The 121971-nt window shown below is 33.1% G+C and overlaps 4 protein-coding genes across 6 annotated transcripts; all 4 read left to right on the top strand.

Annotated features, from left to right (window-relative positions):
- The first annotated feature begins 4592 nt into the window (after positions 1–4592).
- On the top strand, positions 4593–47151 carry Arf6 (ADP-ribosylation factor 6). 2 transcript variants are annotated; one of them, XR_013877817.1, is made up of 9 exons: positions 4593–4864; positions 5843–5921; positions 6320–6368; positions 39140–39231; positions 41990–42096; positions 42645–42705; positions 44058–44147; positions 44895–45509; positions 45747–47151. XR_013877817.1 is itself a non-coding variant. In XM_080154597.1 (8 exons), the coding sequence occupies exons 1-7, from the start codon at positions 4807–4809 to the stop codon at positions 44137–44139; spliced, it is 528 nt and encodes a 175-aa protein (XP_080010723.1). In that variant the 5' UTR covers positions 4593–4806; the 3' UTR covers positions 44140–44147; positions 44895–47151. The 2 variants fall into 2 exon arrangements, 1 of the variants encoding a protein (XP_080010723.1); XM_080154597.1 differs by having other exon boundaries at positions 44895–47151.
- LOC145314594 (uncharacterized) lies at positions 8593–19975 on the top strand. 2 transcript variants are annotated; one of them, XM_080154582.1, is made up of 9 exons: positions 8593–9294; positions 9510–9628; positions 9735–9801; positions 9942–10146; positions 10349–18869; positions 19085–19203; positions 19310–19376; positions 19517–19721; positions 19924–19975. In XM_080154582.1, the coding sequence occupies exon 5, from the start codon at positions 10513–10515 to the stop codon at positions 17596–17598; it is 7086 nt and encodes a 2361-aa protein (XP_080010708.1). In that variant the 5' UTR covers positions 8593–9294; positions 9510–9628; positions 9735–9801; positions 9942–10146; positions 10349–10512; the 3' UTR covers positions 17599–18869; positions 19085–19203; positions 19310–19376; positions 19517–19721; positions 19924–19975. The 2 variants fall into 2 exon arrangements, 1 of the variants encoding a protein (XP_080010708.1); XR_013877815.1 differs by lacking the exon at positions 10349–18869.
- Positions 47152–48662: 1511 nt separating the features above from the next.
- Positions 48663–58449, top strand: LOC145326804 (uncharacterized). The gene is made up of 14 exons (XM_080170225.1): positions 48663–48734; positions 50262–50389; positions 50755–50896; positions 51212–51361; positions 51587–51725; positions 53172–53283; positions 53517–53676; positions 54215–54354; positions 54576–54642; positions 55465–55584; positions 56057–56131; positions 56416–56517; positions 57350–57452; positions 58275–58449. Exons 2-14 carry the CDS (start codon positions 50357–50359, stop codon positions 58447–58449), a joined length of 1518 nt encoding a protein of 505 aa, XP_080026351.1. The 5' UTR covers positions 48663–48734; positions 50262–50356.
- Positions 58450–61163: 2714 nt separating this feature from the next.
- On the top strand, positions 61164–98106 carry LOC145314562 (transmembrane protein 245-like). The gene is made up of 16 exons (XM_080154534.1): positions 61164–61327; positions 61476–61571; positions 61798–61952; positions 62547–62622; positions 67156–67203; positions 67662–67718; positions 77459–77523; positions 78000–78054; positions 78240–78308; positions 90087–90210; positions 93627–93733; positions 94541–94601; positions 94776–94864; positions 95121–95193; positions 95729–95841; positions 96255–98106. The coding sequence occupies exons 1-16, from the start codon at positions 61307–61309 to the stop codon at positions 96324–96326; spliced, it is 1281 nt and encodes a 426-aa protein (XP_080010660.1). The 5' UTR covers positions 61164–61306; the 3' UTR covers positions 96327–98106.
- Positions 98107–121971: the final 23865 nt, after the last annotated feature.

The raw sequence follows: 121971 nt of genomic DNA, 5'->3' as shown, positions 1-121971 counted from the left end.
TGAAGAAAATCACGAAACCTATACGTGTTTTTCAGCTGTCGTTGGGGGGCTACACATCGTAAAATTGACGACCTCTCCATTTGCCCCCCAAATATTATTTTAGATTTATTTTGCTTATTGGTTATACCTTATTCCTGATACTGTAGAGTCATAGTAACTTTGCGTTTCTCTCGGCAAATAGAACCATAATTGAACAAACAGTTAATTCCTTTACCGTCATCCCAGTGACTTCTCATTTACTCTACCATCTTAGACAATACTAAGGATCTAAACTCTTTATGTCTAAGGGGAAATATCAAAAGTTTTCAGAGTAAATATCCCTGTTCCCCAGACCGTGATTTGACATTTCTTAATTTTATGCAAACAACATTCTTTAATAGTGACTAATAAGTCTTATTAGCAAGTGATTTTAAACAAAAAATGTCTTCGTCTTTTGTTCCCCAGTCGTAAGTTATATCTCCCTCCCCTATAAGTTTTTAATCTTAGTGGAAAAGGAGAAGGGAAAAGGACCAAAGAGAAGGGGCGAGAAAGATTTAACAAAGAGTAATATTAAAAGAGTTCAAAGGGGGGAGGCGGATGTGCCACTTTTTGAAACCAAAACTAAAAGTCAACAAAGGAACTCAACTAAAAAAAGAGTTACAGGTCTGAGATTTTGCACGGCAGTTGCTTTATAGAGGTACAATATGGAACTGTGAAGAAACGGCGGCGCAACCGCCGAAAACCGCCGTTTCCCGCCGAATTTTTTTTTGCAATTTCTCGGCGGTTTTCGGCGGATGCGCCGCCATTTCTTCACTGTTCCATAATGTAACACTATAAAGCAACTGCCATGCAAAATCTCAGACCTGTAACTCTTTTTTTAGTTGAGTTCCTTTGACTTTTAGTTTTGGTTTCAAAAAGTGGCACATCCGCCTCCCCCCTTTAATTTTTGTATTCTTAAAAATAAATATTCCCGGACGAAAGAATAAAAAATATACCTAAGTTGAAAGTGGAAAAATACATTTTCTAGTTGATAGAAAAGAAATACTTAAATCTTTTAGCTGATACATAAAAAAGAGTAATTTTTCCCTTTTTATTGTAACTGTGGATAGGGACATCTCAAGAGGCATCAAATTCAAGGAGCACTTATGTTTAGGAGAGGGGGAGAAGGAGACCTTCCACTCTTATTAATTCCTATTAATTTTTTTCAAGGGAAGATTTCTCTTGAGATTATGGTGTTACCTTTCCTAAATAACTATAAACCTGGCTGAAGAGAAGATTCGCTGCAGGGTTGTCATATCAGGCGGGTGGTTTTGGGCTGCCCTTTATCAGGTCCTTTTGGGCACCCCCCGTTTTGGAGGGTGAAAAAAGAGAGGGGGGGGGGGCTATTTTTTGGTTGATATTCAGGCTTGTCAAATTGGGTGGGAGGTTTGTGGCCGCCCTTTATCGGTCCTTTTGGGCAGATTTGGGCAAACCCCGTTTTGGGGAGTGAGAAAAAGGGGAGGGGGTAAAAAAAGTGGGGGATCAGGCCTATTTTTCGGGTGATATTAAATATATAAATTAGTAAGCTTTTTTGTATCTAGAGAAGGATTTTCCTAACTGCTTAACCAATATGGTTCTCCTTTCCAGTGTAGCTTTTTTAGGTCCTGAGATTGTTTTAGGCTATTTTATTTCTAATAATAAGTCTTGGTATGGTTATAGGCTATTTTATATCCTTTCATATGCTTTTTATGACATTTGTCCTAAAAGGGTGCCTAAAACCACTTTAAGGCGCCCGTTTTGGGCAATTGGGCGGCCCATTATAAAAAAAATGCCCAATATGACAACCCTGATTCGCTGTAAAGGAGAACCATAGCAGTTCAGATATTTACCCATCAATTACTTGATATGGCTGAGGCTGCAGTCCTTTTTACTTTAACTTTCTGCCCACCAACCAAGAATAACAAAGGTGATCCTCTGTCTTCATTTCTGTCCAATCACCTGAGGTGGATACTTAAAAACATCAAAAACACTTGAAGACACGTTCGACGACTCAGTCTTCCACAAGTCGAGGTTAGATTTTTACCTCTTCTTAAAAACACTTCAAGACACGTTTGAAGACACGTCAAGTTTTGTGTAGTTTCGCGTAATTTTGCGTTAAAAAATCCTACTGCTTTCCCACCTAGTATCCTGTCATAAATAAGAGTTAACAACTTTTTTTCTTAAGTTTTTTTTACATTTTTTCAAAATGAAAATCACAAGCGATTTTGCACCTAGCATTTAGGTACTCTATATTTGAAGGGTAGAAAATAGCATAAAACCATTTATAATTGGATATTGTATTGTATAACAAACAATTTTCAATGAATAATAAAATAAAGCTTCGGTCCCTCGGTATATAGCAATTGATAATAAACTTATGATATTTAATTTTACTATCTGTGAAAATGTTAAATAAATATTTAAATAAAAAAATTTGTAAAAATACTTGTTTGTCCCCCTATGACCTCCTACTGAAGGAAAGTGCCTATTTTACAGACTAACATACACACACTGTTCGATGTAAATTGAGAACACTTCAAAGACGTCTTCAACTACCTACTTGAAGACTTGTCTTCAAAGAGTAGCTCTTCAAGAAAAAGTTTTTAAGAATTACTTTTTGCCAAAATACTTGAAGACTACAAGACTTCAAGACGTCGACAATGTTTTAAGTATCCACCTCTGGGGTATTAGGTTAATAAACACCCAACAGACTGATCAAATATAAAATATACTTATATGCTCCATAGTAATGGTAATGTTGTCATTTCACCCTTTGATCTTGAATAGGAGCTGTATAATCACATTTCCAATTGTATAGTATCTTTGCTAATAAAAAAATAGGATTATCTTAAATGATTTCTAGTAGCAAAGCTACTCTATAATTTGAAGTGTCCATCTGTAGGACTGTCTGTTCGTCTGTCCATCACAGAGACAGAAAGGGGGAAACATGAATTTTTTGGCTCCTATGAAAGATACGAGAGCTGTAATTTTAAACAATTAAATATATTAACATTCTTGTAAATTGGTTGGGGTGCTAGATTAATTCCTTTATTCTTAAGTTATGATGATTTTTTCAACTCCTATTCAAGATAGACAGCTAAAATACTCCGTGATTGAATAAGTTTGCAATTCACATATTCCCACAAAGTTTCATTAAGATTTGCTTATTAATTAAGGTACAAGATCGATTTCTAGATTTTCATGTTATAAATCTTACAAGGTTTCATGATTTTTTAGTTTAATGTTTTTTTTAAGAAACTAGTCTTACCTATAGTTCATTTTTTCCGGATATCTATCCATAACTTTTGAGCTTTGTGGATGTTGTCATCCTTGTCATTTGTCTAATTTAGTGAGAAATGACCAATAGAAGATTTATCTCTAGAAAAAAAATTGGTGAATGATTTATTTATTTTTCTATTTCTTCAAGAAATTACTCTTTGCTAAGCTTCCGAAATAAGAGGGAGAGAGAGGGGGCGTTATAAGACGGGATAGGGAGAGACTTAAGGTGGTGGTTGGTGTGTGCATTTTGGGGGATAGGGGGGTATCGGAGGGAGGTAGTCAGACAGTTGGTGTCAAGTGCAAGAGTGTGTGTGTGTGACTTTGTGTAGTCTGTGTGTGTGTGAGTGTTTTCATTGTGTGTTGGAGTGTCCGTTTTATATTGATATATGAATATGTGTGTATGTGTATGAGTTAAACCGGTTCCGTTCGTGACTACCCTCTCTACTAAGTTCTACTTCTGTTCGTTCTACTCTATGTGTGAGTGTGTTTGTGTGTATATATGATTATAATTTATTCTTAAGCTTCAGTGATTATTTTCATATGAAATTTCTCTAGCTACACCTACTTGGTACTAAGCTTACAAGCCTTAGTCATTTGAAGTGAAATAAGGTTAATATTTTAAAATTCAAAATATATATTTATATTGTTAATTTGTTGAAAATAAAGCATTATTTATTTTTACTTCCTTTTGATAAAAGGATATACAGTTTTTTTTGCACTAATAAGCGTTGAGTGATAAGTCATAATATATAGGAGTTACTGTTATGTTAATATACTTCCAGAGGATATGGTCCGGATGTAAGTTATTTGATTTTTATGTATATTTGTAAGCTGAATTATATTATTTTGCTTAATTAAATAACCGCCGGTTAAAAGATTATTTCTCTGGTTTAAATCCAAGCCTTTCTCGCTTGCATTATTGAGATATATATAACATAGTGATTAATTTTTAAGTCCTTATTATCTAAAGGGATAGTTGCATGAAGTGCATTTAACAAGTTTGAATGCAAGCATGAGATACACAAGAATATCATCTAGCATAAATTATTTTGTATTAAAATCAACTAAGCACCACCAAAATATTCACCATGCTGTTTTTGTGAAAACAGGACAGCCATTTATGTTGCATATATCCAAAAACCATGATTTTCAAGTATTGATATTTTTATAACTACCTGGTTGAAAATTGAAATTCTTTCAAATATATGTCCTATAGCTGTAGTTTACAGTATTCAACAGAAAAAATATATAATTCACTAAAAGCACCCATTTAAGAAAAATATCTCAATAAAAATTTTAAATTCTTTTTCAGAAAAAAATGATACTTTGGAAAAGATGATGACCAACAGATGAAACCAAAACATATTTTTTCAACTTTTGAAAAAGAAAAGTTATAGTGAAGAAATGAATCAGTGATTTTAAATCATGGTGTAAAATAATATTAGAAAAGTGTATTCTGTTATAAAAAAAGATAATTTTAAAGTGACTTTAAGCATATTTTTTCAAGTGAACTAAAAATATTTTTCCAAGATGGGGAAGATATTATCCAAGGTGTTTGGGAATAAAGAGATGCGGATTCTAATGTTAGGTAATATTTTCTATAATAAGGGTCAATCCGTTTAACGGATAGCTCTTATAGTTAATTTTGACATGATAGAATAGTCGTATATATTTCAAACTTAGCATGGCGATTACTGCAACTGTTAGGTATGATGTTAAAATTAAGTTTTCAATAATTTTTTTTTTCTATTTTAATAGGGTTAACTATTGGGAGGGTTAATGTACCTTTCAACCAAAGATATAAAAACCTTCAGAGATAAGAAGGAGATCTAATTTGGTTCAGTGATTAGCGAGATCTTTCGGTACATAGACAAATATCCTTCCTCTTTTACATAAGAATAAATCTATAAGTAAATCAGTTTGAATAATAATGATTTTTTTAATAAGGGGGGGGGGGGGCGAAAGTGACACTTTTTTGAAACCAAAACTAAAAGTCAAAGGAACTCAACTAAAAAAAAGAGTTACAGGTCTGAGATTTTGCATGGCAGTTGCTTTATAGGGGTACAATATGGAACTGTGAAGAAACGGCGGCGCAACCGCCGAAAACCGCCGAGAAAAGGCAAAAATAATATTGGCGGGAAACGGCGGTTTTCGGCGGTTGCGCCGCCGTTTCTTCACAGTTCCATATAATATTGTACCCCTATAAAGCAACTGCCATGCAAAATTTCAGACCTGTAACTCTTTTTTCAGTTGAGTTCCTTTGTTGACTTTTAGTTTTGGTTTCAAAAAGTGTCACTTTCGCCCCCCCCCCCCCCCTTTAAATACAATTTTGTTTAAATGAAAGGTTTCAACTTTATTTCTTTGCTTCATAATAATTCTAGAGAATATCTGTGTTGTTTTTAGTTCTACTTGTACGTGTACGTTCAACAATTTTAGCGAAACTTTTTAAAAAATTGTACGACAAAAATTTCGATAACTCTACCTATAGTTCTTAATACTTATCCGAACAGAAAGGCTTGGAGATAAATGTACGAACATCCTATTACTAATTAATCTAATATTTCAGGGTTAGACGCAGCGGGTAAAACCACAATCCTGTACAAATTAAAACTGGGACAGTCTGTTAACACAATACCTACCGTAGGAATGGCTTTTTTAGATACCTAAACCTATCAATATATATCTTTAATTTGCTTTCCCTTAAAGTGCCTTAAGAGCACCTCTATGTCCCTTTTTTTAAAATTGAAAATAAGGAGTTATTACTTTGCTTAACCTCTGCGGAGCTACCCTGTACCCAGTTAACCTACCCTAAAGTAAAAAATAACACACGAAAAATACCCCCCCTCCCTTATTTATATGTATTTCAATTCAAGAGAGGCTTTCGTAATACTCAGTCCTATTAAGACATTTTTACAAAGGTCAGGCAATGAAAGGGATGGTTGTCTGTTGGAAAACCAGACCATCTATTAAAATTTAAGTATCTGCGCCTGTAGTAGTTAGATTACCAAATTGATAGAGGTAATAAAAAGCCATTTTGTACAGGTTTTAACGTAGAAACAGTTGCTTATAAGAATGTAAAATTTAATGTTTGGGTAAGTCTTTATTTTATCTATCTATGAACTAGAATATGAGAAATGAAATTGAGAATCGATAGGTACTTAAAAGTAAAGTTATAATTACTGTGCTGTATATTGATTTAATTTAGATCCTAACAATGCTAAATTATATTATTTAATGAAAGAAAAGACACTATAATAATACATTTCCTTTTTTAAAGAAAAGGTTGAATTATTATATGGAGTTGTTTTTAAAAGCGAAGCTTTTCTATAATTAGGGTCGGTCCGTCCGTACGTCCGAACGTCCGTACGTCCGTCCGTACGTCCGTAACGGATAGCTTTTTTCGTTAATTTAGGCATGTTAGAATTGTCCTATCGATTTCAAATTTTGTATGGTGATTCCTTTAATAGTTAGGTACGATTTAGAAAGCGTAGCAACTCTATAATCATCACCAAAATGTCCGTACGTCCATTTTAAACATGTTGATTTTTTACTTTTTTAACAACAAATTTTTATGTGATCTAATCATCCGATTGATCTGATTTTTGGTATATTGATTCCTGGGACAACAAAGTATAATGTAATAAGCGAAGCAACTCTATAATCAAGTCCTAGAAATGTAAGTATGTCCATAAACATTATCCTGAATCAAGCAGTTTTTCAACACATTTTACTTACAATTTTGCTTTGACTCTTATACATTTATATTATGATTATTCAGTTCTGACACTATATAAGTGTTAATGTCCGTTTGTCCTACTGTTTAAGTGCTTCGCTTTTATGGATGTTGTCATCCTTGTTCTATCTAAAATATCTTTAAAGTACCTACATATTTAAAAATATATTTAAATGCCAAGGAGGTTAAAATACATTTCATGGTAAACAAAGTCTAATTTTTAAAGCGAAGCTTTTCTATAATTAGGGTCGGTCCGTCCGTACGTCAGTCCGTCCGTAACGGATAGCTTTTTTCGTTGATTTAGGCATGTTAGAATTGTCCTATCGATTTCAAATTTTGCATGGTGATTCCTGTTGTAGTTAGGTACGATTTAGAAAGCGTAGCAACTCTATGATCATTACCAAAATGTCCGTACGTCTATTTTAAACATGTTGATTTTTTTTACTTCTTTAACAACAAATTTTTATGTGATCTAATCACCCGATTTATCTAATTTTTGGTACATTGATTCCTGGGATAACACAGTATAACGTTATAAGCGACGCAACTCTATAAACAAGTCCTAAAAATGTAAGTATGTCCATAATCATTATCTCGTTTTTAAACAAATTTACTTACAATTTTGCTTCGACTCTTATACATTTATATTCTTATTAATAAATTCTGACACTATACAAGTGTTAATGTCCGTTTGTCCTACCGTTTCAGTGCTTCGCTTTTATGCATGTTGTCATCCTTGTTCAATAACACAGACATAACCCTTTCTAAGGAGTTTTTAGAGTAGCAAAATAGAGAAGATTAAGTATCTTTTTGGGTGATTTTTTCTTCGTGTTCTGAACTTAATAAAAATTGGGAAAGTGGTCCAGACTATGACAATTGTAAAGCTTCTCTTAAAAACACCTACACTGCAGTTTACGAGATCAATAGCTCCATAAAAAAAACTTACTACATTTGTGTTATATGATATAGGGCGACTAAGTGATATTCAACTCTTTGGTCTACAAGATCGCCTAATCCAAATAGGAAGTTGATGAGCACAACCTTATCGTTAATCTCTTTAGAATAATTTGCTTCATTAATACTTAATATTCTTCTCTTCTCTAACCTTTAGGGGGTCAATCACAAGAGGGGAGGTGTCGGTTGGCTTCAAACTACCTCTTAACTATTTTTAAAAGTGATTTTGAAAATTATCTTAAGACTCAAAGTACAAAGATCCACAGCTTAACCCCATTCCTACATACCTAGTTTATTAAAAATTGGATTATTTTTACATGTTTCTTGAAACCCATGGTAAATGCAAAACACGGTTGCACTTATAAACTCGTATGAAGTGACGCGAGGCAGATTCTTCTAATATGAAAGGGAAACTCATAAAGTTGAAATATTTTTTCTTGTAATTAAATAAGTATCTTACGCTTTATAGATATATCTAAGTAATTTTGTTACTTTTTCTGTACTTTATTGATGCTCTTCTAAGCACATTAATTAGGTTGTTTTATAAAATTATAATACATTTTAGACTTTCAGAATGCTCTTTAAAGATGGACAAAAATTGCTGAAAATGCATTTTTTAGATGTAATATATTTGTTTTATATTTAGAAGGAATCCAGTCAAATCACCCCACGAAGACTGAGAGAAGGCTTCCATAACAAGGCCAAAGTTTAGTAATTTAAAATATGTTAAAGTAAATTCACGCAACCTATTTCTTCACCATAGAGCAAAAAATATGTATCGGAAATAATGCTAATTACTTACAAAACTTAAATTTATATTAAATTGTAATTGTTTAATGCACAAGCCATTTTTATTTTCAAATTCATTTTTAGCAAAGAATGTTTAATTTTGTAAAAAATAATATGAAATATTATCCAATCTATGTATGTGATTAATCTATGACGCGCAAGCGTTCAAATCTCTATATTCGTTGTATCAGTCTAACGTCAGCCATCTTAATATAAGCAAGGAAAAATAGTCTATCTAAAAGTTTAAAGAAAATTGTTATTTTTTGGTACAAAATACACATTTAAATCAATTCAAAGCATTTATAAAATTAATTTGAGCTTTTTACTTCCAAGTTTATTAGTTTTTAACAACTTATTTTGTTTCTTTTAAGCAAAAATTGGTTAAATTTACTATCGTTAAAACTGTATTATATATATATGTAAAAAGTGATAAAGAAACCTATATCTACATCAAATAATATGGGCTAATCCATTTCAGAAAGTGCTAACGAGTGAAAAAGTTCTCAAAATGTAATAATAAATTGTCTCTGCTGAGATACAAGGTAAAACAAATATTAAAAATAGTCAATTCATTCACCCAGCGAAGCCGTATATGCAAAGATTTCATTTAAACCAAAGTTGAAGATATAAATCTATTGAGTTCACTGCCCCTATCTAATTGTAAAGAACCAATAAATGAGTACCGTAACGGCCTCCAAGTTAACTTTAAAAGCATTGTAGTCCATTAAAAGTTTGGGCTTAATTTGATATTATTAAGGCCTGGAATTAGCTGAGCCTGTTGAGAGTGGATCTGCCCTCTTTTTATCTCTAGTGGAGAAGCTTGTTGGTGCCCCTCGTGACGGATCAGAGGGAAAGCTTGAGCACAAAGAACCATAGGTAAAATGTTGTTGATTGAATAACTACCTAATGAAATTTGGAATCAAAGTTATAGTGTAGATTGCTGCCTATCCAAATATCACCTAATTATGGTTTTTCGTTGCAGGATTCACCAAGTGGAACAAAGAACTTGGAACCAATAGCGAAAAAGGAGATCCTTCGCTAAAATTAAGGTACAGAATACTCACCTTTATATTAATTCCTTCAAATTAATTAGAAAGCCTCAAAGTCAAAGCTTAAAAACACAGAGTTACCCTTGATTATCTATAAATGGTGCTCCTTCTAACATAAAGTATATGATTGATGTTTTTAGACTGAAATTCTGCCACTGTAACACCGATTCATATGGAGTTATCCTCAAATCTGGCTTGTGGCCTGAAGTATTAAGTCCTTGACTGCCGTGGAATTGTTCTGTATTGATTGCTGCTGTGGATATTTGCTGGTGGTTATGTTGATGAGATGATCTGATAAGCCTGTAGTTCTGGAAATTATTAAGTGGAAAGAGCTGGATTCGAGAAGTAAGTTTTACATTCTTTGACTAATGAACCATTGGATTGTTTTATTGAAATGCACTATTCTGAAAAGCCCGAAATCAAAATAAAAGACTTTTAAAAGAAACTAAGAAAGCAATGCAATTTTTAGTATTTTAACTCTGTATTATACTTTATTGTTCTATTTGTAGTTCATTTATAACAACCTAATTCTGTGATTTTATTTTAGGTTGTTTAAAACCGCTGTATTCTACCTGAATAAACGAGTATTGAAAGCTTCATTGATTGTTTTAATGGCAGTTGTTCATTCTGGGACACCTGCCGCACTGCTACATCTCTAACTAGTGGGTCGTAGTACAGTTTTAAACAAGAGTTCGCTACCCAGAGCAACCTATGAGCTACACGAGCCCCAGAGAAGCCTCCTCATCGCCGCCGGAATTCCATGGTTACCGCAGTTCGAGTATAGCACGAGCTGAGGGAGTGTACGAGGAGACAGACTCCAGAGTAAACGATTTGATCAACGGGATCAGGGACAGAAGATCATATACTGACCAACGCCACCAGAACGATGTTGATAGAGACACGAATTGGAGTTATGGAGACCTGAGTGTGGCTGGTATTCAACAGCTGCGAACTTCCACAGAGCAATCAGTGTTTAGAAACGACAGTTTGGCAACGGTGTTTAGTCAGCACCACAACCTTCGAAGAACCAGCGAATGTCAGTGCCCGCCAGGACAAGCCTGTGACTGCGAGGTGTTTGCGACTGGTGACGAGGAACGGCCGGAGTCACGTATAAGTCAAGCAACTGTTGTAGCGGCGTGTGACCCAACACAGCCGTTGGTGCCACCAAGGACGCCAACCCCGCCGCCAAGAGTGCCGACACCGCCGGTTAGAGTGCCGACATCGCCAGCTAGAGAGCCACCACCGCCGGTACAGCTGCAGGCAGGCCTGCAACCTTTGCCGCCGCCGGAGCAGCAACAGCCACCGCCGAAAGCCAGTGATAAACGCCGCAGTAAAATGGCAAAGGCTCAAATAAAGAAACATATTGATGTTATTGAAAGAGTGACTTTCACCTGGGACAATAATCTGGTGTTTATAAACCCAGCTCATGTCCCAACAGCCCAGGCTGAAACAATAAACAGTGAAGTTCATACATTAGTGAATGAGTTATCAAATGCTGTAGTGTTCTTCAAAAGCAACCCTTGTGATGAGTTCACCGAGGATGACAGTATCAATTCAAGCGAATGTCTGGCACACTTAAACGGCCTCAGGAAGCAACTGTGGGAAGCCCAGGAGTTAAGGAGGAAGGAGGAAGCAAGGATACAGCCGCCCCAGCCGCCGCCGCCATCTGAGAGTGCCGCCGCGGGAAATCAGGCGTCCTCTGTACACCGGCAACGCTTAGATTATGGTTTGAAGAATTTGAGTGACAACACTATGTATGTGACCAGCGCATACAAACAGCTGATGAAGTTAAAGACGAGGGCCACCAATGAGATCAAAGGAGGGGAAACCTTGTTCAAGCAGGCTTCGGAGCAACACAGAGACTTCCAAAAGAAGATAAGTGACCTGTTGAAGTGTGCAACGAGTTGCGGAGATTGCAGTGCCGTAGAGATGTTGGACGAAGCTGAGCAGAGCTGCATAAATGCCCAACGAATGGCCAGAGCCCACCTTGATGTGCTGTATGACGAAGCTGGACTTGCGCCTGGAACTAACGATGCTGGTGTCAACAAGGTCAAGCTCAAACCTCCCACTTTTAGTGGCGAGTCGGGTCACGGCAACCTCGACTTTTATAGCTTCCAAACACAGATGGAGCTATTCTTTGAAACAATGGGTGGATTCAACGAGCACGAGAAATACCTAAAGCTTAAATTTGAATGCGTGGTTGGTATCGCAAAGGACTGTATCCTCAACCTAGAGACGTACAAGGAAGCCATGGATCACCTGAAGGTAGTGTACGGCAAGCCTGAACTGTTATTTTCCGCGAAATCAAGCGAAATCAAAGCCTGTGGATCCTGCCCGGATAACTTGTTTGAAAAACGCAGCTGGCTGATAAAAGTTGAGCAGAAGCTTGTAGCACTCACCAAGCTAGCTACACAACATAAGATCCTGGATATGTATGAGTCGTCACCGGTATTGGCTGTCCTGTCAGGTGCGTTGTTGAAAGATGACCTCATTGAATTTCACAAGATTCTGTTGGCTGAGAAAAGAACTGACCCTGGTACCAGACAGACCAAGTCTATGATGATCAAGACCCTGACACAATTTCTGCAGACCATGTTGTGGGAGGTCACGGCTAAAATAGATATCATGGTGACGTCTGGCACACGTTACTATGACAGCAGCAAGTCAAGGAAACAAGTCACATCCAAGTACAGTGTGATGCCAGCAGATTGTGAGTTGAGCAGTGATGGAGAAGGAGTTGTTAATACGGCCGCCCAAGCTATTGAAAGTTCCGCCGGTTCCGCAAAAAGCTACGTTACCGCTGAAGCAAGTTCAGCTGGTGCCGATCCGGCTGCGGCCAACAACGGGTCCGTGTCCCACGCCAACAACAAGGAAAAGAAGAAGGCTAAAGATAAAGACAAGAAGACAAGTGGAGATGCTGCTGCCGCCATTATGATGAACAAAAGCAGACAGGCGAAACAAGTTAAGTGTAGATTGTGCCCAGGTTCACATACATCCCTGGCGTATTGTGAAGTGTTCCAAGAAACTCGTGTCAAGAGAAGGTTCGGTAGGACGGTGAAAGCAGAGGCATGCTACAGATGTCTGAGATTAGATGCCAAGTTTGACATGAAGAATAGGGAGGCCTGGTTCAAAGAACACGAACCGTACTGTGACAGCAAGTGGATCTGCAATGAAGGAACCTGTAAGGACAAGCCAGATGTGTGGAAGAACCATATCGCCATCTGCACCTATCACCTGGAAGCCAACATGGAGAAGGAGGCAGAATTTAAACGTTCCCTGGACGAGAAGCTGCTACCAACCGATGTCAGGTTTTTCTTTGCCAGTTATCATGCTTTGCCCGACAAAGGTGACAGAGATGTATACGCGAGTTTCGCCGCCAGCGGCGGCCGAGGTAAAGTTGACGACGTCATAGTGGAGCCAAGTATACAGAACCAGCCCATATACATGTTGCAATATGTAAAAGGAACCAACGGTGAGAAGCTGCTCCTGTTTTACGACAACGGTTGCTATGGAGCCTGCCTGAGCACACGGGCATGTGCGTCGTTGGATACAGAGACGCAGCGGCCTGGCCCCACCGCCCTTGAGGTAGCTGGCGGCCAGAGGGTTGAGATCCCCTATGGCATTGAGCGTTTCTGGCTGCCGATGGTAAGTGAAGATGGTAAAAGACGGGTTGCGACCATTGAAGGCCTGCAAATGGACAAAGTTAGCACACGTTTCCCAGAGTGGCCGCTGAAACAGGTATGGGAAGAACTTAATGCCGTCTTTACTAAGAGCCATCCTGCCGCAAAGATGCCGACAACTGAACCTGAAATTGGAGGACAGCCGGTTGATATCATGATTGGCATTCAATACAACTTATATTACCCACAGGTGGTACTTACCTTACCAGGTGGACTCTGCATTATGAAATCCAGGTTGGCTGGATATGGAGGCCACAACGGGATATTAGCTGGACCACATGAAGTTTGGAAAGATGTTATGAGCCGCGCTCATCTGATGGGACCTGCTGCATTTTTAACTGCAGAGTTTAAAGCATATAGATATCAGAGAGACTGTTTGTTTTCCAACAATGGGATGATTCATGAAAGTGCCACAACCATTGATCACCATCATGAGGTATGTTCGCATTATGCTGGAGCCGAGAACCCCTTAATGGATGAGGATGATGTGTTTGTCCACCACGTTTTTGCCGCCGGACCAAGTAAGATGCTCAAGGAATACCAGATGATAGACCAGATAGGTGCAGATATGTCATACCGTTGTGTCAAGTGCCGCGTCTGTTCCGAGTGCAAGAAAGGTGAGCGAGTGGAGAAAGAATCATTGTTGGAAGAACGTGAACAACATGATATAGAGCAAAGTGTCAGCTATGATGCCGAGCAGAGGAGGTTATTTGCTTACCTGCCATTTACTGAGAATCCTGAATCAGCTTTGGCAGATAATACCTACGTTGCCGAAAAGATATTGGGCACTCAGGTCAAGTTAGCCAACAAGAGTGAAGTTGCCAGAGAGGAGATCCTGCGGAGTTTTAACAAGTTGGCGGATAATGGGTTTGTAGCACCATTAGCGGCGCTGCCGCCAGAGGAACAGGTGGAGGCCAGAAAAGCTGGATATGTGATTCCGTGGCGCATTGTCCATAACAGCCACAGTATATCTACCCCGGTTCGGCTTGTGTTTGACGGCAGTTCCAAGACCAAGACAGGCAAGAGCCTAAATGACATATTATGTAAGGGAAGTAACCAGCTGGCTAATTTGTTGCACTTGTTGATTGGATTCAGATGCGGAGGGGCTGCCCTTAGCGCCGACATCCGGATGGCATACAATTCCGTGTTCTTGCAGCCGCAGCATTATAGATATCACAAGTTCCTGTGGATTGATGGATTGTCCCTGCTTGGAGCAGTCATTGTTTACGTGGTCAGAACAATTATTTATGGGATCAAGAGTTCAGGAAACCAAACCATCCACGGTTTTAAGATGGTTGCGGACATAGCTGAAGCCAAACAACCAGAGCTTCGGATTGGAGCAGCTGTGATCCGAAAGAAAGCCTACATGGATGATATTGTTTCTGCCCACCGTGATGAGAAGACACGCGACTTAGCAGGAGAGCAGCTGGTAAAGGTATTAGAAATGGGCCAGCAGTCGGTCAAAGCGGTCACGAGGAGTGGTCACGACCCGGATGAACAAGTGTCTGTAGATGGAGAAAGTGTTGGGCTCGTTGGGTATTGTTGGCGGCCGAAGGAAGACACAATATCCCTCGAGGTGAAACCTTTGTTCCTGGGCAAAAAGAAGCGAGGTAAAGTGCCAGAAGAAGTGACCGGTGACCTGAAGGAAGCGCTGCGGGTCATGTTCACAAAAAGGATTCTGTTGGGCAAAACCATGGAGTGCTGGGACCCTCTCGGGTTAGTGTCACCGAGGTCCAATAAACTAAAAATTGACATGTGTTCCATCTGTTCACTGGGGACAGAGTGGAACGAGATCCTGCCGGACAACTACCTAGACACTTGGGTGGAAAATTTGATGATGGTCCAGCAACTAAGGAACATACGATTCACACGTAGTGTGTTCTGTAACCCTGTGGATGTAGAGCATGGGGTTGAATTGATTGTGTCTACAGATGCAAGTCAGGTGCTAGCTGGTAGCGTCGTCCACGCAAGAATGAAGTTGTTGTCAGGCGGGTTTGTAACCAGAATGGTGGCGTCCAAGTCAAAGCTGACCACCAAACTAACCATCCCCAAAGCTGAGATGACAGCATGTGCCATGGGATGTGTATTGGCTCACCTAGTTAAACTTAATTTTGAGAATTATGTCAAGAAGATCACCTATGTTACAGATTCAATGGTTGCGCTATACTGGATCCACTGTGATACACGACCACTGCAGACTGGCATCCGCAACCTGGCGATTGAGGTAAGGCGATTCTGTGACGTGACGAGTTGGCGCCACGTTGAGTCAGCACAGAACATAGCTGATATATTGACTAGACCTGATGGATCCCCAGAGATTGGGCCTGGATCGGAGTGGCAGGATGGAAAGGCTTGGATGAGCAGGCCAGAGTCAGAGTGGCCAACGAGAAGTATTGATGAGATTACCCTTGACCAGGACACGAAAGTTGCGGCGCTGAAGGAGATGAGGAACAAAGAAAGCCGTGGGCTGGTGCTGGCTAATTTTTCGGCGAGGATGGTTGAGAGGTACGAGTTTTCACATTACTTGGTTAACCCGAGTAAGGTCCCGTGGGATAGGTATGTCCGGCTGATTGCTGTATGTTTGAAGATTGTTGATATTTGGCGGCGGAGGAGCAGCAACAAGTTTAGTGTTGTGTCTGGCACTGTGTTGGTGGATGTTGATGAGCATGTTTTGAAGAGAGCGGAAAAATATGTTTTTAGCAAGACTACGGCAGAGGTAACTAAATTCAACAGTCGAGACAAGTTAAAAAGCATTGGCACAGTTAAGGATGGCATTATGTACCACCATGGGAGGATCTTACCGGGAGGCAACGATGCATTGGCGGAAAATATGCTGGATCTAGAGAAGTTGGCCTTTGCCAAGCCTGTGCTGGACAGGTACAGTCCGGTGGCGTACAGTATCATGCGTCACTGCCATGAGAATGTGACGCACCATGGAGGATCCATTGCAACATTGAGAAGGAGCAGAGAACACGCCTTTATCTTAGAGGGCAACTCTTTGGCGATTGAGGTAAAAAAGAACTGTTTCTTTTGTCGGCGATACAAGGCCAAGGAGATAGAGAGAGAGTTTTGTGCTGTAGACCCGTGCCGGTTGAAGATAGCGCCGGCATACACAACTTGTATGATTGACTTGTTTGGGCCTGTAGAAGGAAGATGCAGTTATGGCACACATAGATTTCCGATGAAATTGTGGGCGGCGGTGTACAAGTGTCCGGCGACGCTGGCTGTGGCGGCGTATAGTATGACTGGGTATGACACAGAAAGTTTTTTGTTAACCCTTACCCGCCACATTAATCGGTATGGCATCCCATGTCTAGTCAAGATAGATAATGGCACCCAGCTAGTGAGAGCTTTCGAGACAGCTGACATATGTGTAGCCAGTGTGCAGAACCTGTTGAACCAGGAGAAGGGCGCCAAATTAACGGTTGAGCTTGCTCCCGTTAAGAGTTCGAATTACCAAGGAGTGGTAGAGAGGTCGATACGGTCCATCAAGGAGATTCTCAATGTGGCGTTCAAGGGGCTGAAGTTCACGCCGTTGGAGTTTGAGACAGCGTTGTCGTTCTGTTGTAACGATTTGAACTCGATGCCTTTGTGTTTAGGATCGAGGTATCAGAACATTGATCAACTGGATTTGATAACTCCATCCAGGTTATTGTTGGGCAGGAATAATAACAGAGCACCTGGGGGCCAGTTAACGGTGGAAAGGCCTGGCAAGATGTTGGAAGCCATGGAGGATGTGGAAAGATCCTGGTGGGAAGCGTGGAAAGAGTTGAAAGTTGGTGAGTATGTACCAAAGCCCAAGAAGTGGAGTAAAAATGTTGGAGAGGTTGGGGCAGGAGACATAGTCATGTTCCGTAGAGATGGCAGTAGCCCCCTAGGTACGTGTATATGGAGGATTGGCAGAGCCAGAGAAGTGCACATATCTAGGGATGGGCACGTACGAGAGGTGACGATAGAGTATAGAAACCACGGGGAGAAGGATATGAGGACAACCAAGCGAGCGGTGAGAGGCCTGGCGGTGGTGCACCAGGAGCACGAGTTAGAGCTTGGAGGACAGCTGGCGGAGGCAGATGTTGAGGCAGTCCATCTCCAATGGGTCCGTAAGTACAGCACATAGTTCTATCCTTTCTCTCAATCTTTCAATTTATCATGTTTTCAAATTTTCAAACTCTCAATCTATCAATTTATCAATCTATTAAATTGTAAAATCACGCGACAAGTGCTCCGTGACCAAAGTAAAACATAAGACAATTGCTCTGTGTTATTAATTAAACAATGCCAAATTTTATCAAAGTTTTAGTAAAGTACAAAGTTTTACCTGATTTTAAAATTATGTAATGTTCAATTAAAACTATAGCTCAAAGTAAAAGTTCAAATTTTATTTTCTGTCAAAGTTCAAAGTTCAAAGTTAAAACTATAGTTCAAAGTAAAAGTTCAAAAATTTTATTTTCTGTCAAAGTTAAAAGTTCAAAGTTAAAACTACAGTTCAAAGTAAAAGTTCAAAGATTTAATTCTGTCAAAGTTCAAAGTAAAAGTTCAAAGATTTATTTCTGTCAAAGTTCAAAGTAAAAGTTCAAATAATATTTGTCAAAGTTCAAAGTTCAAAGTTCAAACTGGTTCTGTGAGCTCCGTAAGGGCCGGAACTGAAGACACCTGGGATGATTTTCGTGGATTTTTTGCCTGGGGGAGTGTTTTATATTTAGAAGGAATCCAGTCAAATCACCCCACGAAGACTGAGAGAAGGCTTCCATAACAAGGCCAAAGTTTAGTAATTTAAAATATGTTAAAGTAAATTCACGCAACCTATTTCTTCACCATAGAGCAAAAAATATGTATCGGAAATAATGCTAATTACTTACAAAACTTAAATTTATATTAAATTGTAATTGTTTAATGCACAAGCCATTTTTATTTTCAAATTCATTTTTAGCAAAGAATGTTTAATTTTGTAAAAAATAATATGAAATATTATCCAATCTATGTATGTGATTAATCTATGACGCGCAAGCGTTCAAATCTCTATATTCGTTGTATCAGTCTAACGTCAGCCATCTTAATATAAGCAAGGAAAAATAGTCTATCTAAAAGTTTAAAGAAAATTGTTATTTTTTGGTACAAAATACACATTTAAATCAATTCAAAGCATTTATAAAATTAATTTGAGCTTTTTACTTCCAAGTTTATTAGTTTTTAACAACTTATTTTGTTTCTTTTAAGCAAAAATTGGTTAAATTTACTATCGTTAAAACTGTATTATATATATATGTAAAAAGTGATAAAGAAACCTATATCTACATCAAATAATATGGGCTAATCCATTTCAGAAAGTGCTAACGAGTGAAAAAGTTCTCAAAATGTAATAATAAATTGTCTCTGCTGAGATACAAGGTAAAACAAATATTAAAAATAGTCAATTCATTCACCCAGCGAAGCCGTATATGCAAAGATTTCATTTAAACCAAAGTTGAAGATATAAATCTATTGAGTTCACTGCCCCTATCTAATTGTAAAGAACCAATAAATGAGTACCGTAACGGCCTCCAAGTTAACTTTAAAAGCATTGTAGTCCATTAAAAGTTTGGGCTTAATTTGATATTATTAAGGCCTGGAATTAGCTGAGCCTGTTGAGAGTGGATCTGCCCTCTTTTTATCTCTAGTGGAGAAGCTTGTTGGTGCCCCTCGTGACGGATCAGAGGGAAAGCTTGAGCACAAAGAACCATAGGTAAAATGTTGTTGATTGAATAACTACCTAATGAAATTTGGAATCAAAGTTATAGTGTAGATTGCTGCCTATCCAAATATCACCTAATTATGGTTTTTCGTTGCAGGATTCACCAAGTGGAACAAAGAACTTGGAACCAATAGCGAAAAAGGAGATCCTTCGCTAAAATTAAGGTACAGAATACTCACCTTTATATTAATTCCTTCAAATTAATTAGAAAGCCTCAAAGTCAAAGCTTAAAAACACAGAGTTACCCTTGATTATCTATAAATGGTGCTCCTTCTAACATAAAGTATATGATTGATGTTTTTAGACTGAAATTCTGCCACTGTAACACCGATTCATATGGAGTTATCCTCAAATCTGGCTTGTGGCCTGAAGTATTAAGTCCTTGACTGCCGTGGAATTGTTCTGTATTGATTGCTGCTGTGGATATTTGCTGGTGGTTATGTTGATGAGATGATCTGATAAGCCTGTAGTTCTGGAAATTATTAAGTGGAAAGAGCTGGATTCGAGAAGTAAGTTTTACATTCTTTGACTAATGAACCATTGGATTGTTTTATTGAAATGCACTATTCTGAAAAGCCCGAAATCAAAATAAAAGACTTTTAAAAGAAACTAAGAAAGCAATGCAATTTTTAGTATTTTAACTCTGTATTATACTTTATTGTTCTATTTGTAGTTCATTTATAACAACCTAATTCTGTGATTTTATTTTAGGTTGTTTAAAACCGCTGTATTCTACCTGAATAAACGAGTATTGAAAGCTTCATTGATTGTTTTAATGGCAGTTGTTCATTCTGGGACACCTGCCGCACTGCTACATCTCTAACTAGTGGGTCGTAGTACAATATTTATCTACTCTTGTCATTTGAGAACAAGAATAACACCATACGAAGAAAGCAGAGCTTTCAAATTCATTTAATACATTATATTTATATAACCAATAATGCAAGTAACAAGGATGACACCTCTTCAAAGGAAGATTTAAATACACTCTCCAAAAAGTCTAAAAGTAGATTACAAGGGCACATCAAAAATAACTTTTCATATAAATAAAAGGTAAAATTAAGAGGAGTTTAATGAGTTTAATTTAATTCTAAAAATTCTAGCAAAAATTTTCTAAAATTCACAAGTACCTATAAAGCATCAAAGCACTAACTACTAATTCATACCTTTAAATTATTTCAGAAATATTTTATTATTTTGTGTTTTTTCAATTGTTCTAAATTCCATGAGTGTTTTGTTTATTTCACTTTTTGATATAAATTATGAAACTTTGGGGCGCCGTGGCTCAGTGGTAACACACTGAGCTACGGTGGTGAGAGTTCGAGTTCAATTCTCCGTGTGTTGACTCGAATTTCTCATTCGCAATAATAATCACGCAACTTCCCCTGGTTGTGTTAGAAGGGGATTATTGAGTAAGTTTGGATACCCAATAGTCAAGTACATAATATCAGTACTACCCTTATCTCAAGCTCCTCTGCGGAGAGCGTCATTCATTACGGTGACATAATTTGGGACACCTGCCATACTCGGCGAGGGTGAGGTAATAATGAGTAGCTCTCATGAGACAGCGGGTCAAGTCATAATGTGCTTGAACGTGGAGCTTGATAGCCCTAGTGGCTAGACAAAAGTGTCTCAGCCTACTCCATGACTACTTAGGCCCAAACCCTAAGAAACTATGGCTAATCAATCAATCAATCAACTTATGTTGCTAATAAAATATTCCAAGATTAAGATTAGGGATATTTTTCTACAAAAAGAGAAAGTTTTGAATTTTATTTTTTGTAACTCTTATTAATTGTGCACTTCAGTAATTCTAACCATTTTCAATATAACACAAAATACACTTCCGACTATCATAGCATTTGTAAAATCTTTTCCAGTATGGCTTTGAAACTGATTTATATCTGCTGGATTAGAACCACTTTTAAGCCATGCCGAAAAATCAGGCTTAGCATCTTATAACATCCACGAATATTGATATAAAAATCAGAAATTAAATACTAGTTTTGTTAGCCCTGAGAGGCCTGGGTTTCAATCTTAAAATTGTCCATTTCAATATCCTCGGAAAGCTGTCTCTAATACTATGCGATAAATAAATATTTTAGTATTTTTTCTTTCAAAATCTTTGTCCATATCCTATGAATTTTAATGCGGATTGCGCAAATGCATCTGTAAATTAGATTTTTAAATTAGGGATAACTTGTTTAATTTAAAATAAAACCTTTACTTGCAAGGAATGCTTTATGATACAAAACTACTTTAATTTGGATAGCTGTTTATCCTCAGATTATCAGACCTGAATTTCAGACTAAAGTATACCTTAATTAAAGTGAAATATCTTGTATATTAATGCAAATATTAACTTTAATATACTGTAAAGATTGCTAAATATTCTCTCCATCTGATTCTTAGATCCCAATTTGGTCTCCTATATTTTCTCTGCTTCTAATTTTTCACTCCCCCTCCTTTATTTATTCTGCTGTCATGTCAGTTTTCATTTTTGTCCCTCCCACACACACTGGGTAAATATTGTGCATTTTTCTTGTACATTTATTTCCATTTTCATTATTTTGGGGCTTTTAGGTATCTACTTGTATTTTGTTTGTTTGTTTATAACATTAATTCTAAATAAGAACTTTCAATAATGATATAAATTGACATTTAGCAGGAATTATGTTTTTGGTAAAATGTTACCATTCTTAAAACATAATATTTTAATTTTTTCATATTTAACCCATTTTTTCACAAACGAATTTTCACTAGCCCTCCAATTTGTGTTATTAATGTTGGCCCAGCAACTAAAAGAAAGGGACTAAAGTTTGAAAAAGAATACCTAATACACACACATATACATACATATATCTAGTATAAGTTCAGAAAATCATTTGATTTGATCTAAGTATAGGACCTGTTATTTTTTTTTTAACTAGGTAGGTACTATTTTCTAAGTTGATAGTTTGGATATTGAAATAAACGTTATCCAAGAAATATTTAAGCATGTCTGTTCCTGTCCTTGTATGGCAAAGAGTTAGTCTACAAATAAATCACTTTAAACTACTCCAGGTATTTTTACTTAGGTACTAATTGAGTGCCTATAATATCTGACTCGTGTTTTAGGTTGCTAGACAGAAAATATTTCTTAATTTGTAGGTAAAAAGAAGAAAGAAAGGGGGGAGGGTCATTTTTCTCTATCTTTTTTAAAAATGTCCATTTTTTGATCATTACTCCTAGTAAAGATATGATTAGTCTGGGTAAAATAAAGCAGAAGTATAATTTCTACTTTTCACTTTAGGTCCCCCACTACTTTCTATCCCCTAACATATTCTAAAATTAAAAGAAGCGTGTTTATACTTTAGAGTAGCTGTACTTAAAATGCATATTATATGATATATTTATGTAGTACTTTTTATATTTGCCATTTTTAAAGTCGTGTTTAGGGCTTAAAGGTTCTACTAGTATTGCACCCCATGATCAGGGTAGTTACTGCTGGAATTCAACTAAAATTTCATGATATTTATTAACTTTAGGATTAACTTAACGTTGAGCTAATGCACAACAACAAGATACAAATCTAAAATATTTTCATTCATACAGAAAGAGCATCCCACATTCTTTATTTTTTTTTAAGCGAAACTTTTAGAAAAGGGATAGTTTCACGAAGTGCATTTAAAAAAAAATAGTGAACTGTAAGTTTTTTCTATTTTAAATAACGTAGTAGTGCATAATATAAAGTTATTGATTAAAATTAAGAGATTTTACCAGGGATTTTCCTTAAAAAATGAGTTTTTCATTTTTATTTTCAACTTCGTTGCGTGTTATATATGGAAAAAACTTTTTTGTCATAAATACAACTTTAGATAGCATTTACTAGTTAATAGAACTTTAAACTTTTTATACAACAAAATACACATAACAACAAAGAATGACCAATAAAATATTCAGTATGGTACTTAGAGTAGTGATCTTTTTATATGTCTTAGTAGAATATATTAGGCATTTGATAGATATGATTGTGATAAAGAATTTTAACATTGACCTGACCAAACTTTTTTTTATTTGACAATATCTAAAAGAGTTAGTGATTTGCAACATAAATTACATGAGAATGGTCTTTTTATATATATATATGTTGTATGGTTAGTTGGTATTTCCGCGTGAGATAATGTGTATATTGTAAGTAAACCGGACGGTTTTCTTTATTTTTTTAAAAAGAATCTATAGAAAACCTGTCCTATAGTGAACCGGACGTTATTTTTTATGTTTTTTAAGTAACTTGTCCCAAGGGGAACCCCTGTTCAATTTTTTTATAACTCTTGTGAAATATGTGGAAAAAGATTATCCAAAATTGGTGTTTTGGCTATACATATTTGGAAAAAAATAGACCATTCTCATGTAATTTATGTGGCAAATCTCTTTAACTTTTTTCGATATTGTCAAATAAAAAAAGTTTGGTCTGGTCAATGTTAAAAATTCTTTAACATATTATCATATCTATCCAATGCCTAATATATTCTACTAAGACATATAAAAGTTCACTACTCTAAGTACCTTAACTCTTTAAATACACTTCATAGAACTATCCCTTTAATTGTACCTTTAGAGCATCTTAAAAACATTGAACTTTGATTATAGAAAGAATTTGACTACTGAAGCTAAGGTGCTTCCACACAAACTTTTTTTTACCACTGAATCCCGCACGTCTCCCCCACTCAAATTAATTTTTAAGGAAACTTTTTTTTCAGCCCCTGTCTAATATTAAAATAACATTTATATCTGTAATACAAAATTTAAGAATTTGAACTTTTGCTTTCATGATCTTTAAATGACATGATGGCAAGATCATTATTCTCATCAGATTAACGTTTGCTTAATAACTTTCATGGAAATATTTCTTATATTAAGAAACATATTTTTGTCTGTTATGAAACTGTCATTTTGATAACTTTGCCTGGGCCAAAAATATGAATATTTTAAGTTTACCTAATAGAAAGTTAAGATTATCAGGTGAATTTTTAATCTTAGAACATAGAGCTTGACCTCAAAACTAGGTTATACCTGTTCATGATTGTAAGGAATTTGAGTTTCAAATATTCAGAAATTCTATTTCATAATTAAAACGTGTACTTTGCTATTTATTTTTTTTTGGTGGAGGGGGGGGGGGTAGATATACCACACTTTTCTGGGATCTTGCTGAGTCAAGTATCAACTGTTGGGAATATTAAAGGATGACTCCATGCAAAATTTGAGCCGGATCCGGCCAAAACCGGCCGTGAATTTTATGAAAAACCGGTTTTTTCCGGTTTTTAGGGGGTATCTGTAAATCGATTCAGCTGGAGCAAAACCGGTTAGAGGTACAAAAAATTTTACTTCATATGAAATTTAGCCAATGCAATTGCCTACAAAAATGTACTTCATCATCAACTTGATTGGACAACTCTTTCCCCTCCTAAATGTCCATTAAAACCTCGGAAACGGCAAAAATCGCCAAAAATCACGCCTTCGGCGGCAAATAACGGCTAAACGGTCAGCCGGAGGCGAATGAAACATAAATAAAGAAATGTCTGCCTCAAAAAGTTGTTCAACATCAAAGAGATGCTTGAAGTCTCTAAAACGACTCCTTCCCCTCCTTTAAGGGGAAAAACTGAAAAAACGTGATTTTCAAAAGTATGCCCACTTCCTGGGTGTGGGGGGCACTAAACCCGTCACCCCAGGGTCACCAAATATAAAGTCTAGGCGGCCCACAATGCTGAATTTTCACCAAGTGAAAGTCTTGTGTCATTATCTTTTATGAGAAAAAAGTTATTAATTAATTAAAATTTCAAATTGTGATTTTTTGATGGATTTCTTTGATGAAATGACAGGCCGGTCAATTTTTAGGCCATTTTTTGCGGTTTTTGGGCCGTCACGCCCAAACGGTTTGAGATAATCTCACTAGACCTTTTGCCCAACCTAAGTCTGGTTATTTGTGAGGTCTAGGAAAAAAAACAGACTTACGCAAAAGATTATAATTATAATCTTTACACAGAAAAATGGCACGAGGTGAGGGTTTGAGGGGGCATAATGAGCCGACCAGCGATTTTTGACGGCACGCAGCGACGTCGTGCTTCATCCAATCCGGGATTTTTTTTTTCTTAGACCTTACAAATAACCAGGCTTAGGTCGGGCAAAAGGTCCCATGAGATTATCTCAAACCGTTTGGGCGTGGCGGGCCGAAAACAGCAAAAAATGGTCTAAAAATTGACCAGCCCGTCATTTCATCAAAGAAATCCAACAAAAAATCACAATTTGAAATTTTAATTAATTAATAACTTTTTTCTCATAAAAGATAATGACACAAGACTTTCACTTGGTGAAAATTCAGCATTGTGGGCCGCCTAGACTTTATATTTGGTGACCCTGGGGTGACGGGTTCAGTGCCCCCCACACCCACGAAGTGGGCATACTTTTGAAAATCACGTTTTTTCAGTTTTTCCCCTTAAAGGAGGGGAAGGAGTCGTTTTAGAGACTTCAAGCATCTCTTTGATGTTGAACAACTTTTTGAGGCAGACATTTCTTTATTCATGTTTCATTCGCCTCCGGCTGACCGTTTAGCCGTTATTTGCCGCCGAAGGCGTGATTTTTGGCGATTTTTGCCGTTTCCGAGGTTTTAATGGACATTTAGGAGGGGAAAGAGTTGTCCAATCAAGTTGATGATGAAGTACATTTTTGTAGGCAATTGCATTGGCTAAATTTCATATGAAGTAAAATTTTTTGTACCTCTAACCGGTTTTGCTCCAGCTGAATCGATTTACAGATACCCCCTAAAAACCGGAAAAAACCGGTTTTTCATAAAATTCACGGCCGGTTTTGGCCGGATCCGGCTCAAATTTTGCATGGAGTCATCCTTTGATATTCCCAACAGTTGATACTTGACTCAGCAAGATCCCAGAAAAGTGTGGTATATCTAGGGGGGGGGAGTAGGAATAATTTTCGTATGTCAAGTTCATGTTTTTACATGGACAAATTAAGCTTCCCTTAAAACTAGAGACACAATCGTTCTATCTGTTTTATTAATACGACAACTAGGAAAAAGAAAAGTTCTAATTAGCCTATGCTACAATTATTGAAGACTGATTATAATCTGTAATAATAAACATTATGATGATCGTACGGACAACATACCCCAGTTAGTGTAGTAGCTGCGCTAACAGAAAAATCGTGTGTAGACTAGGTATGCAACTAACGATTAAAATATCTCCCGCAACGAATTATTTTTTACCTACCTACCTAACTGCATTTCGTCGCATTTCAGAGAAAAATCAATATTTTAATAGACTCAAAATATTAATATTAGTTTTGTTAATGGATTTCATTAAGGTATTTCATTTAATAAATAATAGATACTTTTAAAAAAATCTCGAGAAATATATTTTTTAACCTCTTTACTAATTATTTTATCCCATCTAAAGCATTTCACCGTCAATTAAAAAAATTCCATTTAGGAATCCGTTATGAAAGTTAATGTATTTTAATTAGAAATGACTTGATCCAAAATAGCACAGATCTGATTGTGATCAGTAAATAAAAGGTCTAAAAATATTAATTAGGTACTTTTTAGGAGCAAAAATAAAAACATTTAAAAGATCTATGATATAAGACAACATCATATTACTTAATTGTATTGAATTATTCTTGTTTAACACGGGTTTGGAAGGGTAGGCACCTCAATCTAAAATACCTTTTACTTAACTTTTCTCCAGATAAAATATTACAGTGTCTATGCAATTTTGTTGACTATTATTAGCGGAAAAGTTAAAGGAAACATAGTTTATCTTCTGGTGACAAACTCCGATCCTCATTCATACGTATTTCCTGACCTGTCTTTTCATACATTAGTCATTCAGCATTTAAATGCAGCCTTATCTTTTTAATTCAGTGTTGCGGATCCGGATCCTCCAAATTTGGTCAGTGCGGATCCGGATCCTTGACAATTAAAACAAAATCACCAAATTTTTCAAAAAATATTTATTTTTTAATCTCGAATACAATGTGAGAGAGAAGAGTGTGGGAGTGAATCAGCTGATCTTAACAAGGTTACCAGATATTTCAAAATTTGTTAGTGACTATTTTATATAAATTTAGGTAGATTTTTCCATAAATTTATACCCCAGGATCCAGATCCGGATCCGGATCCTTGGACTTTAAAAAAATTCGGATCCTTGCGGATCCGGATCCGCAACACTGCTTTTTATGCTTGTATATATACAATGTCTAAAGCATTTTGCATACCTTTGTTAAAAGATGAAATATATAAAGAGTAATGTCTTTAAGATTTTTTATTCCTAATAATGTTTTCTGTAGAAATCTTAGAGTAAAGTTACTTTTTCACGAGTTAAAATACTTCACTCTACCTAACCAGACTTATTGAGTTATTTTTAACGTTAGAGTAAAAAATCCTTGATATGCACAAAGAACATTTTGAATTAGGAATAAGCTGAGCATACATTTACACATTAGGAAAGTTTCCTTTTTGTGTTACATGGTCCCCCTTTCAATATGAGTATAATTATCATTTTAATAATTATGAAATATTAACTTTGATATCAAAAGAGCATTTTTTATACTAACCTAAGTCTAAATTTTAAATGTTTAGAATACCTATTCATCCAAGTTTTACTTTTGTTTATATGACAATAAGATAAGGGTCTGATAATGTTGTTCAAATGTGAATCCTCGAAACTGAAACCCTAATTTTCTAATCTATTCTAAATAAGTACTCTTCCTAATATACATGAAAGTGGTAAGGTTAGCACTAGTGATGGGAATCCGGATCCGGAATCCGAATCCGGAATCTGCCCAATTTTCGGCCAATTTTGGAATCCGAATCCGGATCCGGAATCCGTTTTTAATAGCGGATTCCGGATTCTAAATTGGTAGGCTAAAATTACCGTCTTTTTTCTTACAACTCCCTCTGTTTGAAGGCAAAGATAAAAAAAAAAATTTTCTACATAACAAATTTTAATAATTACTAATGTGATGTAGATGTTTTAGTTATGCTGGAAGTCAACACTTTAAACAAATCAAGGCTTCAACCAAGTAACATAGTGATAAATTAACGAAAAAAGCTATCCCTCTGTGACGGACGGCCTTTTAAAATACTGCTAGAATCCGGAATCCGAATCCGGAATCCGCCAAAAATAAGAATCCGGAATCCGCAAGAATCCGTCACTTTTTTTGACGGATTCCTTCAGATTCCGGAATCCGAATCCGGCCCAAAAATTCGACGGATTCCCATCCCTAGTTAGCACAATAGGATTTAAAATTCAGCCATAAAAAGTGAAACCAGATTTTCTTAAGAACCTTATTTTTGTAAAAAAAAGTAGTCAATAAAACTCCTGATGGAAAATGGCGCATTCTTTTAGCAGTCACAGTAATTGAAGTAGATAGGATGTGGGATTTATGTCGGGTTGTAGGATTTTTTTACAGTCAAAGTACAGTAAAAACATGTCCCAGTGCTGTTACTAAACTGTGACAAACAGTATGTCTATAGGAATGCCTGTTAAGTAGGTAGGATAGAAGTGGGTGTTTGTTAATATAATAGACTGATCAATTTTAAGTGAACAAAAATAGTTTTCCTTTTTATTCAATACTTAAAAATGGTAAAATACACTCGATTTCTCATAAAGAAAACTTTCTGTCATTCAAAAAGAGTCTTGACATCTTAATAAGTCTGTATTGTCCTCACATTACGGCTCAATCTTGATTACAGATAATCAAATTAAGGACTTATAAAGAATATTGATGAGTAGTCTTTACTAATCTGGATATGTTCACTCTAAGTCTAATGCAAAATGACTATATTGTAGAGGTTCTTGGTGCATTTAAAGTAGTCTTTTCACTTTTCAGCACTTTGTTTTTATATCTTTAAAATATTCATGTGCACGGTTTTGCCATGGATGTGTGAATAAAACAATAGGGACAATCAGGCTCATAAGTGGCTCAGCAATCTTATTATCTATAATACAAAGTAGAACGATGTCTGTCTGTCTGTCTGTCCGTCTGTCCGTCTGTCTGTCCGTCTGAAGCTTAAGATCTCAGTAACCACTGAACCGATTGGGCTCTACTCTTCAGGGAATATACCTACTGGCCCTGTGGTGGTTTTAAGCTATTTTTTTGGGGGGTGAGACACCCCCAACCCCCCTAAAAATGAAAAATCCCCCCCCCCAAAAAAAAAAAAAAAAATTAGGTTGATCAAACCTCTTGGGGCAAAGCCCCTAGAGGCTAGGGGCGAAGCCGCTAGTATTATATAAAGTAGTAAGCGTTTTTTGTCTGTCCCGAAGGATCTCGCTAACCGCTGAACCGATATTGTTCTCCTTTACAGTGAAGCTTCTAATAGGTCCTGGGAAGGTTTTAAAATATCTTAGGGGAGGGTGTCTCCAACCCCCTCCCCCCAAAAAATATTTTTTGTAGTTTTTTAAAACTCAAATTTAAAATGGGATGAGGTCGACTTTTCCCCCTCCTACCTTAAGTGCCCCTAGAGGCTTCTAGGGGGCGTAGCCGCTAGTAACCATCTAAAGGGATAAGACTTTGGCCGATGAATTGATGCACAATGTACATCCCCAATGATGTAACATAGAATTATCTCTTCAATAATAAGTGGTTGAAACGTTTGGACACTTAATTCATTCAAATTCTCAAAAGTTGTTAAGCCAACGAAAAGGAAAAAATTATAAAAATTGTGGATTAGTGTAATAAACAGCCCAATGTTACTATTAAAATCATTTTTTTAGCACTTTCTTATTGGCAGAAAAAAAAACTTTTTTGCATTTGACCTCTCCCGCTTTAAGAAAATAAATGAAAGGAGCTTATTATTGCGAATCTCCTAATCCCTATATCTTGCTAGTATCAGAGACAAGTGATCAGGATTCTGACAAACAATTCTAAGTGAACCTTACTTCCTTCTCCCCCCCCCCCCATCCTCTTACCAACATCCCTTTAGTTACAACACAAATAAGTTTTACGCCAACATTACGCCACTAAAATATCCAAATTTTCAGCAATATCAAATGAAATTAATTTGCTGAATCACGGCCCCTGGCTAGTATATGCATTTCAACAACTTTACTCTTACTTGATGACCAATAACTAGCCTTCAAGTTTTGTCCATAATAGATATTTGCGCTGGAAGGTATAATTTGTTTTATCACATTTAATGTGAGAATGTTGCTATTATCATATTCAAAATAAATGCTGTAATAAGCTTTAAAATATTTAAACACTAGTCTCTCATTGGACACAAAATGACGTCCAATAAGAAAAAGGAATAAAAATATTGGAAAGAAAATTATTTTATTTCAAAATTAATTCTTGGCATTTTAGAATAAAAAATATAGGGGAAAGAAAATTATTTATTTCAAATTTATTTCTGGTCTTGAAATAATATTCATTATTTTATTTTAATTCGAGTGTCAACCAATAAGAAATAGGCATGCTGTTTTAAAAGTTTGGAATAAAAGTTATTATTTTTTGTCAATTCCTTTTTTCAGAGTATAAAATGAGAATAAATTTTCCAACATCATTATTGATTTCTAATTTAACATTTCATACAGTGGGTAATATTTATTTCAACATTTTTTATCATTCAAAATCAAGTGTCACAAAAATAATAATATTTAACATAAAAAAGAAATTTTTAAAATAATTTTGTTTTCTTTATTTGTTGAAGATTTAAGCCCAAGCTTTTTCTGAGGGGGGAGACCCCCCTCAACCCCCCCTCTCCTGAGGGGGGAAACCCCCCTCGACCCCCCCCCTGATGCTCTCTTCTTTAAATCTTTCATTATTTCTGTAATTTATTCTAACTATCTTATAAATTTCAAAAAAAAAATAATTTGCTGTACATTATTAAAAAATTTAAAAATTGTAAAAAAAATTCCAACATGATTTTTAATTTTAAATACAAGAATATTTTTTCCTGTATGATATGTTAAATTTAAATACAGGAATAATTTTGTACTGTGGAATTGAAGAAATAAATGCTGTACATTAGAGTGGCTTGATTTTCAATGATTTTCTAATTTTAAATGTGCTACATACACTTTCTGTCTGAACATCATATAAGAGACCAAAAAATGAAAAGAAAATATTTTGAATAATGGGGAGGCTCGCTGATGCATGTAAACTTTTAGAAAGACACTTGTGGGGAGAATTTTTTTTTTTTTTTTTTTTTGGGGGGGGGCAATTATTTTTCTTTCAAAGTATAGCTTTATGCCCCTTCCCAATTTTGTCTTGAAGAGTAGAATAAGAATAAAAAATCTGTTTTTAAAACTATTGATCCTAGCAAGAAAAATCCATAAATAAATTTAAAAACCAAGAGATTTTACATTTAATTTAAGATTTTTCATGCTTGGATGAATATTTTTTAAAACCAATTTGATATTCTTATATTAATCAACAAGACAAATTCAAAAAGATGCATTAAGCAATACTTTGAAAGAAAAAAAGTTGCACCTCCAGAATAAACTTCTAAAATTTTTAATGCATGGAAACACCTTCTCCCCATTTCCCCTCAAGGACAAAATCAATTTTTTATATTTAGGTTTCTTATATGACGTTTAAACTGTAGATGTTGATTACAAATTCAATGTCCAAAATTGATCCACTCTACTGTACATTGTTATAATTTAATATTTGATGTGGGTATAAACATTAGACATAGATGGTCAATCTGACCCCATTTTTTTCTTAAAAAGAAACCTTTGTTCACTTTTTGTTGTATATGAAATACAGCCCTATAGGCAACATTATTTGCAACTAAATTTTGCAATGATATAATTTTTAGAAAGATAACTTTATTATAAGAAATTAAATTATTTATAACTAACTTATTATATGTTGTGTCATACGCTTCACATTATATGATGGAAGAAATATTTTCTTCAAATATTTCACCCAAGGAAAGCTTTAACCTAAGATATTCAACAATTTATAGCTGATACATAATGTAAACAAAATTCCCTTGTGCTGTCTCTAGGTTATCTCTATTGTATAAATGAACGTACAAAAGAGGAGGAGAGAGAGAAGGAAATAGACAGAAAAGTGAGGGAGGGGGGAGGGGGAAGAAATATAGAGAAAAATAGACAGAGATATTTATTGTTCACCCTTAGATGATGTAAATTTTTGATAGACTTACTTTTTTGAATTTAAGAAAAAGATAGAGAATGAGACAAAACCAAGTATCATATTTTAATAATATTGCTTATACAAGAAAGGTCATTCAAAATTATTTCACCAATATTAAGGTCAAGTGACAAAAATTTAAATTTCCACCTACTTCGCCCCCAGAGGGGGCAATAGTAGAAGGAAAATTCAAATTTTGATCACATGACCAAAATTGTTGAAATAATTTTAATATCCTTTCTAGCATTCACAATATTACGAAAATATGATAAATAACTATTCTCGTATTCATTCGAATCCGGTGGATAGGAACCGGTTCTCATCCATACGAAAAAACTATGTCTAGCATCGTATTATATCCAGCTTTCTACGAATATAGAAATGTACAATCATAAGATTAAAACCAGTTTTTTTAGCCGGTGCCTTCGACACCTCGGGGCTAAAAAAAACTAGTTTTAATCTCATAATTGTTCTTGCTATATCCGCGGAAAGCCGTTATTAATACGATGCGAGAAATAACTATTAAAAGGTAACAACTGTTAATGAGAAATAAATATTGGTTTTTGATGTTCATGTACACCAAATTAATGCTTATTATTGTACATGTTTCTTTTTAAGGATTTCTTATTTTAAATTTGCTTATCTTGTCTTTAGCATTTTCCTTATCAACATAGAATTTTTATGCTTTTTGTAGCATAGTGTTTTAAAAGTCTATTATGTTTGTCTGTTTGTCCAGCATGACGGTTAGGAACTTTTCTTTTTTCTATAGAATGTATTTACTTGCTGACAATTTTCATGATATTGAAAAGAAAATATTAATGGATGTATGGAATGCGTTTGGGGAAAGTTAAAGGTTCAACTGTAAAAGTTAAAAAATACTTTTATATAATCATGTTATACAGTAATGCGCTACGTTTGGTTTTCTACTTGTTATGTTTGTATTTCCTGTTCCATTTTTTGGTACCCTATATTTAGGAGAAAAAAGGCATCACTATAAAAGGATAGCAATGACTAAATGGATTTTTAAAATCTTCAAGCTATAACTGTTAACTGAAATTTATTTCAAATAAATGATTATATTTATGAAGAAAAAAACGTTTTCACTGCAGTGAATTTATCAACATGAGCGCGATACCTACAGTAAATAAGAATAAGTAAAACTTAGAAGGTGGATTGATTATTCTTCATTTCCAAAATTGTGATGTAAATTATAGAAATAACTGGTGTAGGTAAATATTCTATAACCAAAATTTCTTTGAACATACTTGTCTTTGTTTTACTTTCAACACTACTGGTATGCACAATATCTATGTAAGAAAAAATTTTTAAGAACATTTTTGTTAAAAAAAGTTTTGCAAAGAATTCATTAAAGGTAGGTATGTCACTATGTGTGTCTTGTTAACTTGAGAAATTTTATGAAAAGATGTCACCTCTTGTTTGTAAGTGAACAAAGATGATTTACTTTAAGTAGTACTGCTAAAAAATAAGGAAACAAGTTAGATTCTTCTCCTATTAAATAAAACACTTTAAATTCATTTATAGGTATCTTAAGATTTTTTATAAAAAAAATTAAAGGCATCAATCGTAGATGGTAGATGCATAATATTTTTAAACACAAATACACAAAGAATATTTAATAACAAAAGTTATAGAGAAGCCGCACTTCAATATGTGTTGAATATTTGTTTGTATATGCTGTTAAGATATTTTAATGAATGGTCAAACAAACATATTTGTCAATGTTTGTTTTCTATTCAGTTTTATTTCTGTATGTTTCTTTAATTTAGCAGATACTAAAAATCTTCCAATAGAATAAGAAAAATAATCAAAAGTAGAACATCTTAATTATTAGAAACTAAACATAAGGGTACTCAATTAGAAAGAAAAATTTATTTGCTTACCCTTTTTGTCCTACTAGCAGCTGCGCTCATAGCATCTAAGGGCTTTGTTTTTAAAGAGGTACGAGAAGGTTAGAACCATATCCTAAAACAATCCCAAGGCTTAAATATAAAAAAGAATAACCCAGTACTTATGTGAAGCTATCCTTAATACATTGTGTAATAAGATGAATAATACCTAATCTGTTGTTGTTATCAATTAAAAAAAAATAATAAGAAATTCCAATGGAAATGCTATTTTTGATTGTGGAAATATTTTTATGAAAATATTTATTCGCTGAACTATTTCAACACTGAATATTCTGTTTTCTATCAAACAGTTGATGTCTTCAATTTAATTTATTTTCTTCTCTCTATCTTTCCCTCTAAGAATTTATATCATTTTTTGATTTTCAAAATTTATTGGATAAGATATAAAATCTAAATTTTCTGATTTTTACAGATGTTGTCTATAAATCACAACATAGATCTAAAAAGTAAAAACTCACATATTCAAATTATTATAGATATTAAAATATTATATTTGAAAAAAAGGAAGAGCTTTATAAAAAGACTGATTTATATGGACGATTATGTGTTGGACAAACCTTAATTAAATAGAAGCTGTACTACAGAATGAAAAACAGATGCAGAATTTATATGTCAAAAACAACTAATTCCACTAAAATTTGATTATATCTAGATTTTAAAGAATATTTATAAATGCCACTCCCACCACCGGGGGAAATATCGGTAATTTTTTTCAACCTAAAAAAAATCGATGAAAAACGGCCAAACGGCCAGTCGAACATAAATAATCATAATTAGTATAGGTTATAGGGATTATCCACAAAAAGTTTCATAATGATCAGACTATTCCTTCTATGTTAAAAATGAATTTTTTTGAAAGACGCGAATTTTCGATTTTTTTTTCGAAAATTTTTTTTTTTAAAACTTAAAATTAATATAAGATAAAAACGTATTTTATTACTTTTTAGGCCTGATCCTAAAAAAGCTCACATTGAACTATAGATTTAGCCCAAAAAACATGAAAATTGATTAAAAATTGACCTCAAAAATTGAATTTGAAGCAAAAGTGTCATCTTTGACAAAAATTCACCATTTTCACCCTGCATACATTTTCATTTATGATATTTCTTTCTGTTCATTTTTATCTAGGAATAACATGATATTGTGTCAAAATGTTGTTTATAACATCAATAGGGTTCATCTAGGTTGTTAGTAGGTAAGATATTCAGGCTCAAAAAAACCCTAAAAATGAACCTAACCTTAATTAAAATTTCTTATTTAAATTTTGAGCCCCGGAGGGTTAGGGGTTAGCGGCAGTGGGGTGACTTCTAAACTAGAAGTTAGTTTATAAGCATGAAAGCTTAAGTATAAGAAATCATCTCTCTTGGTCAAATAGTTCCTGAGAAAATTAAGGTTAGGTTCAATTTTAAATTTTATTTGAGCCCCGGAGGGCTAGGGGTTGGCGGGGGGGCGGTGACTTCTAAACTAGAAGGTAGCTTAAAAGCATAAAAGCTTAAGTTTAAGAAATCATATCTATTGGTCAAATGGTTCCTGAGAAAATTAAAGTTAGGTTCATTTTTAGGGTTTTTTGAGCCCTGGAGGGCTAGGGGTTGGTGGCAAGGGGGTGACTTCTAATCTAGAAGTTAGTTTATAAGCATAAAAGCTAAAGTTTAAGAAATCATCTCTACTAGTCAAATAGTTTCTGAAAAAATTAAGGTTAGGTTCATTTTAAGGGTTTTTTGAGCCCCGGGGGGCTAGGTGTTGGCGGCAGGGGGGCAACTTCTAAACTTAAACTTAGTTTGTAAGTATAAAAGCTTAAGTTTAAGAAATCATCTCAATTGGTCAAATGGTTCCTGAGAAAATTAAGGCTAGGTTCATTTTTAGGTTTTTTTTGAGCCCCAGAGGGCTAGGGGTTGGTGGCAGGGGGGTGATTTCTAAACTAGAAAGTAGTATATAAGCATAAAAGCTTAAGTTTAAGAAATTTTCTCTATTGGTCAAATGGTTCCTGAGAAAATTAAGGTTAGGTTAATTTTTAGGTTTTTTTGAGCCCAAGAGGGCTAGGGGTTGGTGGCAAGGGGGTGACTTCTAAACTAGAAGGTAGTTTATAAGCATAAAAGCTTATGTTTAAGAAATCATCTCTATTGGTCAAATGGTTCCTGATAAAATTAAGGTTAGGTTAGTGAAATTCATATAGTAAATTATTTTTGGAAAATACCGATTTTTCCCCCGGCGCCAACTTTGGTCATTTTTGAAAAAAATATTAACCCGATTTTAAAGCTCTCAACGGATTTGGAAAAAGCGGGCAATTCTTAGTTCAAAAAGTTTTTCGGATCAGCTCTAGGTCTTACCAATTTTTGTGTACGTCGATCTTTACACACCTACTAAAAAATTTTTGAAAAAAAAATTTTTTTCGTCCGACTTTGAGACCCAATAAGTACCCTTAATATTCATCTCACAAAAAATTCATTTTATACTTTTTTGTAGGCAATTTAATAAGGAACAAATTTGCTTTTATGTTTTTTTTCTGTCATTTGAAAGGAACATGGAGAAAAAGGTCATTTAATGAAGGTAGGTCGAAATTACCGAAAATAGCCCCTTACCGAAACTTCTCCCCCCTTACCCTATAGGTTATAGGGATTATCCACAAAAAATTTCATAATGATCGAACTATTCCTTCTATGTTAAAAATGAATTTTTTTGAAAGACGCGAATTTTCGATTTTTTTTTCGAAAATTTTTTTTTTTAAAACTTAAAATTAATATAAGAAAAAAAACGTATTTTATTACTTTTTAGGCCTGATCCTAAAGATCGGACTATTCCTCCTATGTCAAAAATATTTTTTTTCAAAGGACCAGAAATTTTGATTTTTTCCTCGCAAAAATTTGCTTCAAAAAATAAAATTAATTTTTTGTTTGTTTTTTATCTGTTCTATTCATTTTTAGGCCATATTCTTAAAAAGTCCATATGGAATAATAGATTTGACAAAAGAAAACATGAAAACATGACCTTAAAAGTTGAATTTTAATTTCTTTTGAAATTACCGAAATTTCCCCCGGCGCCAACTTTGGTCATTTTTGAAAAAAATATTACCCCGATTTTAAAGCTCTCAACAGATTTGGAAAGAGCGGGCAATTCTTAGTTCAAAAGGTTTTTACGGATCAGCTCTAGGTCTTACCAATTTTTGTGTACGTCGATCTTTACACACCTACTAAAAAATTTTTGGGAAAAAAAAAATTTTCGTCCGACTTTGAGACCCAATAAGTACCCTTAATATTCATCTCACAAAAAGGTCATTTAATGAAGGTAGGTCGAAATTACCGAAAATAGCCCCTTACCGAAACTTCCCCCGCCTTACCCTACCACTTCCTTCAATGTAAGGAATAGTATTAGAAGTTTTATTTTTAGATTGTACTTACATGAATAGACATACTGACAGACAAATTATCATCATAGAAAAGCGACACTCTCTAAATATCTTTTTGGCCTATTCTGCACACACTGTCTTTATTATCGTTTCCTCTAATGGAAAGAAAACCAATAATATGTGCACTCTTAAATTAGGACTATAAAAATGCGCTAAAAATCTGTTATGAATGTACTGCTGGCTTAAAACTATGCAAGAGCATAAAGAATTTGATTTGAATGAGGACATGGGTCTTTGTAAAAGTTAACTTTGATAGAAAGCAAACTAATTAAAGATAAAACACTGACGTTTGTAGTTGGTTAATCATATTTATAGAGTAGCTGTGCTTGCTAAGTATTCTTTTATTTTAGGCCTAATGATCAAATTGTCTTTATTATACTCCTTTAATGGAACAAAAACAATAAAGAAATGCATTACATTTTTTTGGACGTACTAAAAAAGAGGTTATTAACTAATATTTATTTTAAAAGCAAACAAGATAGGAAACTTTTATATTTGTAATACATTTTATCACATGTTTAGCAAACGTCATTAAAAATTTTCATGTAGATTTTTTTTGTTTTTAAAAAAAACATTTACCTAACCCCCTGGATTTAAAATAATATTTCTGGCACGTTGACACTTTTACAGCAAGTAGATTATTTTTCACAAACTTTTCTTCATCATTGTTTTGACAGCACACTTTGAGCTAAAATTGGCCACAAATGCTTTTGAGTTTATTCAGCTACTAAATAACTTATTTTTTACAAAATTTTTTCTTTGATTTTGATTTTAAATGCTGATGTTTTACACTGTAAACTAATTTACAATTCACAATTTATGATTTGATGGGTAATGTATATAAATCATATAGTATACATAGATTTTGAACAAATAATTTTTATTTTAATCCATTGCATTGTGTAAAAACTTGAGCTTGCTAAAATTATAAAAGTAAATTGTTGCAAAAAGTTTTTGCGCTACTTTTGAACGATAAGGGATAATTAAATAGGAACAAATGACAGGATAAAAATTCAGCTGTTTTTTTCAGTTGTGCTACTAGTGTATGGTTATTATTAATCTTATTTTTATAGCGTAGCTTCATTACAATTTACCTAAAGTAGTAAAGATTGAAATTCTTAAGTGAAATGGAAACACCTAAGCTTACTTAAAATAGGTGGATATATGATTGAACATATTAAGATATTAGCTTTGTTACGGTTCTTTATTAAACTGAGTTAAATAATTGAACATTTTTGTATTTATATGTCCTAAGAGAAAAGTTTGTCGATTAGGTAATAGTTTAATATTTTCTATTCCCTTATAGAAAATAAATTTTACTTTCCCTTTTACTTTTTTAGTCACTAAAATTTAATTTAGTGGGTTGAAGGTTTTTAAAATACTAGGAATTTAAAAGTCGACAATGAAAATCTTAATATTTAACATATTATTTTTTTTTCAGGATGTCGGTGGGCAAGACAAAATTCGGCCGCTATGGCGACATTACTACACAGGAACTCAGGGCTTGATATATGTTGTAGATTGTGCGGATAGGTAAATAGTTTTACATAATTTGTTAGGTACCTAGTCAATGTTATGTCAGTAAAAAATAGTTACCTAGTTATTTAGGTAATTGTACAATCTAGCATTTAATTGTGGTACAAGAATTTTTCTAGTTACATTTGTTTGTAAGTAAGAATTATCAAAAGAAATAAGGGCTTGCAATAGTATTTGTGATAGAACATGCTAAAATGTGTTAAGTTTCATGTTTAGGTACCTAGGAAATTTTTTATAGTTAGATGGTAAGATAAAACTAAATATAAACATTATGTTCTTAATTAGACGTGTGTAGTTAGATGTTAGTCTAAATAAAATAAACTGAAGTATTTTTGATTTAATAATACCTATGATTGTAGGCTAATAAACAGTAGTTTATTGCTTGCCAATGGAAAAATTGTGTCAAACGTTGACAAATTTAAATAAGATACAGTTAAGAATATATGCAATACTAAATAAAAAACACAATGTTTACAGAATAAGCTAAATTAATTTCTCGTTTCAATGTTTATTTTTTTGATGGCCTACAGAAATGACTTTTTATGGCCAAATATTAGTATATAATGGTTTAAAGTGAACCTGTTTTTACAGCAATTTCTCATTTTGATTTCCAGGTTAAGGGACTTGCAGAGGGGCTTGTGAATTTTTTTTTGAAGTTGACGAATAAAGGTCGTGGGAGGGGTTCTGTGTTGCTTTTCTAGTTTTGCGCTTATTTGTACATCAGCGGAGGCCTTAAAGGCCTTGGTAATGTGTTACATAGTATATATTAACATTAACAGTTCAACAACCTTCTAAGTTATGATTTGTTAGCAACATTCTTTTGAAAATACCAATATATATAAGCACAACACATTTATTCTTAAAAGCATGAAAATGCATTCAAGTAAGGGACAGAGACAAAGATTAGAGTAAAGTATAGTAAAGTAAAGTAAAGTAAAGTAAAGTATAGTATAGTAAGTAAAGTAAAGTAAAGTATAGTCTACACATACCTCGTGTAAAACTTATCAAAGGAAGTAGAGTTAGAAACAGAAAGAAAGAAAAAACATATCTCAAGGCTTAATTCTCAAAATAAGAAAAATCCCGGGACCTATATGAAGCTTCCCTGAACAGGAGAACCTATTAAGTTTTTAAGTTAATTATATCTTAAGCTTCAAACAAGTGAAAAAAACCTATTACTTTATATGATAGTATATATTCATGATTTTAATTGAAGGGAAAAAAAGGTTTATAATATTAGGGATATCAATATAAATAAGATATTCAAATATTAATTTTTGTTATGTTCATATGCTCATGAAAACAGAACGGTAAAGTAAGTTTGCTAGTCACTTTGTTGCGCCTGATTATGGTCTAAGGCATTTCTTTTACAATAAGTATTAATTTCCTACTATTCAGCAGCAGCAGAATTTTTTTTCAAGTTTCACAATTATTTTTCAACATATTTGTTTCAATCTGCTCTGAATTGAACATGTCTGCATTGGTTCAAACAAGTTAAGTGCAACTTACTAAACGATGCAATTTTCAAGAAAAGTTTCTTTACCACTTAAGATTAACACGTTCTGCTAATTGGTAATGCTTTTTAACCTTTCGGCTTTGGATCAAAGTAGAACGCTAGTTTCTGTTGAGTACGAATTTTATACCCAAAGGCATGGCTGTTTAGTCATGCATGTGTATATGAAAGGTACGGTTAAGGTAATGAACCCTTAAATAGGCGCAGCTTGTACTGTAACATACAAAAATTGTACAATCAAACTCAAAGATATTTACTTCATCTAATTGCCATCATCTTTAGACGTTTTTTTAGCATTATCTATCGTTTTATCACTTAATAAATTTTGCAACAATTTATAATAAAAAGTTAGTTCAATGAAATAAATAAAAAATTATTTCCAGTGTTTTTCTATTGAAGAAATACTCGAGGATATGGATTCAAATTCATAATAAAAAATTATTTGTTGTGTACCTAAAGTATAGTAGTTTTCCATTAAAGCTCCGAAATCTTTTAACTTTCTGCTGGATTGTGTTACATTTATAGTTATTAATTAAACATTCAACCTAAATAAAGATATGGAGTGTCTTTAAGATATTAACATTTACTAAATCTTATTTTGACGCTTCTCATTAAGAGGATTTTACTTTGGATAGGTAGATAAAGGCACAACAATTTGCAATAAAAGTATCATCTTTAGTAAAAAGTCTTGTAATTTAAAGAATTAGTTCTTGTAAAATTTCGCATTTTACAAGAACAAATAAAATCAAACGATACATTCTTTGGATTTTACATAATCTTTATTCCTCTCTGTATAAAAATAAAATAGTGCCAGACATAAGAAAATGTTTAGCTTTAAACTTTGCATTTCTTTTCTTAGAACTTTTAGCTTTGAATGCAGGGATAACGTGAAATAGAATTCTCTACTTGTATTATATGATATTTATGTGGTAGTATTTATTTAACGGTAGTATAATCTATTTAAATAAGATTCTCACTAACTGTTTATGGTAATGAGTTACGCCTTTTTTTTAGTCCAGGATCCCCCCCCCCCCCCCCCTACATGCATTCTATGTTTAGCAGCTGACATTGAAACATGAGGTACAATTTTAAGCGTTTTTAGTTATGACACGATATTCCAACCCATCACCTCCTCGACGACGGGCGGATACGCTATGTTGTACTCTACAGTCGTCATGGGCTGTGTTTACAAATGACTTAATCAGGGTAAAAGGGATGGTATTGTAAAAATATTATTTTTTTCAGGGATAGGATAGAAGAAGCTAGACAAGAGTTATATAGAATAATAAATGATAGAGAGATGAGAGAAGCCATAATCCTTGTATTTGCCAACAAACAAGACCTGCCAGGAGGTAAAACTTTTTTAGGAAGGAAGGAAACGAACAATGGCCTGTTTAGTACAGTAGTCCCCAAATTTTTTAATAACGTTTTCATTTTCGTACAATTTTGGAGACTATTAAAATTTGAATGGTTGCTTCATTAAGACGAGTCTCGGCGCGTTTTATCCACTAATTGTAATCTACAGAAGGGGTATTCATGTTTATCGTCATTGGGGATTATCGTGGTTCTTTAATCTTTTCATCTATTAATTTTAGTTTTGACTGTTCTATATTAAAGAAAAGGTTTTTAATGGAACACAATGGCTTTGATAATTAAAAACCTTTCATAAGGTTTAAAAATTGAAAATTAAGGAAAAAAGCTTTTGGTGTTCAAAAAAAAGTTTGAGTTAAAACTCCATATTATCAGTTTTGAACTCATGGCCTAAAGGTAGTTACAACGTCGATTTTCATATTTATCTTAATATATGTGTAGATATTTTTGTCAATTTGGAAATATTTCCTATATTTTAAGTGATGATTTTGCTGTATTTCCCTACTTTAAACCTTTACTATTTTTTCAGCTATGCGACCAGATGAAATCAAAGAAAAGCTTGGCTTAACACGGTTAAGAGATAGAAATTGGTAAGTCTCATTCTACAAATCTTTTATTATGAAAAAATTAGGATTGTTATGGATGGTTGTGGGGGAGGGTGAATTCTGATTTAAATAAAAAAATACTCCATGTCTGGTCGATAAGTTAATTCAACCTACGTTTGTAACTATTTAATTTTTTTATTTAAACACTTTTGAATTATAGCAAATTCTCATTTTAAAGCTGATATAATGTTCTTAATCAGTGGCGTGCACAGTAGGGTGGGTCGATTTTGGACATTTTTTTTCTGAGGCCAAAGCGGGGATCTGCAAATGATTTGTATGAGTAAAATACACCTCTGGATGATTTAAAATTTATCCTAAGTCTTAAAACCGCTGACGACCAGACATTCAATTGTATAGCTATTTGTAAATGGGAGTCAAAAATTTATTGAATCAGAACTATGGCTTAATGGTGCTCCCAGGAAAGGCATTGAGGAGTAGAATCAGGAACTTTTGCCCGTTTCAAAATATCTCATTACTAGCCTGAGAAAATCTAAAAAACCTCTACAAATTGGACAATTCTCAATAAACCTTTAAAAAATGTGGTTTTTTAGTGATTTCTAAGGCTAGGAACGAGATATTTTGAAACGGACAAAAGTTCCTGATTCAGCTCCTCAAGGCCTTTCCAGGGAGCACCATGAAGCCATAGTTCTGATTAAAAAAAAATTTTGAATGTCGTCTTTGCATATTAATAAGTAATGAAATATATTTTTTAGTGGTCGCGTTCTAAAACTAAATTTTTAAAAATTCTTTTTCGGTCAGAAATGTTTTGAAGGTTAATTTTATCTGTTGCATATCCCCTCTTTGTCTAATTCCGATATGAACCCGCCCTAGTGCACAGATATACACTAGGGTTGAGGAAACCTTTAGGGGTGAAAAAAAGGCCTTACAAAGGGGGGGGAGGGCGAAAGTGACACTTTTTGAAACCAAAACTAAGAGTCAACAAAGGATCTGAACTAAAAAAAGGGTTACAGGTCTGAGATTTTGCATGGCAGTTGCTTTATAGGGGTACAATATGGAACTGTGAAGAAACGGCGGCGCAACCGCCGAAAACCGCCGTTTCCCGCCGTAATTTTTGTTGCCTTTTCTCGGCGGTTTTCGGCGGTTGCGCCGCCGTTTTTTCACAGTTCCATATTGTACCCCTATAAAGCAACTGCCATGCAAAATGTCAGACCTGTAACACTTTTTTTAGTTGAGTTCCTTTGACTTTTAGTTTTGGTTTCAAAAAGTGTCACTTTCGCCCCCCCCCCCCCTTTAATAAGGTTGTTGACACCACCCTGTCGCACGCCACTGGTTTTATTTCTATCTGTTCTTGCAATAACTTGTTTTTTTTTGTACAGGTACGTGCAACCAGCCTGTGCTACGACGGGAGATGGTCTCTACGAAGGTTTAACATGGCTAACAAGCAATCATAAATCATGATCCAATAGGTTGGTATTCAGTCTTTAGAGTAGTTATTCTTTGGTTTACATTCTTTTAACTTAGTCTGTTTGAAAAATAAGAAGGCTGTTTGATAGATTTTAATCAAAATAATCAATATTCGGATCAACTGCAGTTGACGGTAAAATATTCCTGGTAACGAATATATCCAAAAATCTACTTTAAAGGCTGCTAGCTGCAAAACGGCTGAGCGTACAGATCATGCCCGCACACCGTTTTAAGCGACACAAGAAGCCCTACAAATAATCTGAAATAGCCAAGATCCAATGATGCACAGGGAAAGCTTCACTGAAGAAAAAACGCGTAAAATATGCCTTTTTCGCGCATTTCTTTGCTCTGCGTGATAATTGTGCATTATTGATTTATAGCTATTCCAGATTATTTGTAGGCCTTCTTATGTTGCTTAAAACGGTGTGCGGGTATGATCTGTACGTTCAGCCGTTTGGCAGCTAGCAGCCTTTAAAATTCATAGATTTTTGGAAATATTCGTTACCAGGAATATTTTACCGTGAACTGCAGTTGATCCCAATATTCTTGTCATTATGTCTAAGGAAAATATATTTAGCTAATCATTTTTCTTTGTATAATATTTTTTTTGTAAGCTAAAGAAAATATTGAAATAAATTTAGAAATAAGTTAATTTCATTTGTAACTTGTTCAAAAATTATTAGGTAATAATAAGTTTTGGTACATGATATTTAATTATGTGGAAAGCTATATTTTTATTTTATTTTCAGAAGTATAACAGCTATTAGGAAGAAACCAGTTCCTGTTACCCTCAATTATACAATAATCTTCAAACTTTTTATTCATATTATCCGTTATAGCAATAATTTTCATTACAATAGCTCACTTAGAGTTGTCTACACTTTTAGAAAGTGTCAGAACAATAACAAGTGAGATTTATTAGAGGAGAGAATACCACCAGCCATAAAATACACCATGTGCAAGCACATGACACATGTTACCACAAATATGTATGTGCACATGATATGCACATACAATCAAACATGTGTTTACAAATGAAATCATGCATGTGTGAGCTAATTCAAGCACACATGTGTTCCAATATTGTGCATGTGATACAAATACAACACAACAACAACAACATGTGCAATGAGAAAATATAAATAAGAATAGACACACATACAAGCAGTTAATTATAGAGCTGCGGTGCTTCTTGTGATTTTGTGATCTTACTCTTCAGTAATTTATTCAATATTGAAACAGTGATTTATTTACAATAGTTTTTATTTCAAGCTTGTCAATAGCTTCTAAATTAAATCAGCTGATTTTTCTACAGTTTTATTTGTTGATTTTTTATTATCAATTGTTTAAACTACAATTTAAATGTATTTATTTTTCAAAAAGTTTTATTGTCAAATTAAACCATAGTTTATTGTTTAAAATAGTATGATTTTAAAGCATAAATGAGCTGTTAATTTATTGTTATTAGTTAAAAAATGCTTTCTCTATTTAATGTAATATTAACTTGTTGAAACAAGACCAAACTAAGAAATTCCATAATTTTGTAATTTGGCTAGATGTTTGTATTACAAGAAAAAAAATACATTTTATATTGTAATAAGTATTCATATAACTTTCCTATTTCCTTCTTGTAACAAGACAAAATAAATTTCATTATAATATACTAGATACAAATAAAACACAGTTGATTGCTAATCGTTCATCATAGGTTATATTTCATATTATATTTTGTGTTCATTCCTAGGTTATTTTGGATGAGTATTAAAGGGTTGTCATTAGAGCCTTTTCCGTCCTTTTTGACAAGGTTACATTTCAAATAATCGATTATCAAAATGATTATTAGTTAGGGCAGTTAACTCGCTATTTAAACCAGTGTAAAGCTTTAAAAACATGCAAGTATTGGATGTATTAACACCACTCATTTTTTCTCAAAGTAAAATCAATTAGGTATCTATGAAAATACATTATACATCCCTGTAAGGAAAAAAGTCTTCCAGACACCAATCTCAACAAAACTTCACACTTAATTGATTTTTTTCACAATTAGTATTTTAACTTAAGAATATATTTTTCACATTTGATATTTTAACTTAAGAATATTTTTCACATTTGATAACTGATTAAGCACATTTAACTTAAAAATTCAATAATGAATTTTTCACAATTGTTTACGTAAGAATCGAAAAAGGACAAGAAATTATTAAAAAAAATGTCTTGGAATGTTGTACATTACTTGATAACAAAAAAGATTAGGTATGGTATGAAATTATGTAAGGCTATGTTTTTTTTTCATGGATAATAATACATTTTTCAATCAATATGCAACAAATATCCAAGTTCAATTGCATTTAGATAAGTAATATCTAGGGAAAAAATAATACCTAAATGTATTTTATTTATTTCAATATTTTAATTGAGCTTAAGTTATCTTTTTTAATAGGCTTTTATTTATAAAGATTATTTGTTTATAATAGTTAGAGTAAGATATTGTTAGCATAATAGTTAAAGCATTCCTCTATTTATTTATTGTATGTACTTAAGTTATTCAAATGAGTTATTTATAAAATCTACTTATTATATTTAAAAAGCTTAAAGATCTTCTACAGAAGTTTTAATTGTTTAGTTTATATTTTTTTAATAGGTCGGGATTTGACATTGGAAGAAAAACTATTTTGCCTACAACTCTTCTGCAAGTTTAAGTTGCAGTTTTTTTTACACTATCAACAGAAAAAATAACAGTATTTTCAAGTTACAGGCAAATAGATTTTGTTCCGATAAAACTGATTGAAAATGAAAATAAACTGTAGGGACATCACTCGTTACTATTACTCAGCCAACTTAAAATTTCTATATATCATAAATATATTGACAAACAGTAATAAAATAATTATATATAGATTCAAACTCTTAATTGAATTAGTCTAAAAAATTGTAATGAAATTTTGGTAATTTATTAATATTGTGTTCGTAGTGAAATTATTGAATAAATTCCTATGAATGAAAAAAGTATTTTGTAAATCTGTAGTTGAAAATTATAGTTGTATTATTTTTTAGTTTCAGAGATGTATATGGTTTTATTTAATTTTCAAGAAAATTAATACTTAGTTATTTATCGCATTGTATTATAGATAGCTTTCCGTGAATATTAGAATGAAAAAATATAAGATAAAAACAAGTTTTGTTAGCCCCTTGTCTATTATTCTTTTTAAAGGGGGGAGGCGGATGTGCCACTTTTTGCAACCAAAACTAAAAGTCAAAGGAACTCAACTAAAAAAAGAGTTACAGGTCTGAGATTTTGCATGGCAGTTGCTTTTTAGGGTTACAATATGGAACAGTGAAGAAACGGCGGCGTAACCGCCGAAAACTACCGAGAAATTGCAAAAAAAATTCGGCGGGAAACGGCGGTTTTCGGCGGTTGCGCCGCCGTTTCTTCACAGTTCCATATTGTACCCCTATAAAGCAACTGCCATGCAAAATCTCTGACCTGTAACTCTTTTTTTTTAGTTGAGTTCCTTTGTTGACTTTTAGTTTTGGTTTCAAAAAGTGGCACATCCGCCTCCCCCCTTTTGTCTGTAAATTGATGCTATATATCATTTTTCAATATGACTAAGAACCAGTTCTAATCCACTGGATTTTAATCGTTTTTGGAGCCATGCTGGTTTTACAATGATTAATCGTAATCTTCGATGAAAAAAATCTCTTAGCTCCTTCTCAATGGAAATAATTTTTGTTATCATTTTTGCTCTGAGTTTCCCTAAATTTCATTGTCATCTACTGCTTAGTTATTCCTTGAAAAGGGTCATCCTTGTTTGGCACAAGATTTAATTTTTCCCCTGCTGCGAAATTTTTTTTCTTTTCCCCTCCTAGTTTTTTTTCAGCAATGAAGGGGAAAAAATGGAAAAACATTCAGGACTCTTTATTGTATTCATATATTATCACCCCTCCCACATATTCTTTTAGTTTTTTTTCACCAAGGAGGGGAGTAAAAGGGAAAAAAAAGTTAATTGTTCTTTTAATTTTTACATTTTTTCCCCGAACCACATATTTTTTATTCCCCCCCCCCCCCCCTTTAGCAGGGTCATATTTGCAGAATATACATACACCCCTGGTTTATCAATGCTATAAGATTTGCAAGGGAATAAACGTTTTAATTAGGTAACTACTTAAATGTTTAAACATATTATTGCAAGAAGGAGCTACATCCAAATGCATTGGGAATGAACTTTTTGTCATTATCCACTGAAAACTATTTTTGGATCATTTTGAGTCTATATATTAATATTTGTGTAATGTTTTTGATATGATTATTCCTTTTTAATGCAAGGGAAAAATCTTTAAAATCTTCAAGAGTAACTTATAGAAAAATATTTGAAAATTAAATAAAAACATATACAGTCCTGACGTATAAGTTTTGTTGTACTAATATAAATTGTAAATCCTTATTGTTCAACCAGAACTTATTTATTCCTAAATCAGACGATTATTATTAGTTTAATATTATTATACAATCTCTTTTCAGATTATTTTTTAGAAAGAAAATGTGATTATTATAAAAATGTGGTAGTGAACCCAAAAATTGGGTTAGGTAGGTAAGTACGTGAGTAAGGCTGCCAGGTCTATTTCATCATAGTTTATTTAAGTAAATCAGTTGCATCCTGAAATATTATTGAAATTTTTATCTTTAATGCAGCTTATACCAATAAAGAAATTAATTCAAAAAATATCACGAAACCCATACATTGTTTTCAGCTGTCGTTGGGGGGAAACAGAGTAAAATTGACGACCTCTCCATTTGCCCCCCAATTATTATTTAAGATTTATATCTCTTGTTGGTTATACCCTTTACCTTCTTAAAATGTCCTTTTTACATTTAACTTGTTTGCTTTATTAAATTATATTACAGTTTGTACTTTGATCGTTCAGAATGTAAAAAAATGAGATAAAAAAGTACACTTAGTTACAGTTTTGAGCGTACTTGAGAAGTAGTGAAATATTCAATAAAAATTTGCGTCTACAAATTAATTAACACAAAAATAATATTTCAGATTAAGAACCTTGCGGCAAAATAATTTGATAATTTTAAGGAAATGTGTAGCTTAATTTAGATGTACTTACCTTTTAATAGCTGTTGAATTATATTTTTTGTCTTCACATATATAAAAAGCAAATCAAACCTAATAAATGTTTTTGAACTTGAAAAGAAAACTATTCCTAACAGACCGTTTATGATCCAAATATTCTTATTTATAGTTGTCAAAAACAAGGGCGTCCAAACTTTTTCATTTGGGGGGGGGGGGAATTTTACATTTTTGGGGGGAATGATCCCCCCCCCCCCCTATTGGACGTCCTTGGTCAAAGGGGGCCTTGTTTTTGCTACAGCATGACAATAATTCTAGTGGTGCCTGATTGTTTGTTATTTATTAAAAACAAAATTATATATGCAGACGGTATTTTTGTAACTTATGCGTGTAATCATTTTTCTGAAAATGTGACTTTCCTCATACAAAAATTTGACATTTTTGGACGTCAAACAAAAGCTGCTTGGTAAACGTTAATTGTTCTTTCGATTATCTTTATGGCTAATCCATATTTATCATCCTTATAATAAAGTAACAGGATGTCTGTTTGTCTGTCTGTGTGTACCGAAGGATCTTGCTAACCGCTGAACCGATCGGGTTCTCCTTAACAGGGTAGCTTCTCATAGGTCCCGGGAAGGTTTTTAAATATTTTGGGGAGGGTACCACAACCCTCCAAAGAGAAAGTGCCCATAATTCTCCCACCCCCAATTTTTAAAAAAAAATTTAATGGAGGGGGTCACATCCCCCCCACAAAAAAAAATTCCACCCCCCAATTTTTTTTTTCATTTTTCTTTTAAAATCAAAAATAATAGATTGGGTTATCAATTTCGACTCTCCCCTCCTTAAGTACCCCTAGAGGCCTCTAGCGGCGTAGCCGCTAGTATTTACTTAAAGCATTAAAGATTCACTACTCGAAGTACCTAACTCGCTAAATGAACTTCGTGCAACTATCTCTTTTAAAAATAAATTGTACCCCTTGATTTTTAACTTTCAAAATAACTGTTGAATTAGGCTTCATATTAGCTTCTTTTTTTTCAGGGAAATGAATCCGTCCTGTATAATAGATAGCTTCAACAACAACACAAATATAACATGAAAGAAAATGAAAATAATGTTCTGAAAATTCTGTAAAAATGACTGCTTCTTTGGACCAAATTACTCCAGGGACGAATACTTAAATTGAAAAGCCTCTTTATTAGATGTAGTTTGGTGTCCTTGTTTTCCTGTACAGGGTTGAAATACAATTATAGAAAAATGACAAGTTACTAAGCAAAATTTTCTAAATTATGTCTAAATTTTGCATAGAAGTTTTTTTAATAGGTTAGGTTAAGTATTGGTTTACGAGAGGCATGCAGAGTTAGATGTGATTTTATACACATTGAGAGAGGGCAATGGAAGTCAAACTATTGAATGTTCTAAAAAATTAAATAATTTTACAAGCTATATAGCAGGGTCCGGCAGTCGCTCCTCAGCTGCACATAGGCCTAAATTTCAAATTTGAGAATGTTAATTTTAAGTATCGACGCTAGGGGCGTACGCGTCACCATTGCTGGAAGATTTGCGCCAGGACAAAGATTTACGCAATTCCTTCCTGAATGCCATAGCTCTGTCATCATTAGCGTGTCTTGGGGCTGGGTTGTTCTATGTTTACAGCATACTGGAACCTTTTGTAGGTACGTATTATTTTATGGTAGGTATATCAAATCATTATTTTGTGTTGACCAAATATTTCTTATGTATAGGGATGTAATAAAAGAGATATTTTAGAATTATCAATTTAACTGTAAGCCTGCGTGAATTAAATATTAGTATAAGTACCTACCCATCAAATATATATTTTATTTCAATACCTCTAACCAAACCAATGCTCTTTTATTAGTTGTCATATGACAAAGTATTTTTTTAGTACCTCAAGCCTGGGCACTTTTGACCGGCGTGTTGCTGCACCCCTACAAGCGGTCACTGGTCTAAGTTTATTTTTATTTTAGTACCTCTAGCCTGGGCACTTTTGACCGGCGTGTTGCTGCACCCCTACAAGCGGTCACTGACAAACAAGTTACGGCAAGCGCTTATGAAAATTCAACAGAATGAAACGAATGCGGGTCTTACTGTTGCTAAATCTCTACTTACTTCAATAGGTAGGTACCTACAAAAATTAAAAACTTAATAAGTCAAAGAATAATGTAATTGTCCCTGAATGTAATAAGTTTTTTGGTATGCTATTGCTAAGATATAGCTAAACACTAAACCGAGTAATTCATTGTTTAGTAGAGGCTTCTCTTAGCTACCGGGTTGGTTTAAAGCTGTTTTATTTTTAGATTGAAGTCTTATTGTTTATACCTAATCGTTGTATATTATTTTAGATAATGTATTTGACTATATTGGCGTGTACTGCCTGTCCAAATGGCGTCCTATTGGGTCCAGCCTCTTGGTTGGGCTCTGGGCCTACCTGGTTTACCTGTATACACCTGATCATTGTGTCAAAGCTCTCACTGTTCTAAGGCATTTCTTCTTTCATTTTTAATTATAATGTAGAATATATAGGTACATTGATTATTTCAGGGGAAAAATTGTAGTCAATTTAGGTTGCTATTCACTTTCATTCATTGATAAAGAGAGGGATCCGGAGGGGGGGATTGTTATTTTAGCCTGTTACAAAGTTTACTTTATTAGTAAACAATATAATCTGGTGTAAGATTCAAGTAATGATAAATCCATTTTTGGATCTAACTTAAGTTTTGGGGTCAGTTAAATAGAATATTAGATTTTTACCTTCATTCTTTCAACTTTCCCTAGAAAGGGGGGGGGGGGGAAATGTGGTGACTCGTCACACGACATACCAGCAATTTTATTTTGGGTGCTACTCCCTTAGTTTTAGAGATAATTGGATGAAATCTTTTGGGCTGGGTCACTAATTACCCAAACTATTGGTATCTTTAAAAAAAAAAACGGCGGCGGGACCGCCGCTCCCGCCGCCACCAAAAAAAAAAATTTTATTGCATTTCTCGCCGAATTAGGCAATTTGGAATCATTTGAGACCATGTTATTTCTTTCAAAAAATTTTTCCCTTACAAGCACCCCTGCGGGGTCATTTTTTTCAAATTCTCGTTTATCAAGGTATATCTTAAATTCAGTGCTACTCCTGTGCTTTTAAAGATATTGAAACAAAATCTTATTAGGTAGGTCAGTAAAAAAATACAGCGGCGGGACCGCCGCTCCCGCCGTCCGCCGCCGTTTTCCGCCGCCACCAAAAAAAATTTTTTATTGCATTTCTCGCCGAATTAGGCAATTTGGAATAATATGAGACCAAGTTATTTTTTTCAAAAATTTCCCTAAAACTAAAGGAATAGCATACTGTATTTAAGTTATACCTTCATAAACGATAATTTGAAAAAATGACTCAAGTCCCCCCGCAGGGTTGCTTGTAAGGGGAAAAATTTTAGAAAAAAATAACATGGTCTCAAATGATTCCAAATTGCCTAATTCGGCGAGAAATGCAATAAAAATTTTTTTTATGGTGGCGGCGGAAAACGGCAGCGGCCGGCGGGAGCGGTGGTCCCGCCGCTGTTTTTTTTGAAAGATACCAAAACTTGGGGTAATTAGTGACACAAACAAAAAGATTTCATCCAATTATCTCTAAAACTAAGGAAGTAGCATACTGTATTTAAGATATACCTTCATAAACGAGAATTTGAAATAAATGACTAAGTGGTGGCGGCGGAAAACGGCGGCGGGCGGCGGGAGCGGCGGTCTCGCCGCCGTTTTTTTTAAAGATACCAATAGTTGGGGTAATTAGTGACCCAGCCCAAAAGATTTCATCCAATTATCTCTAAAACTAAGGGAGTAGCACCCAAAATAAAATTGCTGGTATGTCGTGTGACGAGTCACCACATTTCCCCCCCCCCCCCCTTTTATTTGAAAATAAAAAACAAAGAACAAATGAATCAGAGACTGTTTGCTGATAACTATACCTGGATTTTTTGCAAGAGTTCAAACCACCCATGTTCTTGTTAGCAGTTTACTCTTTGTATCTTCCATCATTCTACTTCCTCAATATAAGGTGGGTTCTAATCTCTTTGAATCTTTTTTCATATACAAGGTTAGTTCTTTGTATATTTTATCATATATAAGGTTAGTTTTAATATTTTTGTTCATTTTGTAACCTTTCTATCGTTTTTTTTTAGTTTAACTTTTTGGACATTAGGGGCTTTCTAGTATTTTGAATAATTGTACTTTTTCAATTAAATGTATTTTGATGTTCATGTTTCTTCAATTATCATTTCCTTATTTAAGGTATTCTGTATACTAATATCCAGTATAACCTGGCTGATGGTTGGCTCTCTGCTGGTGAGCTACCTGTGGCCACCTTTAGTTTACCTCCTCTCATCAGCTGTTATCCTGGGCTATGTTTCTACTAATTACTGGAGGGATCCAGATACCTCTGATATTCAGGAAAACTTGCATTCAGGGATTTGCACTGACATCCTGCCACTAAAGAAAATTGAATTTGGATACCTAGCTATATTTTATAAACATTATACTTTTGATCCATGTGGCATATTAATTTAGTTAGGTATTATATCTTACATGGTAAATTCTATTAAATACTGATACAACTCGATAGTACAAGTAATAATTTTTTTCGAGAATATTTAGCGACAACGAGTTCACTAGGTACTACATTTTTTTTCTTTTTATTTTATTGTAAGATAAATTCAAATGAACTCGGAGTTTTTAAGTAAATTAAATAAATGCTTTTAATTATTGAAGTACCTTACTATTTAATAAAAATTATTAAAAGTTTAATTTACAAGAAAAATTATTACTTCATGCTGATTTAGTTAAATTAGGATACATCAAGAAAATAACAATTATCAAAGAGTATTCTAACTCGTATATTGTAAACAACATGACTGACAGTCTTAATTCCTTTGAATGGTAGGCATATAAATTATTATAGCAATGAAATATAATGCAATTATATACCCAGGGAGGAAGTGGCTCAACAGGAGACAACGACGAAACTGATGGCGAAAATTCGCGTGTCCGAACCTTTATCATCTATGTCCTGCGCAAACTTACCCTCATACAGACACCCTCTATTGGAGAAGATTCGCCTGATGCCAATAAGGAAAGATTTAAAAGTTTTGAATGTGATTTATATCAGCTTATACCAACAACGAAATTTTATTCACTCCAAAAAAAAAATAACAAATTTTGTTGATTTAGAATTCTCTTAAAATCATGAAATTTCTTTTTCACAAAAAAAATATTCTATAAGACTTTTTTATGTCATGTCTTTCTCACAAAAATTAATTTAAATACCTAGACTTTAAAATCTTTAATTTCTAGATGGATGATAGCAGGATTCTTGCAGGCCAAGTCAAAGTTCCATCCACTTCCACGCCATTAGCTTCTGGTCCAGGGATTGATCAATACTGACCTAAACTAAATAATATATGTATGATCAGCACATTCAATTTTATTGAATTTTTCATATAAATCCATTTATATGAAAATGAATTAAATACTTAGGTACATCTAGGGTTGGCAATCCGAATCCGGAATCCAGAATCCGGAACACGCCCAATTTTTAGCCAATTTTGGAATCCGAAATCGGAATCCGTTTTTCAATGGCGGATTCGGATTCTTAATTGGTAGGCTAAAATTAGCGTCCTTAGTTTTTCTTTCAACTCCGCCTTTTTGAAGGCAAAGATTATCATCATTATATATAATATCTTTTAAAATCTGGTTTGATTCTCGGAAGTGAATTATAGAGAACACCAAGAACATTAATTTTTAGGACAGTTGTAGCACTTATTTTTTTTAAATTTAAAAAAAAGCCTTTTAAAATATTGCTAGAATCCGGAATCCGCGGGAACCCGCCTTTTTTTGGACGGATTCTTGTAAGAATCCGAAATCCGAATCCGAATCAGGTCTATAAATTTGATGGATTGCCATCCTTAGTACATAACCACACTTTTTTATTTCTAGGTAAGATATTTCTTTTTAAAAAGGTAAACAAATTAACTTTTACCCTGATATCTTCTTTTTATTTATCCTGAATAATACCTATATCAGATTGTATTCCAATTTATGAATAAAACGAGAGAGCATTGAAAAAAGTTTTTGAATTGGTGGAAGAACCGAACATTAGATGACAAAAATCATAAAAATATATTTTTATTCTAATAATTATATTTGAGTGAGTATTGAATCAATACTATTGATTGACCCATAGGAAATTTAAAGCAACTTCCAACAACATCCACCCCTTTGGCCACAGCTTCTAAACCATACACAACAACTTCAACACCTTTGACAACAACCACCAAGCCTTCAGAAATGGGTGGAGTAGTAGGTAGGTATAAATAAATGGATACCTAAGAAAAAGTTTACGGCATTAAAGTGAAGGCATGCTTAAAAAAACTATAAAATGCAAATAGGATTATTTATACCAAACTTACGTATTAAGAGCGAAATTTTCTCCACGGTCGAGCCGTCAATCCATAATGGTTAGATCTTGTCTTTAATATAGACATGTTAAAATTGTCCAACATATCTGAAACGTTTGATTTTTTGAGCTTCGCTCTGATTATATTAGTTTTACATAAATTGAAATTAAATATTCTATTGGTTAAGCCTTTGATAACTTGTTTTAAAGATTTAATTAAATTTAAAGTTGCCAAATCCTTCAATTGCTTCAAACAGAGCTTGTCTAACGTTATTGAACCTCGTAAATAACCTGTAAAACTTTGATATTATTTCTTACCAAAAAAGGCACAAAGCATTAAAAAGATATCTTTGGTTTTCTAAAAAAGTTATAAAATTAGGACCAGCTGGTATTTTGGCAACAAGATTTGGGGAAGGAGAAGGAACTCCAACTAAGCCACGCGGACTTCAGCTAGGTAAGAAACAGAATCAATTATTTTGTCAATTTGCACGCCAATATATGCAAATTTAATAATCTAAGTATTAATCCAGCTTTTTTTACTCCATAGTGTTTGTTACCTTATTTACTTAATTTTTTTGGTTCACCTTATTTGCCATTCCTTTTTTTCAAACTTGATTGTAAAAATTGGCACGTTTACTTTACCTTCTAAAAAATATCACCCTGACATGATTTTAAGGAGGTTTAGGGGGTGAAAAGAGAAAATGTATTTTTTGTTAAAAATATTATTGTTTTTGTTAGGATCAACGCCAAAGTTAGATTTCAAGATTCCCCACCCTGGTGTTTCTGCATTGAAGAAGGAACATGGTGTCTTGGCTAATAGACCAAATATATCTGAAATAGGTACGTACAAAAGAACTTCATGAGTGTTTAGATTTACTGAGTTTTAATAAACAAATGATGCTATTATAAAGTTAACTGTCATAGTAAATTTATGATAGCATTCATAAAGAGGGTTTTAAAATCTAGCTAAAGGGTGAGCAAAAAAATGCGAAGATTTTTAAAATTCAAATTGCGCGGCTTGTGTTAATCGTAGAAAAAAAGATAGGCATACTGTTGGAACCGCCATGAAGTCTATTTTTTAAAATATAAGAACGATTCCTGTGCTACGCGTTAAAATGTCCCCACTGACGTAAAACTTGACTTGCGAGTATATTACTAAATATTAGAGAATAGGGTGTGCCAAAAGAACTGCGTGCATTTTTAAATTTCAAATTGCGCAGCTGATATTAATAGAAGAAAAATTTTACGCATACCGTTAGAACCGTTATGAACTCTAGTTCATGGAAATATAAGAACGGTTCATGTGCTACAAATAATCTAAGAGCTAGTTGGTAAAATGTCCCAAACTTTATTCGCAAGTCAAGTTTTAAGTTTCCAAAAAATAGACTTCATGTTGGTTCTAACAGTATACTTAACATTTTTCTACTTTTAACACAAGCCGCGAAATTTGAATTTTAAAAATCTACGCATTTTTTGCTCACCCTTTAATTGAACTAGGTAATGTATTTAGAGATAAAAAAAAGGGCTTTGGGATAAATGTACCAGTTGTACCAACCAATTGTTTTTTTCTTCTACAACTGTACAACTAAAATCCTGAAACTTTTCATTATCAATAAATTGAACAAAATATTAAAGAAATGTCATAATAATAATAATAGATCATTTTCATCAGGTAGAAACATTGGTGCGAGTACACCACGATCGCGTCTGGGCCGGTCATTCAGATACCAGCGCAGAAAATCTTCACTGGCTGAAATGAAACATGACTCCATGAGGTAAATCCTATAATTTGATCAGATAAAAATGATAGTGGTACCTATATTTACTAAATGTTCAAAGATATCCTTGTGGACATGTTATTATAAGTAGAAACTAACTTTTTATATAAAAAACGGAAGAAAATCAAATATTATAGCTTTTATCTATAATACAAAGTAGAACGATGTCTGTCCGTCTGTCCGTCTGACCGTCTGACCGTCTGACCGTCTGTCTGTCTGTCTGTCTGTCCGTCCGTCCCTTAAGATCTCGGTAACCACTGAACCGATCGGATTCTACTCTTCAGGGTATCTACCTATTGGTCCTGTGGTGGTTTTAAGCTATTTTCTTGGGGGGTGGGACACCCCCAACGCCCCCCCAAAAACAAAAAAATCCCCCTCATTTTTTTTTTTTTTTTTTTTTTTTGTAAGAAATATCCTTGGTCCTTTGTAGAAGATTCCTTTGAGGAATATTTCCTTTGTGGAAGATTTCCTTGGTCCTTCTTATTATTTTTTTTTTTTTACAAATTTCACCTTACACTTTTTTTACCATCTCTTGGGGCAAAGCCCCTAGAGGCTAGGGGCGAAGCAGCTAGTGAATTATAAACGACTTAAAGTTTCTATGTAAAACTAGGGGCCGTGATTCAGCAAATTTCTTCCAATTGAAATTGCCAAAAAAATTGATATTTTTGTGGCGTAAATCTTGTTTTGTGCTGTAACTAAAGGGAAGAAAGGGGTAGTGGAGAAGGAAAGTGGTTTATGAGGATATTTTCACGTAGAAATGTTTGTCAGAATCCTTTTCCATTGTTCCTGAGTCTAACTGTAAAATATGTAAATTTTCAGATATATTTACCTGGCCCTGTGGTGCTGCATGTTAGTACAGGTTTGGCTGCATCCTGATCTGATTATTCTTGTGCCTTTATCCATCCTCTACACCTCTATCAAAAGGAATCAACATTACAATTATTATATTCTTTATAAAGGAGAAGGACTTTCCGACTGCGTGTGTCAAAATTGATTGGGAAAATGTTACAGATTTTAATTTACAATCTGCAAATGCAAAAACTTGTTTAATGAAGATTTTGAGAACAAAATAAAAAAATATGTTAGGCATGATTGAAAATATGCAAAAGGCAGGTTTATCAAGGATTTAACAGCTAATGGTTTGATTTTGTTGAATAAATGTTTCTTATTCTATTTCTACCTAATTAGGTTTCTGGTGTGTGTGTGTGTGTATTTCATTTAACAATAAGTAGCTATTATTAATACGTAATTGTAAGGTGAATTATGTCTTTCCTAAGAAAGTTACTTGTGTCCTTGTGAGGAAGAACTTAATTTCGACTTGATAAAAAAATAAATTTTAAAATGCCCATCAAAGCGTATATTTATGCTTCATGCAATAGATGTTCTGCCTAATCTATCTAACAAACTAAATTTTATTTAACACTACCTAGCTAGTTTCAAAAACAATTTAAATAATATTTAAAAATATAAAATGTCCCATCAAAGATCTTTCTTTCTGTATATGAGATAGGATTGATAATTTTTTGTTTCCCCAACCCTGTGAAGTCGAGGCTGTTCAACTATAAAACTTTACCAATTTTATATTATAGTTGAACTGCTGTAAAAAACTGTTTTCATTGCCGATTTTTACTTACGTTTTGAAATAATTCATTAAAATTATATATGAAAATTATTACATACTATATATTTATTTAAATTTTGACTTTGAATGAGTATTTGATACCACTAGGTATTGAGGAAATATTTGAATATTAGGTAGGTATAGATTATTTTTTATTTTCAAAATTTTACACCATTCTATTCTTTGAATGAAAAGGTTTCCTTGAATTTTATGATCCTTGTCCCTCCTTGCTTATTAGTACTTTATTGTTATATTCGCCCCAAATCGGAGAATTTGTACACTTTAGGTTTATATCCTTTCTCCTTGACAAAGGTAACCCTAAAGTAGAATATGTTTGCTTAATGGAGGGATAATTAGAGTTCCTTTGATCTATATACACATAGAAGTTCCTACTTTGCTGCAGAATTTGAAACTATTGCAAAAAAATCGCAACAATTTTGATTTTCAAGTATTATGAATAAACATTTAGAGTGGTCTGCTTTTTTAGGCAATTTTATTGAAGCTTTTGAAAACTTTAATGCCTAGCGAATCTGAACAGAAAAAGATGACATCCTATTATATGAGGCAGTAAGGGTTATTTATCTGAAGCTTAAGATCTCAATAACTAATGAACTGGTTGGGTTTTCTTTTTTAGGTAGCCTTTAAATGTTCCTGTGATGGTTTCAGCTATTTTTCTATCCTCTGCATCTTTATATATACAGTGTGTTTTTTTATGAGAACTTTTTTGAAAGCAATTTTACCCCACTTATAGATATCAGAATTTAATGATTAATGGCTTATTTTCTTCGTTTTTTAAGGCAATTAATAGAACAACAAAAAAATATTTCAGTTTTTATTTAAAAAGTACAGTAAAATCTAAAATTCAAAACTTAGGTGTCAACATCTAAAAACGGTTTTAGCGCATTTTTCTTATGCTCAAATAATCAACCTTTTGCAAGAATGGCTGCTAAACACTTCAAAGTTGAGATATAGAGCTAAAAATGTATACAGATACTATTAGGTACATGTACTAGAACATATCAAAGTTTGAAGGTCATATCTCAACCAGGGAGGGAGTACTGGCCCCCCAAAGTCGACTACAGAAAATCCATTTTTTAAAGAAAAAATGCGCAAAAACCATTTTTATATGTTGACACCTAAGTTTTGAAATTTTACTGTACTTTTTAAATAAAAACTGAAATATTTTTTTGTTGTTCTATTAATTGCCTTAAAAAACAAAAAAAATAAGCCATTAATCATTAAATTCTGATAACTATAAGTGGGGTAAAATTGCTTTCAAAAAAGTTCTCATAAAAAAAACACACTGTTTATATAGAGCCATTAGAGGCCAGAGGTGTAGCCAATAGTAAAATTGAAAGAATTGATTATGAAAAGTTAACAAAAAGGAAGTGGGGTTTAATTTTGGATTGGTATATTTTAAAACATTACAATAGAAAATTGAATTCATAACAAGTAATTTGTTGCTTTGAAAGGGCTTACAATATTAACAGCAAACATTTGAATACCTTCCACACATAACCACATACAAACTCTAGGTACTTCATACATACAAACACAAGTACGCAGTCAATTATAAAGCATGACAGTACTAATTTTACCTCAACTTATAGAACCATACAGGATAAGCTTTATTTAGAATGACAAACCATGGTTTAACTTTGCCTGTAAAATTCGAACGTGAATAAAATAAAGGGAAAGCGTTAAATGTTTAACATCATTTTAAATTTTGTTTCTGTATTAAAGTTTCAGTTTTCTAAAATCTTTAGTAGTCATGTGCTATTTTTATTGTCCCCTGAATAAATATATACTCATTCTTAATTCCACTTAGGTATTTAGTCTTTATTTAATGCATGCTAGAAGAAAATTATTGGGCAAAAATCATTGAGATGACTATTATTCAAAAGTAATTTATCTTAACAGAAGTAAACAGCCTAAAACCTAACCAAGAATAGCCTCCTGAAAAATGTAGACATATAGTGCAGCCGTTTATGAGATCTAGATTTACAAATATAATCTGATACTTAAGGATTTTTAAAAACTATTGAACTTGTAAGGGTCTATAGAATTTTAATGTTGACCATTGAACAGATTTCTGAAATACATAGCCAGCCTGGACATAGTACAAGACCAAGTGACCATAGTGTACAGTGCAGTGTACTCATGGTACTCCGACAATTCTGATGTACTCTTCCCATATCCTGTTAGGCTTGTCACCTCCTTGCTGTACAGCATGGAAAGAAATGCTCTTAAGGTATAAAGATCTGACATAATTCAATCCTACTTTTTCATACAATCTTTAAACCAAGACAGTTTTAAAATCCAGAAGTTTTAAGTTAAGAAAAAACTTAATTTGATCATTAATGAAATATTTCTGTTGTACTAACTTTTTATTTGTTTAGGTGACAACGCACTATGTAGATGATATTGTAACAGTTTTTCTCATCAGTAATATTGTTTTGATTACAATATTTGCCAGTATTTTTATATCAATTCAAGTAAGTAAGAATTCTAATTAGGGTGGTATTATTTTTTTTTTATAGAAAATAATAATCAAAAATAATACCTACATGATATTGTCAATAGTTTTATTAGGTGTTACTGTTGAGATTTCTTTTTAAAACAAACTTTGGTTTTTGGTTGTCAAAATAGTTTTCCATCACATGAAGTAAATCCTTTTTTCTTATAATTAATTTGTTGTATCTTCTTTAACAATATTTTTAGGTTTATGCTGAATCTGCTTACATAATTCAATCAGTGGCCAGCATAGCAAGTTCTTTAGAGATGAAAGATTCTTTTGTTGTGTCAACTTTTAACATTACTCTTCCAGAGAATACATCTATGGAAGGAGTTATGGATGAGGCTTATACATATGGCAGGTATCCTACTTTTTGCCTTATTTGCATAAAATTACATAATAGACTAAGTCTACCTACATTAACTAATATGGCAAAACTCACTCACCTCGCATTATAAAAAGCTTGTTCTAAAAGCAGGAAGATGGATTAGTTCGCTATGATACACCCAGTCCATTAGAACGTCACATAGACACAAATCAGCTGACTTATCATGTACGTCCTGGCAGTTATATTTTGGCAGCTGTATTTAATCTTTGGCTTTGTAAGTTTCTATACATGTATTTACAGTTTGTGTGATCTTGATGATGGGTCATGTTACTGCCTAAAATATGGGATATCATTAATGATTAGCGCTAACAACAATATCTTAGAGAATTTAATAAAAGGGATAATAATATTATTATATTATGCTTTAGCTTAAAGCAGGTGTCAGACTTTGAGTTATTTCTTAATTAATGTTTTCTTTTGACTGCTATAGTAGGTCTATTTGATTTCTTATAGTCTACTCCCTAAATTATTGCAATGGCAAGTAAGTAAAACAGGAGAATTTTTATTTAAACCTCTTCCTTAATGAGAAACCCCAAAACGAAATTATTGATTTTTTGTTTGTTTTAGAACTTGGATATCTTCAACTCTGCATAACACTCTGGAAGGAACTGATACAAATATCATCAAAGAATTAGAAGAAAAGGTGATTTAGGGAATATGACGACTGCTATTTTAAGATTCAAGTTTTGTGGAGCAATTAATTACTTGAATTTTTGGGAAAAGCTTCAATATTAAAAAAATTGTAGTTCAAAGTCTGTAAAGGGTAGGTAAAACCTGTGGGAGTGGATCTAAAATAAAATAGTCCAATTTTAGGCCAATTGGAGTTGCCAGATAAAAATATTGTTTTCAGTAATTCAAAGTCTTACTATTTTGCCCTCGACTAGCGGCTTCACCCCTAGCCTCTTGGGGCTATGCCCCAAGAGGTAATTAAAAAAAAAAATTCAATACCTCTGGTGCAACGACCATCACATTTTTAAATGTTTTTTGGGGGGGTTTTGGGGTGTCCCATCCCCCAAGAAAATAGCCTAAAACCACCACAGAACCATAAGGTATATTACCTGAAGAGAAGAATCCAATCGGTTCAGTTGGTTACCGAGATCTTAAGGGACGGACAGACAGACGGTCGGACGGACTATTTTGTTATTTTTGGTTTTATGGCACTTCTCAAACATTGAACATAATTGTCCTTTATTATATAAGTAATCCCATGGTTTTAAAGATGATTTATTAAAGATGAGTATGAGAAAATACTTAATAATTCATTGCAAAAAAACACTATTTCATTTTCCAGAATTTTTGGATCTGAGAAACCTTCTGGGATTATTGAGAACATGGATGGGAGTTAATTTTTCTGAAAAATAATTTATAGATAGGGGAATTTAAAACTATTTTGTTTGAACATGTAAAATTGAAGAGATGAAAAAAGTAGAGATTAAAACACTTTGACTTAATAAGAGCATTTGACCACAGCCCAACACCTAAATTTACGGAATTACGCAAAAAAATGACCCTATCCATAGACGCTATAATTTTTCCAAGCAAAAAGCTTTTACCAAAGAAATTCAATTATTCAAAGCTGGCTTATCATGGGAATGAAATGAAAATCGCCTGTTTCGTACTAAAATTGGGCATAATTTCTAACCAATAAGGAGGATAAAAAAATTTATTTTCTTTGCTCATCTTTACACTTCATTTTACAATAGTAGTAACTTTTGGCCCCAGTAAGTGCCCAGAGGCCTTTAGCCGCACGTAAAATGTTTTCTTTTTAATCTATGTTAAGATCAGCTGTTAATCAAAAAGTATTTAAATGGCCAAGAGGTGGCGCTATTATAATTTTTTTGCAATTTCACTTGGAATAGGTACCCTCCCCCAAAATAGTTATAAACCTGCCCAGGCCCTATCAGTGGTACACTGTAAAGGAGAACTGTGTCGGTTCAACGGTTAGCGAGATTCTTGGGAACACACAGACAGACAGAAAACCTGTTACTTTATTATAAGGATTGTTTTCTAGTTCAATTTTCGCTTTCTCTGAATTTGTGGATATATAAGACAAAATGAATAATTTATTCCAAATGTAAAACCAATGACACATTCTTATCAGATTTGGGGACCATTGTTGTTTGCTACATGTATATTACAGTAGAATATTTGGATCTACTGCAGTTCATGGTAAAATATTGCTGGTAACGAATGCTTCCTGGTTCCTGGCAATATTACAAGATTCCTGGATCCAGCAGCACGCATATTCCCCTAAATCCTAGGTTTCTGTTAGCTGGCAATCTGCAAATTTTCCAGGTTACCAGCAATGAGAGAAGAATACTGGCTTACAGGAGTTTTTACCCCATACCCCTTATCACATTTTCCTAGGGGGTAAACAGCAATGATTAATAAGGGTCAGTTGCTTCAATTATTTTATTAATAGAGGTGGGAGAAGGATATAGGAGAGTTGGATCTTTATCTATAAATTTAACTGTTTCTATCTTAATATCCACTTTCGCGCCAAAATTTAGGCGCGACTTTTTATTTTTATAATATATTGAAAAGTGGGGGAGTTATTCGTAATTTTAATCGTATTAATAAATTAATTTATTTCTAGGTGAGGCTCTGAAATCAAACAGAAAAACTAACGAACTTGAACGCCTATAGAATGCCAAAACTTAATTCTAGCCTCTATAACCTAAACTAACCTAATTATAAAAAAAGTGCCGCGGCCAGGTTTCATTGTTTTTTTTTTTGGGGGGGGGGGGGGGGGAGGAGGAATCAAAATTGAATAAAAAAAGAAGAGGATAACGCCAACAATTATAGCCTAAATCAACAAAAACAGTGGCGTAACTGTGACGTACAGACCATGAAACCATGTAAGTAATTAGATTATGGCGGGAGATTTTTATTTCAAATTATTCTAAATATTCCCTCCCTTTTTTAGACTTTCAAATTTAAATCAATAAATATTTACACGCATATGTCTAAATTGGCGCCAAAATTTCGTAACTATACCTTACAACCCATCCCACTCAATACTGTACAGACAGCGCGAAGGATTTTAATTTAAAATAAAATATTTAGGAAAAGTAAGTTACAATTACATAATGAGTTTCATACTTATTAATAAGTAACAGGGTGTCCGTTTGTGTGTGTGTTTGACGGTCTTTGTACACAAAGGGATCTTGCCAACCGATAAACCAAAAAGTTTTAATATTCCCAGGACCTATTAACCTTAAAGTTTTTCCTGACTACTTTTATATTGTTACTTTACACCTTCGTAAACGTTGTATTAATAACTGTTGATAAAAATTAGAAATAAGGAATTTTTATAATATTTGTCTCCCCCCCCCCCCCCCTCTATCTCTAATTCATTATTTACATTTGATCAGTTTAAGGTTTTTAATCTAATGTGAATTGTTGCAGAGCGGAGCAATATTTATAGCTTTTCCTAACTCCCTCAATTAATACAGAGAAACACCACTACCCTCCCCCCCCCCCCCCACCCCACCACACCACATCAGACAAACATGCCAAAATAGCCATTTTTGAGTTGTGTGAATCTTATAAACCTCTAATTGTGGGGTAAGTGTAATAAAATGGAAATGTGAATTAAAAAGGGAAATATTGCTTTTTAACAGGAATATTTCAAACATGGTAGTGGCCAGGAATATGCATAAATTGCTGGTAAACAGGAAAGTTAAACATTGGTAGCTCCAGAAATATTTCTTGTTATGCTAGATCCAGGAATCTTCTAACATTGCCAGGAAACAGGAAGCATTCGTTACCAGCAATATTTTACCATGAACTGCAGTAGATCCGAATATTTAAATAGTTGAATTGTAACGCTGCTGTGTTACTGTTATTATTGTGACTACAGGAACTTATTTAGATGTGATAGAGACCGACAATGCTTTCACACTCTCAGTGTCCATACGTTACAGATTACAATGCCTACCATTGAGTGATTGATCTTCATCAATCAAATTTTGGTTATTTTCAAAACAAAGGACAAAATGTGCACAAAGTAGCATATCAACTAAGAACAACAGTTTCAAAGCCTGTTGTACAAATTAATGCAAATGAGGGATTGTTGATTAATACGTAGATACCAATAATGGAACAATACCAATGAATAGAGTATTTTTTTTGTTTTTACACAGACAAAATTTTTATATGAATATTTACAATAATTGAATAATGTAAATGTTTTGTTACAACACTTCATACTTTCACTATAGTACAAATCTTGGAAATTTTTAAAAATAAGGTAACACAATGTTCTACTTAAGTCAAAATTCTTAAGAACAATAATTTTGATCCAAATCCTTTACTGAAAGTACAAGACAGTGGCTAAAGTTTAGCATGACTTGGCTATTTATAGTTAATATTTAAACAACTACAGTTTGGCAAAATATAACCGAAAAAGAATGACAACGTGCTCAAAAGCGAAGTCAAACTAATGAAAAGGACAGGCATTCGAACATAAATAAATGTAGAGTAAAAAAGAAATGAGTAGGTATTTAACATTATTTAGAAAACTGAACGAAAATTTCTTATAGATGTATTCCAAATTTACTGAAATACGGTATGACTTGATTATTAAGCTATAAAAATTGGAAAGGATTTTAATGAATATAATAGATTTGAAATCTGCATAAAATTTTAAGGAATTTTTATAAAATTCGTTTTTTGTATAATTCTTTATCTATAAACGCAAATACAAATTAAGTTAAATAATTTTGACATCTGTGATTGGTGGATTGAAAACTATCTGCGCCCTGATTGGAGAAGCTTAAGTGACGTACATCATTCAACCAATTAGAGCGCAGGTAGCTTCCAATCCATCTATCCTATTGGTCAAAATTTATAAACTTAAATTGGATTTGCGCTTTTAAATAATGAATTATATAAAAAACGAATTTTATAAAAAATCCTTAAAATTTTTATGCAGATTTCAAATCTATTATATTCATTAAAATTCTTTCCAATTTTTATAGCTTATTGATTATATATATGGCAAATTCCTGTTAAAAACGATAATACGGAATTCAACTCTGGTTAAGATCAAAGAGATGCTACGCTTTCTAAATTTTATCTAACTGTTACAGGAATCAGTAGGCGATGAAATTTTTGATTTTGTGCTTGTTTATTAAGATCTTGGGAAAGGACTGATCATGTTCTATTATTTCAGGTGTTAGAACTGTGGGACAGGTCGTATCAATATTGGATTTTAAAACAGGTCAGCTGTTTGGTAAATAAAATATTTAGTAAAACAATGATAGATAGATAAATAGTCCGTTCATATTAATATTGGCTTTACAAAGAGAACTCAGTATACAAAGTATAAAACTATAGACATTTTATATCAATATTGGATTTTAAAACAGGACAGTAAAATCATATGGATAGATAGATGGATAGACAGTTCATATTGATAAAATCTTCAAAATCGGTCCTCAGAATAAAAAGTATTTATTACCAGATAGAAATTGTATTGTAACAGAAAGAAAAATAGACAGGCATCTAAAAATTTTAACTAAAAAGTAACTGTTATAATATTTTGTAATATATAGTTAATAAATAGTTTTAAAAATGTAATTGTCCTTCTAGCTTAATGAGTGACTATATCTATGTATAATGTTATTTTCTTTCTAAAAAAAGAAGTTTTAAAATTTATATTATTTTTTATCTATTTAGGAGGGTGGCCATGGACCCAAAGTTAGTGGCACAGCCATCACTTCAAGCTTTGGAGAGGTATACACTATCTTTAGTTTTTATTTTTTTTTTATTGTAGAAATATCCAAACTATTTCATGTTGTTTTAAGACTAAGTATGTATTTGCTCTAAAGTAGCTATACTTTAACCTATTGATTTAAATGATACCACCTCAAAAAAAATTAGGGGTCCTTTACTATTTGTTAAAACTTATCGATTTCTGTGCTGTCGCAATTATAGTTGTTAAAAAAACGCCGATTACAAAACACAAGAGTACAATTGGTGGTTGGGTTTTTTTGCGGGGGGCTGGGGGGGGAGGAGAGTTAGGTGGGGGGGGGGGGGGGGGGTTGTGTTGACTTCCCATCATATTTTTGGGCGAATTCCTTTTCGGCTATTAAATTATTACTTGAAATTTACCAACTAAATCTTCAGCTAAAAACTCAATATAGCTACATAAAACCCACACTCACTTTTGGCCCAAAATGATGCCATTTCCTTTGATGCCTTGCCTTTACCTACCTCCACCTTTCATGTAAAATATCTTCCATAAATGCATGGGAAAGATATGTGTATGTGTTAAAATCAGAAATAAAGGTTTAGGGATGTACCGGTGTAGATGTAATTGTAATTTTATCAGGAATGCTAGGAATGTATTTTGGTAGGGTAAGGGGGGATACTGTCGTCCGCCGCCCCCCCCCCCCAATCCTTTCAATTGTAGTTTTAAAAAGATAAATTTTCGGCACCTTTGAAAGAAGGTGAGCCCAGTAAGTCAGTAACGGTCTCTAGCGGTACTTAAGTTATTTTTTGGTATTTCTTTTCTGGGGGCGATTTTTCTTGGGAGAAGCTACTTTGTAAAGGAAAACCATTTTGGTCCAGCGGTTAAGGATACAAGTATACATAATAAATAGTCCTCAGCAAATATTCTCTTGCCGTTTTCATATCCCTACATTTCTTCTAAATTTGTGATACTTGGTGGTATAGTATTGGTGTAAATGTGGCCTTTATAGATGCACATAAATCCATAAAAGAAATATATATGAGTACCTGGCGAGTTATTCTAAAAAATATTGTCGTACTTTTAAACATACCTCAATAAAGCCCTATTAGCTTAGGAAGGACCCTAAAAGTTAAACATTATCAGCTTATTAAAATCAAGTTATTTCCATATGGTAGGAAATAATGCCTACAAATAATAACTGTTCCTTTCAATTGCCATTATTATTGCAGTCCATTGGTTTACATCAATCTACATATAAAATAAACATATTTTTACATTTATAGTTTCTCCTAGAAATAAATCTTGCTGAATTAAAGGTCTTTCTGTTTGTATTCTAAAATATATAAATATATAGTAAATATTTCTAGAGTAATCCCCCATGAAATTTCATGTTTTTGATAAAATGCAGATGCCCACTTTCTGACTCCTACTAAATTTTATTTTCAAAGGTTTGCTTAGATTCTGGGATAAAGGCACAGACAAAGTTGGCTTTCCTTTGATATAGATAAGTATCGATTTTTTGTCTGAAGCTGAAGATCTCGGAATCTGCTGGTCCGAATTGATTGTACTTTTCAGGTAATCTTTATATGATTCTTTTGGTGGTTATAGGCTATTTTCCTGTCCTGCTTTGCCCTACCCTAGAGGCCAGGGGAGAAGCAACTAGTGTAATATAAATTAGCCCTCTTTTAAGATTAATTCAAGAACAGTGGTAATAAAAAGGTTTACATTCAAACTTATATTTCTTGGTTTTAATTCTAAGGTTATACCAAAAATCCTAGATATCATGATTAACACATAAAATTTTAGCTAAGGATAGTCCTGTATTTTACTCTGATATAACTGTGAAATAAGAAGTAGGTATAGTAATCATAGAATTTCAGTGTTGCTTCACATATCTGAATATTATACAGGAATTATTTTTTTTAATAACCTGATTGTTTACTGTATGAAATATCCTAAATATTTAAAATATATATACTTACAATATTTCTCTGTCCATTAAATATGCGCATTTTATTCTGTTGGTGGTATTTTTAAATCTAAAAGTAAGGGATATGTAATGTTTTGCAGTTTGGCTTCGAAACCGATTAATAACTACTGGAATAGAACTTTTTCTCAGCCATACTGAAAAATCATGTACCTATAGCATCATATAACAGACAATTTTCCACGAATAGTATAATGAAAATCATAAAATTAAGGCCCAGGCTAACAAAACTGGTTTTAATCCTATAAGGTTTTTTTTAATGCAACCATCTCGTTATCAATGTATAAATGGCACTTAGAATTCGAATTTTTATCTGAAATTTTGCATGAGTAATCCTTGGTAGGTCTTTTTTCCCTAAATTGAACAAAAAGTTGAAAAAGTAACGGCTAACGGATCAGCTGTTTAGCCGTTTTTTTGCTATTTTTAGGGTAAATCTGTCATACATTATATGAATCAACTTTTTAAAACATATTTTTGCTTTAAATCATGTGAAATGATAAACATTTTAGGATTTCTAGTACCAGCAACTACTGGCTAGAACCGTTTGAAAACGTTTTGGAGCGGAAAAGAGTATTATGTGGAGATAGGTTTCTTGATGGATTTGCCTTGAAAATAGCCAAAAAATGGCTAAACGGCTAAGCCGTTAGCCGCTACTTTTCCAACATTTTGTTCTATTTAGCGAAAATAGACCTACCAAGGCCAGGATTACTCATGCAAATTCCAGATCGAAATTCTAATTCTAAGTGCCATTTATACATTGATTGCATTACACCCCCCTTTTTTCACTTTAATATCAACGGAAAGCTGTTTATAATATATTTTATTATGTATGTAGCCCCTATTGTCTGAAGTTAAGATTCATATCTACATTAAGATTAAAATTGAAAATTTTATGTCAATCTTAGATTGTTAAGCTTTGGGAAAATATAAGTTTATTTTTTTATTACAATCTGACTCACAAATAGTGTGGAAGCTACTTATTTCTATATCACCCTGGAATATGGGTTTTTTAAAGGTGTTTTGTCCACTTTAACAAATGAAACCCTAATGACTTTACTTCCTTCACTATCTATGTCGTATCTTTTTCAAGAAGTAAAATGTTTTAGCTAATTCTAACATTCAGATATCTTAAGTGGACGTAAGATTTAGTGAAGTCATTGGGCACAAAAATTTTCTATTTTAATGTGGTTTTTTTCTAAAGTACCTACTTGAATTTATTTTTAAAACAGTATTTGTATCTCTTTATTTCTGACAAATAGGTATATATTGAGTTTATCTATAATACTTGAATGTTTCTCGGATTACACATGAAATATTTATACTTTTATCAATAAATGTTTTTTCTATTTCTTTTTAAACCTACTTTTTAAAGTTTATATATATAAAAGTGTGAGTTTACATGACCAGAGGTGGGTTCTTAAAAAAACATTTGCCCCACTAATCGCTTAGTGGGGCAAAATTGTTTTCGTGAAAATCCACCAAAATCACATTAAAAATCTACAAAAAGGGGGGGGTTTTTAATGCAACCATCTCGTAATCAGTGATTAAATGGTACTTAGAATTCGAATTTCGATCTGAAATTTTGCATGAGTAATCCTTGGTAGGTCTTTTTTCCCTAAATCGAACAAAAAGTTGGAAAAGTAACGGCTGGCGGCTGGCAGCTCAGCCGTTTAGCCGTTTTTTGACTGTTTTCAGGGCAAATTCATCATTAATTACGTAGGAATCAACTTTTAAAAACTTATTTTTGGTTTTATTCATGGTAAATGATAGCAATAACCATTTTTTAAATTTCTAGTACCAGCTGCTAAACGACTAGAACCGGCTGAAAACGGCTGGGAGCTGCAAAAAGTATGAAGGGTAGATATGGCTTGTGACGTGTCTAGGGGTAGGTTTTTATGGCTGCTGAGCTCAAAAATACTTCCAAAAATAGTGGCCGCCCATCCATATGGCAGCTGGGTAACAGCTGCAGCTCAGCTGGGAGCGGCCAAGAGTAGAATAAGTAGATAAGGCTTGTGACGTGTCTAGGGGTAGGTTTTTATGGGTGCTGAGCTCAAAAATACTACCAAAAATAATGGCAGCCCATCCATATGGCAGCTGGGTAACAGCTGCAGCTCAGCTGGGAGCGGACAAGAGTAGAATGAGAAGAATGAGTACATAGGGCTTGTGACGTGTCTAGGGGTAGGTTTTTATGGGTGCTGAACTCAAAAATACTACCAAAAATAGTGGCGCCTCATCCATATGGCAGCTGGGTAACAGCTGCAGCTCAGCTGGGAGTGGCCAAGAGTAGAATGAATACATAGGGCTTGTGACATGTCTAGGGTTAGGTTATTATGGGTGCTGAGCTCAAAAATGCTACCTAAAATAGTAGCAGCCCATTCATATGGCAGCTGGTTAACAGCTGCAGCTCAGCTGTGAGACCAAGAGTAGAATGAGTACATAGGGCGTGTGACGTGTCTAGAGGTAGGTTTTTATGGGTGCTGACCACAAAAATACTACCAAAAATAGTGGCGGCCAATTCTTATGGCAGCTGGGTAACAGCTGTAGCTCAGCTGGGAGTGGCCAAGAGTAGAATGAGAAGATAGGGCTTGTGATGTGTCTAGGGGTAGGTTTTTATGAATGCTGAGCTCAAAATTACTACCAAAAATAGTGGTGGTCCATCCATATGGTTGCTGGGTAACAGGGGTAGGTCTGAACTCAAAAATACTACCAAAAATAGTGGCGGCCCATCCATATTGCAGCTTGGTAACAGCTGCAGCTAAGCTTGGAGCAGCCAAGAGTAAAATGAGTACATAGGGCTTGTGACGTGTGAAGAATATCACAAAATTTATTATTTCAGTAGAATTAAACTTCTCCCAATTAACATTATAACTTCATTTCATGGACATATTACTAGTAACAGTTTTTTAATTTCTAGATTTCACTGAAAACTACCAATAACGTCTGAAAACAGTAATCAACAGCCAAAAGTATATGTTGTAGATATAGCATGTAACATTTCTAGGGGTAGGTTTTTAACTTTTTATGGGGGTGTTGAGCTCAAAAACACTACCAATAATAGTTGGGGCCCATCCATATGGCCGCTGGGTAACAGCTACAGCTGAGCAGCAGCCGTTACCTTGATGCCATATGGATGGGCCTTTCTATTTTTGGGGAGTATTAATAAGTTTGGCTCCTATAAAAATTTACCCCACACATCACAAGCTTTGTCTTAAACTTTTACCTTTATCTGTTGGTAACTGTTCTCAGCCAATTTCAGCTGTTTAACAACTAAATCAATACTGAAATATTCAATATTTGGTTATCCTTCAATAGTCCCAAAAAATGCTTATAGCTTAAACAACAGCTTACTGCACAGCTGCAGCTGTTACTATTTTTGGTGTTTTTTTTAGAGCTTAGCACCCATTGAAACCTACCCCTTGACACGTCACAAGCCCTATGTACCCATTTTACCCTTGGCTGCTTCCAGCTGAGCTGCAGCTGTTACAAAGCTGCAATATGGATGGGCCGCCACTATTTTTGGTAGTATTTTTGAGCTCAGACCTACCCCTGTTACCCAGCAACCATATGGATGGACCACCACTAATTTTGGTAGTAAATTTGAGCTCAGCATTCATAAAAACCTACCCCTATACACATCACAAGCCCTATCTTCTCATTCTACCCTTGGCCACTCCCAGCTGAGCTGCAGCTGTTACCCGGCTGCCATATGGATGGGCCGCCTCTATTTTTGGTAGTTTTTTTTTGAGCTTAGCACCCATAAAAACCTACCCCTAGACACATCACAATCCCTATCTACTCATTCTACTCTTGGCCGCTCCCAGCTGAGCTGCAGCTGTTACCCAACTGCCATATGGAAGGCTATTACTAATTTTGGTAGCATTTTTGAGCTCAGCACCAATAAAAACCTACCCCTAGACATGTCACATGCCCTATGTACTCATTCTATTCTTGGCCGCTTTCAGCTGAGCTGCAGCTGTTACCTGGCTGCCATATGGAATGGCCGCCACTATTTTTGGTAGTATTTTTGAGCTTAGAACCCATAAAAACCTACCCCTAGACACGTCACAAGCCCAATCTACTCATTCTACTCTTGGCCGCTCCCAGCTGAGCTACAGCTGTTACCCAGCTGCCATATGGATGGGCCGCCACTATTTTTGGTAGTATTTTTGAGCTCAGAACCCATAAAAACCTAACCCTAGACATGTCACAAGCCCTATCTACTCATTCTACTCTTGGCCGCTCCCAGCTGAGCTGCAGCTGTTACCCAGCTGCCATATGGATGGGCGGCCACTATTTTTGGTAGTATTTTTGAGCTCAGCAGCCATAAAAACCTACCCCTAGATACGTCACAAGCCATATCTACCCTTCATACTCTTGGCAGCTCCCAGCCGTTTTCAGCCGATTCTAGCCGTTTAGCAGCTGGTACTAGAAATTTAAAAAATGGTTATAGCTATCATTTACCATGAATTAAACCCAAAATATGTTTTTAAAAGTTGATTCTTACGTAATTAATGATGAATTTGCCCTGAAAATAGGCAAAAAACGGCTAAACGGCTGAGCTGCCAGCCGCCAGCCGTTACTTTTCCAACTTTTTGTTCGATTTAGGGAAAATAGACCTACCAAGGATTACTCATGAAAAATTTCAGATCGAAATTCGAATTCTAAGTGCCATTTAATCACTGATTACGAGATGGTTGCATTAAAAACCCCCCCCTTAAACAAAATCATAGAAGGGTTATTAACAAAAGGTTTTATTAAATTTTTGTAGATTTTTTGTGATTTTGGAGGATTTTTTGCCCACTAAGCGATTAGTGGGGAAATTTTTTTTTAAATCCACCTCAGCTGTACTAATGGGTCCATCTATTTCAAAGAGGCTTGATATTGGTCCATGGCAGGTATTTCCCAATTTTGTGTGTGAGGGGGTGGGGTTTGATTTGTAGCTAAACCATGTGGGCTCGGGAACCTCTATTCCTCCTTGTAACACTTTCATATATTAAAAAGCTAAATTCTTTTGTGAAAAAAAACTTTCATAAGAATTTTAAAGAAATAGTACAAATAAGGAGGGGGGGAAGTTTTGACACATTTGCGTAAATCTGGAGAATAGGCTTTATCTTTGGACTGAGGGGATAGGTTATTAAAGATAAAATCATTCCTATATGACGAAATACTCGCAACTTAAAGATTAAAGAGGCCTCCAGGTTCGGGAGCTTTAGGCCTCCAGGTGATCTCTGTACCAGGGGCGTCCAAGCTTTTTATTTTGGGGGGGGTAAAATTTTTTTAAGGGGGGGGTAATTCGTTTTTGGGGGGGGTAAATTTTTTTTACCCCCCCCCCCAAAATTTTTACCCCGGGGGTAAAATTTGCTTGGCGGAGGGGTAATTACCCCCCCTGAAATCTGTTGGCAGGGGTAAATTTATTTTACCCCCCCCAAAATTTACCCCTGGGATAAATTTTTTTTTATTAGATTTTTTATTTTGGGGGGGGATATTTACCCCCCCCAAAATTGTTTGGGGGGGGGGGTAAATACCCCCTCCAAAATGGTTGGGGGTGCCTACGGCAATCCCAGGGTAGGGGTAAATTTTAAATGGGGGGGGGTAAAATGAAAAAATTTTTGGGGGTGCCTACGGCAGCCCCAAAATCGTTTTTTGGGGGGGGGGGTAATCGCCCCATTACCCCCCCCCCCTTGGACGCCTATGCTCTGTACAGGTAAAAATGAAAAAAAATTTCTTTAAGAGTTAGAGATCAACTTATAAAACAAAATATGCATTTTTTTGAATGTTATTCACATATAGAATAAAAAAACATGCATATTTTGTTTCATAAGCTGACCCTTAACTCTTCAAAAAAAAATTTTCTTCATTTTTTCCTGTACAGAGACCACCTGGAGACCTGGAGCTCCGGAGCCTGGAGGCCTATCCAAAAAATCTCAAAGTTGCGGGTATTTCATCATAAAAGAATGATTTTATCTTGAGTAACCTATCCTCTCAGTACAAAGATGAAGCCTATATTCCAGGTTTACGCAAATGTGTCAAAACCTCCCCCCCCCCCCCCCTTTATATAACCCTAACATAATATACCTAATATTTTATTTAATAACATGAGCTTTGTAAAACCACAAATAAAACTAAAAAGTAAAAAGTTTCTAATGTGTATTTTAAATAATAATAGTTATATGAGTGAAACCATCTTTTTTTACTTAAAACACAAAGGAGCTTGACCAAAAAAGGATAATCAACGAAAAATAAGTTTTTGCCTATGACCTATTAAAAATATATGTGTGTGTTTGTGTGTGTGTAGCCATAGTTTCTTAGTGTTTGGATCTAAGTAGTCATGGAGTAGGACGAGACACTTTTGTATGCTAGCACCAGGGCCAGTTCAAGGTTCACGCCCAAGTACAAGTACTTGACCCGCTGTCTCTAGGGACCTACTGTTTGTTACCTCATCCTCGCCGAGTTTGGCAGGTGTCCCAAATTAAGTCACCGTAATGAATGACGCTCTCCATAGAGGAGCTTGGGTAAGGGTTACACTGATATTATGTACGAAATCATTGGGTATCCAAACTACCCAATTGCCACTTGGGGACTTGAACTCGAACTCTCACCACCGTAACTCAGTGCGTTACCACTGAGCTACGACGCCCCTTATTGTAACTTACCAAATGCTGGAAAGATTTAAAACCATATTTTATTCAATATTTTGATTTTAAAGCTGCAAAAACAAGTCTGGAAACATAAAAATTTTAGATTATTCTGGTAAAGTATGGTTATCAGTTCAAAAAGTTTTGTATGCCCTCTTTAGAGAGTTTTTGGTAATTTTGTAATGTCCATATAGATAAACAAAAACAATGAAATGAAAACTACCTTTCACATAAGTACATAAAAAGTAGGATTGACTGATTGCCTACATTCGATTCTTGATTACTTGATTAGCTTTAACATGATTAGCTAAGTATTAATGATTTAAACGGAATAAAAAAAATTTTCTTTAGGAACATTAAGTTGAGTGTCTAAACGTTTCAACCAATAATTGTAATTTACTGAATGGGTATTACTGTGTATCACCATTAGGGATGTTCATCAATTTATCTGCCATTGTCTTATCCCTTTAGATCCCTGATAATCTTTTGTATTTCTAATTTAAATTATTTTCATACTTTTTATTTCCTAGGTACTTTGAAACCTATCTCTTTTCCAAAAATAAAAGAAGAATGTTTAAAGTTGAAAGTTTGCTCAGAATTGTTGATTGACACTGACCAGTTGGTGGAATTTAGATAGAATATTCAAACAGTAGATTTTATAAACAGGGATGAAACATTGGATTGATCCACTATTATTAGATCTATTGAATATTATATTATTAAACCTCAGAAATTTCAGACAATATGATGTTTTATCTATAAATGTTAGATCTAATGAATAATATATTATTGTATTTTATATTCTAGAGACAATTTGATGTTTAATCCACAAATATTAGATCTACATTATCTAATGAATGATATATTATTGTATTTTAGATTCTAGAGACAATGTGTCGTTTAATCCACAAATATTAGCTCTATTGAATATTATATTATAGCCTTTTCAGATTCATGAGGGTGATGTTTAATCCGCAAATATTAGATCTATTGAATATTATAATATTAAATTTTCAGATTTATGAGAAAGGGTGATATTTGATCCACAAATATTAGATCTATTGAATATTATAATATTAAATTTTCAGATTTATGAGAAAGGGTGATATTTGATCCACAAATATTAGATCTATTGAATATTATATTATTAAATTTTCAGATTCTTGAGACAGTGTACCATTCAAGAGAAGTCTTTAATCTCTCATCCATTGAAATATTTGTCAGGTAGGCTGGGATCAGGGATGGGTATGTTGAAAATAATTTGTAGCATTAAAAGAGATTTAAGTTTAGGTTTCAAATATTTTAACAATGTTTTTGCAGAAGGAATTAAAAGTAGAAATAAAAGAAAAAATCTGTTTTTATTAAGGGGTAGGGCACTAGGGCATATTGGACTGTAGATTATACTGGTACCTAAAGTTTTATAACCAAGTTATCTTATTTGTTCTTCCAAAACTCTGAGTATGTAATTTTGATTGGTTGGTTTCAAACTGGAAGTCTAAACTTTTACCAATAGGTAACATTAATCTACAAAAGTAGTAATTTTATTTATTATTATACGGGAATAGGATGACTAGGTATCCAGTTATCGTCTATTGTCTTATCCCTTTAGATCACTATATACCCATTTTTTTCTCTTTTATATTTAGCTTCTGTATGTAAAGAATCCGCTAACATTATTTTAAAATTGTTTTCCTTTTTAGAAATAACATGGGTACGATGACTTCAATTCTTGAACAAGTTTGGTCGATTTTCCAGGTAAATTTTTATTTCATCATAATGAAAGAATAATGCTTGATAAACAATGTTGTTGAAAATTTGAGAATTCTTTAGATCTGTCTTAAAGTTAACAAATAAGTAAAGAAAATATAATGCCATCTTTTTTTTACTACTCCCGACATCTTATTTCCTTTGGACACCCTGTTTTATTTTTTAATATTTAGGGAAACTTTGTTTTTCTGTTGGACACCCTGGCCGGACTAGCCAAGATTTTACTTCACAGCAGTTCAGGAATGACATTTAAGATAAAACATAAAGTGGCTCACCTGTCTTGCCTCTGTCTCAATATGCCATTTTGTATACAGAACCCGTCAGGCCAAACTCTAGAAAATATTTGCCATTTGCCTGGAGTGTCCGCTAGAGATGAAGTGGCTGCATATGCTAATAGTCACCTCCAGAATATTCACAATTATAGGTAACCCATAAATGTCAATGTTCACGTAGGTTTTATAATCATTAACAATCACATTATCACTTGGGACACTCCAGGCAACATAAAAACAATAGGGAATATAAGGACTTTAAATTATCTGGACTTTTAATATATTATTTTTCAATTGGTATAAATTCTTCAGACACTTATTTTCATAATTGATAAAATAATGATAAAATGTTTTTGATAAAAGAATAAAATAATCTCAGCCATTTAGAGAAACTTATTGATAAAATACATTATGGTTAAAATGTTTGGCATATTTGTATGAGACATAGATAGGCAATTTGTTGATTGATTGATTGGTGACAGGTTTCTTTATAGAGATCTTCTTTCAATTTCAGTCTCAGTTTCATTATGGTCACCATCTCCTATCTCGTCACTGTTGCCCTCATCAGGTTATTCTTCACCAGATGTATCCTTAATAATATAAGTATTATCATACAATAATGTTTATGTTATTTACAGTATGACGCTCCCCCTTTTCACGAAGTTAATGTTGCCTTTTTGACGGAGTGCCCCCCCTCTTTTTTAACAGTTTATTAAAGTATTTAAAGGGTTTCCTATCAACGGACTTTTCTTTCATTTCAGACGTGAGAGGCAAGACATTAGTAAAGTTATATACAGCCATCAAATCAGTGCCATTCCTTGGAAAGTCTAAGTTTAGGCTTGCTGCATAAAAAGCGTCATTATGTTCATCACTAAGCTCTGTACATTCTTGATTTGTATCCCATTCCAATGAATCTTTGCTATTATTTAGACCTTTCTCTGTAGATTTATCTGATATGTATCTTTCATATTCTGGATCACTTAAGAAATGTTCATCTGAGCTTGATTTACAATTTCTTAATTTTTCTGGTGTTTTTCTGCTTCTTAAGTTGTACTTTCTTTTTCTCTGTGATTGTTTTCTATACCAAGTTTGTATTTTTATTGCTGCAAGATTTTTTTTAATGTTTCTAATTTTAAGTACTTTCTAGTTTTGATTGGAAGAATCCATGATTCCTGAACATGTCTAGGCTTGGTTTTTTCAGCATCTTTGGGAATTTGATCATTGTTATCTTCCTCTGCACTGACATATTCAATTTCATCATTAGCAGCACTATCAGTGTTTTCTGATATAGTTTCTGAAATGTTGTCTTCAAAATCATCTTCTTCTTGATCTTCACTGTCATTATTGCCCTGTATATTATTAGCGACAATGGAATTCATATCCTCTTCTAGTGCATCATTGATAATTACTGTTTCTTCATCTGAATCATCATCTGTAGATGATTCATCTTGTCTTTTGATTGGATCAAATGGCTTGTACTTTGAGGTTTCATTTTTTTCATAATTTGTACTTTTGCAAGGTTCATTTACTTTGAATATTTGATGCTTTGAAGTTGTATAAACTTTGTTTTTCAGTTTGTTAGTTTTTTAAGAGGGATTGAAAACTTTTTTTAATTGATAATTATCAATGCCATTGTCTATTTCAGCTATGACTTCAAAGGTATCTCTAACACAATGTTTTTTTGGGTTTACATTTAACATGACATGGTCTCCAATTTCAATGTTTTTTTCATTAGTGTTAAATAATGGGTTACCTTTGTTTTTGAGATGATTAGCCTTTTCTCTTGCTTCAAGTTGATTTTTGGCCAGTAGTTCATCATCTAGTTGGATATTTGTCATTTTTTTGTCATCTCTACTAAAAAGAATGTGTCTAGCTGAAATTGTGCCTGCTCTTCTTAGTCTATCATTTAAATTCATACATGCCTGAGCAAGTGTAGCTGTGTTTATTGGGTTTTCTCCAGGTTGTAGTATTGTAATCTCTTTCTCCAGCTCTTGAATTCCCTTATCCACCACAGCATTTGAGTTTTTATTTAGACTATTTCTGAGCTCAATGTTTATATTTAGGTTATCTAAATTTTTTGATGTTTTGACTTTAACAAAGCCTGTGGCTTGATCTGTCCTAATAACAACTTTTCCAGTATGACGTATTGGAGTTACTAACCTGATAATGCATTCTTCCATGGATTCTGCAGTTTCATCCTTAATAAAATCAGCAACAGTATAGGATGAGAATTGATCTCTAACAACCATTATTTTCTGTTTTGCTCTCTTAAGTACATCACAACCAAAATGTGTCCCAGGATGTTTAGCATTTGTTGTAGTTGTGAAAATATTGTTGTTTGGTAATCTTTTAATTGAGCAACATGTTGGACAGCTGTTTATTTTATCGTCTATAATGTTAGCAACTCCCACTCCAAAAAAATATTTGTCAAAAAGTTGTTTCATTTGGTGTTTAGAGGGGTGATTATTCTGATTATGAATCTGATTGACTAGAGTTGTAAGATATGATGATGGAATGATAATCCTTTCTTCCTTATCTGTAGAAAATGGTATTGCTCTATGTACTACTAGAAGACCATCACTTGCAATTTTGGCACAAGAAACAATTTTTCTAGCATCAGAATTAATCTTACCTCCTTTTTTAGATATTAGTTGACCAGTGCTGATAGCCGTTTTTGCCAAGTTGATAGCTTTATCTGCTGTTTGTACATTTCTCCAGGCATCTCTGTTTGCATATGGAATATCAACTTTGGCAGCTGAAATTTTGGTATCTATTATAGTGTCACTCTGGTCAGATACATAATTACAGAGTTGACAAATTTCAGCATTGCAGGTAGGTGTATTTCTGGATTGAAAGTCTGCCACATGGTTTTGTCCAGATTTACCTGAAACATGTTGTACTTCACAGTTAATTTTCCCTATATTATTCAGAAATGTTTGTATTCTAGGGGAAAGACTAAATTTACCTTTTTGAAGTAGTTTTGTGGCATCACACACTGGCTTACTGTCGGGGCAAATAATGACAGGCTTTTTAGCTTCTTTAATGATCTCATAAAAGGCTTCAATGGCTGTTCCAAAGGCGATGGATTCTATTTCACATGGGGACCATTTTATATGATGTGGCTTAAGCTTTACAGAATAATACCTGACTGTTCTTGTGTTGTTTTGTTGGTCTCTGGCTTGCAGAACAAATCCTATTCCAGGGGGGTTTCTGGCTCCATCTGTTGTGATTATCAGCTGATCCTCTGGATGTGGCAGGTATACTTCTCTGATGTTGCTTATGTGATCTTTAGCAATCTGAAAAGCTTGTTTTAATTCTGTCGTCCATATAATAATGTCCTTAGAATCTTTGTCACCTGTTAATTTGTCAAATGGATCCATAATTTTGGTAAGGTTTGGAGTGTGGTATAAAAACGTTTTATACAAACCTACCCATGATCTGATGTCTTTGACAGTTTGCAGATCTTCCATTTGTACAGCCTGCAGAGCTTGTTTCCTATGGGGGGAGTGGGAGAGGGTACCTCCTTCAGACCAGATCCAACTCATTACATCTACTGAAGATGGCAAGAAAAAAGTTTTACCTGGTGACAATTTGATGTTGTTGAGCTTGCATGTTGTTAGAAGTTCATCAAAATTGGCCAGTGCTTCATCAACAGTATTTCCTCATGTAAACAAGTCATCTGCTAATTTAACTAACTTACCTTTTGTTAGCATATCATTGAAGATGTTTGCCAGCAGCTCATCTAGTTCTTCTGATTGGTTAATAAGTCCTTGAATGCCTCTTTTAAAAAAACGAAGCCCACCAAATGGAGTCAGGATTCCACACCATTTTTGAGCATCTTTGTGAAGATGGTTTTGAAAAAAACCTTGGTGCAGATCTGTTTTTATGATAAATTTCAGTAAGACGAATGGTTAACGGACCCAACATGTAAAATCCTCAGACAGAAAAACTCAAGGCATCAAATTTTTAAATTTATTCAACGTTTCGAGGGCAAAACTGCCCTCATCATCAGGAACTAAACAAAAAAATAGCAATTAAAATTTATCAAAATATGCATTTTAAGTCAATTATTACTTAATATATGTTTTATAGGCATTTTTACATATATAAAAAAAGAATTAAAATTCCCTATGGTTACACATTGATAACAAATAAAGTGAATAAATAGGATATATGTTTATACAAGGTTAATTAAATGCAAAGTAGGGCAGTTTAAATAACAAAATAGAATTAAATTTGAAATAAAATCTTACTTTTTTTCGTCCATGTACATTATTAACAAAACACAAATTGAAACTGGCAAATTTTTGATTGATTTTTTGTAAATTTTTTGAAAGTTGGACGGTCAAATTAAACAAGTTATTAAATCATTTGCTCTAGAAAAAACTTCAGTATAGGTGCAGCTTTGCAGATCAGTCTTTAAGTAAAAGTTTGACCAAGAAAATTTTTTTAAAAAAGATGAGCAAATGTAACAAAACAAAACAAAAAAAAAAATTTTATTGCAACTAGCAAAAAGGTACATAAAATTGTCATGAATTTATATTTAAACCATGTTCAACTGTCTTTTTTTCTCTTATCCAATATTTTTCTCTGATATCCAACAGAGTTTTATCTTTTTTGTGGAGTTTTTCAAAAGGGGTAAAAACCATGTCTGACCATGAATGGTTTCTACTGTTAAAATGTTTGGCAACTGGCTTTGAAATTTTTTTGTTTAAAATATCCGAAGAATGAGCATTAAATCTAACAGAGGCAGCATTAGAAGTTTGTCCAACATATTGCATTGGACATTGTTTACACTGAATAGAATAAATTACAAAATTATCTGAACATTTAATATTTGACTTGATTGGGTACTTTTTTTGAGAAAAACTGGCAACATGTTCAGAAATATTTTGACTACGATTACACAGGTTACAACCAATATCTCTTATGCTACATTTAAAGAATCCATTTCTTTCTCTTAAGTTGTATCTCTGAGTAGGATATAACTTGGCTCGAATTAGGTGTTCACCTAAATTTCTTGCTCTTTTATATCCTATCATTGGCATCAGAGGAAAAGTTTTTTTAAAAACTGGATCTTTACTTGCTAAAGAGAAATGTTTTTTCATAGAATTAGATACAGAATCAATACGAGGGTCATATGTTAAACAAAACACAGGTCTACTGTTACTTTTTACATGAACAACTTTTTGTAAGGCTTGTGTGCGAGAAATAATCTTTACTTTCTCAAAAGCATGTTTTATAACTTTAGAGTTATATCCACGAATTAATAAATTACATTCAAGTTCTTTTAATCTAATTACAAAGTTATCATTTGAAGAACAAATTCGTTTTAATCTATAGGCTAAGCTGTAAGGAATATTTTTTGTAACAAATGGTGCATGTGCACTTTGAGGCTTTAAATAGGTTACACGATCTGATCCCTTTACAAAAAGGTCAGTTTCAAATTTATTATTTTCATTTATCCAAATATTACAGTCTAAAAAATCAACAGATCTGGGCCTAATATTTAAAATAGGAAAATTTTCAACAATAAATTGGCCATTTTTCCATTTTGTTTTTACAATTTTATCTTTTAAACGATATTCACATGTAAATTTGATAGTGTTATGAAATGTACTTATATATTTTAAAAAATCAAGAAGTTCATCCTCTGTTCCTACAAACAAACAAAGAATGTCATCAATAAAGCGTTTCCACCAAGAGGGGGGACGGCCTTTCCAATCTGTGAGTAATTGGGATTCAAGTTTTCCCATGAAAATATTGGCATATGTTGGTGCCACTTTTGTTCCAATGGCTGTCCCCCACTCTTGCAAATAATACAATCCATTAAATATGAACGAGTTGAATTTTAGAACAAAAGATAGTAACATAATTAAAAAAGGAATAGATACATTACAATCGCCATATTTCTTATCACTTAAAGCTTCTTTAAAAGCTTGTATCCCTTCATTGATAGGAATTGAAGGATAAAGTGCCTCGACATCAATACTGACCAATATAGCCTGTTCTGACTGGTCCATATTTTCATTTTGCTGATCAAGAAAACGTAGTAAATCGGGGGTATCTAAAATGTGGCTATCAAGCATTGGGGGAATATGTTTGGCTTTAAAATCTAAATAGCTACTTAGATTTTCAGTATTGCTGGAACACCCACTTATCACTAATCTAGTGGGCGGAATTTTTTTACCTTCTGCTACACCTTTGTGTACTTTGATTAAGCCATAACCTCGCGCTTCTGCTGGTTGGTCAGGCAAAAGTTGGTCAGCCAGCTTTTGTCAATAGTCTCGTCTACAACAGCATCCTCTAAGGCCTCCTTGATTCTGTTGTAGTGTACTTTCACCATTACTTGATCTATTTGTCTATAAACAGACAAAACAGATCCATCCTGATTGGTTATTTTTGAGCTGAGGTGTTCACCTTCAATCCCTGAAATATAATCATTTCTATATACTATAGTGGATGCACCACCTTTATCAGCTCTTAAACAAACAATGTGACCCGATTTTTGTTTGTCAATTAAATTTTTTAAGGCAATTTCTTCCCCTTTTGATACATTGGGAAAGATTTTCTTTTTTTGATTAAACATTAAATCACTTTCAATTCCATACAGAAAATTAGACAAAGTTTTAGTTGTCTGACATGAAGGTAGATTAAATTTTTTAACAGGAACGCTAAATTCTGGTATATTATTTGTATCAGAATTTTCACTAAAAATATCGGGATTTAAATCAATGGCTTCCCTCCATCTCATTGACCTAGAGAATCTCTTAACATCATAACTTAAGCTGGTAATATTCAGCTTTTTTGGCAAAGGAACGAAATTTAAATGTTTGTTGAAAAGCAAAATTTCATCTGATGTTAAAACATGGTCAGAATAATTAATGACCAAATCATCTAAAGGTTTTTGACTTAACCTTTTCATTTTTCTCCTATATTTGGAACGTTTTATAAATCTGCGATTACGTTTTTTAGTTGTGTTATTGTCGGATTCAGCAGGTTTTATTTCATTGCTAATAAAATCTTGTTTATTCACATTTTGTAGATTAAAAAGTTTTGCCTTATACTTGTTTTTTTCACTTAGAAGAAACTTAGATAATCTAATATCTAATTCTTTTTTTACAATAACAATTTCAGAGCTTTCAAGATAAAGATAAACTTCACTACTTAGATTTAAAAATTTCTTATAAAGTTCACATTCCAATATGTGATGCTCTTTTATAGACAACTTCAATTGTTCAGTTTGTACACTGGTAAAAAGACTTTTCATTTTATTTTGGGCTTTAGAAGAAAATCTTTTATCGACGTTTGATTTGATTTCAAATGTTTTTGGAAAGACTTTTTTAACTAAACAGTCTTTTAAAAAATTAATCAGCGACTTAGTTTGGGAATAATTTTTGAGACAATCTACTGTTCTAAGATATTTCTTTTTAAGAATGTTATCAATGGTTAGCCAAACAGAACTAAAATCCTGAATATTTTGAGGTTGGGGGGGTGGGGGCTGTGATCGAAACCGAATGGTCTGCTGCGTCTGGTCACCCATGGGGTTGTTTTGAGAGGCTGACATCATGGTGGGGGGCGACTCTAAAATCACAGTTACACAAGGATGTTCTTCACACAGATCACATACGTGATACACTGGGCTGTCACAGGGTTGGTTGATAAGTAAGACAAATGGTTAACGGACCCAACATGTAAAATCCTCAGACAGAAAAACTCAAGGCATCAAATTTTTAAATTTATTCAACGTTTCGAGGGCAAAACTGCCCTCATCATCAGGAACTAAACAAAAAAATAGCAATTAAAATTTATCAAAATATGCATTTTAAGTCAATTATTACTTAATATATGTTTTATAGGCATTTTTACATATATAAAAAAAGAATTAAAATTCCCTATGGTTACACATTGCAAATAAAGTGAATAAATAGGATATATGTTTATACAAGGTTAATTAAATGCAAAGTAGGGCAGTTTAAATAACAAAATAGAATTAAATTTGAAATAAAATCTTACTTTTTTTCGTCCATGTACATTATTAACAAAACACAAATTGAAACTGGCAAATTTTTGATTGATTTTTTGTAAATTTTTTGAAAGTTGGACGGTCAAATTAAACAAGTTATTAAATCATTTGCTCTAGAAAAAACTTCAGTATAGGTGCAGCTTTGCAGATCAGTCTTTAAGTAAAAGTTTGACCAAGAAAAATATGATAAATTTCCATTTGGCCAATGCATTGTACACTTCCTGTGGTCTTGAGATTTTAGCTGGTAGTGATTTCATATATTTACTCAATTCACATGTGTTTACCACTAACCTTACATCTTGAGTTGTCAATTCATTGTTGGGCTTATCCTTGGCTTTCTGTTTTTTTCTTAGAAATATGGGCATTACATGCTGAACTTGTACATCTTCATGTTGGGGCACTCCAAGAACGTTAGCTTCTGTTAACTGGTCACATACTTGTTGCAATAGTACATTCATTTGGTTATTATATTGGACACAGCTAACTTTTCTTGAGCTTGGTCTTTCATCATTAGCAAATTTAAGCTTGCAATAATGGGGCCCTGATTTATGATTATAGCCTTTTCTGAGATCTTGATCAAAAACTTCTTCATTTGTGGAAAGGATATGATTGAGGCGAATTTTTTGTTCATTGGTCATTTTATCATCATTGACAGTAACATCTTCAAGGTAGTTTACTTTGTTTTCAGGTGCCGACATGATTTTGTATCCAGGTTCTCCTAGTTTTGGTTCAACTTTTTTTATTTCTTTGATGATAATTTTCTCTTTGCTTACTTTGGCAGGTTCACTGTTATCATTGGTTATTTCAATCATGCCTTTTTTTATTTCACATATTTGAGGTTGGATTGCATTCTTTTTGCCAGGCATTGGTTCAACAAATACAGTTTTGTTTTTAACTTGAGGGATTTGTAAGTTGATTGTTTGGTTTGGTAGCATAACTGTGGCCTTGGGAATAGTTATTATGGTGTTGATAGGGTTGACTGGCAATTCTGTGTTTCTATTGGTTTCTGGCACTACATATTTGTTATTTATTGTAATTGTCCTTGCTGTTATGTCCTGTCTGATGTTGTTGTCTTTTAAAAAGTTGTTACCTCCAATAACTTCTGTGTGTAATTGTTCCATCACAATAGCCGAGAATTTAACATTCCAATTATTTCTTTTAATTTCTTTTAAATACTTCATGTATTTCTCCTTTTGCTTTTAAAACAGTTTTTCCATCCGCAATTTTTGCTAATTGTCCATTAGGGAGGGTGTATATTCCATTTCAATTTCTTTGCAAAATCCAATCTTACTGTGCTTATCCAGCAGCCAGAGTCAAGATCAATGTGAATAGGAATGTCTTGTTGATAAACAGTAATTATTTGGGATGGCACTGGTTGGATGACATGTATATTATTATCATGGAGAGTTTGTGGGGAATGTTCCTTATTTGTATTATCAATTTCATCCTTTTTAAAAGCAAAGTCAATATTTACCTCATTATCATATCCATGTAGCTGCGCCATCTTCTCTACCAGGTCTTCTTCTTCATCTACAGGAACAGCTGAATTAACTGAATATTTAGCTTTAATACCTTCTAAGTCTCTTTGTGAAAGAGAAGGACAGTTGAGATCACCTATTTCATGAGACAAGATAACATTCCTCTCCTGACGGGTCAAATGACAGAGCCGGCAGAATTTATTTCTTTGTTGTTGTTGCTGTTGTTGATATCTAGGTTGTTGTCGGTTGTTACTGTATCTGCCTCTTCCTCTAGCTCTTCTATTTGCTTGTCCCATGTATGCTGCTTGAAAATTTTCATCAACTTTTGCAGCATTGATGTTATTGGTATCACCATCTAAATCTTCAAGTATCTTAGTAACATTTGATAAAATATCCATTTTGAGATCCATTAAAAATACTCCTTCCTCCATTCTAGGACCATAGATTTCTTTAATTTTTGCTGTTAGTCTTTTATCTATGATAAGCAGAGACGTCAAAAGAATGTGATCTTCAAATGTTGGTGATATTGTTTCAGCTGTTTTAAGTATGGTGTTATTTTTCCATTTTACAATTGTTCCAACTGGTTTCATATTTTCTAGTAGCTTTGCTCTATAACTGTTGTAGAAGGACAGTGGTGTATTCTCAGAAGGATTGTATTCCAGATCAGCTATGGAGAGAAACTCTTTACCTTTGTGTTGGTGTTGATAAATAAGAGTAAGCTCCTCCCAAATCCATTTGAGACTGGTGGCTTGTTTTATTACCATCATGTACTGATCTCTTGCACAGCATCCTGCTATTATTGTAATAAAGTTGTTAAGATCTCGTTGCCTTTCTTCAATTGTTCCTTTATCACTAGCATGAAGTGTTGTTATCCTGTCCTCGTCAACTTCTGCTGGTTGCCATGTTGAATAAATTCCTTTTTCTTTATATAATTTAAAACTGTCATGTTGACCAAGGTAGTTCATTAACTCGTTCCACCATGCATATAAGTCAGTTTCACTGACACTGTCTTTAGGTAGTCTTTCTGGTTTTGATATTTTAATACCGCCAGGCATCTTGCTGATTTTTTTCACTCCTGTTTATGGTTGTAGATAGTAGGCTACTGGTGTGCTGCTCGTCAACCGCCGCTGCCACCACATAAAGTGGCTCACCTGTCTTGCCTCTGTCTCAATATGCCATTTTGTATACAGAACCCGTCAGGCCAAACTCTAGAAAATATTTGCCATTTGCCTGGAGTGTCCGCTAGAGATGAAGTGGCTGCATATGCTCATAGTCACCTCCAGAATATTCACAATTATAGGTAACCCATAAATGTCAATGTTCACGTAGGTTTTATAATCATTAACAATCACATTATCACTTGGGACACTCCAGGCAACATAAAAACAATAGGGAATATAAGGACTTTAAATTATCTGGACTTTTAATATATTATTTTTCAATTGGTATAAATTCTTCAGACACTTATTTTCATAATTGATAAAATAATGATAAAATGTTTTTGATAAAAGAATAAAATAATCTCAGCCATTTAGAGAAACTTATTGATAAAATACATTATGGTTAAAATGTTTGGCATATTTGTATGAGACATAGATAGGCAATTTGTTGATTGATTGATTGGTGACAGGTTTCTTTATAGAGATCTTCTTTCAATTTCAGTCTCAGTTTCATTATGGTCACCATCTCCTATCTCGTCACTGTTGCCCTCATCAGGTTATTCTTCACCAGATGTATCCTTAATAATATAAGTATTATCATACAATAATGTTTATGTTATTTACAGTATGACGAAAATAACCAAATTGCTTTTTTAAAAACGAAGCTTCTCTCCGACCGTCTGTAACGCTAAGTTCTTTTCGTTAATTTAGTTACTGTATCCTGTATTTACGCAATTTTGAAACAAATTTATGTACAATTTCGTTTAGAGTTGAAAATTTATGTTCTGATATTAAGTTTAGACACTCTACAAGAGGTACTGTTCGTTTGTCCTTCATTCTGATTTTAAAGCTTTGTCCTCATAGATGTTATCATCCTTTTTTTGTTATAACAGTTCTTTTAGAGTTAGACGACAAAAGCCTTTAAATTGTTCAACATTACTTTACCTATTTCACTTCATTTTAAAGTTTATATAATTTCTTATAATACACACAATAAATATTCAAATGTTTTAATCTTAAAATTACCTTTATTACATATTTTCTGTATACATACATTCATTAAAATGTCATTTTTTCTGCAGGAGTGATAAACTTTATGTTTGGTATAATAATCTATTTGACTGCTCTGTATTACTTGCTATCTAATAGCGCAGCAACATACAAGCCTGTAGAGTTTCTGGGCCAGTATAATGTTCTTAGTGCTCCAGGTATGTAATTTGCAGTTATTTATGAAGCAACGCCACTTTAAAAGAGGTTTTGTGGTCAATATTATGTTGTAAGGTGCCTCTGTTAAGTAGCAAGTGTCATGCAACAAAGAATTGCTTCTGTCAGTATTTTTGTTTTGTGAATTAGTTCATTAACCTCTTTTCCACATAAAAATTCAGTTACAATTAGAAAAATAGAAAAGGGGCATAATCTATATTCTATTGTTTTATACCTGAATGCCTGTATTTTTACTTGCTTAAAAAATCCTCTTGGTACTTATAGATAACTATAATCATCCCAACTAACTCAATTCATATCAACTCAAATTTTATTTCTTTAATCATAATTTTTAAACTCCATGAGAGCTTAGGTATTTTAGTTTGTTTACTTGTAAAGCACATTTAAAGCTGAATATTATTAAACAAATGGTTGTATATATTTAGACAATATTGATTTGACTGCAGTCTTTTCCTAATCGTTTTGGCATAACAAGCAACTTCGCCCCTTCACTTTTAGTTCAAAGATTAGAAAGAAGATTTTTTTTTTTTTGGGGGGGGAAGGGGGGGCGGGGGGGGGTGATACTTTTTTTAACAGTAATTTCTCTTGTAAGAGTTGTGGTACCCTTTCTCCAAAATTGTTGTAATCCTTTCCAGGACATATAGGAGCCGTAATTTTCGTTAAAAACGGCTCCGGCTCCGGACTATATAAATATAAAGAGATTTTTTATAAACTATAATTTGGTAACTCTGTTTTGTCATGTGCAAATGCTCCTATTAAGTTTTTCATGTCCATTTTTATCAAAAATTGAACTTTTAAAACCTTTAAAAGTCAAAATTAGACGTGGGAAAAAAATATGTCGAGTTTTTTTCTTGATTTTATGTCGGAGCCGGAGCCGCACCAAAATCAAACGGCTCCGAAACGCTGATAAAAGCTATTAAGCAGGAACATATCTGTCGAGTGGAAAGCAAGATCTTTTGGTACACTCAAACTGACATACACAGACTCTTAGACATCCTATTACAATAGAGTGTACAAAAAAAATGAATATACTACCTTCCTTTTTTCAAACAAAGTACATGTTGTAATATTATCTATTTTTGAAAGAAAAGAAATTAAATATTGCACAATAACCCTTTGTTCTTTTTTAGAAATATTATCTTTCCAATAATTTTATCCAACTTTATTACATTTTAAAAAGAAAAATTCTTACATTTCAAATACAATGAAATATAAGATGCCAGACAGATTCCGTTTGAGTAGTACATGCTTATGCAAGGAGGGAGGGGACATTGGGCTGTTTATTGCACTAGTCCCCAAAGTTTAAATTAAGGTTTTCTTATTCGTTGTCCTAATAACTTTGAGGACATTCATTGAATTTTGATTGGTTGGTTAATTAAGTTGAGTGTCCAAGTGTGTTAACCAATAATTGTAATCTACAGAAGGGGTTATTTTGTGTATCATCATTGGGGATGTACATCAATTTATCGGCCATTGTCCTATTACTTAGGATTCCTGTGCTTATGTATTATCCTATTATATAAAGTAGTAAGCGTTTTTTGTCTGTCCCGAAGGATCTCGCTAACCGCTGAACCTATATTGTTCTCCTTTACAGTGAAGCTTCTTAAAGGTCCTAGGAAGGTTTTGAACTATTTTTGTGGAGGGTGTCTTCACCCCCCATCTCCAAATTTTTTTTTTATTATTTTGTTGAAACTCAAATTTAATATGGGATTAGGTTGACTTTTCCCCCTTAAGTGCCCCTAGAGGCTTCTAGGGGGCGTAGCCGCTAGTTTTATATAAAACAGTTTTGTGTGTTTGTTTTGAAAGATCTTATTAACTGCTAAACTGATATGGCTGTCTTTTACAATGAAGCTTCTTATAGTTCCCGGAAAAGTTTCTAAAGCCTCTAAAATCTTAAAAATGAGGAGTTTTAAATACGTTCATAGCTATACTGTAAAAAAAATAATGCATTAAAGAAAAATCTTTGGAAGCTGAAAAAAGTAATCATAAAACATTTACAAAAAGAATAATAGTTATGAATAACAAAATATAATAAGAAAAAGATTAAAGACTTTTATTATGGGCGTTTTTTGTACAGATTGATTTGTGTACCAAGAAAAGGTCTATTAATAATCTGCCCAATTTAATTAAAAATCTTGATACCATTATCCAATCTTACACGTTGTAGTAGAAAGTGTAGCTTTAGAATCATTGGATATTTCTATATCGTCTTCGCACGAGGGTTCGTTCTTGTTCCCACTTGTTTTATTACAAAATTGAAAGGCTTATTACATTAATTTAAACTTCCCCTTAAATTCTGTTCTGTAGAAATCCTTATACTTTAACAGTTTCTTTAGCTGTCTGTCTGTTTGTTTGTACTGAAGGATCTCGTTAACCTCTGAACTGATATAATTCTTCTTTACAGGGTAGCTTCTCATAGTTCCTGGGAAGATTTATAACTATTTTAAGGGAGGGTACTACAAAAAAATGGGTTGCTGAATTCAACCCCCCCCCCCCTCGTAGGGGCGTACCTGCTAGTATATATAAAGTACATTAGGTAAACCATACAAATCTTAACACAAATGTAATATCTATGAAAATATTTGGCAAGACTCAGAGAAAAAGATAACAATTGTGAATAAATTACTCTTCCTTTTTCTCACGATAGATTTACTGGTAGAGAACTACTTTTTCAAAAATCAGAAAAGTTTTGTAAAAACAGTCAAAACCCCCTTAAAGCACACATAATACATCTAGACAAAGATCAAACAATTAAATTTTTATGCCAAAAAACTATCAATTGAGGTATTTTACTCAATGTAGAAGTATAGTAAAATCTTTTAATTTAAATAAAGCCAAAATTATGACACTTGACTTCTATAAGGCAGTATCATATGTTAAAATGATCATTTATTCCATTTTGAAAGACAACAGAAAATAAAAATTTTATGCCAGCATCGTCTCTAGTCTTATTTCTATTTTTTCTTGCATAACCATAATCATAATAATAATGCTTTGTTCTCATATTTTTCCCTAGACATTTATATTATTACTGATGAACTAAGTCTTTGCCAAAAAAAAGTATTAATCTACGTGCACTACTTAGATTTAGAATAATAAAAGGCAGATATGATTTTCCTGTTTGTCTGAAAAAATATCATTAAAAGATATCTACATATGGATAAAATATTTTTTTTCTAGCATGTAGTTTTATCATTATTATATTATGTACAATTCCTTATAGGACATACAGTGATTTTTATTTTTATTCTTTGTAAACATGAAATATTTGATTGGTTATTATGTTAAGTTTTAAAACATTTTTCATTCAATTACTGTTTACTTAAACAAATGCAGATATCTTTTATTGCATCTTTAATTTTTCATAATCAAGGACCTATTGAAAATTCACTTATTTTAGGTGTAGGAACTGTTCTGCAAACTGCTGTCAACTCCGTCTTGTTCATAACTGTTAAAATGTCAAGTTTTTACTTACTGTGGACTTATCTTACTCATACAGTAGCCCAGGTATTATAGTCTTGTTCATAACTGTTAAAATGTCAAGTTTTTACCTACTGTGGACTTATCTTACTCATGCAGTAGCCCAGGTATTATAGTCTTGTTCATAACTGTTAAAATGTCAAGTTTTTACCTACTGTGGACTTATCTTACTCATACAGTAGCCCAGGTATTATAGTCTTGTTCATAACTGTTAAAATGTAAAGTTTTTACCTACTGTGGACTTATCTTACACATACAGTAGCTTAGGTATTAGTATATATAAGTAAGTATCCACTTTTTACCCACTGTGGACTTATCTTACTCATACAGTAGCGCAGGTATTATAGTCTTGTTCATAGCTGTAAAAATATCCTGTTTTTACCTACTGTGGACTTATCTTACACATAAAGTAGCTTAGGTATTAGTATATATAAGTAAGTATCCAGTTTTTACCCACTGTGGACTTATCTTACTCATACAGTAGCGCAGGTATTATAGTCTTGTTCATAGCTATAAAAATATCCAGTTTTTACCTACTGTGGACTTATCTTACACATACAGTAGCTTAGGTATTAGTATATATAAGTAAGTATCCAGTTTTTACCCACTGTGGACTTATCTTACTCAATACTCATACAGTAGCCCATGTATTATAGTTAAAGTTTTGTTCGTAACTGTAAAAATATCCACTGTGGGCCTTCAATATTATACTAATGACTTTTAAAAGAAAAATACTTTTTTCTGCTCTTGATCTCTCTATGGTGTATGGAAATTAAACAAAAAAGGAACTTTGTTAGATATTCATTTATTTTACCTTTGTCTTTATTATTTTAGGCAACTATAGCTGTGATTCCAATGTTGTTTTCTTCCTTTCTGGCAGCTGTTCCCTTTACAGGTATAGTTCATTAATAGCAATTTTTTAGAGTAGTAAATATTTACATCATCCAATCTTTGACGTTGAATTGGTTCTATTGGATCCTTTTAAAACAGACACAACTTACTGTATGCTTTTAAAAAATTAGGCATTAGTTTTACTTTTTTGACTGTTAAAACAACGAATATTTCCTAGGACAATACTTGGTAGCTGTACCTGCCAGTTTAGAGCTTTGGTTGCTGCAGGACCGTCCTGTTGCTGCTGTTTTACTTATGGTCTTTCAGGTAATACAATATTTTTTATAAAAATTTTCTAATAGAATGTTTATTATTTTGATTTGATTTTTAAACGTTGTAAACATACTTTTATTTTAACGTATGTTATAGTTTCATAAAAAATCCAATATAGGCCTCAAAATGCAATTTAATGTCTTAGGTATTATTTTTTCTTTTCAAAACCTAGGTAAGGTTTATTATTTTATTGGTAAATTGGGCTAACAAGATTATGTACCTTAGTATTCACAAAAATGAACAATTCTAGGTGGCCCCTAGTTGGTTAGTAGATGCTGCTATTTATAGTGAGATGAAAGGCGGTATTCATCCATGGTTTACAGGTTACTTATTTTTTTCTTTTTTGATAGAGGCCTGTGGGGAAACTTTAGAGAAATAAGGTAATAGGTTAATTGGACCCTCCACTTTAAATTTTAGTTTTAAAAAGAAAAGAAACATTTTATAGGGAGGGTATTTAGTTCAAGTGACGATTTCATTTGTGAGGGGGTAGGGTACCCCCTTTCATCCAAAATTACTTATAAATCTTCTCTGGACGCTCCACTGTGGAAGAAAACCAAATCGACTCAGCGATACGCGAAATTAAAAAAAATATGAACAGGCCATTTCTTTCCTTCCCTGAGAAATATCCAAATAAAATGTAATTTATGAGAATTATTTAAACTGGGGAGCAAGATACTTTAAAACTTATGTTTTGTTACTGATTGAAGAAAGGTGCATAATGCCTTATCAAAACTTTTCTGTTATATAATATCTTTACCTTTGTATTTTTGAGGTTTGTTTTTATATTCTGAAGTAAAAATACATAATAAATGGTGATAATGTCGTAACAAAAACCTGTAAAATCGTTTATGTTTCTAGGTCTAGCTGTCGTTGGCGGTGTTTACGTATTTGGCGTGGTTGGAGCTGTTTATGGACCTCTTGTACTTTGTGTACTTTATGTTATTATCAGCTTGTACACTAGCTATATACAGGTAAGTTATATTGTATTACTTAATATTTATCAACTCTGGAATAATACTTACTTATTTGTAGCATAAAACTTATTGCATTGCAGAGTCTTCATCTTGACCATTAAGTTAATAGGGGTAGATACAAACCGATTAACATTCGCTGAATAAGAATCGTTTTAGTGTCATTCTGGAAACTCATATATTGTGTCGTATTACAGAAAACTTTTTACAAATGATAAATACAATTAATACCTATTTTGCTAGACTGTTCTTTCGGCCCTTCGGGGCCACCAAAACTTTAAACTTGCATTTTAATATCAGCGGAGGTTTTGTGACATATAATTCAATGGGCTTTAATGGGACAACAGTTTCAGAAGTCAAAATCAAATAATACACTTACGTGATTTTTATAAACGGTATTCATTTAATTTAAGGAACTAGAACCACCAACCCCTGCAGAGCCAGCCAAATCATTCAGAACCCCACATCAGTCACAAATCATGTAAACATAACAGGAAGATGAAGAAAATATAAACAAAATATTAGTCTTATAATTATAAAGTTGTATAGAATATTTGTAAGATAAAGAAGGAAACAAGACGTCCAACAAACTGATGATATTAGAATTACTAGAAATTTGAAACTCCTGGTGAACAATTTTAAATTTGACATAAAGTAATATTAAAACAAGGATGACAACATCCATAAGTAGCGAAGCACAAAAAATCTTCGATTGGAATACGTACAGGTAGATTGGATAAAATAAACATGAAACCTTGTTTTATTTTGCATGATGACGATGGTCAAAGTAAATTATATTAAAGATGCTCATAACAATGGGAAAAATTATTTTGATACAGATATCCTATAAAAGTTTGAAAATTGCATCAAATAAACAAAGATATGGGGAAATATGTAAAACATATAAAATTAGCCAAAAACTTGATAAAAGGCAGTCTGGCCGTCATGGTTGTTTTATTAAAACGACAAAAAATTTGATTTTTAAATCCTTAACTTAAAAAATTTGGAAAATCGGACCATATACACTGAAGATATGGAAAAAAGTGTTAAATATATAAAAATAGCCTAAAACCTGCTAAAAAGGCAGTCTGGCCGTCATGGTTATTTTGTTTAAAAGACGGGAAATTTAATTGTGATATATATAACTGAAAAATTTTGAAAATCGGACTATAAACACTGAAGATATGGAGAAAAATGTTAAATATATAAAAAAAAAACAGCCTAAAACCTGCTAAAAGGCAGTCTGGTCATCATGGTTGTTTTCTTTAAAAGATGGAAAATCAAATTTTGATATTTATAACTGAAAAAATTTTGAAAATCGGACCATAAACACTGAAGATATGGAGAAAAATGTGAAAAATATAAAAATAGCCTAAAACCTGCTGAAAAGGCTGTCTGGCCTTCATGGTTGTTCCTTTAAACGACGGGAAATTTAATTTTGATATCTGTAACTGAAAAAATTTTGAAAATCGGACCATAAACACTGAAGATATGGAGAAAAATGTGAAAAATATAAAAATAGCCTAAAACCTGCTAAAAATTGGTCCGAACGCCAATGATGTTTTATTGTCAATTGTGCTCCTTTATGATGGGAATGTTGTCAAAAAATTTCAGCATTCTATCTTTTATAGGAGCTGAGTAAATCCCATTTCCCCCATAGCGTTACGGACTGACGGACTGACTGACGGACTGACTGACGGACTGACGGACGGACGGACAAAGTGAATTATAGAGTAGCTTCGCTACTAAAAAATAAATAGTTGAACAGGACACATAATAAAATTCCAAAAATAAGCAAGTTTAAAGGTTTATTTATAAAAGATTCTCAAAAAGTTTTTTTTTCAAGATATTAACTTGGTCTAGGTACTATTTGTTTTTCATAACTTTTATCCATACCTATAGATTTTTTATTAGTCTTATTTTCATGAAATGTAACATGCCTCCATTATCAAAATATCGATGTATTGCCTAAATACAGGGCTCGGCAGCCGCGCTTAATGAGCCCATAAGCCTAATGAAAACCAACCTTTACAATTAAATCAGTTAGAGGTACCTCTTTTTCAAAATTATTCAAAGCATTCATCAGACATTTGAGGCTTAGTCGCGGCTGACGCGTGGCTGCCAAGCACTGCTTAAATAAGTTTAAATCTTTTTGTGATATACCTATATGTTAAATGTATTAATATCAATTCACTTTATTACTTTGCTACTTATATTTCACATATTTTTGTAAAAAGTTCTATTCTTAGAAAATATTAAAACAGGGTAGGTTTAGACTGCGATTTATTTGAATGCTATCTTTTTTAAAAATTTGTCTATTTTAATATAGTCGCAATCAAAGCTATATAAAAATCTACTAATAAAATTACTCACTATAAAGAAAAAATCCACAAAGCATAGTAAATATTTTATTAAAACTGAAACGGCATAAATACCTACTTATATTTTTCATTATTTAATTCTAATTGTAAAATATTATTTTAAGAGAACAAAATTACTAAGTAGAAATTAAAAATGGGCATTACCTAGTAAGTTAGCAACAAAGAAATATTTTCTAAAGGGGATACCTTTCCGTCAGATGTTAGAGGGAAATATCTGCCAAGAAGGAGCAGCTAGGATTTCATTCTCAATGGATTCTACTTGGTACTAGGTCTTATTTGAATGCTGCATTGTCCGTTTTCATGGTAATTTTTGTTTATCCTTTATTTGGTTTAGGCAGGGTGTGTACAGTAGGGGTATTTTTTTATCATCATTTGGGATGTATAGGTATGAATTGATCGTTCCCCTCATTTCTTTCTATTTTAAACTAATATGCTTAATGTGGTGTTAACCAAAGAAAACTTTGTAAAATGCAACTTAAAATCTTTCATGTGTACACTATAGAAACAAAGTTCCCGTAAATGAAACTTTTATTACATTTTAGGTTTTGCACAGATTAATTCAATAAATAGATATAATACAACAAAATTAACTATCTTATACTTAGTAATTTTGTAAGAAATATCAACTTTGATTTTAAAAATGTAATAAAATCATCTTATATGGTAACAAGTTTCTACCTATAGTGTTGTATAAATTATGTATAAAAAAATACATGTAGAACATTTATATAATATTATTATTGCTTTTTCATTATTTGGCATTTACAAATTAAAATATATGTTATTTTTTTATTATTATACCTAGCTAGGTTTTATCCTTATGATAAAGTAACAGGATTTGTGTTTGTCTGTACTGAAAGATCTCGCTAACCGCTGAAAAGATCGGGTTCTCCTTAACAGGGTAGCTTCTCATAGGTCCCGGGAAGCTTTATAACTATTTTGGGCGCGGGTACAACCACCCTCTCAAAAAAAATCGCCCCTAGAAAAAAATTCCTTTCCCGACAAAAATTTTTTTTAACTAAAATTAAAAATGGGGGGGGGGGGTACATCCCCCCCCCAAAATTTTTTTTACTTTTTCTTTCAAAATCTGAAATAAGAAATTTTTAAACATAAAAAGTACAACTAAGATCTTTAGCTTCAAACAAAAAACCTTTCTACTTTATATTACAGATGAAAATGATATGAATTATCTACACGTTTTGTGACTGTTATTTTTGTCAAAGTCATTCTAAATCTCAGTTGTTAAACTGTTATTCATTCATACTAGTATGAATAGCTAGGTAAACTTTAAAGTTTATTTGATTAAATTAAAGCTTAGTAGTAGCACAAACGGATGGACATATTAACTTGAAAAGTGGTGAAATAATTTAGCCAGGGATAAGGGATGGGAAACGTAAGAAAATATTATTCCAGGCCTATTTTCCAACTAGGCCTAAAAAACTAGTTTCGGGATGACGCAGTAGTTAGATTTGAAAACTATGAACAATGATGAAATAGCTATTATATGAATGCAAAGAAAAAAAGTATAGAATAGAATTCAGGTAGTTGATTTCACCAATCATAAAATATAATAAAAACTTTTCAAAGAACCAATATGTTAGTGGCTTTAAGTAGAATCCCGTTATTACTTCGCCAACCCCCCCCCCCCCCCCATTTAAAAAAAAAGTTTTTTTTGAGATGGTTAAATCTGATTTATTTTCAAACATTTTAAGGGGGGATCTACTTCATCCCAAAATTTGTATTTAGAAATAAACACCGCTTTAGCCCCCCAGCTTTAATAAATAAATTAAGTAGATTTGAATAAGTACATGGGTAACATTCTATCAACTAATTGTTCCATAGCATACATATAAATTAAGAATTTTAAAAAAAATTTATTTTACGTTAAATATTAACAGAAAAGTTCAATTAAGTGTGCAATAATTTTTACCAAAATTAATGAAAATTTTTTTTTAACAAAACACAGTACACTTTTATTTACATATTGAACTAGTTTTGTATTTGTAATCATTTAGGTGGGTTATCAATTCCACATGAAATGTAACTTTTAAATTGTCTAAAGACAATGAGTTTTTCACATTGTTCTAAAGTATAAAATGTTGAATCCTACTCAGTCTTCAAAAAACGATCTCTCAATTTATGTTTTGCTATATGGACATTTATTAATGTGTAGATTTAATAATAAGTTGATGTGATTGAACGTCATATATATTGTTGTCCTTCTGATAGCAGAAACTTTCCATTGTTGTCTTTCTAATAGCAGAAATTTATGTTTGCTTGAATTAATTTAGCCAATAATGAACTGGGGGACGCGTTTGTTATTAATAATTGGTTAATGCTAAAAGCAAGTTTCAGGCTATTGGATATTAGCCTACAGCCAATAATGAACTGGCGAAAATGAGTTGATTTTATAGGCAAAAAAGAAAAGTTGCCCCATCACTTTAAAAAGGAGGCTGAGACCTAATTTTCGGTCAGGTTTCCCATCCCTTATCCCTGAATTTAGCTAACCTCGTTCCGGGAAGGTGTTAGGATAAAGTCATTCCCACTAAGCAATTTTAAAAATATTTCTAGTATGGCTACGAAATCAGTTTTTATCCCCAGCTAGTTCCGAGCCGTACTGAAAAACCATGTATTGTATCCTATTATAGACAAATTTACTTGGATAAAAAATCATAAATTGGGATTCATGATATATTTTAATCTTTTGATTAAACGCGGAAAGCTGTCTATAATGCGATGAAATAAGGCCAATCGAAATATTTTAAATCCAAAAATATTCAAAAATAATTTAAATAAGAATTTATAGCCAATCTATCCGTTTCCCTCTGAAAACTAAAAGAAGAGGAAATGAAAACAGACTAAAATAATAAGATTTGTATTTCTCTCAGAATATGATGTCACATAAAAGTAATGTAGCTATGTTCTGAATTTTGGTGTGATACTTTGTTATAAACAGCTTTAGGATCATAATAAAGCTGTAGAAAGAGTGTTTGTTGTGAGAGATGAATGAATTGATATTAAGGTTTATGAAATCCTTTTATTTTAGCAACTCCTATTTAAAACTAGAGAGATTTTAGGAATAAAACAAAAGAAATGGATGTATTTATTCACTTACACCTATAGCCAAAGCCATAGACGTCGAAGCTTTTTTTTTTTTTGGGGGGGGGGGGGGGTTAAATGGCGTGCGAAGCCCGCCGCAAATTTTTTTTACCCCCCCCCAAAAAAATTTTTACCCTGGGGGGAAAATTTGATTGGCCTGAAATCTGTTGGCAGGGTTAATTTTAGTTTATCCACCCCAAAATTTACCCCCGGGGTAAAATTTTTTTGGGGGGGCTAATTTAAATTTTATGAAAAATAAGTATTCAAAATGGTTGGGGGTGCCTACGGCACCCCCAGAGTAGGGGAAAATTTTAAATGGGGTGGGGGTAAAATGAAAAAAAAATCGTTTGGGGGGGGGGGGGGATAATCGCCCTATTACCCCCCCCCCTTGGACGCCTTTGGCCAAAGCAATGGGAAAAAAATAAAGAATAGTACACTTTTCTCAGTAAGTTCTTCACACTAGGGGCTTACAACCAAAAGAATTTGCTGTTAAAAAATATATTTCTCGGAATAAATATTGTCCAAAGCGAAGCTTTACGATAATTAATGTCGTTCCGTCCGTCCGTAACGCTTAGCTCTTTCCGTTAATTTAGGCATGTTAGAATTGTCCTATCGATTTGCTTGATGATTCCTATAAAAGTTAGGTACGATCTAGAAAGCGTAGCAAATATATTATAGTTACAAGAGTCTGTACGTCCATTTAAAACAAGCTGATTTTTTTTACATTTTGACAACAATATTTTTGTTTGATATGATTTTCCTATTCATCTGATTTTGGAATAATGATTCTTAGGACGACAAGGTTACATTTGTACAATTTGCAACAATGTAAGTACAACTTCGTTTAGACTGGTTATTAAGGGGAGGTGTGATAACTCTAAAGCTAAATCAAAAAGGATATTTGTTTATTAAAGTGTTCTTAACTTTTATATACAGGAATATAGGAACATGTAATGAGTTATATCAAAACATCTGATACTTCTGGACTTGTGCCTTTAGTAAAGCAAATGGTTTCAGTTTTTTAGGTTGCAGGACAAACGCAGGAGTGTCAAAATATTAAGTTTATCAAATATTTTTATACAGTTTGTCACTCCTGCGTTTATCATTTGACAGTATTTTATTACAACAGAAGAGCATGTTTTTCAATTGGCGAGATCAAATAGGTTGCAATTTTTAGAGACTCCCTGATTTTTAATTCTCTATTTTTTGTCGGGGATAATTTATAACATTCTAAACTTTTTGCTCTACAGGATGAAGTTGCGGAGTATTAAGAAACTAAATGGCTTTTATGTTTAAAGATAACATTCTTACAACTTGTATCTTATCTTAATTAGGGATAAATATTCCCAAAAACAAAATATTAAAACAAGGCGTCTGTGGATTTTGTTGCATTCTTTAGAGGCAAAGTTTTGATAATGGTGTTCATGTCTGTTTTTCTGTCCTTATTGATAGCTACACAATTCCTGTAATTGTTCCCTGTAAAATATTCATCAAATTTCTCTCTTCTGTTTTATTAAACTGAAACTTCATATAGAATTGTAAATGCTAGAGAATTATGAAAGGCTAATAACAAAAATCATTTAAGACAAATTTATTAACACATATTTCTTTTTTCTTATTTGATCAGTGTATGTATTTTTTTGCTATTTTAGTGAAAACAGACCTGTACCAATTTCCAATCTCAACAATTGCTCTTTGAAATATCAAAATTCTTTGAAGGTAGTTTGAATATGACTATGTCTTCAGTGTGAGTTGCTTTTTGAATGAACAGACAACTTGTCAACTCAAGGTATGACTCTTGGTCCTATGTAGTACAATACACAAACAATTTTTAAAAAGAAAGGGAATGTTGTGCCTCATCTACGACTTTAAAAGAGGTTGATTAATTTCAAAACTGTTGTTCTATTTTCAGATTTAATCAAATGGATAAAGTGAATCACTTTCGTTCTAAAATAAGTACAAATTGTTTTGTGTCATATTAAGCAAATAATAAATAATGTAATTATTTTTAGAATTCATTTGAAGAATGTTTTTTTGTCTACTAAGCTGATTGAGTTCTCCATTTTAGGAAAGTTTCACATACATTCTGGGATGGTATTAAGCTATTTTTTGTTGTATTTATCTACCTCTTGAAATACAGAGCTACTAGATTCTAGGGGCGCAACCGCTAATATAAGCTAAAGTATAAAAGTTTTTCGTCTGCCTTGATTTCCATTTCTTTTGTTATCACAGGCTGTATATGAGAATGGATATAGAATATACGTGGATATTTTTACAGGAGGAAAATTATCGTCAATTTAAGTTACTATCATGCATATCATTTATTGGTCAGTTCGTTCATCCAGTAGTAGGCGAGGGGATGAGGGATACATTTATTTTTTTAGCCAGCTACAAGTTTCACTTTATTAGAGTACATGATAAACTGGTGTAAGACTCTAGTATTAGTAATTTTATTTATATAAGACTGCTTTCAGTATTTTAAGTGTTCACGATATACTCTTTCCATGGGTATTGGGAACACACAATGAAAGAAATTTATTTTTGAATAAAGAAACACTATGACCTTGTCATTCTGGATATTCTAATATAAAAGTGGTGGGATGTATAACCTAATATATCTCCAAAATGTTAATTGCTTAATTCAGGGCTCGGCAGCCGCACATAAGCCTCAAATTTTGTATACACGATTGTGCAAAAAAAATCCAAAATGATGAATTGTCTGTTACGATCATGTTTAGATATCCAGCTGAATTTTAGTTAAAAAATGACGATTTTACTAAAGCTTACGCGCGGCTGCCGAGCCCTGGTTCAAATTTAACTTATTTTTTTGGTGTGTCAAGTAAACCCAAAGATGTAATTGCCCAGAAAAAATTCTTGATTTGAAATAAAAGCATGGCTTTAATATGACTGTCTGAAAATCGAAATAATATTTAGAAGTATTGATTTGCATATGTTTGTCCTATAAGATCTTGTAAACGGCTGGACCAATTGGGCAACTTTTCAAAAAAGATGAGGGAATAAGTTAAACAAATAAATTTTTTTTACCCCCCCCCAAAATTTTTACCCCGGGGGTAAAATTTGTTTACCCCCCCCAAAATTTACCCCCGGGGTAAAATTTTTGGGGGGGTAATTTAAATTTTATCAAAAATTTAGTATTAAAAATGCGCGCGAAGCGCGCAAAAATTTTTTTTGTTAGAGATTTTCTATTTTAGGGGGGGGTATTTACCCCCCAAAAATTGTTTGGGGGGGGGGGGAAATACCCCCTCCTAAATGGTTGGGGGTGCCTATGGGTAGGGGTAGGGTAGGGTAGGGGTAAATTTTAAATGGGGGGGGGGGTAAATTGAAAAAAATTTTGGGCACCCCCAAATTCGTTTGGGGGGGGGGGGGTAATCGCCGCATTACCCCCCCCCCTTGGACGCCTATGAAAATAAGATTACTCGAGGCAAGATTACTTTAATCTATTACCATCCAGAGTGGAAAAGCAAATTCCCTAAACCATGGGAAAGTTAAACTACAGATATAGGATGGAATAACAATTGCAATAAAACGGAAAAAACTTTGTTAGGTACCATTTTTACAGGGCTAACTTTTTAGCATGTATTGTAATAAAAACGGAAATTACTCTTTTTTTTTCTTAGTATTTCTCATAGCTCATCCATAGAATGTTGAATACTTTATCCATAGGTCACTGAATGAAGGAGGGATATATTTGTGTTATTGTTGATGATTTATAGTTTGTGTGTCGTAAATATAGGTATTATAATGACAAAGAGAGGGGTAGGTTTCTGGTAGAAACCGTAAAGGTGTGTGTTTTAAGGCTTACAAATAGTAGTATAACGATAATATTCACTAAATATGTGTATTTCTTATTGAAAAGAACTATAGACAAATTTTTTAACATAAATTTGTATCGTTCTACTACAGTTTTTTACTTATAACACATAACCTTTACGGATATTACCAGAAACCTACCCCTCTCTTATTTCAACCTGGAATTATATAAATTGCCCCCTGTAAAGTCCTATGAGGACGAATTTCTAACTTTTTAATTGTTGTAGCATTGAGTTTCAGGCATTTACTCATACACACACTCACATAATATACACTCAATTGTATAAAACTATTTGAGTCAAGTATTCTCTTTGATTAACTTATTTGGTATGTTAAATAATTTTTTGTAAACCATTTTAAGATTTTAGAATTTAATAAAAAGGAGGTAATCAATTTGAAAAGAGCCTGGCACGAAGTATTTTTATTCCTTTAAAAAAAAAATCAGCCGTTCTTTGCAGTATTTGGATGTCCATAAGCCAAAAGTTTAAAGATGTATGTGTGCCTGTCCAAATATAATTTTTCATAGCTTGCCTTTTTACTTCGGTTTTTCAAATTTTAGATTGTAAGTCTGTAATCAAAAGGATATCTTTCCTTATCTTTAAAAGGATTCACTTTAAATGAAAACTAATCTTGTTTGACATTAACAAATTGCTAAGCATTTGTGCTAGTAATTGTCCTTGTTTACAATAAAAGTATTATATGGTCTTCAAGGTAGGAAAACTCTTATTGGTTCCATAGATCCATTTCCCTCATTTTAACAGTCCAGTTTCAGCTAATCTTGTGTTACAATTATTGTGTAATATTTCTCATAAGACGGGACTGTAAAACCAACCAAGTATTTAATGCAACTTTTGGACCTTGAAAATAGATTATATAAAGAGAGAATCCTTTAGGGAATAGGGTCAATAGAAAAAAAAGGTTCCAGTGGAATTGCACCAATACAGGGACTTTATAATCTAGTTCTGACACTTGCTCACTTATAACCCTTGCAGTGTAATAATGAATCTGGATTGGACTTTATAAAGTAATTGTAAAATTGTTAAATTATTTGAATCTTCATAAGGATAATTTTGTTGATCATATTTTAAGTGTACGTTCACTAATTTATTGTTTATTATAATATCTCTTAAGATTCCCTAGTAAATAAATTTATATTATTTTTATACATTTTTCATTTTGCTAGTAATTATCAAACGCCACTATTAAGTCTAACTGATAATAATTAAAGTTTTTTATCGGCGAAGCTACTCTAAATTCCATTGGTGCGTGTGTCTGTTTAACTGTCCAAAAGTTAAATATTTTATTTCTGTGTTTCCTTATACTTATGGATGTTGTCATCCAAGTTTATGATAAACTAGCGGCTGCGCCCCTAGCATCTATAGGCTTATAGTAAAAGGGTTAAGAGAAAGGTAGAAAATTATCCTAAAACCATTCAAAGGTTTAAACATAAAAATAAAACAGCCTAAATTATCCCTTGATGAAGCTTACAAGAAGAGCTTAAGCTTGAGTCAAAATCCTACTTTTAGTCATGAAGAAATACCCAAGTCATACTTGAGTTGTATAAGTGATCTTTTGACTTTTTGATCAGAATTTAATATTTTAGTTTCGGTTAGAAAGATCATGATTTAAATAATTTAAAGTAAGTTTTGTGAAGTCTTTTATAATTTTAACTGTCTAAGTTTTTCCAATTAATTGTTTAGATTTAAAACAGGAAATATTTTATTTTCCAATATTGCTTGAACTTCGGGATAAGCTAATTGGTGTTAAATTATTAGATTATTGGCTAGTGATATATAAAATTTTATGAGGATATTTCTTAAACAATATGGGTAATCCAGTTGGCTTTAGGTGCTGCCGTCCAATATAATATTGTGTACTTGCTTGGTCTATATTTGTCTGGGTTACAAGTTATATCTTTCTGGTCTTAACTTCATATTTATTTATGTCTTAACTATTAAAACTTTTTTGTCTAAAAAAAATCATTATCATTGAACATAATTTCAATTTTTACTTTTCATTTAATCCATGAGTATTATAAAATCAAATATAAAATTTGAATTGCTAAAGTTTATTTAATTTTGGTTGTCAAATAAAGAATGATGAAAAATGAAATTGGAAAGTCTAGAAAACTTTTAGTTTAGGAAAATTAGTGTTGCCTATCGGCAAGAAGGGATAGTTTATTCAAAGAAAACTTTTTTGCAAAACTAATTTTTTTGCCTTTCAAAGATAAATTATTAATTCAGTCCTTCTTTGACATGAATAGCTGTATTTTGCAGGGTTCTAAAGGTATATTTTGCGAAATATTTCGTTTTTGCGATTCTTATTGGTTTTTAGTTCTAGGTTACATATTGTTCCTTATTCCTTGCCATTGCGGATTTTTTTAGGTGTCTTATCTATCAGGAATGATTAACCTTATTCCACCCGCCTCCAAAATAAATTAACCTCCCCTGGACGTTCACAGAAGATACTATTATAACATTGATTTTCGAAATCACGCAACCTAAGTTTAAGTTTCAAAATCAAGCTTATATTAAGATCACCAGAAATAATCACACGTGTTTGAATTTTGAAATCTCCTTCATTTGGTCTATCTACACCTATTTTATTCGGTATAACTTTCAGAATAATTATTTTTCGCATCGTATAATAGACACCTTTCCTCACATATTGAAATAAAAAATTATAAGATTTTAAAACCAGTTTTATCTGTTCTGTCTATTTCAAAATTTTTCAGTATGGCAGAGAACTGATTCTAATTCAGCGGACATTGATAGTTTTGGTAGTCATATGAATGCAAAAAGTCGTTTGTATGTCTGTACTCGAATTGACAGTAATCTTTAACTTACATTAAATATGCTATTAGAAATAATTCTTGATTGACGAATTTTCAACAAAATATTAATTAAGTCTTGTTAAGTTTGAAAATGCGTCTACAACTATTACATAATGTATGCAATATATGTAATATTGTTACCAGGGATCTAAAGGCATAAGACAATGGTTGATAGATTGATAAACATCCCAAATAATGATATACAAAATTACCACTTCTGTATTTTACAATTAGTGCTTGAAACGTTTAGGCACTCATCTTTATTATGAACCAACCAATCAAAATTCAAGTCCTCAAGTTGTTAAGCCAACGAATAAAAAACGGTATTATAATACTTTGGAGACTAGTGTAATAAACAGCACAATGTCCCCTCCCTCCCTGTATTGTTACACGTTGATTATTTGGATTAAATTCTTTGTTGACATTTGAAAATAATTTGAATTCTTATAATATCTCGGATCATTAAGTAATGTGTAAGGATCATTATAAGATTATTACCTACTTAATTTTTATATGTAGTTGAATATCCTATCCTATTATGTAAAGTACTAAGCTTTTTTGTTTGTAGCGATATGGTTCTCCTTTAGAGGGAAGCTTTGTATAGGCCCTGAGATGATTTTAGGCTATTTTATTTTTATTAATAAGTCTGGGTATTGTTTTAGGCTATTTTTCTGCCCTTCTTTATCCCTTCGAATATTGAGCCCCAAGTTGCTAGGGGCGCAGTCGCTAGTTAAATAAAAAGTAAGGTTTATATCCATTCAAATCAGGCTAACCAAAAAATGGACTAGCTCTTAGGGAAGCTTTTAAAAACTCCTTGACTGGTTTAATGCTTTTTTGTACTTTTTTTCTTCTGCCTTTGTATACAGGGATCCCCTTAGATGCTAGGGGTAAAGCCACTTAGTACTTAAAAAGGTACAGAAAGTTACTTTTTACTAATCAGTCGATGAACAGTATTGAATTTGTTTTTAAATTAAATGTATTTTAGACTAAAGAAAGAATTTAACTATTGGATTTTTCCTTCTTAAAAAATAGTTTCAAGTATCATTGTGTTTAACGAGGGAGGAAGGTGAAACTGATCTGTTTTTACACTGTAGTCCCCAAAGTTATACAATAACGTTTTCTTATTAGTTGACATAATAACGTTGGGGACTTTATTGATTTTGATTGGTTGGATTATTGAGTTGAGTGTTCAAACGTTTTAACCAATATTTGTAATATACAGAAGGAATAATTTTGTTTATTATCATTGGGGTCTACATCAATTTATCGGCCATTGTCATATCCCTATAGATCCCTAATGTTTTTCTTTAAAATTAAAAAAATTATACATATCGATTCACAATGATTTTCAGAGAAGATTACTATCGACATGAAGGATTGTTTACTAGTCTATTATAAGGAAGGTTCCGACCAGTATTCAGACAACAATACCTTTAAGACGAAAATAAATGCTTTTCTATCAATTCACAATAATAGAAATTGGGTTGCCCTATAAATCTAATAAATGCCACGATTATGTGGATAGGTAAATAGAAGATTAATTTGTTTGGAAAAGAATCAGTGAAACATGGTACTGTACATGGTACATATCCTTATAATAACGTAATGGGATCTGTGAGTGTACCAAATAAACTCGATAAACACTGAACCGATATGGTTCTCCTTTACAGTGTAGCTTCACATAGGTCCTGGGAAGATTCATAACAGTTTTTTGAGTAGGGTGGCACTACCCTCCCAAAAGAAATCGCCAAGAAATATTTAAAAGAAACATGAATAAGAAATAGCTGATCTTAACATATTTAGATAAATTATTTCTAAAATTAGATATTTTTAACTATCTCAATAATACTGTTTTTTTGTTTGTTAATATTAATGCGTTATATGAGGAGATGGCACATGGAGAAACTGCGTAGGTTATTTATCATGTTCATTAAACAGTCAAATACGTTATCATAGTAGCTAAAATAACAAAGAGGGTCATTTTGACTTAATAATCGCATTTGACTAAACGCTAACACGTGAAAAAATGACCCTCTTATTGGATGAAAGTTTGAATTATTCTCCATTTTTTTTATCCCTATTTCCCAATAAATTCTGATGCTAATATTGAGTATGTTGCTAATAATATGGTCCAATAGGCATATTCATATTGTTATGGCTGGCGAAAATGCCAATGTATACAATATACATAGATAGATAGGGATATATAAATATATGCTTAGATTAGGTTTGGTAGACCTTCACTTTTCTCCATTCATATTCTATGAAGCTTAATTTTCTAAACATTTTATAAACTTACATGAGGCTACGTTCTTAGCACCTGGGGGCCCAGTATACGAAGGGGAGGGCAGAGGCTAGAAAAATAGCTCAAAACCATCCCAAGCCTTAAATCTGACAATTAAATAGCCTAAAAACACCAGAAGACCTATGTCAAGCTCACCTGAAAAAAATATATCGGTTTAGTAGTTATTGCAATCTTAAGCTTCAGAAACAAAATGGGATAACTAAGTGCTAAAAATAGCCTAAAACTATCCCTAGAACTGAGCGATCTAAAAAGGAAAACCCCATCCATTCATTAGGATATATAAACTTTAATTACAATTATTTTTTACGAATATCACAACTTTAGGATGCATTTTGGCCTATTTATTAACAAAAACTTTTACCCTTTTTTTAACAGGTATTTTTAAGAAATACCTAAATAAAATAAAATCTAAATCCAGAAAGAAGAAAGAATTGAAATGGTCAATAAAAATTTAACGACCCATAAATGTAAATGTGTCGCAAGAATTGCAAATTTCGCAAACAGGTCAATTTTGCACAAATAAAATAGAAATATAGATAGTATATTTATTTCAGGGATCTAAAAGGATAAGACAATGGCCGATAAATTAATGTACATCCCTAATGTTGATAGTCAAAATTACCCCCTCTGTAGAGTTTAATTAGTTGAAAAGTTTGGACACTCATTACACTTAATGAAACAACCAATCAAAAATGAATAAAAGTCCCCAAAGTTGTTAATCTTATGAAACTTTGGGGACTTATGTAGTAAACACCCAATGCCAATGTTCCCTCCCTCAAGGCTTATATTTACTAGTTGCTTCATCTCCAGCCTTTAAGAACTTCGTACAAACTTAGGCCTGCTGGGTAAAGCAATGCTTCTCTCAATTTTATTTATTAATGAAAAAATTATCTCAGGGACATTGATATATCTACCCGACACCCCGCAAAATAGCCTAAAACCTGAGTTACAAATTCAAGGCTATTTAGTTATATTGCAGATATTCAAATATTTGATCTTATGACAATCTTTAAAAGATTTTAATCAGAAAGGGAGAGTACTTTGGACCGTAAATAATACTGGTACGGAATGTTTAATAAATACTTTCTCTCATTCGTTGGCCAAAAACTTTCAGAATTTCACAAATTTTATTTATTAAAATCTTACAAGAAATATTACAATTTATAGCTTACTCTTTATGCGAACGAAATGAAAAAAATATGCCCTTTCCTACCAAATATGTACACAACTTGAACCAATACCATGGCCGAGTTGTTCTTCCTAACTGTTATCCTATTGGTTGATTTAGAGGGTATGTCTCTAGATTATCTCTATTAAAAAATGACAATTTTATTGGCAAATCTCAGACCATATTTCTAATAATATCAATATAAGAATCTCTCTCATGCAAATATCATGAGAATTTTATAATGTAAAACAAATATTTTCATGTTTATTCTATTATCTATCTATGCATTATAAATGAGATTGAGAAAATGTTCAGGAAAGATAGAATAATATTCCAAGAAAATTTTATAAGGCATAATCCTTATTCAAAAGTGAGAGGATATTTGTCCCTTTATCTATCTGTGTAGGGAAAGATCTCGCTAACCACCGATATGGTTCTCCTTACAGACTAGCTCCTCACAGGTCCTGGCAAGGTTTATAACTATTTTGGGGGAGGGAACCACCACCCTCCCAAGAAAATCGTCCATGGAAAAATGCCCCCTCCCCCCCTCCCTTCCAAAAAGGGGCGTAGCAGTTAGTTCTTATTTAAAAGTAACAGGATGTTTGCCTGCCTGTCTGTGTGTAGCGAAGGATCTCGCCAACTACGATACTGTTTATTATACAGAAGTCTTAACTTTAGATGTTTAATTTTTTAGTATTAAGTACTTATTTTTGAGACGTAATTATGACAAAACAACCATTTCTCTTCCTTTTACCCATCCCTGCCTAAATAAGAAATTAGTTTGGTAGGAATTTTCTTATGTAAATTCCTTTTACAGATGTATAGGAGGTGTGTTATCACACCCGGAAAGGTGCTATTTCTTAGAGACTGGTAAAAGTGCCTTGAAAAAAGGGTGGAATTTTTTTTTTAAAATGGTCAAAGTATCCCATTAACGTCAAATTAGAAGAAAATATGACGTCAATCAGGATAGTTCGGCCAAGCGTTGTAGCATGTCCCATTTTTTACTAGGATTTTTACCACCTCCCATATCCTAATTCGACTATGTCAGATATAGAAATATTGTGTCCACATGCAATTTCAATATTGTCGATATTTTATTTCACTAAAGTCTTGTTTATCTTGCCCTATTATCGCTTGTGTAAAGTTCCAAAGACAACAAACACTTTGATTGGAAGTCTCCTATATGGAGGTTATACAATATACATATGCCTATGTTTTTTTATACGCTAAAATATTTGTAATTTTGTAACATGACTATTAGACCGAATGACCAAGTACAATGTATAGGATGCTCATTTGTACAGAATACTTAAAATAATCAACCTTCTTTCTTGAATATCAGCTGAGAAAATTACCTTTCCACCCATAGCGGACCACCCACGGACGAACAGACAGATATAATTATTGGTAGCTTAGCTACTACAAAATAAAAACAGATCGTTTTGTAAAAGTAATGGCACATATACTAAAGATGCATTTTTCTCCATCTTTGTGTTTTTTTATTATGAAAGAATAAACATTTCTTTAGAGCTTTTTATGTAATTTTATACTATCTTTAATTATATTTTTTTATCAAAATGTGACCCGCAGATATGGTAGTGTGTTTTAACGTCCGCTTATCTGTTGGGGAGTGTCGGGTTCGAGTCCCCAGACCGCATCAATACTAAAGATGTAAAACTAGTAACTACTGCTGCTCTTTCAGACGTTAGAGATTTGGAGGAAGAGTAGGGGGGGAAGCCTTAGCCCTAAATCAGGAATGCATGGGTGGTCCTTGGCATGGTGCACTAGTGATCGAAAAACGCTGTAAGGTCATAGGTTGCATTGAAAAGTCCCTAGGATTTGATGTGGCTTCAGTCATTTCTGATACAGCGTCATGTTCGTGCATTGGTTGCATTAATTGTCGCAATAATCCCGTGACCGAAAAATCACGAAACCTTAACTCTCCACCCATAAGGTTGAAGTGTAAATTACCCACAAGTCCTAATTAAAGGGCCATAGAAATTGATGGGAAGGATGCAACTCGAATCCGCGTCATACCAAAGACGTTGATAATGGTACCTACCTGCTTTGTTTGGCACAGGACATCAAAAAGTAGAGAAGGGAAATGCCTTGGCCCCAACTCATTACCATGCACAGTTAGGATCTCCAGACAAAGATCGTGCAATCAAAGGGTTGGTTGTCTGTAATGTACTGTACCACGGGTATGAGGTGAAGGACCAAGAGTCTGGCCTTGAGTTGACAAGTTGACTGTTCGGTCCAGGTGCAACTCACCCACACGACATTAACATTTAACATTTATTTATCAATATGAAGTATCTATCTATAATACAAAGTAGAACGATGTCTGTCCGTCTGTCTGTCCGTCTGTCCGTCTGTCCGTCTGAAGCTTAAGATCTCGGTAACCACTGAACCGAATGGATTCTACTCTTCAGGGTATATACCTATTGGTCCTGCGGTGGTTTTAAGCTATTTTCTTGGGGGGTGGGACACCCCCAACCCCCCCAAAAACAAAAAAATCCCCCCCATTTTTTTTTTTTTTTTTTTTTTTTTTTTTTTTTTTGGTGAAGAATTCTTTTGTAGAAATATTCTTTTGAAGAAGAATTCTTTTGTAGAAGATTTCTTTTGTAGAAAATTTCTTTTGTAGAAGATTTCTTTAATTCTTCTTATTTTTTTTTTGAATTTTTTGTTGTTGTCATCTCTTGTGGCAAAGCCCCTAGAGGCTAGGGGCGAAGCCGCTAGTCTATAATACAAAGTAGAACGATGTCTGTCTGTCTGTCTGTCTGTCTGTCCGTCTGTCCGTCTGTCTGTCCGTCTGAAGCTTAAGATCTCAGTAACCACTGAACCGATTGGGCTCTACTCTTCAGGGAATATACCTACTGGTCCCGTGATGGTTTTAAGCTATTTTCTTGGGGGGTGGGACACCCCAAACCCCCCAAAAATTGAAAAATACCCCCCCCCAAAAAAAAAAAAAAATTTTTTTTTACTTTTTCTTTTTAAATCTAAAATACGAAAAATTAGGTTGATCAAACCTCTTGGGGCGAAGCCCCTAGAGGCTAGGGGCGAAGCCGCTAGTGATTATATAAGGGGGGGGGGGAAGTTTTGACACATTTGCGTAAACAGGGAGTATAGGCTTTATCTTTGGACTGAGTGTATAGGTTATTAGGGATAAAATCATTCTTATATGATGAATTTTCCCAAGTTTTAAGATTTTTTGGATAGGCCTTCAGGTTCCGGAGCTCCAGGCCTCCAGGTCCTCTCTGTACAGGTAAAAATGAAAAAAAAAAAATTTTTTTTGAAGAGTTAGAAGTCAACTTATGAAACAAAATATGCGTTTTTTTCTTCAAATATGTGAATAACATTCAAAAATATGCATATTTTGTTTCATAGGTTGACTTCTAACTCTTCAAAAAAAAATTATTTTTTTAATTTTTACCTGTACAGAGAGGAACTGGAGGCCTGGAGCTCCGGAACCAGGAGGCCTATCCAAAAAATCTTAAAACTTGGGAAAATTCATCATATAAGAATGATTTTATCCCTAATAACCTATCCTCTCAGTTCAAAGATAAAGCCTATACTCCCTGTTTACGCAAATGTGTCAAAACTCCCCCCCCCCCTTATTTTGTTGAATCTTTTTTATTTTACATTTAAATATTAGTAGATTTTGATAATCACTGTAGTGCACACTATAGGAATAAAAATTATGTAGGTATAACCGGTAAATATCCGCAAGATTAGAACTGGTTCTCAGCCATACTGAAAAATAATGTATAGCATAGTAATACAGACAAAACTGTTTATAATCTTATAATATTTCATTTTAGTCCGTGGAAAGCTGTCAATAATACGATGAGATAAATAACTATTCCTAAGTTCTAATTTCCAACATTGGTTCATATATTCCTATTCTTATTTATTTAATAATAACTGGGTCATACGAATCTGTATAGAAAATACTTTTTAAAAGTCCCGATTAGGTTTATTTTAGGATTCGTTTTCCATAAAAAAAAGTGTGTAAATTGCTTGAAAATGCCTGTATTTGGACAGGGCATTTAAACGTTTTGTATGGGTTTATGTGAATAAAGGGATAAAAAAAATGTATGGAAGATTTTATATTTTTCATTAAGTAATGTAAAAAATAATCGTAAGAATTGGTAAACTATTGTGTACAACCTCGGGAGCGCCTTTAGCCTCGCGGCTTATCAAAGACTCATTGTCATCCTCACATCGTAGATTAACAAACCAATAAGCCAAAGTGATCATCAGTTGCCAACTTGCTAAATCGCAGCCCCCTAAGCCTCACGTAGACTTGGCCTTTCTCAGCCAAAGAAATCTTCATCCTCACACATTTTTTAGAATCCAAAGCCGCAAAAATATGAGCATCTTTGACGGCCGAAAGCTAGTTTCAATTGATAGTATTAAATGTTGTCTTGATTTTGGTTTTGCAAGCTTTGCAATGTTCATGGTAAGTTTTTAATAACATTTATAAGGAAAAAGAATATCCTTTCTGCATATATTACGATATATTACACATTTTATATTTTTTTCTGGGCCAAATAAACTTTCCCTTTGTAGCTGAATATTAAATGTTAAAATATTTTTATAGTCTGCCTTGAGGTCAGGTAGCTAACATTTTATTCGTTACTTCGTTACATGTTAAATCTATTTTGATTCGGCGGGACAGAAATAGGTAAATAAATTTTGAAATCACCTCTCTATTCTAGTGAATCAAAATGCTTTAAAGTAGCTTCTAAATTTAGTCTTAAACCGTCACAAAATATAAACAAAATTATTAATAAAATTACTTTATGTCTACCCCTTGGACCCTATTCGAATTTCAAATGGAATTCGATTATCAGCTAATAGCTTCGGGAATATATACACAGCCAAGTTGCAACAAAAGAGCAGAAACCAACATAAAGGGTGTGCAAAAAAATGCGGACATTATTAAAATTGAAAATGCGCGGCTTGTGTTAATAGTAGAAAATTCTTATGCATATCGTTAGTTAGGGAGTTACGTGGTGAAATGTTCCTATTGCCTTAAAACTTAACTTGCGAGTAAATTATCAAATATCAAAGTATAAAAAGATTAAATAAAAAAATTGCAAAACAAGTTTATTTTTTATTTTCAAACAATGAATTCAAGAAAAATTATAAAATTAACTAATTTATTAACAAACTAACAACAAACAAAGAAGTTAACAAACTAACAACAAACAAAGAAGTAATGAATAACTAATATTCATTTTTAAAGATTTGATCTCCATTTTTCTGTATTATGGCCTTTGCTCTTGCTGGTATAGAATGAATAAGCTTTTTGCACAAATCTTTGTCAGCATCAATTTCTTTCCAGGCGGAAATTATTTCCTTTCGTAGATCCTTCAGTGTATTTGAATTTTAGATGCTATCCTAGCTTTAATAATGGCCCATACATTTTCTATAGGCCAAAAATCTGCCATCTTTGGAGCTTGGATATCAGAATTGATCCTGGTTTTGAAGCTACACTTTACAGCATCCAATGAAACTTTACCTCGATGTATTGTAGCGCCATCGTCTTGCCAGGTGACACCTCCATCTGGATAAAGCTTTTTAACGGCAGGTTTGGCCTTCTTTTTAACCAAGTCTGCGTACATGACACCATTTACTGCTTTTGGTAATGGAGGTTGATAATCCTTGAAAAGATCACTCACAAATATTGGGCTGTTGGAAGGGATGAGACCCTTAGCGGTTAGGCCTCCCCAGATCATTTCCCCAGGTGAAAACTTTTCTTCTACCTGGGTCAGCAGATCCCCAGCTGCATGTCTACTCTCAGACCACATGACATCATTTTTAGAATTCCTTGTAGGGTGGCAGCGAATTTTTGCTGAAAAGTCTGTGTTGATTAAGCGGTGCCACCTCTGTTCTTTTTGGGCATCATTTATTTTTTGTGTTCTATATTTGTGGTACGGTTTAGCCTTTGATGATTTTAGAATATTTCTAGCAGTAGAAACACAAACACCTGTAGTGGCAGCAACTTTTCTTAATCTAGGTGTTTTTTTATTCAATAACATTTTTTTCACTCTTTTCTGTACACTCTCTGGTGTTTTCTTCCGCCCATTAAATCCTCTATGCTTTAACGACGAACCTGTTTCTTGGCATTTAGTGTAATTTCTCACCAGGAATGAAGATCTTGTTTGTCTTGTAAGATTATTCCATACCTGGGATGCAGATCCACTTTTCAAAAATTGTCTAACCTCTCTTATGCTTGCTCCAGGGTACTTATTCATAAAAGTTTCAATCTCAAATTTTATGTGATACCTTGTTGAAGGATCCATTGTAAAAGAATGATTTCAGTACAAATATTCGTAGATTTTTTCATATTCAATTAGAAGATTTGTATGACAAATAAATACAAATATTTAAAAAGCTTTAAAAATAGGTTTATTTCTTTCTTCAATATTTTTTTTAATTTTCTGGTTTACTCGCAATTCAAGTTTTAAGACAATAGGAATATTTCACCACGTAGCTCCCTAACTATACGTAGCACAGGATCCGTTCTTATATTTCCAGAAACTAGAGTTCATAACGGTTCTAACGATATGCATAAGAATTTTCTACTATTTACACAAGCCGCGCAATTTCAATTTTAAAAATGTCCGCATTTTTTTTGCACACCCTTTACTTATATTTGAACTCGTTATCATACAGACTGCAGGTTATTGTGATAAATTCATCCTTGACATGCAACAAAAGAAATTTTCTTCTGTGTATGGAACATTTAAGATATTTAATTAATTGATAACATGCATAATTTTTAATATTGTATAATTATATTTTATGATAAATTACTAGTCTATTGTTTATACCCATACCAGTCCTCTTTTAGGTTTTCAAAATTTTTAATTAGGTCACTAGCTATGGTTATATAGAAAAAGGACTTGATCACTAAAAATTATATTCAGCTCTTTATGTCATCTGATGAAGGCAAACGCCTCAAGATTTAAAAAAAAATTGACTTTTTGAGTAAATTTGTGTAATGTGTTTTACTTTTGTTTTCAAAATTTTTTTTGTCATATCTTTATAGAAGTTGTCATCCTTGTTTAATATATATCAATGTTGAATGTTGCAAAGATAAATAAAAACTGGGACAAACAGATAGTTGCTAAACTTAGTTTACTTAATAATTGCATCCGTGTTCTTAATCAATAAAGAATGTATAATATGAAGGTTTTAAAAGATTTTATTATTGTCTAACAAAAGGTACCATTATAATTCTTATTTTCATTCAGCTAAAGATCATTTAAAAGTCATAGAATTAAATTATATATTTAGCATTTGTATATATGTATATTTATACAAAATATTATTTGTATAGTAAACTCAGTAAACGAAAGGTTAACTGAAACGATATTTTTTCATTGATTAAATAAGGGTAAACTAAACACTTTTCATTGTTCACTTCTCTAAACATAATTTAACTGTTTTTGAAAAAGGTTTGCTTAAAGATCTCTGTTATAGGAAAAGATAAATCTAAAATGGTTGTCCTATCATGTGTACTGTAAAACTGGATTTAAAATATCTGTCCCTGTGTTTCACTGTGGAAAAAAGAAGTAAAATTCAACAGAATAAAATGTTTAATTTTTCAAGGAGAAAAAACAAATTGGACACAATTTGATTAATGCTGTGAAAAATTTAACTTTTTCGTTTTTTATAGATAGTGTATTTTTACAATTTTGTCTATTATCTATCGTTGTAAAAAGTACAAGGATTTGAACCTTAATTTTTTTCTAGTTCCTATTCCAATGTACAGTGTCGGGTGATGATTTCTCAAATATCCAACAATTTTGAAAACTTTGCACATTCAGGCAGAAATTAAAGTTAGAATATTGTTTCAAAATAAAATAGGCTTTCTACAAATATTCTTTTTGTTCTGCTAAAGATAACTATGCTCATAAAGAGTGCATCAAGAATAAACTAACATTTTTTTTTTATTAAAAAGACCAGCTAAGTATTTTTTTTAAGATGACATCTTTTCTAATTTGTGGCAATTTATGTGTTTGAACTATGTGAAGACTTTTTAGGAAGTAATGCATTGACAGACGAATACACACACTCTGGCTATAGAGTTGTAGCTGTGACATTGCAAGCGTATCGAGATTTTAAATCCTTTAAACCTTAACAAAAACATTCATAGTCAACGAAACTTCCTTTGATTTTATAAAGAAATTGATTTATTTTTAATTTCGGCTGTGCCCTAGTTACAAATACTGAGAATGAGAGGGAAAAGGTAAAATTCAAGAGGGTTTGCAATTTCAGGAGTGGTAGGAATTGGTAAGTTTGTTTAAGATTCTTTTTAAAAACACGGTTGCCTTTTTACATTAATAAAAAAATATTTTAGTAGCAAACCTATTATTAGAGTATATCCTTATAATAAAGTAAAAGGATCTCTGTCCCTGTTTGTACCGAAGGATCCACTAACCAATGAAACGATATGGTTCTCCTCTGCAGTGCAGGTTTTCATATTGTCTAGGATGGTTTATAGCTATTTAGGGGGAGGGTACCACATTAAAAATGTTGTAAACTTGTTAATGAGTCTCTACTTTTGGACATAATCGTTTTGAGAAACTTACACATGCCCTTTCCCTGAATCTAGAATTAATTGTTATTATAGCTGAGGAATGCAGAAACTATTTGATACAAACTAATTCACAAATCAAATTCCTTAGTATTTTATTTTCCAGGCAAAGAAACAAATTACACTTTGATGCCCAACTATTTATCAGAAATGTGCTTTTCTATTCACGGAGAAAGGATAGGTAAATAGGAAATTATTTCATTTTTACCATTTTTATCATTGGTTTTATAACAAAAAGCAAGGCTAAATCATTATAGCAGGTTCGTTGACTATTAATACCAATTACCTACTAATAGAAATAAAATCTATTGATTGCTATTATTTTTTCTGGAAGTCCTTGCTGTTGAGTTTGTAATCTTCTTTGTTGTTAGTTTTTTATTTATTTTTTCCCTTATCCCTGCATTTCTAAATGTATTTATTTGTTTGAGGATTTTCTTTTTTACATTTATTCCACTGCAAATAAATTAACATTAAAAATGTAAATATATACCAGATAGACTTCTCAAGATTCTTGTACTGATTCTTTTGAGCAACTACTCTACAAATCACTTAGTCCGTGCGTCTGTCACCTTAGAGCATTTTCTATGTACTATGTAGAATGTACTATGCTGTGTTGAATAGGTTATCCTGGCAAATTAGCAACTTCATTATAACTAAATCTGTCTATGTCTTTGTTTTATTGTGTTTTTAGTATTACAATATAATTTGAAAATTTATAAAATTATAATTTAATTATCCTCAAGTTTGCATTGATTTATTTCTTAAATAAAAAAAAACAGCCATTGAAAAATATCTTAGAAGGGTTCCTAACATGAATATATATTTTTCTTTTTTCTTGAAAATGCTAAAAATATTGTGTGGGCTTAGAATTAGGAAGATGGGGATTATGGAGGTAAATTAATATACAAACTTTATGTCTTTTCAACTAAGTCAAAGAAAAAGATAAAGATTCTCAGGAAAAAAAAATATTTTATGATTAGGTAGAACTTTTAAACGTTAGATTAAAATCGAAGGTTAAGGGTATATAATTAAACAATTTTACTGAGGTATTTGATACCCAATGCACCCGATTTAAAAAAAATAGAACATTAAAAGGTTAATAAAACTGATAATAATTTTATGATTTTATTTTGTTATTTGTGGAAAATTTACTATAATACAATGCTATACAATATGCTTTTTCAGTATGGCCAAGAACCAGTTCTAATCCAGCGGATTCGAAGCCAGTCTGGAAAATTATAAATTTTTATTTGAGGGGGGGGGGGTTATGGTATTTACTCCTTACTATAAACAACGCCATCTGTGCTATTGACCTCTGTGAAGCATTCACATGTTTCTTAAAATTTAAAATCTATGTCTTTGAGTAGGGAAAGAAGAGTAAAGCTAAAGTAATGCAATTATCCAGATGCAAACTAAATATAATTCAATAACAATTGCACAGTAAAAGTTTATAAATTTAGCAGAATTGCCTGGGAAAGGATTTAGCTCACTTTAAAGAAAATAATCAGTAGAAAAGAGAACTTTTACAGTTTACTTTTCCCAGAGGCGTTGATAAAGTTTCTGAATCTTTTCTTCAGAATTAAGTAATCTTTTACTGAACTTATTTATATCTCAATATTCAAAATAATGCGTAATAACACAAAGAAAAAGGACTTAGCCTCTCTATCACGGTAAATGTATCCATCCAACTTACTTAATTTCTCCGCTTTACACCCACTTCCCTTTGATTACTTCTCAAGACCAGTTTTACAACTGACAAGATATCCGATGTGCTGAATCACAGCCCCTAAAGTCGAGAGGTTTCTTGGTATCCAGAATATGAATTAGTACCTAAGCTTCTTGATTTTGAAATAAAACAAGGATGACAACATCCATAAAAGCGAAGCACGGAAACGGTAGGAC

This window comes from Acartia tonsa, chromosome 1, assembly GCF_053477335.1.
Source record: "Acartia tonsa isolate MP-2025a chromosome 1, ASM5347733v1, whole genome shotgun sequence".
In the NCBI taxonomy this organism is placed as follows: Eukaryota; Metazoa; Arthropoda; class Copepoda; order Calanoida; family Acartiidae; genus Acartia; species Acartia tonsa.
The sequence above is the reverse complement of the archived record's forward strand: the minus strand, read 5'-3'. Positions and strand labels throughout refer to the sequence as shown.

Excerpts from the sequence above, each read along its gene's own strand:
- LOC145314594 (XM_080154582.1), top strand. The coding sequence starts at position 10,513 with ATGAGCTACACGAGCCCCAGAGAAGCCTCCTCATCGCCGCCGGAATTC.
- LOC145326804 (XM_080170225.1), top strand. The coding sequence starts at position 50,357 with ATGACTGCTTCTTTGGACCAAATTACTCCAGGG. Across the intron at positions 51,362-51,586 it reads ATCTCTACTTACTTCAATAG|ATAATGTATTTGACTATATT; the intron begins GTAGGTACCTAC and ends ATATTATTTTAG. Across the intron at positions 54,355-54,575 it reads ATTCGCCTGATGCCAATAAG|ATGGATGATAGCAGGATTCT; the intron begins GAAAGATTTAAA and ends TTTAATTTCTAG.
- LOC145314562 (XM_080154534.1), top strand. The coding sequence starts at position 61,307 with ATGGAAAGAAATGCTCTTAAG. Across the intron at positions 77,524-77,999 it reads TCCATTGAAATATTTGTCAG|AAATAACATGGGTACGATGA; the intron begins GTAGGCTGGGAT and ends TTTCCTTTTTAG. Across the intron at positions 95,194-95,728 it reads TATTCATCCATGGTTTACAG|GTCTAGCTGTCGTTGGCGGT; the intron begins GTTACTTATTTT and ends TTATGTTTCTAG.
- Arf6 (XM_080154597.1), top strand. The coding sequence starts at position 4,807 with ATGGGGAAGATATTATCCAAGGTGTTTGGGAATAAAGAGATGCGGATT. Across the intron at positions 42,097-42,644 it reads CAAACAAGACCTGCCAGGAG|CTATGCGACCAGATGAAATC; the intron begins GTAAAACTTTTT and ends CTATTTTTTCAG. Across the intron at positions 42,706-44,057 it reads CGGTTAAGAGATAGAAATTG|GTACGTGCAACCAGCCTGTG; the intron begins GTAAGTCTCATT and ends TTTTTTGTACAG.